Raw genomic sequence first — 121,362 nt, forward strand, 5'->3', positions numbered from 1 at the left:
ACCACGTGGTCCACACGGTGTCCCTTTGATCTCTGCAAAGCCCCTGTGGTCTTCCACAGGCCCATGGCCAGGCCCTCCCACCCTAGCCCTGGGAATCATACTACACCAGCACAAAGTCTCGAGCTTCCCCATGACCTCTTATAACCAACCTTCCCAGATCCATCACTCCCCAAATATTGTTGAGTGCCTTCTCTGCCAGTCAGCATGCTAGGTGCAAGGGGCGTAAGAATGAGTAAGGTGCTATCACTTACCAGTTACGAGTATGACACCTACAGATTCAAGACTGGGCTCTGCTCTTACTCAGCAATGAAGAGCAGCTTCAGCCTTTTGTAGAGAGGGAGAATCACAGTCCCTACCTCCCAAATCGCTGAGAGCTAGTGGTAATTATCTCTGGAACTGGCAGCCAAACCCTGGCAGAACAGAGCTCCGGAGGGGATGCTAGGACACTTGTTCCACTGTGGGGAAAGGGCAGCAGTCTTGGCATGAAGAGCAGGAGGATGAAGCAGAGCTCCAAGCCTTCAGGACTGAGTTCTAAAGTTGGCCACGGAGTCTCCCACAGCCAGCTTCCACCTGGGCTCGCCCCAGGTCCCTAACCCAGGCCTGCGTTTCAAGGATTGCCGTCATCCTTCCAACTGTTCTCCCTACAGCTGCTGGCTGTGTTCTAGGCCAGGGTCATTTCTCAGCCCCAGAGCAGATAGCCAAAGGACTTACTATTTCTGCAGGAGACGTGGGTCTGGGGACAGGCATTTAGAGGTGGCTGAGCCCCAGGCATTCCCCCTCTCTGCTCTCCTCTCCTGAAGATTCAAAACATCAGGGCACATTTGGGAATCTGTGTCCCCTACCCAGCTGATTGCCCACCTTTTCATCAAGAGGTAGTTGCACCTTCCCCTCCCCTCCCAGCCCCAGCCCACAAGAAAGCAACAAAACCATCGTGGTGAACACATTTATTTAATATGAGGGGTGGGTATTGCTGTCTCTGTCAGTGTGTATGGGCTGGTAGGGAGACAACCAGAGGGACTTCTGCCCTGGAGTAAGAGGCTGTTCTGGCCCCAGGCTGAGGGGGTGGGGAGCAGACTGAGGGGATGGGGTGGTGTGTAAGGAGGGGAGGGGAGGGTGAAGCTCTGCACACATCCTTGGGACCATGGTCCAGGCCCACCCAGTCACCAAAGCAAGAACCGAATAAATAAAGTGCAACCGTGGGGTTGGGAGGGGGGAGAGGGAGGGCACCGGGCGCACCCACGCCCGCAGCCCACATTCAGTGCTGCCAGGTCTGGCCCACCTCCTGGCCAGACCCTCTTGTCCAATCACCCCTATGTCCGTCCCTCCAAGAGCCAGGCAGGCCCTGTGCAGCTACTGGAGGTAGCGATAGGCCTTAAAGCAGTGGTTGCCCGCGTCGGCCACCACCACGTGGCCATCCGAGGTCAGTGCCAGGCCCTGCGGGCCATACAGTGGCTCTGCAGATGTGTTGATATAGGACAGGAAGGAGCCAGAGCTGTCGAATACCTGAGGGACGAGTGGAGATTGGAAGGAGCCGTGAGATCAGGCAGATGAGTGGCATTTGGGGAGGGGGTGCCTGGGGCCCAGCGGGAGACCTCACCCTGGTGCCATCCCTGGGCCTTCCTCACCTGGATGCGGCTATTGCCCCAGTCAGCCACGATGATGTTTCCATTGGAGTCCACAGCTACTCCCGTGGGGGCATTGAACTGCCCATTGCCCTCGCCGTGGGAGCCAAACTTGAAGAGGAACTCTCCGTCGGCACTGTACACCTGGCAGGGGAAAGGGCTGGGGACTGGGGACCCGGCCTCAGGCAGAAGGCGGCGCCTTGGAGGAGGATGGGGTGAAGCCCCAGGGCTGAGGACCCCCAGATCTGTAGCTATAAACCAGTTCTTCTTCCCAGGCTTCACGGCCATGCATGCCACTGCCTACTGGACATCTCCAGCTGATGTCCCTTGGGCAGCTTATCTTCCCTGGGAAAGTAGTTCTTCTTTCTCCTTCCCAGTGACTGGCAACACCCAGGTAGCCATGAGTCATTCTCGGCTCCACCTTCTCCTCTGTTTGATGGCCAATGAATTACCACAACCCGCTGACTGTATCGCAAATCTGTACCCTATGCATATATTGCCCCTGCAGTGGTCCTCAGCTAGATTATAGTAAAAGACTGATCTTCCTGCCACTAGTCTCACCCCAGCCACAGCGATCTTTCTAAGACACGCAGGCCTGCATCACCCTCCTGCCTGCAATCATTCAGTGACTCCCCATAGCCCTTAGGAAGAGAGCAAGCCCCTTAAGGGGATGAGCAAGCCTCATTCTCACCTGGCACCACTCCCCTCTTCAAACCTCATCTGAACTACTTGTAGTTTCTTGACGACATGGTATGAGTTCCCACCTCCTTGGCTTCTCCTGTCCCCCTACCTTCTGGTGAATTCCCACTTGTGCTTAGTCTGACCTGAATCAAATGCTCCTGCTACACCCTCACTCAGTTTCCCTGCACTCTCCTACCACAGAATGTATCACATCACACTGTAATATCCTGGCACCTTCTTCTCTTCCCCACTAGACCATAACCAATAAGATAGGGAATGTATTTGCTTTATTCATCACTGTATTCCCAGCTTCTAGCATAGTGCCTGGGACAACGCAGCCACGCCATAAATGTTCATTGTTCAAATGAATGATCTCAAGGGGGAAAAAAGGGAGGTGAGGGAGAGAGGAGTCTTGTGCAAGAGGAAAGGATGTTGGAACAGTGGTCATGGAGGGAGGGAGGACACTGACCTTCACTGAATGGTTATGGAAATCCGTCACTACAATCTCATTCTTGTTGTTCACAGCCACAAAATGGGGCCCTGAAAATACAAAGCGGGCTCTCTGGCAGTAAGCCAGGATACTGAGTGGGATGGGGGAGAACATCTGGGATGACAAAGATGCGGTGTGAGGAGAAGGGTGGGGTCTCTGGGATGATGGTGCTAGGGTATAGTGAAGGGACGGGGTCCCCTAGGGCCAAAATATAGGAGGAGGGGGTCTGTAGAGCTGGGACATCCAGGGGAGTTCTCTGGGACTGGGGTCTCTAAATTCTTTCCCAATACCTGCAAAGTGGCGGTCAGTGGCCCCACGGCCCCCAAAACGGCCAACCAGCTTGCCATTGGGCTGGAAGGTAAAGACGCAGCAGGACTTGTTGTCGACCACAATGATATGCCCATTCCGGTCTACAGCCACTCCCTTGGGGCCCATGAGGCGGCCAGCTCCAATCTTGGTCTGGAGGAAGGGGATATCCGTTAGGGGCTTTATCCTGCCTGGTGGGGAGAGTAGTCCCAGCCTGGCACCAAAGCAGAACGTTAGGCTGAGGATGGATCGAGCAGTCCAGGCCCTGACCACCAGGAGGCACTAGAATGGTCATCTCAGCTGGCCACCAAGGGTGCAGAGTAGAGTGACAGCAGGCCTCTCACCTTGAACTTGCCCTCAGGGGAGAAGATGCTGACCCAACGGTTGTCATAGTCTGCCACGATAATGTCTCCATTGGTGTCCACGGCCACACCTGTGGGACGCTGCAGCTGCCCAGGCGAGCGTCCTCGGACCCCAAAGCGGAATTTGAACTGGCCTTCATTGGAGAAAACCTGGAGCAGAGGAGGAAGGGAGGGAGGGGGCAGGAGGGGAGAGACCGTGGGCACAGAGGGAAGGGAGCAGGACCCTGAGGGGGGAGACCCACCCCCATTCATTCAGCACTCAACAAGCACTTCCGGACACCCTGCTGTGGGTAGAATCAGACATTGCCAGCGCAGACCTTAGGGGACATGCCGCAGAGGTGTGAATGGGACTGTGAGAATGTGAAAGGGGTGAGAGGTGGTCCAAGAGCAGGGGCAATCTGAGCTAATAGCCTAATAAGGATGCCAAGAGCTGAACCAAAGTTGGCGAGTAAAGAAGGAGGAAGAAACGTGTTTAAGCAGAGTCAGCAGTATGTAGAAGGCAGAGTCCAATAGGGGCACTGCTTGAATTCAGTATGGGCACTACCTGCCTAGTGTGGATGGAATGCAGTGGGCACTCCCGTAAAGAACAGGAGTAAGGTTTTATTCTGGGTCTGATGAGAATTCACTGAAAATTTCTGGGCAGGAAAGTGACAAGGTGAGATTTGACTTTGTAGTATAATAAGAAATATATTTGAGGGACTTCCCTGGTGGCACAGTGGTTGAGAATCTGCCCGCCAACACAGGGGACACGGGTTCGAGCCCTGGTCCGGTAAGATCCTACCTGCCGCGGAGCAACTAAGCCCATGTGTCACGACTACTGAAGCCCGCGCGCCTAGAGCCCGTGCTCCACAAGAGAAGCCACCACAATGAGAGGCCCGTGCAATGCAACAAAGAGTAGCCCCCGCTCACCACAACTAGAGAAAGCCCACGCACAGCAACGAACCCAAGGCAGCCAAAAATAAACAAATAAATAAATTTGGGGAAAAAAAAGAAATATATTGGGCCTTTGTCTCCAGTGCCTGGCACAGAGCTCCTCAAACCCTTAAAATTTCCTGATCAATAAGTGTCTTTTGTCATTCATAAGGAGTCCCTTTTGAGTTTATGCTAATGAGGTGACTTAGGGCGGGGCCCCTAGATAGCTTCAGGATGGGGCTGGTCACCAGAAAGACCATCTGATTAAAGGGTCGGAACTTTCATCTCTACCCACCAACCTCTGGGAAGGAGAAGGGGTGGGGAGCACAGATTAAGCTTTATAAAAATTCTTGAACAACAAGATATGATGAGCTTCCGGGTTGGTGCCAGGAGGGTGTGTACCCCAGTTCCACAGGAACCAAAGCTCCTTATACTAAGGACTCTTCCAGACCTCACCCTATGTATCTCTTACCTGGCTGTTCATCTGTATCTTTTATAGTATCTGTTATAGTAAACTGATAAACGTAATTAAATGTTTGTCTGAGTTCTGTGAGCTGCTCTAGCTAATTGAACACAAGGAGTGGGTTGTGGGAACTTCCAATTTATAGCTGGTTGGTCAGACTACAGGTGACAAACAGAACTTTCGATTAGCATCTGAAGTAGGGGCAGTCTAATGGGACTGAGCCTTCAACCTGTGGGATGTGATGCCATCTCCAGATAGATCATGTCGGAATTGAGTTGAATTTATAGGATCCCTGGTCAGTGTCCACTGAAAACTGGAGAACTGCTTGGTGGTGCTGGAAAAAGCACATGGGACATTTTTCAGAAAGAGCACTCTGGCCTCAGGGAGGAGTCGAGACTGGAAGCTGGCCGGCCAGTCAGAGGTGCTGCAGTGGTCCAGGTGAGAACTGATGATGGCTTGGACCAGGGCACTTGCTGGAGGGAAGTAGATGGATCAAGAGACATACAGGAGGAAGACTCCACAGGACTCAGCAGCAGACAAGAAAGGGGTAGGTGAGGGTGGGGGAATGTACAAGGATTAGCCCGTCCAGGCTATGCGGCTGATAAGGTAATCTGGACAGAGGAAACCTTTCAATCTCTCACCCTCTTGTACTTCTTCCACCTTAGCAACATGCTCAGGTCTCACCATCCTAAAAGCACCTACGATTTTAATGCTCCTCTCCTCTATAGCTAAGCCTTCTTGCTTCTTCTTCACAGCCACAACATCACTCACTGCATAAGGCTCACACATTGCTTTGTTATAACTCTAGGGACACAAGATAAATCAGAGCCAGGAGCAGCCTTGGAGAACTCAAGTTATGGGCCTTGGCCTTGTTCTTTGATCCAGATGTTCTCCCTCCCGCGTGGACTGAGCCCCCTGCCCCTGCATCATCCCTATTTCTTAGGCCCGCAGGGCTGTTTGAACTGGTCTCACCAATGGACATCACTTCCTCCTGATGTGGACCTCCCATCATGCGCTTCCCTGGCTGATCAGAACTGCCCCTGGCTTCTGCCCTGGTCCCCTGTGGTTGGACAGCACTTGCCAGCACAAGAAGGTAGGCACCACGGGCTGAAGAGGTGTTGTGAGAGGGAGGAAAAGGTACCACCATCTGGGTAGTGAGGCAATGTGTCTGCCTCCTCCACTCCGAGCAGCTTAGTTTCTAGCTCAACACTGAGGCTTTAGGGAGTCTTCCTCTTCCCAACCTATCCTAACCTATCCCACCCATTATACCTGGCCAACTCTTACTCATCCTCCAGTTCTCAGAATTTCCAGGTCACTTCTTCAGAGAGCGTTTTTTTTTTTTTTTTTTTGCAGTACGCGGGCCTCTCACTGCTGTGGCCTCTCCCGTTGTGGAGCACAGGCTCCAGACGCGCAGGCTCAGTGGCCATGGCTCACGGGCCCAGCCGCTCCGCGGCATGTGGGATCTTCCCGGACCGGGGCACGAACCTGTGTCCCCTGCATCGGCAGGCAGACTCTCAACCACTGCACCACCAGGGAAGCCCCAGAGAAGGTTTTAATGATTAACTCCATCTCCTAAATCAATATACACACATAAAGTTAAGTCTCCGTGATATATGCTTTTTAGCTCTTTTCATAACAACTGTCACTCCTGTCACTAAATAACTGCTAAATATCCTTGTCCCCCATCTAAGGAGGTAAGCCCCAGGTGGGGCAGGGACTGTGTCTGTTTTGTTCGCTGCTGCATTTGCAGCACTGGAATAGCAACTGGCACACAGCAGACATTCAACAAATGAATAAATCCATCAGCTCACTCCCAGACTTGAATCGGACACCTCCCCTTGGATGCCACACAGCTATCTCAAACTCACCGCACGCAACAGTGAATTCATCAACTTATTCCCAGGCCCACTCCCAAATGGCAACACCGCCTACTCAGGTCACCAAGCCCTGCAGTTCTTTTTTTTTTTTTTTTTTTTTTTGCGGTATGCAGGCCTCTCACTGTTGTGGCCTCTCCCGTTGCGGAGCACAGGCTCCGGACGCGCAGGCTCAGCGGCCATGGCTCACGGGCCCAGCCGCTCCGTGGCATGTGGGATCTTCCCGGACCGGGGCACAAACCCGTGTCCCCTGCATTGGCAGGCAGACTCTCAACCACTGTGCCACCAGGGAAGCCCAGCCCTGCAATTCTTGATCCCTCCCTCTCCCTGGATATCTGATGGCTCATCAAAACCTGCCGTATTTGCTTCCTTATCTCTAGAATCTGCCAGTGCCCTAATTTGATCCTTAACATCTCTCTCTTTTGCCATGGTAGCAGTAAGCAACTTCAGGATCTGAGTCTACTTGGGGGAGAGACCAAAACAAAATAAAACGAACAAACCAGTGATTCTGGTAGAGAATGAAAAGTGCTATATGGCAAAAGGCTGAGAGAGCTTGGAGGAGAGTGTGATTAGCATTCTGCCTGAAGGAAATGAGGATGTTTTCACAGAAGAGCTGATAAAATTTCTGGACTCAGACCATTACACAAGGATGTAATATATCCAAATCAAATTCTTCATTCAGAATCACAAAATGTTTCTTCTCTTCTGTCAGCTGATGCTGATTCAGCTCAAGGAGAGGATTTACCTCAGCTGCCACCATAGCCGGGTCCAAAGGAGGAGAAGTTCACGAGAGCCCCAATCCTCATGAACCGAGGGGGGAGTCACAGTGCATCTGGGAGCCTGGCCCATAGCAGACCTGAGGACCCCAGAGTGAGGGAACCTCAGCTTTGAAATCGAGAGCCAGGCTCCTAGCAGCTATGAGGCTGCTGCGTGGGTGGCGGCAGGGGCAAGGAGGATTGCTGTAGTAGAAGGAAGTGTTTGGAGGGGGGAGGGGCTGCACTAGGCCCTCCTTCTTAAGTCCCCGCCCTGCAACAACAGACAAACTCAGGCCCTCGTCAGGGAGACAAAGTGGCACATCTTTCCGGGGACAGGAGTAACTGTGTGTGTGTGTGCGCACCCCAGGGGAAGTTTCCCAAACCTCAACTTTTGTGCCAAAAAGCATCCTTGGCATAAGAAGGAGGAATGGAGCTGGAGGGTGGAGGGTGTGATGGAGCAGGGCCTCAGCACCACCCCCACCCATCCAAACCCCTCCACTCCTCACCATCCAGCCTGGACCCAAACGCCTCCCTGCGCGGACCTGAGCCTCTCCTCTCCTCTGCTCTTAGGAACAAGGTGGGAATAAAGGCGGGCTAGAGAGGCTTGGGAGTATAGTCATGGAAGAGTTCCTGGCTCCTTCAGTCGGCTAGGTGGAAAGCAAGGGCCAGGAGGAGCTGCCACTGAGGTGACAGGCCTTTGGCAGAGCTGCATCTGTGACAGGGGTACTCAGGCAGAGGGTCAGGAAGAAGTTTAAATGTACAGATGGGAAGTAAGGATCTTCAGGGAAAGGTTTTACTACCTGACAAAACGTTTCCAAGAACCGAAAGCTTACAGTAGTTAGAAACAATCCTGTACAGAATAAAATAAAAATTCCACAGCTTCCTCTCCAAAACCATTTACAGCGTGACCTCAGCTACTGCACTGCTAATAGTAATCTCCCTCCAGCCGCTCTGGGACCCTTTCAGTTCCCTGAACAACACCCTATAGCAGCACCTTCCCACCTCCTGGCTTTTGTCCCCACCTGGACAATGGTATTTTCAACAACAGCTAACAGTTAGAAGGTTCACTTGGTGTCAGGCACAGTACATGATGTCATTCAATGCTCCCAGCAACCCTCTGAGGTATTCTTTTCCTAATTTTACACATGAGTTAACCTAAGCTCAGGGAGGTCACATGACTTGTCAGTAAGTGGCAGAGCTAGGATTGAAGCCCAGGTGTCTGGTTTCAGAGCCTGAGCTTTGAACTGCTCTGCTGCGCCTACCATACTGGTGCCCGTCACTAGGCTCTGCCCGTTCGTAGGCTCACTACAAGGAAAAGAGAAAACCGCATTTTCTGGCTTTATGGAGCTCAGAGTGCAGCAGAGGCTACGTCCATTCAAGTGGCAGATGCTTTACTCAGGTGTGTGACGCACTGGGAGGGCCAGAGGCAGGACCACCTATGAGGACGCCCTATAGTCTAGCCACTGGAAGGCGCCCCTTTTCACAAGCTATCCCCGTTTGACGGTCTAGTCAACTGGACGTTTGCAGAGACGGGCACAGACGACACGCATTCTGGATCCATGCAGGCATGTTGGAAGATAGTGGGGGAGCTGCAGAGACTGCATCCTGACCACTGTGGTAGGCAGAAAGCAAGCCAGCCAGGTGGAGACTCAGGTGGAGGCAGAGGGGAGGGAACAATGAGCCAGATCTTTGGGGTCCAGGAGCTGGTCTGGCCTGAGCCACAGCCTGGGAGGTAGGGGCTGCCAGCACAGTAAACCCCGGTGCCTAACTGTGAAGGTGCTGGTTACTGCTGTGGCCCTTGTGGAACGGATGGTGAGTGAGTGGGGGAGGGGTGGTGCTGTGATTCATTGCTCTTTAAGTAAAGGTACTATCTGTAGGGTTTCATCCTTCAGGAGGCGACCTGTATACTTTGTTGGGTTTTTGTTTCTTTGTTTTGTTTGTTTTGTTGTTGTTTTAGTAGGCTGTAGCTTGAGAGCTTCTATTTTGGTGTTAGGGGAGCGCTTACCTGGATACATTGGTTGTTGCTGTCTGCTACCACTATGCGGCCGCTGCTGGCTGCGGACACACCCTGTAAATTGGTGAATTCACCCTTCTCCCTTCCACGACTGCCTGTGGGGAAGAAATGGGATGGAAGCAAAAAATTCACACTGAGGTCATTTTGAGTCTCTGGCCCCGCCCCACCCCCCCTCTGGCTCCGCCCTCGGCTCTCTGTACCAACGCGGAAGACGAGCTCGTCCTCAATGGGGTTGTCCTTCCGTTTGCCGCCGGTGCTGTACATGGAGCTGGGCCTACGCACCGCCTTCTGGCGCACGTGGCTGCCCGGGCCGCCGGGGGACTTGACACGGCGCTTGACGTCGTCCGGGGAAGGTGGCAGGTCCCCGGGACGCAGGGCCCGCACGCGGAAGGGGCTGCCGCGCACCGGCTGTCCATAGAGCAGCACCGAGAGGAGCAGCTCGCCTTCGGAGCGCGCCGTGTACACCAGCTCGTACGTGCCGTTCTTGTGGTCCACCACGGGCACCGGCAGGCGTGTGCCGTCGGGGCCCGTGATCTCCGCGCGCAGCTCGGCGCTGCCTGTGCGCACCAGCCGCCCATCCTTGTCTTTGGTAGTGACAGTGAGAGAGGCGGGCTGGCCCACCAGCGCCTGGCGTAGGCCCTCACCAGTGGCCACCGTCTCGTGTGCAGTGGCGCTCGTAGTGAGCAGCGCACCCAGATTGAGCACCGATCGCCGCAGCCCGTCGACCTCGAGGACCAGTTCCAGCTGCGCGTTCTCGTGGGGCCGCTCCGGGAAGGCCTGTGCTGCCAACGCCGCCAGCCGCTCTCGCATGTGCTTGCGCACGAGCAACACCTCCGGGGCCGAGCCCAGGCGCAGTGCCTGCTCAGCGAAGCTGCAGCTACTGCCGATGTGTTCCTGCCCCTGGCGCAGTGTGTCTAACTGGGTCTGCAACACCTGAGGAGGGGTTAGGGGAGGGTTGGGTAAGCAGGCTCGTGGAGGGGAAGGGGAGGGGGCTGTCTCTGTGATCCCTGATGAACTTGTACTATGGCATGAAGGGAATACAAGAGGGTGAGTGTGGACGAGGGACACAGATGCCCGCAGTGCCTACTGGCCACGCCAGAAAGGGGCAAGTATAGACTAGGGGAAGGGGTGCGCGCGTGTGGGGAGTGGGGGACGCATGGAGGCAACAGGCCATCTCATGATGGACGGTGGTGGGAAAGGGTGAACAGACACACCTTCTGCTTGGCTCCACAAATGGCCTCCAGGTCGCTGACCAGGGCCTGCTTGCGCTGCTGCAGCGCTTGCTCCAGGTCCTCGAAGGCTGCGCCGATCTGGGCCAGGGCCTCTGCCTTGCGCTCCTGCAGCTGCTGGCTGATGCCCCCCACCAAGGCGATGGCAGCGGACAGCTGTGGCAGTCTGGGGAGGGGAAACAGCTCATACCAGGGCTGCCTGAGGATGCCCTCACCAAACCGTCCCTTCTCCCTGGAGACCCTACTGCCGCCCTCCAGGATTTCCGCTCCCTGAGACCACCCCCCCACTACCCTCCCTAAGAATTTTATCTCCACCCTCCCGAAGGTCCCTCCTCTGCCCCTGCTGAAACACCAGCCCAGACGGCCCCACCAGCCCGGGCTCCCGCCGGGCGCCTACCGGCCGCGCACCGCCTCGAGCTGGCGCTGCAGGGCCGCCTTGTGCTGCTCCACCACGTCGCGCAGCAGCACGGTGCCGTGCTCCCGATGCTCGCCGGCGCGGCACTCGCCGCACATGGCCGTCTCACAGGCCTCACAGTAAAACTCCATCGTCTGGCGGCGTAAGGACTCCCGTCAGGCAACGACTAGACACCACACTTCTCTGTCCCCTGCCCTCCCCCACCTGCCTTCCTTGCCTCTCACCTTCCAGGTGTACCCCCCTACCTGGACCGCTTAGAACACCCTCTCACCCACAGCCACTCGGCCCCTCCCCCGACCTCTCCTCCCCCTCCACCCCAAGTCCTGGCCTCACTGGGCCTGCTTGGGCCCACCTTGCCTTCATGGTTGGGGCAGGAGAGGGGGCGGCCAGCCACTGCGCTGAGGGGGTGGGGGTCCTCGGGGTCGTGGGCCCCATCAGGTGCCTGTTGCATGGCCTCCATGAGGCTGCTGATGAAGAAGTTGTTCTGCAGCGCAGAGACGCCCTGCTCAGGGAGGATGGACGTCTGCCGACACACTGGGCAGGACAGTGTCAGGCTCTGCGCAGGGATGTAGTTCTGGAGGCATCTGGCGAGGGAGGGCGGGGAGTCAAAGGGATGAAGGGGCAGGGCGGTGTCAGTGCACCCCTCCTCTCACCTGCCACGGGTGCCAGTCCTTCTCCTCACAGGTGTGCTGTTACATTCGTTTTGAAACCTCTCTGGCTGGCACACGCATCTTGTCCTAACAGCAGGGGTAAAAGGCCTCACCTCTCACAACTGAGTGACAACACATCCCTGACGTCTCTCAGAAGATCAGACACAGCCGCATTCCTCACAGTGTGCACAGACACAAGTTCACCTTTCACAGGTGTTTACAAACCCTTCTCACAGAAAATGTGTGACTACCTACCCCCACACCATTAACTCATTAAACATTTACTGACTGCCTCCTCTTGCCAAATTTATGCCAAGCTCTGGGGATAAAGATAAAGCACAGTGCCTACCTCTAAAATACTTCCCGTTTGTAGAGAAAAAAAGTAACAAAATTAGAGTTTGTAGAAGTAAACAGTGTGATGATTAAAGGCATGGGTCCTGGAGCTAGGCTGCCTGGGTTCAATTCCCAGGTCAGTCAACTATTATACTGTATGACCCCTGACAAGTTACTTAACTTTTATGAGCCAAGGATCCCTCCTTTGTAAGATGGAGACAGTACAGGCTTCACAAGGTGTGGAGAATTAAATGTAAAGTGCTGACATGCCTGACTCACAGCAAGTATGATATATTGTAGTATTACAATACTATTATAATACTAATTATAGCTATTAGTATTACCTATCATTAATATAAGGGACAGAGAAGATGCAGTGATAAGGAAATGCACAGAAGGGGCCTCTGGCAGTAGAGAGGGTAGCCAGAAAAGGCTGAAGAGGAGGTGACATAAGCAAAATCTTCATGGACAAATAATTGTCAGTCTGACCAAGAAAGGTGCAGGGAGAGGAGGAAGGGTGTTCCAGATACAGAAGGTGGCCAGAAACAGCATAGTATGAGTAGGGAATTATAAGCAGTTCAAGGTGGCTGGAGAGGACGTCCAAGGCAAGGAATGGTAAGGGAAGTGTGGAGAGAGAGGCATGCGCCAGCTCATGGAGGGCTCCTGGGTCACGTCAAGGAGCTTAGAAGTTATCTCACCAGCACGAGGGAGCTGCAGGAGCATGGTACAGCCAGGTTTACATTTTATCAAGTTCCTCTTCACTGCCTGTGTGTGGAGGGTGAATGTGAACATGATGAGACAGCAGACAAGGGGTAGCAGCATCCTCCTCCTCAGCATCCAGCTACCACTTATCAAGCACAATGTGCCAGGCTGTGCTTTGAACTTGGTGTTTGTTAATGGACTCAGAAAGGGTAAGTGGTCCAAAGTAACAAAGCTGGTAAGCACAAGAGCCAGATCCAAGGCAAAGCGTGTGCTTAACCAAGGGACTCTTGTAATAGTCTAGGCAAGAGGTGAGGAAGGGGCTTCCCTGGTGGCACAGTGGTTGAGAGTCTGCCTGCCGATGCAGGGGACACGGGTTCGTGCCCCGGTCCGGGAGGATCCCACATGCCGCGGAGCGGCTGGGCCTGTGAGCCATGGCTGCTGAGCCTGCGCGTCCGGAGCCTGTGCTCTGCAGCGGGAGAGGCCACAACAGTGAGAGGCATGCGTACCGCAAAAAAAAAAAAAAAAAGGTGAGGACGACCTGGATGTAGGCAACAGCAATGCAGACTGAGATGGAACAAATTTGAGAAGTATTTAAAAAGTGCAGCCAGTGGGTAGTGCTGTCTGATTAGATATGGGGAGTGAGAGATGAGTCTCAGTTGACTCCCAGATTCCTAGCTTAGATGACTGAGTGACATTCACCACGATGAGAAACACAGAAAGAGGACTGGTTTACAGGGAAGTTCAGCCTTGCCCTGGTTGAGTTTACTGTAATGGTGGGACATCCAGGCAGAGGGGATCAGTAGACAGCTGGGGAGAAGGCAGGTTAGAGATAAAGACAGGGAGGCCGTCAACATTTAGATGGCTTCTGTAGCCATGGGAGAGGATATGATCACCAAGAAGGGGATTACAGCGCCAAGAGCAGGACAGAGCACCCAGCAAATACTGAAAGAGGAGAGCAAAGAGGAACGGGCAGAGAGGTAGGAGGAGAGTGTCAGGGCAGCAAAGTGAGTAGTGCAATTTCAGAAGCAGGGAATGAGTGGTCATCAGTGTCAAAAGCAGCTGAGGAGTCAGGGAAGGTAAGGACTGGAAAATGCCCATGGAATTTGGCAACTGTAAGAGTACTTTTGTCTGTAAGGAAAACAGTGGGGGGGGGCGGGTAGAGGAAGGAAGGCTTGACTCTTGCCAGTTGAAGAGTGAATGGGAGGTTGGAAGTTTGAGTAAAAAGTAGGTTGATGGGTTAGATGGCAGCTGGGAGGGACAGAGGGACAAAGGAGTGTTCTTATCTGTTTGTAACGGGAGGCTTGAGCATGTTTATAAGTTGAGGAGCCAGTAGAGGAGGAGGGAGGGAAGAGACTAGAAGACATGGGACGAGGTCTGGGGATGGGAGAGTGGCTTAGGCTGGCTTGAAGAGGAGGAGTGGACCCCATCCTCTGGATGGAGGGAGGGGAAAATGAGGTGGATGCACTTGAGCACAGGGGGCAAAATTAGAGAGAGGATGCCCAACTTGCCTCCGGCAAGGTCAGCTGCTGAAAGCGAAGGAGTGGGGTGGTGGTGGGAATCCAGGAGGACAGGGAGGCTGGGATTAGTCACTGAATGGAGAGGAGAGGAATCTTACTAGAAACACACTGACGGCAGCTGTGTTTGGAGACCACAAATTTGTGGAGGGAAGATTTACATGTTGCAAAGTTTCCCATATCCTCAGTCTCTTCTCTTCACGTTCTCTACATTCTTGATCTGAATTAATTAATTTTTCTTTATTTAACAAACAGTATGTGCCAGGCACAATGCTAAGTGCTTCACAAATATTAACTTATTTGTGACCTAGTTCCCCCTTCAGTCTTCTCGAGTTGAGAGTGGCTTTTGTCTCATACTCCACATTCCTCAGGACCAGAAGGTGGGGTTGAGTCCTCCCTGCCCCCAACTGGCACATTTCTAAATTCTTCTACTTCAGCTCCTTGGAAGCTCAGGCCTTCTGTCTACAACACCCTTCCTTGATGCTGTCTCCGCTGACTCAACGGCTGCTTCCCCATTGGCCGAAGTCTTTCTTCTGGCTCACTCTCCTCTGTTACCCTCCCTCCCACCCCAACACACACACTCCTGCCATCATTCTCGGTGGCTCTGACATCCACAGGGTGACCCACCCACCGTCAAGATTTCTTAGTTCCTAAGCTTCCGCTCAGCCCCTCCCCCCGTGATCTTTTCCTCCAGTTCACCTCAGCTGTCCACTCCCATGCTCCCCGGCACTACCTATGTCTCATCACCCATCACGGCATCAACTATGAAATCTGCATTTCAACTGTTCCACTCAGTTCCCCTGTAACTCTCTCCCCAGCTTTGCTGAATCTGGGGTTTACCCTGAATACCTTTGAACTCATCAAGATCTCCATCCTACGTGTTGCACACACCTGGCTTACGACTGCTTCCTAACTGGCTTCCTGTTTCCACTCTTGCTTCTCTAGAATCCACTCTCCAAATGGCAACCAGAATGAGCTTTAAAAAAATCTAATTTATGGAATTCCCTGGCAGTCCAGTTGTTAGGACTCCGTGCTCTCACTGCCGAGGGCTCAGGTTCGATCCCTGGATGGGGAGCTAAAATCCCATAAGCCATGCGGCGCGGCCAAAAAACAAAAGTCTAATTTATGTCACATTATTTCCCTGCTAAAAAAAAAAAAATCCTCCGGTGGTTTCCCACTGCATATAGAACAAAATCCAAAACTTTCTTAAAACTGCCAGCTCCCCCGTGAACTGTTCTGACTCTTTCGGACCTCACTTCATCCCACTTTCCTCCTCACTCAGCCACGCTGGCTTCTCCCCTGGTCTCTGAACATGCCCCACTTACTCCTTTCTTAAGGCCTTTGCATGGAACAGCGCGAAGATAATCCTGTTGCCTGGAACAATCTGTACATGTCTGTTTCCTTCTCATCCTCAGGTCGCAGGTCAAATGTCACCTCCTCGGGGAAGCCTTCCCTGATGACTCTATGTAGACTAGCCCCTGGCCCAACTGCCCTCATTACTCCCTGTTTATTTCCTGGAAAACACTTAGCCCAAGCTGTGACTCTCCTGTCTGATTATCTGCTTGCCTACTGTCTGTCACCTCCCACTAGAGCATAAGTCTTTGAGAGCAGGGACCAAGGGATAAATGAATGAGTAGTATTAAGAGAGAAGGCTCTGCAGTTAAACCTGGATTCAGACCTCAACTATTTACTTGCTGCGGAGCCTCGGAAATATCTTTTAATTACTTAATGACTCTGAACCCTAGTTTCCTCCTCTCTAAAATGGGGATAATAAAGTATCTGTGGTGAGGATCGAGTAAATCAATACATGTAAATCACTTAGCCAGTCCCTGGCAAATAGTAAGCAATCAATACACGGTAGCTATTGTTATAATTTCTCAGGCACTGATTCTCTCCAAGAGTGCTCAGTGATCTGGGTATAGGAGAAGGTATGGAGATATCCAATTACGGCTCAGATCCAGGATTGAGCTTCTGCCACATGGGTTTAGAAAAGGACAAAGGTGTGTGGGAATTGTAGAGGCCTATGGTCCACTGTGGGGTTCAGGATGGGTAGGAAAGAAAGGGAGACCAGGAAGGAGATGGAGGCTGGGAGAAGATGGAGCAGTCAAGGGCATTAGACATCTACATCCAGTCAAAGCTGGTGTAGTGACAGTGGGGTAATGGAAGCCAAAAGTGGGATACTAGAGTTTGTAACCACAAAAGAAGTGGTATTATTCTGGGTGATGGCAAGATGCAGGGCGTCGTTGGGAGGGTGTCTGACTGAGGTGGCACGGACTACATTTATCTGTAGTCTGACTGTATGATGATTTGATTACTATCTTTCTCCTTCACTATACTGTAAGCTCCTTAAGAACAAGGATCATGTCTGTTTTTGCTTATCACTGCTTGCCCAGTGCCTGGGACAGGTCTGGCACATAGTAGTTGCTCGATAAATAAATATTTGTTAAGTGAATGAATAATAGATAGAAGCCCAGAGGCTGGGAGGGGTTGCCTTTTATTCAGTGCCTCAGGACAACAGTGAGGACAGGCAGGGAGGACAGACCTCGCTTTGAACATCCTCCCACTGGTCAGAAAGTTCTGGTGCCAGAGCTGGTTGAGAGTCTCAGCTCTGCCTGATTTCTCTGGTGGTGTCGAAGGCTGCCTTGGGGTTTGGGCAGGGGCAGAGAAGGCCCTGTTCTGGGCAGGGGCCACAGCCCAGTGTTAGGAACCTCTGGTCCTCTCACAGGTTCTTGCACCGAACCCTTACCTCCTGTAGGCTGGGGTTCATCTGCTCGCCTCCATGTGTGCACACATCTCCCTCACCTCTTACAGGTTTACACATGCCACTCCCTTCTCCAGGGGCCCTGCAAGGTCCTCATCCCTCCCCGGTACACACACCCTCACCTCTCACAGAAGGTGTGCAGACAGGGCAGAACCTTGGGGCACCGGTACCGATCCAGGCAGATGCTGCACACCAGGAACTGCTTGTCCATTGGCTGGACCTCTGGGCCAGGGCTGTCCTCCCTCTTCGCCATGGTGCCCACGGATGGCACCTGCCACTCACACCAGCCTGTGTATGGAAAGATGGTCAGCACCAGGGAAGCCAGCAATCCCTCTCCCCACCTGATCCCCATCACTCAAAACCCCTGCAGAGCACTAGCCCTGTCTCTTCTCTGCCAGGAACCAAGCAGGGGGAAGAACACGGACTGAGTACCCTCCGAGCCTGCTGCTCTGGGTAAAAGCACAGGCGTCAGGTTAGATTGATTTCAAACCCAGCTTAGCCTCTTACCAGCTGTGTGACCTTGCACAATTCATATACCCTCTCGGAGCCTCAGTTTCCTAATTTGCAGTTATGGAAATAATAATCCCTACCTCAAATGGTTGTTTTGAGAATTTGCGATAGTGTATGTCAAGCGTGTGGTACAGGGATGCCCTTCACTGACACACCCACCCTTCATCTCCTCTGTCTCCCCCAAACCCTCCCCCGGAGACTTTCCTGATGGAGTGTCTCTCCTCTGACCACCTGCAACCCTTCTATCTATGCCCTGACCCACCTCCCAGCACAACTGCCCGGGATCACATTCTTTTCCACATCCAATCAGTATCCAGGTCTCGTGGATTCTGCCTCCCAAATACCTTATCCCCTTTTCTCCAACTGCACAGATACCACCCCCAACTCAGGTGCCACCAATTCTCTCCAGCGATACAGCAACAGCCTCCTAACTGGTGTCCTTCTCCTCGCCTATGCCTTCTCATCCCTCTCCCTCACAGGCTTCTAAACGCACATTCCATCTTCTAACTAACTCCCTGTTTAAATTATTTCAATGGTTCTCCATTGTCCAGAGGACAAAGTCCAAACTCCTTAAATGAGCCAACAAAGCTTAGCTTTGGCCCACACCTCCCTCTACCACCTTGCCTCATGATTCTATGAGTAGTCACACTGGTTTCTTTCTTAGTTCCTGGAAAACTCCTTGTTCTCTTTGGCTTCTGGGCAGTCACACATTCTGTTCCCTCTGCCTGAGATCCTCTTCTCACCCCCACTTCGTCTGGCTAACTCTTGCTTATCTTTCAGGTCTGCACATAAATGTCACTTCCTCCAGAAGGCCTTCCCAGATTTCCTGAAGTTTGGGTGATTTATGTCATTCTGCATCTTGTCTTTCCTCCATCCTGGCCCTTATACACTATACTATAATTTTCTTGTTACTTCTCTGCTTTTTCCATAGTATGCAGAGTTCCTGAGGAGAGGCATTATTATTATTTTTTTTTTTTGCGGTATGTGGGCCTCTCACTGTTGTGGCCTCTCCCGTTGCGGAGCACAGGCTCCGGACGTGCAGGCTCAGCGGCCATGGCTCACGGGCCCAGCCGTTCCGCGGCATGTGGGATCTTCCCAGACCGGGGCACGAACCCGTGTCCCCTGCATCGGCAGGCGGACTCTCAACCACTGCGCCTCAGGAAGCCTGAGGCATTCTATTTTATTTCTTTTTTATTCCTAGCACTTAGCACAGAGCCTGACATAAGGATTGGTCTATATTTATTGAATTAATTCAGTAATTCAACAAATATTTATTAAGTGCCTACTTTGTACAGGCGCTGGGGATAGAGTGATAAACAGAACAGATATGGTCACTGTCCTTGTGGTGGGGAGGCAGTGAAAAGTAAATAAATGAATAAATATATAATTACAAATTGGGAGGGGGGAGTGCTATACAGAAGAAAAGGATGCTATGAGAAAGAATGCTTTTTTGATTGGGTGATTGGGGAAGGCCTTTCCAAGCAGGTAACTTTTAAGTAGAGCTTTGAGGGCTAGAAGGAAAATAGTAGGGATGAGGGTGTGGGCATCAGAGAGTGAGGGAGGGAAATCATTCTAGGCTGAAGGAACAGCATGAAGGAAAGTCCTTAGGCAGAAACTCACTGAGAACCCGAAAGGGTTCATGTGGTCAGAGCAAAGGGAATAAAAGGCCACAGGTGAGTTTGGGAAGGTAGGCTGGAATGAGATCACAAAGGACCTTGATGTTAAGAATCTGGGTTCTATCCCAAACTGGGAGGGAAATGATGTAATTTACAAAAAATAAAAATAAATTTAAAAGCTTCACTGGCAGCTATGAGGATGGAAGAGGAGCCAGGGTGGAAGCAGGGAGACCGCTTGGGAGGCTACCCCAGTGCTTCAGGTAGGCTGACGTTGGGTATTAGCAGAGCTCTAGGCAAAAAAGTGGATTGATTTGAGAAATAACCATGAGGGTGAGTCAAAAGGACACCGAGATGGACTGGATGTGGGAGGGGAAAGGAATGACAATAAGGACTCCCAGGTTTCTCCCCTGAGGATGATGGGCTGTGCCTAGAGACAGTGAAGGCTAAGGAGCTGATTTGGGCCATTCCATTTTAACCATGAGATGTCTGAGAGGTGCCTGTGTGATACCCAGGTACAGATGTCAAGTAAGAAATAGAATATAGGAGCTCCAGGGAGAGGTCTGGGCTGGTTTTTGACTTGGAAGCATTGGCATATTAATGACACAAGGCAATGACAATGGATGGGACCATCTAGGGATAGAGAGTGAAGAGTGAAGGAGAACTCAGAGAAATGGGAGGAAGACCAAGAGTGTGTGGGATCAAGGAAGTCACGGGAGGAGGGGGATTCAAGAAAGAAGGAGCAGTGAAGTAAGATGAAGACTGGAGAGTGTCCACCAGATTTGGCTGTGGTGGAATGGGAGGGGCAGAAGTCAGGTCAGAGTGATGGAAAGATGAATGGAGATGAAGCAATTAACACAGCAGTTGTAGACAGTTCAGGAGAGAAATCTGGCCATGAAGCGAAGCAGAAAGATAGTCAGACTACTTCAAAACAGGCAGTGACTGGGCGCCGGTCAGCACTATCTGTGCCCAACTCGATGCACCATGGCCCTCTCTAAAAACAATGCATGAATGAATGAATGCAGTGGGGCCAGTCCAGAGTCCAGAGCTCTCTCCAGGTTTGCGGAGGGGCAGGAGAGGGGCTCAGCTGCATGTGCCTTATGTTTATGTGAGGGTGGGCATGGATAGGGTAGGAAGGGCATCCCTGAATGTGGACACTGGGATTCTGAGGTTCTTTCCCCAGATGTGCAGGGTTCTGAATCTGGAGACTCAATACAAAGACAACAACATAGCAGGAGGAGGACAGATCGAGGGTTGGCAGAGGGAGCAGGAGGCCAGAGCCCAGCTGAAGCTTCTGTTTGGCAAAGGGGAGGGCTGAGAGGAAGGGTAGGAGTGGTCTACTGGGCCCTTCTGGGGCAGCTGGAAGTCAGGCTCCGCCTCTCACCAAGCCCAAGGGGCTCTCCCAGCCTGTCACACAGGGGCGGTGATTGGGCAACATCCAAGCACGGACAGCTCCTCCCTCCCTTCCCCTTCCTGCTTCAGTTCCCCACCCAGACGTGCTGGGCATGCAGCCGCTGAGGTCACACCCCTGCCTAAATCACCAAGATTCCCTTCCTCTCCTGGGCTTTTACTCCCACCTCTCCCATCTCGCTCCTCCTTAGAGATCTGCCCCCGAGGTCCTATAGGCCATTGTTTAAATAGACTTTATCACAGCAGGTATTTGGAAAATCTTGAACTCAGAGCTGAGATTTCACCCTCCTTCCTCGGGCTGCCTACTGCCATCTCTGCATCCCTTATCCTTCCCATCTTTTAACTGAGGTTCTAAAGGCACTTCATTTCCTTTTCAGCATTCATTCAACACCTCTGCTAGGCCTGGGGATACAAAGATAAATACTCGCAGCTCAGCCTTCATGGATTCCACAGTCTAATAAATCAATTAATGTAGCGCAATATGGTGAGGGCTATGACAGGGAAGCACAGATTGATTGCTAAGAGTCACCTAACCTAGATCTGGGGCGAGGGAAGGATGTACCGGAGGCTGGAGGTCCAGAGAGTTCTCCTGAGGCAAGGGCCATTCAAGAGCTCCAGGATGGGTAAGAGTTAAAGAGAGAATGGTGCCTTCTGCATCAGGAGACTGAATAAAACACTGTGACAGGGGAGGACTAAGAAATGAGATGCAGTGGTAGGCAGGAGCTAGATCATACAAATCTTTGCTGGCCTTAGTGAGGAGTTGAGACTTTACCCTTCCCTGCTAGGGGATTAAGGCTTTATCCAAAGAGCAAAGGAGCAGGGTGGGGAGGTGAAGAGGGTTTAAGTATAGAGTGAGAGAGCAAAAAGAGTAAATTTTTGACTGCACTGTGGAAAACTGTTGAGGGGTATCATGAGTAGAAAGTTAAGAGACTGCCATGATATCGTAGAGGAGAGAAGATGGTGGCCTTGATTAGGGGAGTAGCTAAGGGGAGGTTGACAGAAGTGGATTTTATAGGGAGGAATCAATAGAACTTGGTGACCAGTTGGTTAGATATGAAGAGTAGAGGGAGAAGAAAGAATTAGAGATGATTCCTAGTTTTCTGGCTTGAAAACTCTGAAAGACAAGCAGTTTGGATGGGAGGGTGACAGCTCAGTGTTTAGTAAGAGGAATCTGAGGTGCCTGTGGGACATTTGAGAGGTCCAGCTGGCAGTTGGAAAGATAAGCTGGAGCCTAGGAAAGAGGTCTGGCCTGGAGATATGGATTTGGGAGTTGGTGTAGAGATGGTACCTGAAGGCATGGAAGTGGATGACATCACCCAGAGAGGGCATAAGATGAGAAAGGAGAGCCTGTGACTGTGCCCCAACGAACCTCAACATTTAAGGGACAGGCCCAGAAAGCAAAGCCTGAAAAGAAATTGAAAAGGTGTGGCCAGAGAGGCAGGAGAATCAGGAAAGAGATATGAAAGCCAAGGGAGAAGAGAGCTTCATGAGTAAGAGAACAATCTTCATTGTGAAATGCTGCAAACAGTTCCCATGATCTAAAGCCCAAAAGAAGCTGGTATTAACCTCAGGGAGTGTGGTTTCTAAGGGCTGGAGGAAAGGAAGCCAGATCCAGGGGGCTGAAGAGGAAGTTGATTGTGAGCAAATGAGGACAGCCAGTGCTGATTCCACCTGATCTTTGACATCTGCAAAGGATGTGTTTCAAGGCTTTTCAGTTTCTCCAAATTCTCAAACAGCATCTAATTTCCTCCATGACTTCCTCGTACAACCTCATGAGAGTCCCAGTATACATGATTGACACAGCTGTGAGTGAAGGTAGGTGACCGAGGCATTGTTAAAAAGTGGACGCAAGGGGCCAGGTAGGCTCACTTGCTTCTGAAAATGACTCACTCCTGGTCACTAGCCTCCAAGTGTATTTGATCATTTGAGGCTTCAGCAAAATGGCAAATGACTGCAGGCTACAGTCTTTGGGTTTTTCTTTGAAACAGATGAAGCCTTGGAGGAGGTGAAGTCCTCAAAGCCAAGGAATCCTTGTAATAAGATTGGCAGGGAAGGAAAATGATGAAATTTGCAGTACCAACTCTCCCACTCCCTACTGCCAGACTGAGTAAGTAGGTGAATGAACCATTCAATGAGCTGATCAACCTATCAAACAATCAAACTTCCTGGGCACTCTGGACAAGGCCCTTAAAGTGGTTACTGGAGACACAGTGCTGAAACAGACACACTCCCTGTCCTTCACAAGTTCTCAGACTAGTGTGGGAAACAGACATGGAAATACACAACTACCATGTGATAAGGGTCATGATATTGACATATTCAAACTGCTATGGCAGCAAAGAGGAGGAAGTACCCAACTCTGAAGGTGGTGGAGAATAAAGAAGACTTGCAGAGGAAGGGATATATGAGCTGGCTCTTGGCGGACAAATAGGAGTTTGATAGGTACACTGGGAAAACAGTGAGTAATGGAACAGAAGCATGAAAAATTAAGAAACATGGACCAGTTGGGCAAGAGAGCAAAACTCAAAAGGGCAGAGGCTGTACTTGATGCTATCACAACCCACTCGATGCGAGTTCTCCACTTGCCTCTCTGGCTGCTCCTTCACTGTCCATTCCTTATATGTCTAGCTCCTCAGGGCTTTGTTCTAGGGCCTCTTCTCCCCTCACTTTCATACTCTGTCTGGAAAATCTCACCGTCTCCCATGGTTTCAGTTACCATCCACTTGCTAATGACTCCCAAAGCCTTATCTCCTGTGCAGAAAACTTCTTGAAACCACACCTGTATATCCAGCTGTACCCTGGACATCTGTACAGGGATGATGCTACAGACTAGTCTAAAACTGAATTCACTTTCCCCGAACCTACTCATCTTGCTGCATCTCTCATCCCAATAAAAGCCACCACCATCCACCTAGCCACATCAGCCAGAATCCTGGGAGTCTTTTCAATTCCTCCTCTTCTTTCAACTTTCAGATATAAGGTATGACTATTATCCTTGCTTCTGCTCCTAAAATGTGTCTAGGTTAAAAGTCAGGAGATCCAGGAGCTAGTCCTGACTCTCACTAATTTCACCAATGCAAGGTAAGACTCTGGACAAGTTCCTACTCCATCCCCTTACTTGCAAATTGGGGGAGGGTATCTTTTTCTTCCCCAAATCTGAGATTCCCAAGGTTTTCTGTCCAGCCAAAGGTCCCTACAGACTGTAATATGTGCCCACGATTAAATCCAGTCTTGTACTACCTTGAGTATGATTGCTGGTTTCCACAGGAAGGCTAGGTGTGTTAGAGAGTGGTTGTAGTTGTCCCCACCTCCCTTCCAAAATAAATGTTTGCTGAGTTTAGGGCACCCCCTACCCTAGCCTAGCAAAATGGTTTTGCTCCATTTTTCTGAACACAGTCTGTACTATATCAACTATGGGCCTTTGCTCAAGCTCTTCTCTCAGCAAGAATGCCATTGTCCCCTAAGTGGCTGAGGCAGCACCTGGCACACAGAGGGTGCTCAGTATATGTTGGTGATAAGAGAGCCATGTTTAAATCACTGCAGTATCCTCTCACCATACAGAGAGGCAAAATCAAAGGCAATAACAAGACAAGTGAATTAAGTTCCATGGAAAAAGACCTCCACTTAACATAAAGAAGCTTTCCCATAACAGAAGTAGTAAGTGCTCTGTCACTGGAGGCATGCAAGCCAAGAGAAGCAGGGCACCTGTCAGGCCTGCAGCTCTGATTCCAATTCTGCAGCAAATCAGAACCCTGCTTAGGGGATGAATGGGCACTGATGAGCTGGACAGACAGGCAGGGAGAGACGTGTGAAAAAGACCTCTGCACCTGCTCCAACCTACCAGATCTCATCTTCCTACAGGGGCCAGTCCTGGGTTTTTGCTTTCCACATCGGAGACCCCCACACCAGGAACAAGCCCAGGGCTGGCCTTTAGTGGAATGACCTCCCTGGGGTGCAGCCTGCCCCTCCAACCTGCAACCATCTGTCCCTGCAGGTTTGCAGCCCATGATCCGAAGCCAAGTCCAGAAGGGAGGAGGCCAGAACCAGGGAGGAGCCTGGGGTCCTCCAGGCGGGGCCCAGGCTGCAGGGGAAACAGAAGGGTCCTTTCCTACAAGAAACAGCCTCCGGATGCGGCTTCCTGTCCAGAGGCCAGTGCTAGAGGAGGAAAGGGTGTCCTCTATTCCCGCCGGTGGGCCTCTAGGTGCCTGAGGAGGGAGGGGGTAGCAAAGGGTGGAAGTGTCTGCACCAGGGAGAAAGGAACCCTCGGACAAGCTGGGCCACAAGATTCCAGAGTCCCACTCAGCAGCCCCACCCGCTCCCCCACCCCCCACCATCCTCGGCCGCAGCGTTCGACACCCTCCGCCAACATACACAAGCTCCCAAACCCCGCGCTCCTCCAAGGAAGCATCACCCATCCACCCGCGCCTCCCCCCTCAAACATGGACCTCACGTGAGCAGCCACAGCCCGAAGAATCCCCCCACTGCTCTCACGGACAGGGACACGCCTCACGTGGACAGAGACAGGCACAGCTTTTGAAAAGCATCTATGCCCTCACCCACAGACACTCGGACAGACACACCGCCGCTCGCACCCGGACCGGGACCTGGGCAGACAGGGATACAAACGCACCCCTGGGGGCCGCCCGTCGCACTCACCGCGGCGAGGCAGGATGGGAGGGCCAAGACCCGGACTGCGGCCACTCCGAGGGGCCCGCGGCGCTGCTGCTGCCAGCGCCCGTCCGCCCGGCTCTGCCCGCGGCGCCGCCCCACGTCCCGCGCCTCCGCCTGTCCCCGCGCCGGCGCCGCCGCCGGACCCGCCGCACAGGCCGGAGGGAGGGGCCGGGGCGGGGCTGCGGACCAGCCGGGGGAGGGGGCGGCTCGGAGACCGAAGACCCACCCACGCCCCGCCCGCCGCCACGGAGGCCCCGCCCGCCCCAACCCCACCCGCACCGCTCCTCCAACTCTCCCGAAGCTCCTGCAGGAGCTGCCTCCCCTGTCGGGCTGGGGAACCCTTGAGCAGGATCCCGGATCCCGGATCCTCGATCCCCGCCAGCTGCCTCTGGCTCCCGACGGCTCCAGGAAAGGGCAGCGCAGTGGGTCTCAGGGACTGGGCGGACGCTCCGTCACGAAAAGGCAGCTGGACGGCAGGGTGTTCGGACTCTGGGAGCCGGTAAGGGCTGTCTCCTGGAGGTGCCCTTCCAGGCTTTCCTGGGGGGCTCCTACGGACTATGCTACTGTGGTCTCTGCTGAGCAGGGGGAGACAGGGATCGCCTGTGCCTCGGCACGGATCTCTGGGCGGCGGACGAGCCCCAGGGTAGAAGGGCAGTACGCAGAGCTCTGGGAGAAGGGGCTGACGGGGTAGAAAGATGGGGGACTTAACTTGGCTCAGGGTGCCTGGCTCTCCCTCAGGAGCCCCCTCGCGAGGAAATTATGGTTCAGACCATCCAGCGACTCCCTTCCACCCTCCAAAGACCAGAGCAATTCTCAGAATCATCGCCTTGTGGAAAAGCAGCCCCGGTGGAAAATAATAAAAAGTATAACAGTTAACAAGGACTGAGTGCTTATTATGTGCCAGACACATAACGCATCACTTTACATATATTATCTTCTTTAGTACTCATAATCTTAATAGGTAGTTTCTTTTATTAGCCGTGTTTTGCAACGGAAATAACTGAGGGCCCTTGGCTCCCCAGACATTAACCCTGATCACTCAGGCAGAAAGTGCTGGAACCAGGGTTTGAGCTCTGCTTATACGTCCTGCCTCGTCACTTGGAGCTTCAGTACCTTTCATGTTGAAAAAGCCCCAGTGGCCCATAAAGTGAGGGGCCACCCCACTCTATAATGAAGCCCCAGTCAGATAACTGCACCCTTCCAGAGGTAGGGGAGAATGCTGAAAAATTCTGGAGCATTCCTCGGTCAAGGAGCATAGCGTGATGGTACCTGGTCCCTGAGTAAATCAAAGTGCTATTGGGGAGCTTTCTTGCATCACACAAGGTTCAGATTTGGGCTCAACACCAGGATGCAGCAGGGACCCTGGGAAGTGCCTTGACATCTCATCTGCCTCAGTTCTGGCACCCAGCACAGGTGCTCTGGTGCTTGTGAATGAGCCTCAGACAGGGTTCACGCTTGCTTTGGAATATGGGGCCAGGGCTAAGAGACTACTCAATATGAAGCAACTCCGGTCTGTGTAACACTATTTTAAGCCTCACAAAGACTTCTTTCCTCAATCCTAAACTTCTCCCATGTCATCAAACGTCTGCTGATAAGGCTTCACAGCTCCTTTGAACAAAGGGCAAAAGTCCTTAAGCAGCCTGAAAAGGCTCAGCATGATCTACTACCTTACCTCTAGTCATCCTCTAGCCACTCCCCCTTCATTTTTCCCAAGCTGAATTCCTTCCTATTCGTACTCAGGGCCTTCACATATGTTGGCCTCTTTGCCTAAGATGCTCTTCCCCCTACTCTTTACCTGGCTGTCCTCTAGTTACCCTCAGGTCTCAGCTTTCAAGTTGACATCCCCATCTCCACCTATCTAGGCTAGATGCCCCTCCTCTGTGCTCCCATAGCTCCCTGTACTTCTGTATTTCTGTATCCTAGGACTTATCACTGTATTATAGTTGCCTAGTTACTTGCCCCTATCCCCCACTAGGCTGTAAGCACTGTGGGCAGGGACCGTGTTTTATTCCCTGATGTTTCGCCAGGGTCTAGCGCAGTGCCTGGCAAATAAAAACACTCAGTAAATATTTGCTGTATGAATGACTGGATGATGGAGGTCAGTGGGCCCAACCCCCTCTGGGGCCTGTGTTTTAAGATCCAATGCTATCCTGGTGCTAGCCTAAAGGGCAAATAAAGCTTTGGCTCCTACTGGGGCTGGGTGAGGAGAGTAGGCCCTCAGATTCTTCCTGAAACCTGTGACTTCAGCTATCTGGCCCCAGCTCTCCTGAAATGATAGGATTTTGGTGTGTAATTAGACTGAGCGTTTCTCTACCCAGACCACCCTCCTAGAGTCCCCCACAAATTGACCTCACTGGGCCTGCTTTTATGAAAGGTTTATTCCTAGTGCTAGGTCCCAATCTTCCAGGGCTCTAAGCACAATTAAACTGGGTGGGTAGGTGAGGGGAGACCCATTCAGATGCAGGGCCAGAAATGGGGCTCCCCATATCCCCACCCCTTTGGTCCCAGTCCCCTTCTCTGCAATGGGCACGCATTGAGGAGGGACAAAGGATATTGGAGGCAACATCATTGGCCCAGGGGAGCCCAAGAAGAGCTGCCATTGGCTGACAGGGCCTTTTGAGGCTCTGCCATTGGTCAGGGGGCACACCCCAGGAACTGGGATAGGCCTGAGGAGTGATGCCATTGGCCAGGGAGTGGTTTTTGTCATAGCCTTTGGCTGTGGAGTGGAAGGAAAAGATCTGGGAATGAAGCCCAGTGGCCAGGAAGATAAAGGACAGGGCAGCAGCTGCTGGGCCTGCAGACCTCCTGTCAGGCCCCAGCCAGGGAAAGGGAACCCAAGCCAGAGCGCAGGTGGCAAGGGATGTCCCATGTCCAAATCTCCCCCACCCTGGGACTGCCCCTCCCAATGTCCTTCTTGACAGCCAGGTTGGGCTGGAGTGGCTCACTGCTCCTCTAGCCAGGAGGGCTTCTCAGCTCCTGGAGGCCGCAGCTTGATGTTGAACTGCTGCAGGGTCTGCTCCAGTTGTTTCTGGTTCCCAGCAAAGTAGGCTGACACAGCATTGTGGAAGAGCAGCAGCTGCTTGTGCATCACCTTGATCTGGGGGTCCAGCAAGGTCAGCTGAGACTGGACTGACACCCTTCCTGAGGGGCTATGAGCCTGAGCCCAGACCAGGGGCACATGGACTCTGCTCTGATGGTGCTTTTGGAGTGGGGGCTGACCTCCATCAAGGGAGCCAAAGGATAAAAGCCAGTGTGATAGGAGAAACCTGACTTGATTGGCAGGGCCAGAGGTTCTGGCACCCAAGCTCAAGGGGTGGATTTTTCCCAGTTATGTTCTTGGGATCAGCAGCCAAATCCTCCAATAGAAAAGGGCCAGGGATCAGAGGGAGGGTGACGGGAAAGGTCCAGGGGTTGAGCGGGCTGAAGGAAGATCCCACGCCTTAGCCAGGCTGCATTTCCCCATCCAATAATGGGGAGGGGTTTTTTTTTTGGTGGTGGGGGGGTCAGTGTTACAGATGGGAAGGTGGGCTGGGTCAAAGGGGTGGGGTTAGCACCTTGTTTTCTTCCAGGAACTTGAGCTTGATGGCCACATCTCCCCGCAGCTTCTCATATTTGTCCCGATGGGCCTGGAAAGTGGCCTGGGCACTCTCAAGTCGACCACGCATCCCTGCGTCACGGGGGCCCAGGCTCAGCTCCTCTAAATCTGTCCGGTAGGCATCGTATTCCAGCCTGGGGAGGGGGTGATATGGGCTGGTCTCCACCCCTTTGCCCTCCACACATACTCTCCTTTCTTTTCTCAATTCTTATGCCCCTAAAGCTCAAACTTCCACCCATGCCAGCCAACGCCCCAAACCCTAGGCCCTGCCAGTGCCCACACCTGGCAGCCTCATACTGTTTGACAGTCATGAGTGTGTCTTCCATGGTCTTGGTTACCAACGTGTTGATGCTAGAGACAAAGAAGTTCACAGCCCCTAGCAGTGTCTCTCCGTTCTTGCACAGCAGCTTCTGCGTCTCTGCATTGTAGCCAAATTCCTCCTGAGGGCAGAAGGGAGGGACAGGCCTTGAGTAACAGTCGGGGCTGTAGGGCCCTTCTTTCCCCTCCTCTCCCGGGAGGAACCAGCCATTGAAAGTGGAACAACCCAGCACTGCCTCCAGCAAGGCTCCCTTAGCCAGAAAGTTAGTGGGGCTGCCCTGGGGATGCCTGGGGCAGGAATGTGGGAGTGAGGGCCTCAGATGAAGTTCACAGGACTGGAGTAGGGAAAGCTAGTGCAGCAGGCAAAGAAGGGGCTCCGATTAGGCTGAGCACTGAAGGCATTCCTGTCAATGCAGAGAGGGGTACTTGTGAGGCACCTGGTGTGCCGCCTGCCCCACCCCCTCCAACTTCTGGACCTCCGTACAAGCCCCTGCCTCCACAGGTGGGTGCTGCTGGGGGCAGAGCTGGGCCCGCCCTGGAGGGGTTCTCCCTCTGGGCTGCAGGAGGGAGGGAGGCTGAGGGGTGACTGCCTGGCGGGCCCGGGCCCAGCCCCACCCCCCCCATCAGGCCTGGCTGAGGCACCTGAAGCTCTGGGGACTTCTGGCTGAGGTCAGCAAAGGCGTCCCCTAGTGCATGCTGGGTCTGCAGCAGGCTGTAGAGGTGGGCTGTCAGTGCCCGGCCCAGCTGCAGGACACTCTCATACTTGCGCTTTGTCTCACGCAGCAGCTCAATCTGCAGCTCTAGCTCCAGGTCCACAGTCCGGGAGCCTCGGCCAAATCGCTCTGATAACAGCTGCTTTGTACACTGATTGGGAAGTGAGGGAATAGGTCAGAGACCCTAGCACCCTGTCCTCCCAAAAGGTACCTACCCCAGCATCCCCAGGCTCCTAGTCTCAGCCATAGATGGGACATTAGGATCTGGAAGATGGGGAAAAGGTACCCAGGGGAGTTTGGGGGAAGGGAGAGGTGCTTGAATCCCACCTTATATGTGTTGATGCCCCATTTCTTGACGATGTCAAACTTCTCTCCAGCGATGCCCCGAGCCACCTCATCTCCGGGGCCAGCAGGAGTGGTATTGTGAGATGGATGGCGGCCAGACCCTAAAGGACCAAGTTCTCTGACACCAGCCTCTCTCAGATACAATCAGACACCTTTGTGGTTCCGCCCATACTTCCCTCCCAGCACATGAAAATGACTTCCCTGAAGGAGCAGAAGCTAGAGACAATTAGAGTCTCCTACTCACTAGGAGGAACTCATACATTGTGCCCTGAGACCCAAAACCCAATATACATCCGGCCTCCTTCTGAAGTGGCGGTGGGGATTGAAGAAGGAGGGAAGAGGGAGTTGCTAGTGTACAGGGGTAGAGAAAACAGCAGGAAGTAGGCTGAGTATGGGGTGACTGATCAAGGATAGTGGGTCCGTCAAACAGAAAACCCGGCTGACATTCCCATGTGGATACTAGTCAGTGTGAGATTCAGAGCTGTTTGTTCCTCTAAATGTTAGAGTCTAAAGTAAAACTCTGAGAAGCCTCACAAAGTTCCAAATCAGATTCAGGCTCCAGAGCAGGCGGGGGAGGCCTGTGAAACAGAGTTCTTTGCTTGACTTAGGTGGTGACAGCAGAGAAAGGACAAGTGGGGCTAAATGACAAGTGGGAGCAGATGGACAACTCTGGGAACTGGGCTTGGGCTGAGATTCCATAGGGTTCATACTAGCAGAGGTTCCCAGGATCTCCAGACATAATTCAAGCCTTCTTGGACATACTCTATGCTCCCTAGAACCACCACTCTCTCCCTCTCCGCTCAAGCTCCCTGTCCTGTTCTGATCATTCATACCTGTGGGGATGAGTCCATCACCAGAGCCCCCATAGCCACCAGACACAATGCTGGTTTCATTGAGGTTGGGTCCTGACACCATCACCTGCTGGAGGTCCTATAGGCCAGAGAAGAGGGGGGCTTCAGGAACATAGGGGCAGCTGAAGCATTTTGGGGGTGAAAACAAGCTTGGATTGAAGCATCATAGAGAGAGCACACAAGGGAAGTCTGCACAGAATCAGAACAAAGATTTGTAAAAAGATTGAAGGGAGATAGGTAAGTTAGGGGAAGGCTACTGGAATAGGGATGACAGTTCAGGGCTTATGAGTTGGGATTCCTCAATTGAAACAAAATGAAGAATCAAACAGAAGCACCTGCTCCAGCCCATCATCCTCAGGAAGCTGCCCAGCTTCACCATTCCCGTGGATGGGGATCTCCATTGTGGCTGCCTTCCCTAGGATCCCGTCCGTCATGGCTAGCGAAGGGACTGGAGTCAAAGTCTCTACCCCAGCGCCCTGCAAAGCCCAACACAGACAGTTCTGGAAACTGGCCAGTACTCCAAAGAGGAAGATCTCCCCTGCCATTTCGGAGGCTGTCCCAGGGTCTCAGTGTTCTGGGGTTTGGCCACTGCTCTTCCCTGAAGTATATGTATTTCTCCCCTCCAAGGTGCGTATGTGTAACACGCACAGCCAGCCCTCAGGCGTGCCTGACCTGAGGTCATGTTCTCATGAACCCCCCCATCCTACCAGGACTCTGGTGATCATTCATGCATTCAATCACTCAAAGGACATTTAATGAGTGCCTACTATGTGTCATGCACTATTTGAGGCACTAGAGATACAGCAGTGAACAAGAGAGGTAAAGTCTGTGCTCTCAAGAAGCGTATGCCCATGCAGGTGTTTCTCCCCATCAGGAGATGAACCCCTTTCCCAGGGCTCAGGTGTGTACCCCCATTCAGGTACGTTCACCACTGCTTGGCCTCTCACACTCCTTTAGTGTTTCTTCCTCTTTCCTGCAGGGGGTCTTCCCCTCCTCCATCCCATGCACCTCCTCTTCCTCGGGCCCTCCCCCCTCAGGCCTTAGTTGAATCAGTTGGTATAAGTTCCCGACCTCTGGGAAAAGCCTTTTTTTCCCAGTACATAGGTAGGTGATCCCTTCCAAAGTCAGTTATGTCTCCCCAGGTGTGTGAGTCTCCGCCCTCCCCCCATACACCTGGGCATCAGGTGTGTCCTCATCCTTCCCCAGGGTTCAGAGGCATCTTGCCCTCACGTCAGGTTCGTGCATTCAACTTGCCCTCGCCCATGCACGTCCCTCTCACCTCGGGCCGGGCCGCTCTTCCCCTCAGGGCGCCAGGCCCGGGCCGCGCGGGGACCTCGGGCTCCAGTTCCTGTCGCGATCCTAGCAGCAGGTCAGGGACTCGGCGGAAGTGACGTCCTCTCCCGGGCAGAAGAAGCCGGCCACGTCGCAGATTATGAGGGCGGAAGTGACGTTGGCATCTGGGGGCAGGGCTATCCTGGAGCCAACCTCTCTGTCCCTGGGGAGCCACGAGAGGTCACTTCCGGGGCGTTACCGAGAAGCTGTGAAGGAAGTGACGTAGGGCACGCGCCGGGGGCGTGATGGAGCAGCAGCAGCAACAGCAGCAGCAGCAGCTCAGAAACGTGAGTGGGAGCTTTAGGGCCATGCGTTCAGCTAGCATCCCTGTCTGCATGGCGGGAACCCCAAGGAACCAGGCATCAGAGGGCTGGGAACGTCGGGCCATGGGGTGCGGTCCTGGGAAAGCTCGGGCGGCGCGGCCTTGAATTGAGATGTGGCCCCTCTTCGCTGAGTTCCTTGTCCCCCTTCTTCCCAGCTGCGGGACTTCCTGTTGGTCTACAATCGGATGACGGAACTCTGCTTCCAGCGCTGCGTGCCCAGCCTGCACCACCGAGCTCTGGATGCTGAGGAGGTTAGGTGGGGGAACTGAGTAGGGAGATTACCCTCGATCCTCAGAGTTAACCGTAGACTGCTTCCCTCTTCCGCCACTTCCCCTACCTCTGGCCCTGGCCTTTCTACAACCCTCGCCCCTAGGCTGGGTATGGGAAGGAAGGAGACGGACCTGACAAGACACCTTTGGCTTCTACTTCCACCCTGTCTTCCTTCCAGGAGGCCTGTCTGCACAGCTGTGCTGGGAAGCTGATCCATTCCAATCACCGCCTCATGGCCGCTTACGTGCAGCTCATGCCTGCCCTGGTACAGCGCCGCATCGCAGACTACGAGGCTGCCTCATCTGTGCCAGGTGTTGCTGCTGAACAGCCCGAAACCTCGCCATCAGGGAGCTAGCCGTCCCCAACCCCGGGAAGGGAGGCACGGGATGGACCCTCAAATTTAAGGAGCCAGTGGACCTTGGGCTGGGTGCAACCTGTATATAGAAAGTGAAGAGTTGCCTGAGAGCTGGGTACTGTTGCTCCTTTTCCTGGAGCTAATAAACCCACTTTTACTCTGTTTGGTTTATAGTCTGGGCAAGGAAGCTTTGCCCACTTGATTGGCACCATCTTTATATTCTGTCAGGATGCTTCAGCCCTGGCAGCAGAGAAATTGCCTTCAACGTGTAGAAGGAAAACCTCAGCATTCCCAGGCACCTGGTTAAAGCGACGTCTGTGGGTACAATTTTAAGACTGGTAATAGCGACAAGAAGTTGGTTTCTGCCCAGATGACAGAAAATGGGAACTCTGTCTAGCTGTCCTTAAATCTGTCTGACTTAAATGGCTCACTTAGAGATATCTAAGGACAGCAGATTAAGAATCCACAGGGCTTTTAGGCGCTACCTCCTGGGAAGTCAGTAGCCTCAGACAGAGATGAAACCTGTAAGAATTCTGGGGTGTTCTGGACGTCAAACACTTCCTCAAGTTGTTACTTAATATTTTCTGTCTTCTTAGGATGAGCAGTAAAATTTTTAAACAAAGAAGGTCTGTGTGCTTGTCTTCAGGAGCAGTCAGAAAGGGGAAAACTTGTGGAACCATATTCTGCAATACAGTCAGACTCGAGGGATAAAAACCTAAGGGAGAAGTAGATGGTGATGGTTATGGGAAAAAAAGGAAGAAAGCCAAATCTTCAGGACTTCTTGAATGTTACCTTAATGTCTCACTGCTTGTCTGAAATGTCCTGATTCCATCTCTTAGTCTACCCCACATTGTTCCCACTGTGCCTGTTCTGTGATTTCTAATTTCAACCTGTCTGTTCTTTCCTCGTTATTTCCCTCCATGTGGAATTTACTTCTGTATTCAGCAATCTGAGTGGCCTATACATCACTGAATTTTCTTGCCATTTTTGTGTCCTTTTTGTATCAGCTGTTTTAACATTTCTGTTCCTCCATTCACACTGCTAGAGAAAAAGCTGTGTAGTGAATGCCACTAATATTCAAGGTCTCCAACCTCAACCAAGCCCTCATTACAAACAAGCAACCGTTTGTGAGTTCCTGGTCTGTTTGCTCTCCTAATCACTACGTCAGTTATTTTACGCCTTCATTGCTCTCCTTAATCCCCTACCTCACCCTTGACTATTCCCCATCAGGTGACCATGTTTGATTTTTAAAATGGAAGTAGAACTTCTTAGACATTGGCTCCCACAGTCATTAAAAAAAAAAGAACGAAATAAAAGAAAACTTACAACCATCCACAAAGCAGATGTTTTCTCTCCTGTACAGATCAGGACGTTGAAATTCTCTGGTAGCAGACCCTGTCTGAAAATGCAGACCTGTCTTTAAATTCTTTTACTGCACCAGGCTGCCTTTCAAAATATCTGTTGAGCACCCACTTTTTATAGGTTCTGGTCTTGGTATTATCACCACTTAACAGATGAGGAAGCAAGAATTCAGTATGTACCAGAAGCCCACCTTATACACAGTTACCTATTGAGAAAAGTGGCTCTAATCAGCTTTTTGCCTCATTAGCTGAACAAACCTTGAACAGAAAGGTTTGCTATGACCCTTCCTTAATAAAAAAGTTGTTGACCAGGAACTTTCCTACTGAGTGGCTTCATGTCTGCCCAATAAAGGTCTCTCCTTGAAAAGTGTAAATGCAGGTAAAGCAGCTTGTGAACTTTGCAATTCCCAGAGACAGGAATGCGGACCTGAGTTATTGTTCTGATGGTGGGAGGATTCTTCTACATCGATATTTATGTATATCCCTGCAATAAACTTCCCATTGTGAATTATCTATGTTTCCATGTCACATAATTAGTAATTGCTGGAGAAGGGCTAGGAACACAGATCTGTCTGACTCTAAAGCCTGTGTCCTTTGAACTTCCAGAGCTTATATTTGCCTGCTCATCTGCAGTCAACCTTTCCCTAGGCATGGAAAGACAAGTGTCCCTCAGTCTGATCCACCAAGACTTTTTAATCTCCTTTCCTTTCTGTTTATAAATAGGTTCAATACTTAAGAAAAGAACCTTATTCCTACTATCTGTCTTCCTTTGTCACTGAAATCTCCTTCAGGTCTTACCATAACGTCTTAGCCATTGGTATAATGAGCAATGTGATGTTTCAAGCACAACACGAGGATAAATGTTGACAAAGCTTTATCCCTTTATCACAAACACTATTTGAGACAGGGTTGTTCTTGCTATTGTGGCTTCAGAACTTAACTGCCTACTCCTTTGCAAAGTCTAATTCCTTTGAGCCTATTCAACTATACCACTCTCATTACTTATCTGTAGTAACTGCCACTCTCCTACTTTCCTCTACATAGCTAGCCGTTGGTCTTCCTCTTGATACTTTAATGTTACACAAGACAGTCCTTTCAGTGTTTTTGTCTCTTAGTTCCTTGACCCAATCTCTAATGATTTCTACTGTCTCAGCTACTCTTATTTACATCCTTTCCATTGTCACCACCCCAAACTGCTCCATCTTCAAAACACTATTACTTGCATCTTATTCACTGACTGTATTCCTTCCACTTTGTTTATTGAACTATTCCTCTACCATTTTTTTTTAATTTCACTGCAGCATTCAGACCATTGCTTCTACATTCTCTCCATTAACACCTTCCTGTCTTTAGATTCCTGTCGAGCTTAAATTCTAGTCATTCTTGGGACTTTGCTGGTCATCCAGTGGTTGAGACTCTGCACTTCCACTGCAGGGGGCCTGGGTTCGATCCCTGGTCTAGGAACTCAGCTCCCGAATGCCATGGGGCGTGGCCAAAAACAAAGTCCTTATTAAATTCTAGTAATTCTTTTGGAATAGGCTAAATTTCCTTCCCTCTCATTTCTTTGTTGGACTTGGGTAAAATGAAACATTTGTGCCTGCATTTAGACATCTAAAAACTGCCCAAGGTAATGACTATAGAGCAGATTTATATCACTATGAATCCATGGTTATCAACTTCAAATGGAGTCTGAGGCCCTGTAATCCCACTAGATTTTTCTAGTCGTCTTTCCTGTTCCCTGCAATGACTATTTCAAACCAATATTCCTTTTTTTTTTTTTTTTGAGAGGCCACTACTGTGGCCTCTCCCGTTGCGGAGCACAGGCTCCAGACGCACAGGCTCAGCGGCCATGGCTCATGGGCCCAGCCGCTCCGCGGCATGTGGGATCTTCCCGGACTGGGGCACGAACCCGCGTCCCCTGCATCGGCAGGCGGACTCTCAACCACTGCGCCACCAGGGAAGCCCTCCAATATTCCTTTTTTTAATACAAATTTATTTATTTTATTTATTTTTTGGCTGCGTTGGGTCTTCTTTGCTGAGCATGGGCTTTCTTTAGTTGCGGTGAGCGGGGGCTACTGATCATTGCGGTGCGTGGGCTTCTCATTGCGGTGGCTTCTCTTGTTGCGGAGCACAGGCTCTAGGCACGTGGGCTTCAGTTGTGGCACATGGGCTCAGTAGTTGTGGCTCATGGGCCCTAGAACGCAGGCTCAGTAGTTGTGGTTCACGGGCTTAGTTGCTCCACGGATCTTCCTGGACCAGGGCTCGAACCCATGTCCCCTGCATTGGCAGGCAGATTCTTAACGACTGCGCCACTAGGGAAGCCCCAAACCAATATTCTTAAGCCTCTTATTATCCCCACGATTCTCTTCACTTTCTGCAGGTAACCTTATTCTAACTTCATAGGCAAAAGTAGAAGCTATCAGTTAGGAGCTTCCGCAACATCTTGCAACTCAAAACTTGGTCACCCATCTACATCTGCATCATTCTCTCCTCTTTCCCTCCCGTCTAAACAGAACAAGTATCCCTCTTATGGCCAGTGCCTATTCCTGTGCACTGAATCCTAGTCCTTCCTTCTTTGGAGATCTCTGACTTTTTCCCACTTTACTAAATTCTCATCAGTGTTTAAGCATGCCAAAGACTCCCGTTACAACAAACAAACCACTCTACCTCACAGGTACCGTCCAGTTTTTTTCCATTTTACAGCTAAACTCAAAACGGTGGATACTTGGTCTTCTCCATTCCCACTTCTCTGCCCACTCTATTTTGACTTCTGTAACCTTTATTCTATTGAAATAGTTCTTCCTGAGGTCACCCTAGCTCACCAAGTGACCTTCATATCCCTAAATCCAGTGGTTATTTCCTCAGCTTACTTCACTTCTTAGTGGCGTCTGGTACTATCGACTTGTTCCTCATGGACACTCTCACTGGTGTCTGTGATTCCACTCGTGTTCTCACTACTACCTCTGGCCACAGCTTCTTAGCCTCCTTTGTGGGCTTACCCACCTCCAGCCATTAAATGTAAAAGTTTTTCAAGGTCCTGTTATTTCTCTAATTTTTCTGGGATTGTTTCATCCCCATTTTGAGCGTTAGTCACTGATAATTCAGATCTCTCCTGTGAGCTACTCGATTTGACATCTCCACTTAGGGGTTTCAAAAACATCCCAACTCAACATGTTTCCTCATAAACTTTCCTCCTATGCCTGGTACTCAACCAGTTGCAGAAACTAGAAACCTCACTCATCCCTTCACTCAATTACCAAATCCTATCAGTTTACATTTCTAAAAGTCCCTTGATTCTGTCTGCTTCTCTTCATCTTCACAATCTCCCACCAAGATTATTGCAATTCCTGCTTCTTCCCATATCCACTTCTGCACCCCTCCAATCTGTTGTCCATTCATTGGCCAGAAGACACAAACTGATGCTTAAAACCTTGCAGTAGCTTCCCATTAGGATTCAAAACTGACATTCTACACATGACCTACAAGGCCCTGCATGATCCAGCCTCCCCCATCCCGCCCCCCACCCACTTCAGCTTAATCTTGTCAGTAACTGTCAAACACTGGACAGTTAATGCTGTTTGTTGAACTGAATTGAATGGAACTGAACCACACCTCACTCCCTCTCTGTATTCTAACCACTCTGGCCTTTCAGTTCCTCTAACCAGTCATACACTACTCCATCTCAGGGCCTATCTGCTGTCTCCTGACTTGGAATGCTTTCCCCCTTACTCTCCCTACCTAATTTCTACTCATTCTTGAGTACTTAGTTCAAATACTGTTTCCTCAAATAACACTTCCCAAACTCCAGCTCCCATAAATGCTTATGTTTTTGGCATGTAGCACTTGTACACTTGGTAATTATCAATATAAACCCCATGAGGTCAGAGTCCTTGTCTGTATTGCTCACAGTTGTGTCCTCATTACAGTGCCTGACTCATAAAAGTGCTTGATAAATATTTGTTGAAGGAGCATCTTTCAGTCTCTTCCTAGCTCAATCATGCCACCTTTTATTAGGGCGTACTCTGATTACCCTTTTTAAAATTGCAACCCATCCTCCCCTCGGACATTCCTGATCCTCTTTTTTTCCCACAGCACTGTCACTTCTCACATACTGCATAGTTTACTCATTTTGTTTATTATTTGTGTCCTCCCCCACTAGAATGTCAGCTCCATAAATCAGGAATTTTTGTCAGTGTTATTATTTAAATTGGTGCCCAAACACAATTGATACTCCACAAATATTTGTTGACAAATGAAGGCAAGAGAGAATATTACCAGAGCAAAGGTCTAGAGCTTGGCTTTAGAGGGAGGAGGATCATCTCTTATTGGTAACAGGAAGGAGGGAGGAATGGATGAGATCAGATCTAAGTAGTTTTTTGATTTGGTTTTGGAAGATTGAGAGTTCCTTTTAAATAGCTTGTGTAACGGTTAGTTTTATGTGTCAGTTTGGCTAGGTTACAGTACCCAGTTATTTCATCAAACATTAATAATAGAGGTATTGCTGTGATCGTATTTTATAGATGTGGTTAACATCTATAATTAGTTGACTTTAAGCAAAAGAAACTTCCCTCAATAACGTGGGTGGGCTTCATCTAATTAGTTGAAGGCCTCGAGCAAAAACTGAGATTTCCCAGAAAAGAAATTCTGCCTCAAGATTGCAACATTAACTCCTGCCTGAGTTTCTAGCATGCTGACCTGCCCTACAGATTTTGGACTTCCCAGCACCACAGTCGTGTGAGCCAATTCCTTAAAATCAATCTCTCTCTCTCTCTCTCTCTATATATATATACACACACACACACACACACACACACACACACACACACACACATCTTTCTTCCTCCCTCCCTCCCTCCATTCCTCCTCTGCTTTTTTTCTCTGGAGAACCCTGACTGATACAGCATCTACATTTTTTTTTTTTTTTTTTTTTTTTTACATTTTTTTTTTTAAGTTGGAAGGGAAGTTATCATCAGAGAGTAAAGCCAAAGAAAATGGAAGGTGGGAAAGTACAGCAGAATGTTTGAAATAGTCATTGCACAGAATGAGAGAGTGAACTGACCAAAGGAACATAATTAGATTATTAGGTAGTGTTGAAGGCTCAGTAGAGGTTACTGAACAGAATTCCCTTTTGGCTTTGTCTGTCTGGAAAACTTTTTTTTAATTGAAGTATAACTGATATACATTGTTATATTAGTTTCAGGTGTGCAACATAGTGATTTGACATTTATGTACCTTATGAGATGTTCACCACAGTAAGTCTAGCCACCATCTGTCACCATTTTAAGTTATGACAATATTATTGACTGTATTCCCTCTTCTGTGTATTACATCCCATAATTTATTTTATAACTGGAAAAAACTATTATTTTAAGGCCTAAAACTTTAAGGCCTACCTGTAATTCTTCCTTGCCCTTTCCAGGAAGGATTCTTATTTGTGCCCTCATTGAACCCTTCTTTGTCTCGTTCACCATTACGTCCCCAGCACTTGGTAGAGTGCCATAAACAACAACAAAAGCACATAGCTCACACAAATCAGTTATATCACGTGTGTATTATCTACCAGGCTCTAGTCTAAGCATTTTATATACATTAACTCATTTAATTCTCACAACAACCCTGTAAAGTAGGTACTACTCTTATCTTCATTTTACACAAAAAAATAAGATTGCAGTAAAATATCCCATGACTAGCAAGTGGTGGAGTCAGGTTTTCAATCCAGTCAGTGTGACTTCCAGAGTCTGTCTCTTTCTTACTAATGAAGATTGATTGCTATACATTTATGCATTTGTTCCACAAATACTTTCTGATCACCTACTCATGGTGCCTAGCACTAGGGGCTGGGGGTACAGCAGAGAGCAGTCAGAACCTGCCACCGTGGAGCTTATACTTCTAGTCAGGGGAAACAGACAATAAGCAGTTAAGTAAGTATTGATATGAGAAGGTAATAAGTGCTATGCGGAAAATTAATGCAGGGAAGAAGGATAAGGAAGGTGGGGAGAGTGTTGCTGTTTTAGGCTGGGTTGTCAGAGAAGAACTCACTAATGAGGTCTCCTCAAGCAGAAACTTGAAATGAGGGAGGAAGCCTTGTGGACATCTGGAAAAAGAGTGTTCACTGTGGTATCAGCCTCTACTTGCCCATAGCATCCATTGTCCCCTTCTTCCTTTACTAATAGAACCCCTGAATTTAACCTGGGCAGATGGTGGCTGAAAATAAAGATCAGATTTTGCAGCTTTCCTTGCAGCTAGGTGTGTCCATGTGATTGAGTGATGCATGCATTGCCAGGTTGTGCCCTTAAGGGTAAGGGTATGCCTTCTCCTACTCTTTCCCCCATCTCACTACTTGGGATGGGGCCCAACACACACGGTGGTGAACTGTCTTGGACCTTGAAGATAAGGACCACTTTCCTGGAGAAGGCAGAACAACTAAAAGGCTGCCGTATTAGCCCTGGAGTACTTATTCCTGGACAGTTGTGTGAGAGAAAAAGTAAGCTTCTATTATGTTTAAGCCATCGTATTTTTGGGGTCTTTTTATTATTACAGCGTATGTGTAGTAGACAGAATGTTAACATGGTGCCCAAGATTTCCCACCCCCTGTGTACACACCCTGTATAATCCCTAGGACTGTGAATATGACAGATTTTACTTCTGTGATTAGGTTGTATTATATGACATACTTGACTGTAAGAAAGGGGGATTATCCGGGTGGGCCTGGCCTAACCACATGAACTTTTTAAAAGCAGGGAGTTTTCTCTGGCTGGTTGCAGAAGAGAATGTCAGAAAGACTTGAAACATAAGAAGGATCTGAGGCGCTGTTGCTGGTTTGAAGATGAAGGTGCCATATGGCAAGGAAGACAGGTGGCCTCTAGGACCTGAGAGTGGCCCCTGAGGCCCAGGAGGAAACAGGGACCTCAGTCCCACAACCGCAAGAAACTGAATCCTGTCAACAACAAGAATGAGCTTGAGGATTTTCCCCCAGAGCCTCCAGACAAGAGCTCAGCCCAGCTGACCTTTCAGGCTTATGATATCCTGAGCAGGGAACCCAGTCAGGCCATGCTGGACATCGATGTACAGAACTGTGAGATACTAAATGGATGTTGTTTTAAAGCTGCTTAGTTTGTGGCAGTTGGTTACACAGCCACAGAAAACTTCTCTGTCTTCTAAATGAACCGTAAGCAGAGATGTACTGTATGAAGGCTCTAGGGGGTGGGGGGTGGAGCATGCTCAGTGTGATCCAGGCACAGAGGAGTGGTGTGAATAGGGATAGATGGACAAAAGCCCACAGAGGTAGCAGCCAGCTGATGAGATAGCAAATTGTAGGCTGTGTAGGACTTCGGCTTTCCTGAGGGAATGAGATGATAAGGCATTGGTGAGTTTTGAGCAGAGGAGTGATAGGATCTGCCTGTATTTGAAAAAGGTCACTGGCTGCTCTGAAAAGAGCAGATTGTAGGGGCAAGGGAGGAAACAAAGAGACCAGTTAGAAGTCTATGGAATAATCTAGGTGAGAGGTGATAGTGGCCTAGACCAAGGTTTAGCTCTTAGGGAGGTGAGAAATAGTTGGATTTGGGATATATTTTGAAGCTATAGCTTAACAAAATTTGCTAAAGCATTAGACATGGGATGTGTGTGGGGGGAGAGCGGAGTCAAAGGTGATGCTAAATTTTGACCCAAGCAACCGGAAAAATGGACTTGCTATTTACTGAGATGGGGAAGACGGTGAAAGGAACAGGTCTGTTTGGAAGGGAGGCAGTTAGGAGTCTGGTTTTGGACATTTTAAGTTTTTAAGTTTGGGATTCTTATCAGATTTATAAAGCAGAGGTGGGACTCTATCACGTGCTGAATTTCTATTCATTGTTAATCATTCAGGTGTTCCCCCCACCTCCAACCCCAATTTTGAGTTCCCTGTGATCAAGGAGTTTGTCTTGTTTGGGTTTTTTGCAGGGGGTGAGGTGGGCTAGGCGGATACGTGCGAGTGTGTGTTGGGTTGGGGAGTGTCCCAAAGACAGCTTGCTGGTGCCCGTGGCAGCTTACAGGCTCACTAATAGATAAACAGGCACGTGCATTACACCTGCCCACGACACCCTTAGGATTGCGACTTCCCCAAATCAACCACGTAGCTCTTTTCCAGACCCAACCGGTCAGACGGCCTGTTCCCAAGGCCGGCAGGCAGCCTGTAGGTTCGGCCTGGGCTCGGCCCTCCCCTCTAGGCCCCGCCCCCTTCTGGCTTCGCCCAAGGTCTCAAAGGAGGCTCGGGCCTCAAGCGATCCAGTAACTGTTCTCACCGCTGGGAGGGGGTGGGGCTGCGGGTGAGTTTGCTGCTGAGGGTCAGCTTCCTTTCGCACCGCTCCCCGCACCGCCCCCAAGACAACGGCTCTCTCCACTGCCCCCTGGCATGTCCCCTTCTCCTGCGCTCCTACGCATCCTCTTCCCCTCCGTTCCCCCCACCTCCTCTTCCTTCTTTCCTCCTCCTTCCAGCCCGGCCCTCTCCGCTCTACCCCGCGCCCCACTCCATCCAACCAAGTAGTTCTCTGTACCCACGCCTCTGCTTTCTGTCCTCAACACATCCCTCAGCCCATGGGCAAATGGGACTGGGGCTTCGCTGCCTCTGAGTGACGACGTGTTCCTCCCTTCAGGCGATCGCCAGGCTCCAATCCCAGTGACAGTTCCCTGCTGTTCTAAGGTCCTCTGAGTGAGCCCTTTCGGTGTGTGTGTCTACAAGTGATCACACGTGTGTGTGCCAGTCTCTGGGTGGAGGTGGCTGTGTGTAGAGCGAGCCTGTGCCTAGGATCCAAGTCTAAGTTCATCCATTTTTCCAGCAGGCACTTCCCCATGAAACCTCACCAGCAGATACCGCTCTCTTCCCTTCCCTTGCCTCCTGTGCCCCTTAGGCCAGGTGAGGGGACAATGTTCTGGGCAGTGGGAAGGGACTTTTGTGCAGGGAGGGCCCTACCTCTGTCCTGGGCCTGCTTTTTACCAGTCTTTGGGGGAGTCTGTGGGGTCCGTTGAGGGTCTCAGGAAAGGCCCTCTGCTGGTCTAGCTCTGCCCTGCAGCTCCATCCATTTTCCTGTCCTAAGTCCCTCCCTTCCCCTTTCTCCCAATCCCTTTGACACTGCCCAGAGCCTAAGCCCCCTTCTCTTGCCCTCTTTTGGGCTAAACTAAGCAGGTGAGATCCAGCAACCAGGAACCTGGAACTGGCAGTCGGATCCTGAGCAGTGGGCAGGGTCAGTTCGACAGCAGTTGAATGCCTGGCTCCTCTTGGTCTCGGATGAAGAGGCGTCATCGAAAGCCCTTGAATCTCGGCACTCTGTAGGTGTCCTAGACAAAGCAGAGCAGCCCTGGACCTGTCAGGGAAAACAGAGGCAGTTTCTGAAGGCAGTGACTCAATCAGAGCGGCCTGCAGTGCTGGAGCTCCTGGTAGCTGAGCTCCAAACTCTGTTCTCAGCAGTGCTGCAGGATGGCAGCCCTGCAGCTTGGTACTACATGTATGCAGTGCTGGGTCTGCTGCCTCCATATCGTGCGCTGCTTGTTGGTTGCCTTGATTTGTTGCCTTTCCTGGAGCAGCTGTACCATTGGGCACCCTGGGTCCAGGCCCAGCTCCAGCTGGACCTGCTAGGTGCCATAGACCAGGCCTTTCCCCGAGACACCTCTTTGTTAGAGGGCACCTCCCATGTTGGCTGCTATTCCCAGAAGCATAGGTTCCATCACGGGCCCCCACGCCCAGCCTGCCCTTTTGTGCAGGCCCGGTGGGGAGGGCAGCAAGTAGAGGAGGGGCTGGCCACATGGCTACGACCATTGACACTGCCTGAGCTACAGCACAGCCTGGGTATTGTTGGTACTGAGGTGGCCCTGGAAGAGGGCCACTGGCTAGATGGCCTTAGCCTCCTGCCCTTGGCACTAGCGACAGACATCCCTGTACAGTATGAAAGCAGTGACAGTGACAATGCAGAAGAGGAGCCTGTCGGAAGAAGAGAGACTAAGTAAGTGAGGGACCTAGGCTGGGGCTTTGAGCAAAAGCGAGAAAGAACCCTCTTCCTTTCTGTCTGCAAAATAAACCCAGTGGTCTCAGTGTTAATCCACATAAGGAAACGCAGAAATGAATGAAAATCAAAAGTCAATGATGAGGAAGCCAAAGCTTCAGACAATAGCTTGAGTTTCCAGAGTTTCTAGACTTCTTTTTCATATAGTGCTTAGTTGTTTTTCTCACTTGTTCGTAATCCCTGAGTCTTGCCTCTGGGCCTACCTAGTGCTGGGTGCTGGATGTTTGATCCAGGTCCTTCCCTCGGGATGCTCCTAGGTGAGTGCTTGTCTGAGGACCCTTCCCACTCATGTCTGTGTGAACTAAGCCAGCTCCAAGGCACATTACATTTGGCAGCACTGACAGATAGGACTTTCATTCTGATCTTCCAGAGCCTTCTTCCTGCCCTGCAAGTGAGGGGATCCTGGCCCCTGGAGTGGTGATTTTCTCCCCAGTCTGGCTCTCACTGCTCTCTTCAGGGTTTCAGAATGCCTACAGAGACCCCCTCTTCTGAGAGTTCTCTAACTCTAATCTTGGAATTTCTCCCTGTCCTCTGGCCAGCTTGTCTGTGACATATTCACTGTCTGGGAAGAAGGGTAGTTTTACCTTTAATCTAGCTTGGCTTTCTCAATTTTTGCTCTAAGTTAATGGCTGGGTCAAGTTTTTCCTGAAATCTTAATGGTGGGCAGATAGGCAGGCTCCTGGGGGCCTGATGACAGGTGGCCAGTGCCAACAGCGTATGCCTTCAGTAACCCCAGCAGACTCTTCTTTTCAAAGATCTTCCCTGTGCCCTAAGTATAAGTCTCCTTTCCTGGGGGAACCTAACTTGAGTGAGAATGGGCTGAGATGTTGGCAAGAAGCCAAGTTCTTTGTCCACTCTTTGGAGCTGGTGGTAAACCTCTGAGGCCTAGCTAATGTGACTTAATTTGTACCATGTTCCCCAGGACTGGCCTCCCAGGCATTGATGCATTCAAGAAGTATTATTGGTTATCTAATATATGTCAGGAACTGCTAGATGGTGAGGATACAGAAGTGGTAAGATAGACTCAAGCTCTGCCCTGGGGTTTTACAGCTTAGTTAAGGGAGATAGATGTTAAGTAAGTTGATTTAAGTAAAATATCATTACAATTTGTGTTAAGTGCTATAAAAATCAAAGAACACTGCCTTTCCCCTGGCTGCTCCTCTGGAGTGTGTGTGTGTGTATACACATCAGAGTTAGGGGAAAGCACATCAGAGGAGTTTGGGTTTAGATTAGGGTTAACAAAATATCTTGAAGATTAGGAGGTGAAAGAAAGAGGAAAGTTTCAAGGAGGAGGGAGCAGTCGGTAGTGTTAAATGCTACCAAGGCAAGTAAGAAAAATCTGAAAAATACTCATTGAATTTAGCGATAAGGAAGAGGTTGGTGAGAGTGGTTTCAGTGGAGTTTTGTGAGGAGGAAGGCAGATTGTAGTGCGTACAGGAGTGAATGGAAGGTGAAGAAGTGGAAATCACGTTTTGTTATTCTTTCATGAAGCTTGGCTTGAAAGGGAAAGAGAGAGATTAGGACAGCAGATTGAAAGAATAGTGGTATCTGAGTAGGACTCAAAAAAATGGAGAGATGTTTATGGTCTTTAAGACAGTGCTTGAGAAGTAAGTGCTCAATAAATATTTGTAGAGTGAATGAATAAATATAGGCTAACAGTCAAAGAAGAAGAGATTGAAAATACATCATGAAGGGAACTTCCCTGGCTGTCCAGTGGTTAAGACTTCACCTTCCAATGCAGGCGCTGTGGATTCGATCCCTGGTTGGGGAGTTAAGATCCCACATGCCTTGGGGCCAAAAAATCAAAGTATAAAACAGAAGCAATGTTGTAACAAATTCAATAAAGACTTAAAAAAATGGTCCACATCAAAAAGAAAATCTTATAAAAAGAAAAAATACATCATGAAGACGGGATAAGTGATCCTGAGCACAAATGGAGGAATTAGCCTTGCAGAGAAGAAAGTCACTCCTTCCTCGCAAATTAGGAGACAAGATTAGGATGGAAATATGTACAGATAAATGTGTGGAAAGGCAGCTGAACTTGAGGGAGTTATTTTATGGCTGAGAGCCTCAGTTTTCCCTGGGCAGAGATGGAGGCAGAGAAGGGGACTGGGAGCTCAGCAGGGCTGGGCATAGGTGGGGGGGTGGGTAGGTTGAGGCCTGGAATAGCAGCTGAGGAGACTGCAAGGCGTAGCTCCCTGAGGACTTGTACTAAGACATCGAGCAGAGTGAGCTCACAGATGAGACTGGACACCAGGAATCCATAGAGGAGCTGATGACATTCCGTTGTTCCAAGATCTTCTGAACCTACTTAGATCATGTACCACTTTAATTATTGAGGAAATGAATCTTTAATAGCAGTTACACCATTAAAATGTCGTGATCTGACGTCAAAATCATAAACCCTACTGTTGATGTGAACTTTAGAATAGGATTGCATTGTATCCCTGGGGTAACTTGTTCTGTTGATCTAGATTTGGGTCAATTAATGACACGAATATACTTTGACTGATTAATTTTTCAGAGAGTTTTTGGTTTTTTGTGTGTGTGTGTGCTCTAATCAAAATTATTAGCCCAGGTAATTGACTTTTGGCTTCTTGAATAATTAATTTTAATACCAATTTTATCAACTGGTAGGGGGTAGGAAGATGGATGGTACTGGTGCAGGCTTGAGTGGGCTGAAGGATGCATCATCGGATCCCGGCTGGGAAGAGATGGATGTGAAGCTGGAAGTTGGGTGATGATGGAGGAAGAGTAAGAAAGAATCACAAGCGTGGAGATCACGCAGGGTTGGAAAGCGGGTATAATGGGGGCAAAGATAGGGGATCAAGAACGTTAGGAAGGCTGCCAGAGGGAAGAAATCCAGGACCGTGGGCCTGCAAGGTGATGAGTTGGGACAGCCAAGTATTCCCATTACTTTTACTCAGTAATATGTAATACTGACGTCATAGTAATCACAGTCAATCCAGAATGATTATTCACTTATCAGAAAGGGAGAGGTTATTCACACACAGGTGTACGAATATAGTTGCCTGACTGTATCTCCTCATGGGCTATATTTGCTCAGTATGTGAACCTTCGGGTGTAGATGGTCGACAGGCTCTGACAAGGTCACATCGGTCCTCTCAGGCACCTGATCGCGCTCCTTCATCCCCTGGCTGACAGTGGCCACCTGACCGCTTTGCTCTGCCTCTTCTCCTGATTTTTTATCATACAGGTCTCAGCTTGACTCGGAAGTTCCTGGGGAGGAGATCTTCCAAAAAAGAAGCACTGGCTTCTTACCACAGACTTCCCTCCTGGGTAGCCAGATAATGACCGTAATGAAGACAGAGAGACACCTGAAGAAGATCCACTTCCTCTATCTCAACGTGGCTCCCAGCCGCTACTTTCGGTGAGAGCGCATATGCCTAGACCCCTGTCCTACTCCTCCCGCCCCCGGACTTCCTCCTGTGCTGCCTTCCCCCTCCTCCTCCTCTCCAGACCCGTTCCTCTCCTATCTTTCTCCTCTCCCCTCTCACTTCTCCTCTGTCTCCTGGTTTCCCTGTCTTCCCTTCTCCTCAGCCTCCTCTCCACTCTTCACCTCCTCTCGCTCCCCTTTGCTCTCATAGCTTTTTGTCTGAGTCATTCTTTTCTACTTTCTTCTCTGTCTTCTTTGTTCTGTCCTAGAGTGATAGAAACATTTGGTCATCGCCTCAGAAGGGAATTTAATGGTGATCTCTTCTAACTGCAATGCAAGAATCCTGGTGTTTGTTTAAATCTTTACACTCTCAGGGAAGTTTTGTGTTTTGCAAGGCATCCTGTTCCTTAGACTACTTTCTTTTAACTTCTACATTTTCGTCCTAATTTTATCTCTGTACGATAAAAACAAGTCTCAATCCACATGACTTGAGAGGCATTCATTCACTTTCTTCCATTAGATCCAAATCTTAGTATTTTTGTTTTGTTTTGTTTTGTTTTTTGGCGGTACGCGGGCCTCTCACTGTTGCGGCCTCTCCCGTTGAGGAGCACAGGCTCCGGACGCGCAGGCCCAGCGGCCATGGCTCCCGGGCCTAACCGCTCCGCGGCATGTGGGATCTTCCCAGAACGGGGCACGAACCCGTGTCCCCTGCATCGGCAGGCGGACTCTCAACCACTGTGCCACCAGGGAAGCCCCAAATCTTAGTATTTTTAAATGCTTTATTCAAGTCTCTTCTCTTCCCAGAAATAACAATAACAGTTACCATTAATCAAGCTTTTCTATATACATGTGTCATTTAATCCCCACCTACCAGATAGGTGCCATTATTATTTCCATATATGAGATGAATAGACTGATGCATAGAGAGGTTAAGTAACTGGTCCAAGACCACATAGTAAGTGATGGAAAAAGGACTTGAACCTAGGACTGTCTTAATTCAAAAGTCTGCACTGTTAAGCAGTATCTGATACCCACTCCCAGGGAGCCTTATTTCCGGCATACACTGACCTCTTTCTCCTGAACTTAGGTGGCACTAGTGAGCTGTACCATCCACTGATTAACTGATCAGTTCATTTAACGGAAGTTCACTGAGAGCATTGGGCCAGTTATTAAGCAATTGTCTCTTGGCTCTAGTTCTGCTCTTCTCTCCCTGCTTTGTAATACTGGGGCTGGGACTGCAAACTTCATTTTTCCTTTTTCAGCTAGCTTCCTGTTAGGTTTGATTAATAGGGGGTGCTAGAAGGAGACTGGACAGCAGGATAAGAGAAGCGACTTTGTCCTTCCTTTACGTGCTCTTCATGACTTTCACTCTGGCAGCAGCTGGCAGTTTCTGAATCAGCCTCCTCTGATCCTGAGAGGGACCAATGCCAGCTGGGTAGCATCTTCCCATCAGAGTTCTGAGTCACTGCTCTGCAAGGCACCGCCCCCCCCCCAAACTCCTTATATACTAGTAACAGCCAGGCAGCATCTCCTTCTTAGAGAAACCTCTTCCTTTTGTTCCTCTAGTTCTAAGGCTGGCATCCATTTCCTGCAGTTATTGTCTCTGCGCTTAGTGTTCCCTTTTTGCTTTTTAGGTGTCCTATGACACTTTTTCTAAAACACATTTTCTCTGTTAAATTCACTTTGTTGAAATTCCTAATGCAATTTCTGTTTTCCTGACCGGACTCTGATATAGTACCTGATATTATGAGTGGTCCCAGGAAACAATCCTCAAATATGGGATTTTGATATTATTTTGGTAATATCCTTGGCCTTGGACAGTACGGGCCTCCTTCTTAATGGGAAAGAGAATCCTAGTAATCCAGGACCTATAGTGGCATCACAATTAATTAGTCACTGTGGTTGAAAGTGATAACCTACCTACTGACACCTAGCGGCTGCTACACTTGACTGTCCAGCAGTAGTGATGGTAATGGTAGCGATGTTGGATGAGATGCCTGTTGACCATGGTGGAGAGCCTATAGAAAGAAAATTACAAGCTTAGGGCTTTCAACTATCAGCTCAGTCATAGTCAGAGAAGCAGCACAATCAAAGACAATTAGGCACAGAGGGAGACAAGAAACCATGAGCAAGCGAACTAAAAAGGCAGTGAATAATCACAGGGCCAACATCTGTCAAAGAAGGGACCCAATGAATTGAGTTTCGCACTTGGTTCTGCTTTTCCCCAGAGATTCCAGTAGAGGCAATGGTGTGTCAGTTTTACTATATGCTCCTGAAAGATGGAGAAGAGGAGATGAGCTTTCAACAGACTCAGAAAGCTAAACAGCAGACGTTGCAGCTGGGGGCCCACACCAAGGAGGGAGGTGTTTTCTGGTTCAACCTGTGTTATAACCAGGGTCCCAACTGGAAGCCCAGGGGATTTAATTTGTGGGTTATCTGATGATTTTCATATTTTATCCAGATACTTTGCCCAGTTTTTCTAGTTGTTCTCAAGTGGGAGTGTTGGTCCAAATTTCAAGTGCACCATCGGTAAAAGTGGAAACTGGCATTTTTTGTTTCACTTTATTTATTTGCCATATAACAGGTTTTCTTTCAAAGTATTTGCATTTATCAAAATTTTCTTGGTACTTCCCTGGTGGTGCAGTGGTTAAGAATCCTCCTGCCAATGCAGGGGACATGTGTTCGATACGTGGTCTGGGAATATCCCACATGCCACGGAGCAACTAAGCCCGTGCGCCACAACTACTGAGCCTGTGCTCTAGAGCCTGCAAGCCACAACTACTGAGCCCTCATGCCACAACTACTGAAGCCTGCGCACCTAGAGCCCGTGCTCTGCAGCAAGAGAAGCCACCGCAATGAGAAGCCCATGCACCACAACGAAGAGTAGCCTCCAGTCACTACAACTAGAGAAAGCCCGTGCGCAGCCAAAAATAAATAAATTTATTTAAAAAATTTTTTTCTTTTATTTGTCCTAGATTTTTTTTTTTTTTTTTTGTCATACCACATGGCTTGTGGGATCTCAGTTCCCTGACTAGGGATTGAACCTGGGCCACAGCAGTGAAAGCCCAGAATCCTAACCACTAGGCCACCAGGGAACTCCCCGTCCTAGAATTTGATTTATACTTAGGGGAGAACATATTCCTTCACTTCCTTAGAGTCTTTGCTTAGCTATCCCTGACTCCTGGCCCTGTGCAGGAAGAGTAGCCTCCATTAAAAAGGCCACAGGGGAAGGAGTGTTCCCTTGGGAAGTCAGGCTTCAGTTAGGGTAGGTAGCTATCCTGTAGGATGCCAAATGACCCAGTGGTTAAGAGAGGGGGCTTGAGTCAAGTAGATTTGTTTTTTTGGGGTTTTTTTGTGATACGCGGGCCTCACACTGTTGTGGCCTCTCCCGTTGCGGAGCACAGGCTCCGGACGCGCAGGCTCAGAGGCCATGGCTCACGGGCCCAGCCACTCCACGGCATGTGGGATCTTCCCAGACCGGGGCACGAACCCGTGTCCCCTGCATCGGCAGGCGGACTCTCAACCACTGCACCACCAGGGAAGCCCCAGGTAGATTTGGTTTTTAAATCCTGTATTCTTTCCTTAACTGCCTTGTGCAAAGTTATGACCTCTTTTTGTTCAGTTTTCTCATCTGTAATTTGGGGATAATAGTACTTGAGAAGATCTAGTCACTTTGTCAGAAATGAAATAAAGTTTTTATATGACTTGACTTAGTGAGTTTATTCTGGTATCCATGTAAATGCTCTTGAGTTGTTTGCTATGTATTCTAGAGAGAGAGAGAGAGAAGGGTCGTTTCATCTTTTAGGCATTATATGCATGGGACCTGAGACACACTGCCTTTAAAGGGCTTAAAAATATATTTAGTGCTGAAAAATATTACTGGTTCCAAGTTATGAAAAAAAAACTGTAAGGTAAAAATTAATAAATGCTTGGGACTTCCCTGGTGGTCCAGTGGTACCAATGCAGGGAACGCAGTTTCGACCTCTGGCTAGGGAACTAAGATCCCACATGCCACGGGGCAACTAAGCCCACATGCCACAACTAGAGAGCCCATGCGCCACAATGAGGAGCCCTCGCGCCACAACGGAGGATCCCGCATGCCACAATGAAGATCCTGCATGCCACAACTAAGACCCGACGCAGCCAAAAAAAATTTTTTTTTTTTTTTTTTGCGGTACGCGGGCCTCTCACTGTTGTGGCCTCTCCTGTTGCGAAGCACAGGCTCCAGACGCATAGGCTCAGTGGCCATGGCTCACGGGCCCAGCCACTCTGCGGCATGCAGGATCCTCCTGGACTGGGGCACAAACCCATGCCCCCTGCATTGGCAGGAGGACTCTCAACCACTGCACCACCAGGGAAGCCCCCAAAATAAATATTTTTAAAAATTAATAAATGCTTTATTAAATGTGCCCAAACATAGCATTATGGCAACTAGTTTTCTGCAACTAGGTACAACTATTGTATAGTTACATATAAATTGTATTTAATGTGGGATGTAGGTGCATTTTCTTGAAATAAGACAACTTAGTAGGATTTTAAGATGGCTCTGGAGGTACTTGTCTGGTTCACTAGGTGGCAGTTTTCCTCTTTACTGGCCTGTGTCTAGTCTTCTAGTTACTCTTGCTTTTCCCCATTCTCAGTTACTCCAAACAGCATTCCTTGATTATCTCTTCATGTTACTTCAGCATCTAGGGATATACATATTTTATCATTTCTAAGATGCACATTTTTTTTCACATTTCAACATCTCTGAAATTGTGATGCATCTTACAAATTGGTGGCATATCATAATGGTGGCATTTTTTAATTTTAGCATTTCATAAGAAAATGTTGCAACTAGGGACTTCCCTGGTGGGCCAGTGGGTGGGACTCCTCGCTCCCAGTGCAGGGGGCGTGGGTTCAATCCCTGGTTGGGGAACTAGATCCCGCATGCATGCTGCAACTAGGACCTGGCATGGCCTAAATAAATAAATAAATAAATAAATAAATAAATAAATAAATAATTTTTTAAATGCTGCAAGCTTACAATTGATGGCATCTCAGATTTGATGGGATGTTAGCTCTCTGGGTCTGGAGATAGGAACTTCTTGGGACTGGCTAGGGGTCTTTTTCTTTCTTCCCACCTATTTTTGGCTTCTGTTTCTTCTTAATATTCCATCTTTCTGGTTTGAAGATCATTCTGCTCTCTTTCCCCTCTTCCCACTTTCTTCCACCTTCTTTCCTGCCTCCTTATTTCCCCCTTCCTCTCCTTCTTTTATCCCTCCCTGGAGTCTGCACAAGTTTGCAAGGCTCCCACTGATCTGTGCCCTTTCTTAAAGACCTTACAGCCTGATGGTGGTACCACCCAACAAGGTGAACTCTGAGCACTACATCTTCTCTCCCTTTGGGGTCCTGCACATACATCCCGTGGAGGGCAGTGAGGCAATGACGCTGGGTACCTGGCACCACTGCTCTGTCCTCTGGCAACAGCTCCAGTTCATTCCGTTCTTCAAGTATTGCCTCTTACGCAAGGCCTTGGCCTGGTAGGTGATGACGGGTATGGGATTTGGGAAGAAGTGTCACAAAGAGCAACAGCCACTGTCACTGCCCTCTGATCTGTAGCTGGAAGAAGGGTGTGAAGTTGCAGAGGCTGCACCGGCACCGGACTTTCCTAGAGAAGCATCTGCTCTTTGCCGTGCCCCACTTTGGAGTTGGGCTACTCCATATTAGCAGGTGAGTCTTCAAAACACAACTTCTATGAACTTTAAAAAATTATTTTACAAGAAGTAACAACACGTTCATTGTAGAAGATTTGGAAAATACAAAAAAAAAGCACAAAGGCAAAAAATCTTCAGTCTCACCATCTACAAATAACCATGACAAACATTTTGTTGCATATCCTTGTAGTCTTTTTTTCCATCACATATACCAATATGATCATACTTTACATATTGTTAAGTAACCAGTTTTTTTCTCTGAATAATATATTCTGAACATAGCTCTATGTATTAATTTCTACATCAACTTGCCCCAGATCATACAATTATTAAATATCAAATTTGAGGATGATAAATGCAGGTGTTTGAAACTCTGCTCTTACTATGGTATTACTTGGGTTCTTTTTTTTTTTTTTTTTTAAGAAAAGCTTAGTTACTCCTATTTTCAGTACTTTCTTGCTTTCTCTGCACAACTCTTCAACCACTCCAGTTATGTTCTGTGATAGGAGCTGCAAGCTCAGATGCCTACAGGTCCCAAGGAGGAGCTATGGAAGAAATGCAGTGGGTTCGATTCAAGACTTTAGCGGGTGTGGGACTCCAGTCAGTTTGGAGATTGCACCTAAAGAGGACAGTCACTACTCAGTTCCAACTGACTGTTGCCATGGGGAATATGGGTCCAGTGTGTCAGCCACATTATTTTTTCAGGATGACCTGGGAATCCACATTTTGTTGTCAGATCTCTTAATTTTACCTGGTTAGTGAAAATTTTTATTAAAACACTGTGCTGGCCAACTCTTAGTGGTACATAAAAAAGCCTTTTCAGTCTGAATTCGGCCCATGGGCTACCAGTTTGCAACCTCTGCTCTAGGTATCCTCCAGTCTAGCTTAATCATCATGGCATAATTGGGCTGCACAGAATTTAAGTCCTGAACACTAGCAAGGGACTTTACTCTTTGGGCCCCAGTTTCCTGATCTGAAAACAAGAGAGGAAGATTTCTGCTACTGACAGCTGTAGTGAGAATTAAATGAGATTGTGAATATAAAGTACCATGTTCAGTGCCCCAATAGGTACTGAATAAATTATACCCATTATGATCAGCCTCTGCTTATTAGGGGGGTCCTTCATTTATTCAAGGATATTTAGAGATGTAGATTTTTCAGGGTGGTTGTTTGGGGAATGAATAACAGAAGTGGGTTTCATCAGGAATGACTTCCCCATAGGGAAGTTGGAGGTTCCTCACCTTTGATTCTAAAACCTACCTGTCCTATATATACTACCAAATGTAAAATAGATAGCTAGTAAGAAGCAGCCACATAGCACAGGGAGATCAGTTCGGTGCTTTGTGACCACCTAGAGGGGTGGGATAGGGAGGGTGGGAGGGAGACGCAAGAGGGAGGAGATATGGGGATATATGTATACATATAGCTGATTCACTTTGTTGTACAGCAGAAACTAACACAACATTGTAAAGCAATTATACTCCAATAAAGATGTTTAAAAAAATAGTAAAAAATAAATAAATAAAGAAAAACTAAAACCTACCTGTCCATCTAGAGTGTTAGGGCCCTTGGCTTCCCCTATTCCATGGAAGAAGCCTCTGCAGTCTCTCCTTCTAAGTCACACCTTGGGATCTCTTTGACCCTCTTTCCTGGCAGAAAGGTAACTCAGTGTAAACATTTGCAACAGATAACTAATAAGAACCTGCTGCATAAAAAAATAAATTAAATAAAATTAAAAAAAATTAAATACATAAAACAGAAAAAAACAAAAAACATTTGCACGTACCCCAGGCCTTTCCCAAAGAGTTCCCCAGCCAGCAACTTCCTGGGCTTAAACTCTTCCAAAGAACCCTCAAGAGGAGGCTGTCACTGTTGTTCACTGGGAATATTATAATCTCTCTAAACCTTTGCTCATTCTGAGGTGAGCTGGGCTAGGAAGAAGTCAAAGGTGTCCAAGGTAAGAGGGCAGAGTTGCTGGCTCTGAGCAGTTTAGTCCTTGATTCCAGGCTTCTGCAGGAGCTGCGCTCTGTGTCCTGGCTCCCCCATGAAGCAGATCAGTGCTACGAGTTGCTGGACCTGCGGCGGGCTCTAGCCAAGGAAAACCACAACGCTCTGCGGCTGCTCCATCGCTGCCTGCGTCTCTGCACATCCATCCTTCATCTGGTAAGAGGCTCCGATTTTTTTTTTTTTTTTTTTTTTTTTTTTGCGGTACACGGGCCTCTCACTGTTGTGGCCTCTCCCGTTGCGGAGCACAGGCACCGGATGCGCAGGCTCAGCGGCCATGGCTCACAGGCCCAGCCGCTCCGCAGCATGTGGGATCTTCCCGGACCAGGGCACGAACCCGTGTCCCCTGCATCGGCAGGCGGACTCTCAACCACTGCACCACCAGAGAAGCCCGAGGCTCCGATTTGTTGTGAGCTTTTTCTCCAAGCTGAACTCACCAGTGTTTCAGCCTTCTCTTGGCTTAAGCTTCCCTGTGTGTTCTGGACTCTGCAGTTGGCTCGGAGCCATTGTCCTGTCCAGCAACAGCAGTCTCTGCTCTAGGTGGATGGATTAATAACAGGTAGGCAGAGACTTGAACTCAACCTTTTCCTAAGGCCTTGAGCAGAGAGGAAAAGGAACATAACAACGTCTGTTTTTTCCAGTTGTTCGTGCCGGGAGCATTAGAGAATTTGAGAGTTGGAATCCTGATCTTTCGTGCTGCTAGGCTCATCTCTGAGCATATCTTGAACCTTTGACAGGCCACTGTGGCTGATAGAAGCATCCAGTCATGGAGTCCTTCCTTCGGGTGCCTACTTTGTATCTGTGGTACATGCCACCTAAGTACAGTTTATTGAAATTTTTGCATATGTATACACCCATGTAACCACCAGCAGGTCAAGATATAGAACATTTATAGCACCTCAGCAAGCTCCCTGGTACCTCTCTCATCAGTGCCTCCACAAAGGTAACCACTACTCTGACCTCTGTCACCATAGATTAATTTTGTCCGATTTGGAATTTCATGTAAATGGAATCAGACAGCATGCACTCTTTTTCATCTGGCTTTTCTTCACTCCACATTATGTTAGTGAGATTTATCCATAACATTGCAGGTAGTAGTGGTTCACTCTTTTGTATTGCTAGGTAGTGTTTTACTATAAAAATGTACCACAATTTATTTGTTAATTCTCCTGTTGATGGACACTTATGTTGGTTCCAGTTTTTTACTATTGTGAATAATTGTTATGAACATTTTTGTATGTCTTTTGATGGACATAAACACTCATTTCTTTGAGGTATATATTCTAGGAGTGGAATTGCTGGAATAGGGTTTATGTATGTTTTACAGTGCCAAACAGTTTTCTAGAGTAGTTGTACCAGTTTACATTCCCATCCGACTTATAGTTGTCCTGTGATCTCATCAGCACTTGGGAGTGTAAAGGTTTTTAATCTTAGCCAAATTGGTGAGTGTACAGTGGTATTTCATTGTGGTTTTAATTTGTGTTTCTGTGATCACCAGTGATGTTGAGCATCCTTTCATATTTCTATTGACCATTTTGGTACCCTCTTCTCTGAAGTGTCAAACTTTTGCTCATTTTTGATTGGGTTGTCTGGGGTTTTTTCCTACTACTTTGTAGGAGGTTTATTTTATTTTATTTTATTTTATTGCGGTACACGGGCCTCTCACTGCTGTGGCCTCTCCCGTTGCGGAGCACAGGCTCCAGACGCGCAGGCTCAGCGGCCATGGCTCACGGGCCCAGCCGCTCCACGGCATGTGGGATCTTCCCGGACCAGGGCACGAACCCGTGTCCCCCGCATCGGCAGGCGGACTCTCAACCACTGCGCCACCAGGGAAGCCTGAGGGTAGGGATTTTTATCTGTTTCATTCACTAATATGTCTCTATTGCTTACTATAGTGTATGCCATATAGTAGGTGCTCTGTGAATATTTGTTGACTGAATGAATGCCAAGTTGAGTTTGTATCTATATCTTTCTTCTAAGCAGAATAAAACCTTAGCACTCTTCTAACTTCCTTTTTCTCCTCTCTTCCTCTCCCCACCCTCTACGCTTCTCATTACGCTTTTATTAATATCTCCTGGAATTTTAGTTCTAGATTGTTATGAACATTCTTGTTTTATAGGTACTCATTTAGAATTAACAATGTGTTTCACAAATTGTTTTTTGCTCATCCGAGCTTCTTGTAGACCACTTTATCCTCTTGTATTCATTTTCCTCTGTCAGAAATATACTGTTATTTTTTTCCAGAGAGAATCTGTGGATGGTGAATTTTTAGTCTTTGTATATCTAAAAATGTCTTTATTCATCCTCAAACTTTAGTGATACTGTCGCTAGATACAGTATCCTAGGTTTTAAAAATTTCCTTAGAACTCTTAAAGATATTGCCCCTAATGATGAGGTTTTAAAAACATATACTGATAAGATGTTATGGAAAAACCTAAACAAACTTTTTGGCCAACCCAATAATTATTGTTGTTGTTGTTTTTATGGTTTTATCCTAGTTGTCACTCAGTAAGCCCTTTCAATGTGAGGTGGTGCATTCTTTTTGCAAACATTTACTGTGGAACCGGCCATGCCAGGCACTGTGTTAAACAGTAGAGACATGAAATAAGGTGTGACGGAGGCCTCCTTGGAGAATTTACAGTGTAGTGGATGAGTCACATGAGTAGGTAATGATGCACTGGACTAAGGGCTATGACGTGGGAAGCACTGGGTATTGAGGGTATTGCTAGAGCACAGAAGAGGACACCTCGCCAAGTCCAAGGCACGTCCGTATATGACATGCCTAGCTTAGGTCTCAACTGCCTTGTGTCTGGATCTCAGAAGACTGGGATCTGAGCTCAGAGTTAGCAGAATACAATCCACAGACAACTCGTAGTTCTAATCACAAGCTTTGTTGAGCATCAGAAAGAATAGGAGAGCAGCAAGACAAAAGGTCCATCTGGCCAAATATGTCTTTCTGGTGTCTCCCCTCTGTTCCTCAACAGGACAGGCCCAGAGGTGGCAACTCTCAGCAGCCTTTGTAGGCTGAGGAACTTCCCAGTTGTGAGAAGAACCCACAAAGAGGTCCCCAGGCTTTTAACCCTATTCCCTGTCCCCCACTAGAAAGTCTATGTCAGTAGCCAGAGACAGCTTCTACTCTCACAGAAGGCAGTGCTGTGCTGGTCAGCAGGCCACATCACCCAGGCCTGGTGATCGGACTCCATATCCTGGAATAATTGCTGAGCCTTACTTAGCCAGTCTCTCTTTTTCTTTGTCTAATCTATGCATTGTGAATCTCTCTATCTACACATGCACAAATTTTCTATTTGAGTTCCATCCTAGGGGCTTTTAGCAGACAGGCCTGGCCTATCAAAATAACTCACTGTAGCCTCTCAATATATGTTCTCCATTTCACATCTTCTCTGGTCACTTAAAGATTTCCAGGGCCAATTTCTACTAAAAAGCAGCCATTCATGTGTATATCTAGGTTTTAGGCTCCATGACCTGACAGCTTTGCAACAGGCCAGTGGGTGGCCAGTTTGGTCTCCATCCCCCGTTCTCCAGTGAATTTTCCACTCTCTATTCTGACAGATTCACGAGGATACATACCACATGCAACAGGGCCTGCAGGAGCAAGTGAAAAACTGCAAGAGGATCAGGACAGGCCAGGGCTCCCTATACCTTCAGAGGGTGCAGTGCCAACAGCTGGAGCAGAAGCTGAAGCAGGCAGAAGCCTGGTTGCTGCAGATGGGACAACTGGCCCGCCTGGTAGACTACATGATTTGCCAGAACCTCGTGTCCATTATAGAGGACGAGATAACCTCTTTTGTGGCCAACATCTTGCAAGTGAGGTGGTGGGTGGCTTGTGTGGAGGTTGGCGGGCAGTCAGGGGCCAGCTGGTAGGGAGCGGATACTGACATCTAGCCCCACAACGTCTCCTGACCCTCCTTTACAGGCCCCAAGGCAGAAACCCTTTCTCTCAGCGCAGCTGGTCTTTGACAGTTGTGGCCAGCTGTCTCATGAGCCCTGTATTGAAAATATGATCCAGATTATAACTGGGGGCCTAAGGTCTACGAAGGTCTCTGCCCTGAAGGTATTCTGGATTGGACAGGGGGCTGGCTGTAGGAATTCCCAGTTCCTATCCTCTGTATGATCAGAAGCTCTCAGCCTGGTCTGAACCCTCATTGTTTGCTATTTCTGCTCCTTCTCTGTACGTTGGTGTGAAGGTAATGCAGTGTACAGACCCGAAGACCTTCTGGGATTCCCTGTATTTTGAAGGTATTTAAGGAGCCCTAGGCAGCGGGGAGGAAGGGTGGAAGGAGGGAGAAGGGCACGTGCAGTGTCCTAATGGGCAGAGAGTCGAGCACTGGGCATGGATGGAGCAGCTCTAAGCTGGGTCTGCACATGTGTTGGGGGGTAGGAGAGTGGAGGCATGTTTTTGCTCACTCGTGCATGTGCCTATGTGTATGTGTGTGCACACACCTGAGTGTAGTGAGAGGTGTATGAAAGAGTGTGAATACATTGTCCTCTGATTTGTCCTAACTCCATGAGGTTTTTCTCTAATGTCATAATGGCGTTTCATTTACAGTTGGATTTGATTGTTAAGTTAATTTGTACTTGTTTGAAGAACTCTGCCTGTTCAATATTTGCTTTATTTCATGCAGCTCTTTTTCATTTCACATAGAATAATTCATTAGTATTATTCAGCTATTTTATAGTTACCAGTTATCCTTGATTCTCAATCCTCAAACTAGTAAATCATCAGGGAGGAAATACACCTTCACGTTCCCTTTATTTGGAATACTCACGCTGTCACAGATAAAACCATTAAATGCATTCAGTCACCTCTGACATGTAGGTGCTTTTTCATTTTCCCATTCAACTAGTACGTTTTCATTAAGATGATGTAAAGACACCAGGTTAATTTTAGGAATTAGGTGACAAGGAAGAAAAAGGGTCATTGAAAGGAGCCTGTGTTTTTCTTTTCTTTGTTTGTTTTTTGGCTGCGCCTCGCAGCATGCAGGATCTTGGTTCCCCGACCAGGGATCGAACCAGTGCCCCCTGCAGTGGAAACTCGGAGTCCTAACCACTGGACCACCAGGGAATTCCTGAGCCTGTGTCTTTAACAAATCACACCAGTTGCGGCACATTTTTTTCTCAAGTGAATCTAGATTAATCAATAGAGATTATTGATGTTTGTTTTACATGGTACAGTGGAAAAAGGAAGGGCTCTGAAATCAGACAGGCTAGTTCACTAATCTGTAATATGGGAAAACAAAAATACCTCACTTGCAGCATTGTTTTGAAGAATAAAAGAGTAATATGTTTAGAATAGTGCTCAGCACATATTACAGATAGTATCTTATTAGTAGTAGCATTAAAGATTTAGGTAAATCATACATTTCACAGTGCTTCCTCATTATATGATGTACTAATTCATACTATGCATATGCTCCAGTATTTTCCTTTGAATGGCAAAACAAACAAACAAAAACCCCTTAAACTTTTATTCTAAATTCTAGTGAAATTGAGAATATTCACTTGCAATGTCTTGGGTTATCCCTTCTATTGGTGGGGCTCGTAATCGCTTATGATCATGTGATTATGTAGCTGGTGGTATGGCAATGACATCCCAATTTGCCAGGCAGCACAGAGCTGTAGACACATGGCCTAGAGTGTTTTTGTTTTTCAGCTCTTGCAGTTATTCACAACCCGTGTAATAATCTATAATAATTTCCTCCCTGCTTTTACTAGCTAGACTGAATTCTGTTCTCTGCACCTGAACCCTAACTAATAAATTCCCTTGGTGGGTCTGGTACTGTGTTTATGATGTAGATGTATGTGTAAACTCACTCATGAACAGAGAATGTGTGTGTGTGTGTGTATGTATTTGTATGCGTGTGTAATGTGTATGTACACACTCAGGGTAGAGGGAGAGGTTGTGTGTGGTCCCTGGAGGACACTCAGGGACAATTATGACATGTACCCCACTAGAAGAACATGAAGAGGAGGACTCGAACACGGACTTCATGATGCCCAAGTTCCAGGGCCAACCCAGCGATGCTGTGGACATCTTCTGCGGTCCGAGTATAGGATTGGTGTGGCCCTGGAAGTCTCACACAGTTACTGAAGCCCTGGAGGTCTGTGGGCACCGACTGCGGGGCCAGTACTTGCCCCCCAATTATAAGCAGCTGCAAGAGGATCTGGACAACAGCCCTCGAATCCAGCAGGCACTGGCTGTACAACATGCCCTGCTGGAGGTGAGGACAGAGGTTTAAAGAATAGGACGGTGGCCACCAATTCCCATCATAGCCACCCACCTCTGCCCTAAACACCTTGTCTGCCCCTAGGGCATGCTGCGGGAGGTGCAGGAATTCTGCAGGGACCATCACTGGATGAAAGGCATTTATGAGTTCCTGCAAGCCTGGGGGCCTCAGAAGCTGGAGTCTATGAGAGGTTGTCCTGTCAAGAACTACGCGATGCTGGTGAGCCGCCTAAATGGTTGGCAGGCCTGCGTCTCCAGCATACCCGTGGAGCTGATCACAAAAGGCAGGCTGCTGCTGCTGAGCTGCCGTGACATACAGGTGGAGATGGGTGAGTGCTGCTTCTCCTCCCTCCTTTCCTTTGCCTGCTGTACCTTATCCGCACAGCCCTTCTTGGGCCTTCAGTGTCCTCCAGGGACCTTTGGTGCAGGCCCCTCATTGGACCTGTAGAGCCTCCCAAAGCCCCAGGTCCCAGGCCCTTCCCTTTGCACCTGAAGGTGTGATCACTGCAGAGCACAGCCTCTCCGCCTGTCTTGGCTCTACTCAGTCACCATACTCCCTAGGGATTGTGTCCCTGTCACCTAGCACTTTCTATTCTTATGGCGCAGAAGTAGTTCAAACCAAATGTGACTGAGAAAAATCCTAGCCTGCTCCTTAGGCTAGGAGAACTCAGTTTCTTTACAGAGATTCTCAGGAATCAAGGGTGCCCTCTCCCCACACGTAGCAGTCAAAATCGACACTACAGTTTGCATGTATACAAAGTTACTCTCTTTAACTGATCTTGGCTTAGTCTGTAGCCCTAAATTCTGCTGATGGTGAAAAAAGAGACAGTTGGCCGTCCCGATCTGCGTGTTCTGTGTCTGTGGATAAAATTCCAGAGAGTTCCAAAAAGCAAAACTTGAACCAATAACTGTTTATATAGCATTTACATTGTATTTACAAGTATTTACATAGCATTTATGCCATTTTAGGTATTATAAGTCAACTAGAGATGATTTACAGTATACAGGAGGACATATATAGGTTATATGCAAACACTATGCCATTTATAAAATGTGTGGATTTTGGTATCCTCAGGGATCCTAGAACCAATCCCCCTAAGGGGCAACTGTATTCCAATCGAAAGTGCACTTTGTTTTTATTATTTAAAGCAACACTTTTGGTCTAATTCAGTCTATTTTGGGTATCTGGTCAACTCAAACTTCATACTACAGTTCTGGATTGTTTTGATTTTCAAGTGTCCTCCACTCCTTTTCCTCCCCAAGGTGGCCCCCAGCATTAGAGAGGGCTTCTGGGCTGTGTGCTCTTCTTTGCTGGCTTCTGTTGACTTCCCTGAGGTCTCTGCCCTCCTTCTGACCTTGCTGCTCCTGGTGCAGCTGTGTCCTGAGCTGGTGTAGCTGGCATGTGTCCTCCTGGCTAATAGGAGTCCAGAGTGTCTACCTTTGCTGACTCGGCTCTGCACTGGCTCCTGCTGACATTACATATCCTTAGGGTTTTAGTGAACCCTTCATCCAGTCTTTGTCTTAGGCTGGCCACCCCATAGCTTCTGCTTAAGGGTCCCTTGCCCCTCGACACAGGAACCCCGTCTGGGCCCACTGGCTATCAACTCTCCACTATCTCCTGTATCCCCTGCCATTTGGGAGCTGTGGCGGACTTGGGAACGTTATATTTGGCCCTCTTTCTGCCACAACACATCACACCATGATTTCTGCTCTGCTGTGACTATCTCATGTCACATGAGCATGAGGGCACCCTGCAAGGGGGTATCTTCCCAAAGTGATACATGGAAAGTGGAGCTCGAGCCCACTCTGCTGTCTGTTCCCCGCTCAGCCCATCTCAGTTTCCCACCTCATGTGTCTACTAACCCCCACGAGGCCAAGGCCCAGTTTGTCTCCCTGGGTCTCTGAGAAATCTGGTTTAAGACCTAGTCTTGTTCCTCTTTTCTCTTCCTTCCTTTCCATGGGAAGGATGCCTCATGCTACTGGTTACTAGCTACGTGCCTCCACCCAGGAGATGGCTGTGGAGAAACACACAGAGGGGTAGATTGGGAAGCTGGTGATTTGTTCTTCTGGGAAACAGAGAGGTTTTGTCACCTAACACCCATGAATGGCAGTAACAAATCGTGGCTGCTTCCTGCAGAGGCTAGATACTCTCAGATCCATGGCCTCCAGGCCTGCTTTCTTTCTTTCTTTCTTTCTTTGGTTGCACCAGGTCTTAGTTGCAGCAGGCGGGCTCCTTAGTTGAAGCTCACCAGCTCCTTAGTTGCGGCTCACCTGCTCCTTAATTTTGGCAGGCAGGCTCTTTAGTTGTGGCATGTGAACTCTTAGTTGCGGCATGCATGTGGGATCTAGTTCCTTGACCAGGTATCGAACCCGGGCCCCCTGCATTGGGAGCACGGAGTCTTATCCACTGTGCCGCCAGGGAAGTTCCCAGGCCTGCTTTCTTTATGAGGTGGGAGGCCTTGGAGCTGGGCCTGAAAGGGTTTGCTTGAAAGTGCTTGCCTGCCTAGCCCTCCCTGCCTTTGCTCTTCCACAGATGAAAGCACATACCTCCTTAGGTATCTTCTAGACCACAGAACTCCCCGCTCTTTCCCCAACCCTCGCTCCTAAATGCACAGGGGATTCAGGCTGGCAAGGCAGGAACAGGAGGACCTGTGATTGGCCTGCTTTCTTTCTGACCCTGTTTTGGGCAGGCTTTGCTCCACTCTTGCTCAGGAAGTCAGTGTTCTTTCTAGTTTGTTGGCTTCTTGGTCCTTAGTCCAGGTTCAACTGGCCTCTTCAAGAGGAGCAGATGGAGAGATAAAAGCACAGGGTTCAGAATCCTGGCTTTGTTTTTTACTGGTTTGCATGACTTCAGATCACTGAGCTTCAGTTTCTTTATTTGTAACATAGGCATAACAATGTAGTCGCTCACAGGGTTATGGGAAGGAGGATTAAATGAGATACTATTTGCAATGTTCCTAGCATTGAGTATGGCATGCAGTAGATGCTTAATTTTTTTCATTTCACCTTATTCCCTTCTGTCCACTCTCATCCTTCATGCTGATCTAATTCTATCTTCTTATCCTGCAACTTTGCTCCTCTCCTACTTGGGCTCCCTTGAATACTTGAATTACCTACTGTTATGAGTTGGCCTCACCAGAAACTTGAGTTCATACTTTACCCTTCCCTCTCCCTAACTCCACCACGTCCAGCCTGTCACCAAATACTTTCCATTCTTCTGCCTCCTACATATCTCTCAAATGTGTTTTCCCATCCATCTCCAACTTCCAACCCCGAGGAGCCCTGGTATTTTATCAGTCCATTGCTCCCTTATACCACACAGTGTCACTGTTGAGCTCTTCTCTGTCTTCACTGGCCCCGTGCAGCTGGTCAGAAAGCGGCACCATTGCAATGGCCTAGCTACTGTCCTAGGTCAATGGGATAGTTTGAAAAAGGATAAGCGCACATCTTTGTGGTCTCTTCCACCTTGGGTACCCCTCAGAAGTTCCGTTGTCTTGGTTTTCTCAGTCTCAGCTCTTGGTGCCAAGTCCTATTCGTTACCTCCTCCAAAGCTCCAACAGGTCCATTCCCTGTACGTCTCCATTATCTGTGCCTGGAACTCACTGTGCTACTTTCCAGTTGCAGAGATGCTCATGGAGGATGAGTGAATTGACTTTTCACCCTTCAAAGCAGAAAATATAACACAGTGGAGCCAGGCCACCCGAGTTTGAATCCTTGCTCTAGCATTGTGTGATGTTGATATTTAACCTCTCCGAGTCTCACTTTGCTTATCTTTAAAACAGGGGCAATAATAGTATCTACCTCAAAGGGTTTTGTGAGGATTAAATGGGTTAATACAGGTAAAGTAGTGGACACTGTGTCTGGCATGTAGTAAGCACTCTATACTATATTTTGTGGCATACTCCATGCCCTATTTCTATATTGTATTTTGCTGCTCTGTGCATATTTTAACATCTCTGAACTTAAGAGGTGTATTATAATTGATGGCATCATTTTTTCTTTTTTCATGGTGTATGTAAAAGAATGGTGCTTCTTACAATCCGTGGTATCTTAGGTTTGACGAGGTTTCACGTTGGTATTATACCTGTACTTGGCGACAGTGGAGGTGTTCCTATTGCCAAAGCCAGCTTCCAAGATTATCTTCTAGCCCCAAATCCACCTGACAGCCTCTTTCCTTTAAACCTTAAAAACAAAAGGCAGATTACACACTGTTCTTGGTATCTCTTCTACTAGAGCAGAGGCAGTAAGACTCCTTAGATAGAAAATGTTTATGTGTGGTGGGCATTCTTCTCTTCGTGGACACGGCATCCCTGTGCCTTTGCACACGGTTTCATCCACTTGGCGTGCCCCTGGAAGACTTGACCACTCGGTACAGTCAGCTCCAATGTCCCCTTCCCCGAGGAGGCCTTCCCCAGCGTGCTCAGGCCTCCTGCCCCTTCACTGAGCCAGGTTGAGGGCTCTTTGAAGAGCATTTACCACACTGGTATGTGATTATCCCCTTACATGTCTGTCTCTGCTGCCATATTGTGAGCTTCTGAGGGTGGGAACGCTTTCTGTCTCACTCATCACTCTTGTCTACTGGTGCCCAGCACAGGCCCAAGTGCACTGCAGCTGACTGGATGCCGAGCAGGGGTCCAGTAAGTGTTCAGCGACTGGGGGAACGAATTCATGCTCTGGCTGCCCCTTCAACCTGCTCCCACTCTGGCCCCGCCACGCTCCCCTGGCACTTCACCCCCTCATGCCTAACTCTCTCCTGTCTTCAGAATCCAAGCTGGTGAGCATCAGGAAGGACATTCTTGAACAGATACAGAACGAATGCCGGAGCCGCGGTCAGCAGCTAATGACAGAGCTCACAGATTTCACGAAGGCCTTCCAAACCATCAACTCAGACATCCACGCCCTCACATGGTGCTCCCAGAAGGTGGGCTCTCCCCATTCTCCTTTCCCAGCTTATCCAGGGCCGTCCCGCACGCATGCCCAGCACACTCCCTTCAAGTCTCAGCTGAGCTCTCGATGGGGCTTGACGCTCTTAAACTGTGCTCACATGTGTGGTCTGCCCTTGCCAGTTCTCATCCTGTTCACGTGGCCCTCAATATCCTCATGAGAAGGGGAGGCCCTGGTGTTTTGAGAGAGAGAAAATCTGGCTTTCAGAGACCGAGTTCTCTCTGTACAGTCAAGTAGGGATCCATACCCTGCCATCAGGGCAACGATCTGATGGGGGAGGAACTGTGCTGTCTTCAGGGAGACCTAGGTCAGATGGGGGATCTGATCCCAGATTGCCCTGATCCCAGTTGGTTAAAAGGTGGCTGCTGGGGCCTGGAGCCTCTAGAAGGTGGGAGTGCCCCTCAGGATGGGCTTAGAGAAGTGTAAAGGGCTGTGGGAGTGCTGGTCTCATACTGTAGTCCCTGCAGCTGAACGAGGCCAACGAGCGGTACACAGAGCTGGAGGAGAGAATGGAATATACGCGTTCACTCTGTGAGCTCGTCCGCAACCACTTTGGCGTCTTCAGTGCTGAGAATGAGGCACTGGACATCTCGGTGAGAAGGCATCTCTCCCCCATCTCTCCCAGTGCCCCTCCCCCATAACCACCTCTGCTTGACTGCCCTCTGCCTGCCCCGCAGCTTCTGGACACGTGGGAGTCATTCCAGTTTGAGAAAAGCCAGGCCTCAGGGTTCCTGCTCAGTAAGCGACATGCCATTGTGCCTAAGCTGCAGCAGCTGATGGCGGCGGCGCTGGCGGAGCTGGAGGGCCTGATTGGGAAGGCCCTGTGCGGTCCCTTCATGGGCCCTGCGCAGGAGCAGAGGAGCACTGAACGCCAGCTCCCCTCCCTGGAGCGTCAGTTCCAGAACACAGCCAGTGGCCTCGGTGAACTGCACCATGCCTACACCACCTTCACTGGTACTGAGGGTCCCGCCCCCTCCATCGCCACCCTGGGATGCCCCCTCCCACTGAGATCAGGGTTGGGACTCAGGGACCTGCATCTTGGGTGACCCTAAGCAAGTCTTGGGAATCACATACCTTCATTTTAGTCTCTTTTATATGTGAAAATTGCAATACATTGGGTATGTCAAGTGGTGTGCTTAGGGTGGGGATATGGGGGCACACAGTCTGGTAGAGAAGGCAAATAGGTGAGCGTTCCATCAGAATAGGATGGGGTCAGAGGGCTAAAAGCCTGTGCAGGAGAAATGTAAAGCTGTCCCCATCGTAGTCCTTAGCCTTTGTGTAGCCCTGTTCAACCCAGTCCCACACCAGGCAGCAGGTCCCAGATAAAAACGGGTCTTGACGCTCCACGGCCACTGCTTCCAGCCAGTGTGGTGGAGAGAGGTGGCTGCTAAAGGCCTCACCGGCCCCTAGGAGGAGACCGGGATAGAACTATTGGCCTTAGCCCTTCTGTGCTGTGGTGCTGCTAGGCTGGCTCCCCTCTGCACGCAAAGAACTTTGTAGGCTCCAGTTTCTTTTCTCAGGTGCTGTCACTTCTGTCGGTCACTTGTATCCATTGGAAGGGCACACTGCTTCTGACTTGCCTCTTGGCCAACCGCCAACCGTTACCATCTCTGCCTGTGGGATTCTCAATCCCAGGGAGGGCCATTTGACCAAATGTGAGGTGGAAGACACTCTGGGACCATCCTCAAACAAGGGGCTTTTTCTTTGGTCAAGTATTGGGAGACCCTCATCCTATACTCTAGCTGATGTAGACCAGACCTTGACCTTTCCTGCTAGTGGTTGGGGTGTTTGTGGAAAAGCAGAGTAGGGGACTCAGGCCTTGTGGGGTTAGGTCCAGGAAACCCCACAGCATTGCTTTTACTTCCTTCTTCCATCCCTTTCTCCTCACCGAACTCCCAGTTTTTTAAAATAATCTAGGATCTTAGATCCAGACCATTAATACTACTCTTTATTTTCTACTACGTATCTTTTATTTTACTTACTACCTTTGACATTTGCTTTGTTCTATAACTGTGTTAACAACTATTTTGATATCTAAGGTTTAATGGTTTTGTTTACCCACTGCCAATTTTTAAAGTACCACATCTTTTCATTATTTTCACTGCTTTCTTGGATGGCTGCAATAATTCTTTGCGTATTTCTTTTTTCTAAGAAGGGAGTTGGAGGTGTTAAAATTTCTAAACTTCTTATGGTTAAGAATGACTGTATCATGTCCTTATATCACAGCTTGGCTAAATATTGAATTCTGAAGTCACAAAACATTTTTGTCCAGACTTAGGTGTTACCTCACTGTCTTCTGACATTTATCATTTTGGACAAATCTGATATCAGTCTGATTTTCTTCCCTTGTAGGTCATCTTTTTCTCGATTATTGATAATGGCTCTTACAGTTGCTCTGCTCCCCTCTCAGAATTTTTATTTGTATGTTGGATTTTCTGGATCTCTCCTCCATTTCTTTCATCTGCTTCATCATTACTTCTTTTATTCTTTTTTTTTTTTTTTTGAGTTCTGGGGAAATGTGAATTTGTCTTATAAGCTTCCATTTTCTGTGGTGTCTACTCTGTAATTTCTTTCTTTTTTAAAAAATTTATCTATTTATTTATTTATTTTTGGCTGCATTGGGTCTTCGTTGCTGCGCGCGGGCTTTCTCTCGTTGTGGCGAGTGGGGGCTACTCTTCCTTGCAGTGCGCGGGCTTCTCATTGCGGTGGCTTCTTTTGTTGCAGAGCACGGGCTCTAGGCTCACGGGCTTCAGTAGTTGTGGCACATGGGCTCAGTAGTTGTGGTTCACAGGCTCTAGAGCACAGGCTCAGTAGTTGTGGCGCATGGGCTTAGTTGCTCCGCGGCATGTGAGATCTTCCCAGACCAGGGCTCGAACCCGTGTCCCCTGCATTGGCAGGCGGATTCTTAACCACTGTGCCACCAGGGCAGTCCCTGCAATTTCCATTGCGTTTTAAAACACACATACATATGTTGTTTTTGTATGATTAAGTGCACATGTATATGTATATAAGTGTATGTATATGTGTATATATACATGAACATATTTCCTAGCTCTGTCTACTGAAGAGTCCAAGAAGGAAATACACTCCAATAGCAAGGAGCCACATTGTGCCCAGATCGTAGTTTCTAATACCATTCCCCACTAAAAGAAATCAGGGCTCCTCAGAGAATGAATGATTCCATGGCCATGGCAGGGTAGGTACAAGATGAGAGTGGAATATCTTTTTAAGCCAGAAAGTAAGGAAGTGTTAAGTTCTTTTTAAAAGTGATGAGACATGGCACAAGGACACAGAAGGGATGCCAACTGGACAAATCTGGGACAATTTGACCACCAGTGTAAGTACAAAGTAAACTACTGAAAAAAACAGGAACGTATTATCCATACTAATACTAAGTAGATGATAAATCAGTGAGGGAGAAATGAGGACTTGTGCTTACAGTAGAAGACCAGAGCCAGCTGGGCAGTGTGAAGGGGGGGCTGGAGAGGGAACATCATCATTTTGCCAACCATCATGGTAAATATTGGATTGGGTGAGGATCATCAATGAATGCCAAATTCGGGGGCAAATTTGATGAGGAACAGAATATTTGCACTGTCTTAGAGAGTATCCCTCAGAGACTACTTATTAGTTGCAAAGGTAATAATTCAGTGGAGAAATTGGGCAACATTTTGAAGGTCATCAAAATTAATATCGCCAGTGAGGGGCAGATGAGACACAAATGGACATCACGTACCTCCAGACATGATACCCAGAGGACACAACATTACCGATTCAACAGTCCAGCTGAGAGTGATTTTACAACCTCAGCCATGAAAAGAAGCATACAAACACAGCACAAGAAACTTTCTGTTAACAAAAAAGGGAGAAAGGGGACTATCTACTTCAAAAATGTCTATGTTACAAAAGACTGTGGGGAATGTTCCAGATTAAAAGAAGTTGAGGAGACATGACAAGTAAATATGGTACTTGACCCTAGACTGGATGCTGTACTTGAGGGGAAAAAAATGCTATAGAGGACATTACTAGGCCAACTGACAAAATTGAAATATAGACAGTAGATCAGATAAAAGTATTATATCAATGTAATATATGAAGTTGATAATTGTACCAACGTTGTAGAAGAGAATATCCCTTTTCTTAGGAAATACACACTTGAGTATTCAGGGGTAAAGGGACATGATATGTGTAACTTAGTTTAAACAGTTCAGAGAAGAATTATGCATTTGTGTGTGTATACCAGACACCCACAGAGCATGTAAACACAAATGATAAAGAGAATGGGTAAAATGTTAACAAAAGGTGATCTTGATAAAAGGTATACAGGAATTCTTTTTACTATTTTTTTTGCAACTTTAAAAAGTTTGATAGCATTTCCAAATAAAAAGTTTTAAAATGCAATGGAATTTACAAAATAGACAATCCTCAAGTTTGTCTTTATCTTCTCGTGTGTCTGGAGATACTACGTCTGCTCCTTCTTACAAAGAGAGTTCTTTACTTGTTCAATATTTAATGCTAAGACAACTGCTATCAAAGATTGTATGGGGGGAGTTCCCTGGTGGTCTTGTGGTTAGGCTTCGGAACTCTCTCACTGCTCTGGCCCGGGTTCAGTCCCTGGTCTGAGAACTGAGATCCTCAAGCCTCGTGGCGCAGCCAAAAAAAAAGAGATTATATGGGTTTCTAGCTGGATATTTTGAGTTCAGACAAAGGAAGATTTTATTAAAGAGTTTAATTTACTTTGTATGTGTGGTTTTTGGGTTTTGTTTTGTTTTGTTTTTTGGTTAGATCAGAGCTCTGTTAGCCTAGTGATTCTCAGACCTCCATGATGGATGATGCATCATGTAAGATGCATGATTCTCAGCATTTGGGTGTAGCTTTTTCACTTTTTCTCTCACTCAAGAAGGTACAGTGGAATTCAAGTGAATGAGAATGACAGTTTATTGCAATATTCTTGAATCTGGTCTGATGTCTTTTAAGTAAATTGCAAACCTCAGTACTATAATTATTATTAATAACAAATTATTTTTGACACATATCTCAAAAATGAATATAAATCTTGGTTAAGAATTAATGCAGAAGCTTGTGACATGAAGGGAGGGAATAATGGTCACACACAACAGACACAGACACAATAGGGAGCATCACCATTTGCCCCTTACGGTCCTCCCTGTGGGCCAGATCCTTTTTCATATGCATCTCACTGAACTCATTCATTTGTCCAACACATATTTGTTGAGTGCCTACTGTGCACCATGCTTGAAGTATATCAATGAACAAATGACAAAACCCCTGCCCTCATGAACTGAACGTTCTAGCTGGGAGAGAAAGACAACAAATAATAAACATAAAATATAACCAAATGATGGAATATGTTAGAAAGTGATAAACGGTATAGAAAAAAAGTAGGGCAGGTTAGGAGGGGCTGGGAATGCCAGGGAGGGTGGCTAGCAGTTCTTAATGAGGTGGGCTGCATAGGCCTCATTCAGAAGGTGATATCTGAGCAAGGACTTGAATGTGGTGAGGGAGTGAGCCATGTGGTTTTCTAGGGGAAGTGTGTTCCAGGAAGAATGAACTGCCAGTCAAAGGCCCTCAGCAGGAGGGAGCGCACCTGGTGTATCTGAGCAACAATAAAGAGTGTGGTGTGGCCGGAGTGGCATAAGTGAGACAGAGACTAATAGAAGAGGAATCCTTCCCTTTCATCACTATCACATTTTCCTAGATATTCTTTCCTTGGACTAACTCTCCCTTGGATTATTGTACTGAACAATTTTGGACAACCACACCCGCCCTGTCCCTGGCACTTTCAGGACCCTCCCTTCTGTCATTATGGGCTCTTGACTGACCATCCCCCATCATGCCCCCACCACCAGCCCTGCACATAGCCTAGGCCTCAGCAAGCCCTATCCCACAGGGGAGGAGAGTCCTGTGCCCTTGCCAGTCTGTGGGACCCGTCCTATTGTGCAGCAGCAGCGCATCTGGCACCTGTACCGAGTCATCTCTGAAAATATCAGCGAATGGAAGTGCGTGGCTTTTGCCAAGGTGCTGACACCCTCCTTGGACCCCCTGCCTGGGAGTGGAGAGTCTGCAGCGGTTGGGGTGGGGAAGGGTCTCCAGCTGCCAATGTGCCTTTCTCCCTACAGTTCAATCTGGCTATGGCCCAGGAGAAGACAGATGGCTGGCTGACAGAGGCGGCCCAGATGAGTGCAACCCTGGGGCTGCACAGCCCAGTTCTGCAGCACTGCACGCACATGCTGGAGGAGTTCCGCAGCCTCCTGCCATTGCTCACCATTCTGGGCAGCCTCCAGCTGCAGAACGTCAACCTCCAAGCCCTCCTGCGAGGTGGGTTTGGGTAGAGTCAGAAGGGAGGGGAAGGGAAGGACGTAGGGTTTGAACAACGGGACAACTAAGTTCCTTATTGCTCTTTTTGGAAACACCCTTCCTCCCCAGGTTGCCCTGGCCTTCCCTCACGGACCACAGCCTGCTTTCCCCCACAGGGACAAACATTCTTAACCTCTCACACTACCATGTGGGTCCTCTCTGCTGACTTAGGCTGGGCTGGGCTGGAGTCGTACCTCTGGACTCTGAATTGTGCTCTGGACCTTAGGTTCTGGGCCCTTGTGTCTGTGTCACGCTCTGAGACGTGCTGTCTGGGAGCTGGGCTGGGCTGGGCTGGACTCTGCCAAAGACCGAGAGTTGCTCTGACTTGTTGTCCCTCCCCCTCCAGGCTTAGGGCTAGGCGATCTCCACAACGTAGAGCTCCTAACAGTGGGCCAGCTGCTCTCTTGTCCCCTGCTGGAGTTTACAGATCGAATCAAACAGGTGGGCTCCCCCCCGCTCTGCCCACAGAGGAAAGGTGGTCCAAGCCCAGGGCCCGTTTGCTAAGCTCTAATAGAGCCAGTTAAGGCTTAGCAGCCCCTTGAGACAAGGGGGGCAGTGGGTATTGGCTTGTAGTGGGGTGGGGTTGAGATTGCTAGCCTGCCTGGAGGGTATGGGGATCTGATGGGTGGTTCCAGACACTCTGTGACGGAAAGTATGTCCCTTCCCTCCCAGGGGAAGGAAGTGGGTGGCAGCCCTGAAGTTGTGGGCACACAGGATGGCAGATGTCCCCCAACACTTACTCTGGCCCAAAAGAGCATGAGCTGACTGAGGCATTGTCTGCTCAGCTGGAGCCTTGCCAAAAGTGGGTTTCAGGGCAGCAGCCCTAGGTCACAGTGTGATGCTGGTGGCCTGTCTTTGAAGCCTGATGGTCCCACTCTCCATCTCTGAGACCTCCACTCTCCTGGGCCCTGGCCCTCGAGTCCCAGCTCCAAGGCTATCCCCTGAGCCATTAGCCAGTCCTGGTTCCTGAGACCCAACTGTTCCAGATCTGGAGGTGTGAAAACATACGGACTCATGCCCAAGAGGCCCTACTGCAGCTGCAGCGGGCCTGGGAAGCACGACAGCTGCGACTGCTCAACTTCATCCTGCACGTGCCGTGTGAGCCCCCAGCTTCCGAGTGCTCCGAGAGACAAGCGCCCCGCAGCCCCCAGTGGCAGGTAGTGGGCAAGGATAGTGGCACCTTCATCCTTTCAGGTGAGACCCAGCCCTCGTGGCCCAGTGAAAGCCCCTGCTGCTGGGGAGCGTATTCATCCCCCAAGCCCTGCCGGATCTGGCTTCTCTAGCCAGGGCCCCCTCCCCCCTGGACAGCCTGAGCCATCAGTCTCTTCTGAGACAATATCTTCCATGTAGCTCTCATACAGTCTTAATCTTCTTGGGAGCCCCCCATCCACTCCCTCCCACCCAATGCCTGGCCTCTTCAGCAAAGGTCCTCCCCTTTCTGGGTGTGCTAAGAAATTCCCCATGGTCACGTCTCTCCAGCTCTCAGTGCTCTGTCCTCTAGACTGCACCCACTCATTAATTCCTTTGTCATTCCCTCATCAAACTCACCTGCCTCTTCTGAGCCAAATGCAGGAGACTGAGATTTACAGACCGAAGTCCCGTCCCTTGCGGACTCCCAGTCCAGTGAGAGAGGGACAAGAGAATAGAGACAGGTGCATGACAGAGCACCTAACTGAGGGCAGTAGCATCTCAGAAAGAGGACCAACATCAAAGGACCGGGAGAGTTAGAGAAATCTTCCCTTCCCTTAGGCAAAGGCCTCACTGTGACTTCTGAAGGAGGAGGAGTTTGCCAAATTTGCAAGGGGAGAAGGGCATGCCACGCAGAGGGAGCAGCATATGTACGGGCACTCAAGATGGTATAATTAGGGAAGTAAAGGAGAAATTCTCTTATCCAGCCTAATTGAAACCCAACTGGCGAATTCAAAAAGTTAGTTAAACAGGGAAATCATAAAATATGCATACATGGCTTAAGGTTTTTATTTTAGCTTAAATCATATAATGTACATTTATTTACTAACCTTTTAACCTAAAGACAAGAGATTTCCTTTGATTTGCAGTCAAGTGATAGAAGCTCCTCACTGCCTTTCTTGCGTTAATACATCATCTGCTATTTCCACTTTCAGTTTCTGTAAAGTTGAGAAGTGACGTGAGGACACTTGTAAAGCTATCTGAATCTGGAACTTTTCTAGATTTTTATTATCATTTCACAATTTAAAAAAATCGACTTGCCTATATCTAATTTAATATCATGTTTTTATTAGTTTACTGAAGCCCTTCCATAGTTTCCATAGAACCAGCAACTATTTTGCCACCCATATTTCAGTGGTTAATATAAGATTAAATTCTGTAACTAAAGTTATAACTCACACAAACAGAACTCGTAAACAAGTTCGCAAACACACTCTGACTCTTGGTGAGCAGACTAGGTTCAACTAGTAGAAGAAAAAAAGTTTGTGTCTTCTAGAGAGTAGTTTGAGATCTGTGGGTTTCAGTGTACTTTGGGTATCAGTCACCCCTGCCCTTGCCCCATCCGACTGCCAGCTCAGCTCAGCTCGAGCCCACTCTTCCTTAGATTACAGCAAACCTGCAGGATTCTATCCAGGAAAGTCTTCAGCTGTTGTTCAAGATCCTGGCCACCCAGAAGTCAGGAGACTTAAACAAAATGGCTTTGGAGTGGGTGACTATCATGCACGGCCTGAGTGAGTGCAGGCCTCTAGCTGGGCTGATGGGTGGGCCCTGAGGTGAGATAGCCCAGAAGGATGGGGAGAGAGCTCGGGGGTGGGTGAGGACAGAGAGAGGACCTCCTTCAGGGCCACTTCTTGGGCTGAAGTGACCAGGTCTTTATTCACGCTGCAGGTTTTCTCTCCTTCGAGCAAGGTCCCTGGGTCCTGCTCAGCAGAGGTTTTTGGGAGTGGGGCATCCCAAGAGGGCAGGAGCAGGCTGGACCCCCTTGCAGAAGCTAGAACCCTAGTCTCCCTCCAGTGTTCCCCTGGCTGCTTCTCACAGGTGCCCTGCTGCAGGTGTGGGTGACTTTCCAGCAGAAGTGGATCTTTTTGAATAAAGTTCTGCATGAGATGAAGATCCAGTTTCCTAGTTCTGACCTGGTAGGGAAGGGGGTGTGTGGCAGGGTGGACAAGTGCTACTGGACAGTGGGGCTCAGGGCGGGAGGGGGATGCCGCCCTCACTCTTACCTTCTCTCTCACCACAGCGCTCCCGTTTCGAGGCCATGGATGAGCAGTATCGGACCCTGATGAGGGTCTCTGTAGCTGACCCCCTGGTTCTGTCACTTATAGTGCCCAGTGCCAAGCGGAGCCCTTCTTTCCAAGGCCAGCAGCTGCAACAACTGCTGCAAGCGGGCTCCGTGGAGCTGGAGGGCATCATCGTGGCTCTGGAGAGCGTGCTCTATGCCGTGTGTGCTCACTTCCCCCACCTCTTCTTCCTCAGTGGCAGTGAGCTGGTGGCCCTGCTAGCTGCCCCGCCGGAGTCCTGTGAGGCCCAGCTATGGGCACGACGCTGTTTTCCTCACGTGCATGCCGTGAGCTTCAAGTCCAGCCGAACTGATAGAAACACGGATGACTGGGAGTCAAGCCCAGGCCCACAGACTCAGGTGGAGGCACTTGCAGTGCTTGGGGCAGGTGGGGAGGAGGTGAAGCTGTCGGGGTCCCTTCCTCTGCATCCAGATCTCCCCAGGTGGCTGGCCTCCCTGGAGGAGTGTCTGCGTCTGGCCCTGGTGCACTTGCTGCAGGACTGTGTGGCTGCCCGTCTTGCTCTGGGCCCGTCCCTAGACAAGGCCTTCAGGCAGCTGCCCCAGCAGAGCCAGTCGCCCCCGCAGATGTATGTCCAGCACTGGCTGGACCTAGTCCAGGCCTTCCCGTGGCAGTGTGTGCTGGTGGCAGAGGAGGTGGTATGGCGGGCCAACACGGAGGAGGCTCTGCTTGAAGGGAAGGCCCTGGCCGCGGTCCCCATGCACGTGCGCAAGCTTGAGGTACTGGTGAATTTTTTGCGGGCCCGGAGGGCCTCTCAGGGTGAGCAGCCCCTGCCCTCTGTGCGCCAGACCAGCCTGCTCAGTGCCCTGTTGGTCATGACAGTGACTCACCGGGATATAGCACAGCTGCTGCAGGAGCACCAGGTCAGTGATCTGATAGACTTCCACTGGGCCCGCCAACTCAAGTACCGCCTGGCTTCACCCCACACCGCTCCCCAAAGCCCCCTGCAGAGTCCCAAGTCTCTCGCACCTATTGAGACTTCTCTGTCACCAGCTGCATGCTGGATAGATGTGCTGGGTCGGTCTTTCCTGTATAATTACGAGTACCTGGGTCCCAGACTGGGGTCTCTACCCAGCCTGCTTCCTGAGCGGCCGGCCCTAGTGCTGTTATTGGCCCTGGAAGAGGTGGCCTGTGGGACCCTACTGGGCCCTGATGGTGTGGGCAAGGCAGCTACAGTGAAGACGCTAGCGCAGGCCCTGGGGCGCCAGCTGGTGGTGGTGCCCTGCTTGCCTCAGATAGAGGCCCAAAGCCTGAGCAATTACCTGAATGGTGCCCTGCAGGGTGGTGCCTGGCTGCTGTTAGAAGCAGCTCAGCACTTGCCCCTTGGCTTACTCTCTGCCCTGGGCCAGCGCTTGGCCAAACTGCGCCACCTCTATGCCCCACTGTACCAGGAAGCTTCCCGAAGTACCAGCACCGTCGACCCCACCCACCCCCAGCTCCTTGGCAGTGGCTTCTTTGAGAAACATCATGTGGACATGCGCCTTGGCTATGGCTGTCTCCTGACACTGCGTGCCCTGAGCCCTGCCATGCCTGCCAACCTGCGCCAACTACTGAGGCCTGTGGCATTGACACTGCCTGACCTGCAGCAAGTGGCAGAGCTGACCCTGCTGGGTGCGGGGATACGGGATGCCTCCCGCATGGCTACCCGCCTATCCAAATTCTTCTCCCTTGAGTGTGAGCTGGTGTCTAGGCCCCTGCCCTGCCGCTTGCCCCTGCTCAAGAAGGTGCTGGAAGACATGATACAGGCTCTAAACGTTACCAAGGAGGATCCTGAGTCCGAGCAGCCCTGCAGCCTAGCCGCCATCGAGGAGGCCGCCCTACTGCATGCCCTGCTGTGCTCCCCACTGTTCAGCATCCTGGATGGGGTCCACCTGCACAACCTCCAAAAGCTGCTCTGTGGGCTCTTCCCTACCGCCAACGAGGTGCTGGCAGAGCCTATAACCCCCAGGCTGAGGAAGTCACTGCTGGTGGAGGAGTTGCAGCAAGGAGGCCTGCATCCCAGCCCTGATATTTTGGGGTCCCTGGAGCAGCTGAGTCAGGCCCTGGGCCAGGCCTCAGGTGTTTTGCTCCTGGGCCCTGCAGGTAGTGGCAAGACCACATGTTGGCGCAGCTTATTTAAGATCCAGAATCGTTTGGCAGCCATGGAGGACCCCTCAACCCAGAGCTGCCAGCCTGTGGAAATTACTCACTTGTATCCCAGTGTCCTCAGCCCCCAGGAGTTCCTGGGATGGCTGGAGGGCCCCTGCTGGCACCATGGTGTCTTCCCCAGGCTGCTTCGTGAAGCCAGTCGGTGTAAGACTGTGGGCCCAAGGGGGCAGGTGCAGGAATCAATGGGGATTCATCACTGGATAATATGTGATGGGGCTTCCAGTGCTGCTTGGCTGGACCCCATCACTTGCCTCCTGGGTGACCCCCCCCAGCTTAGCTTCCCCAGTGGTCAGCAAATAGCACGACCCCCAGGTACTTTTCTTTTGATGGAGGTGGGAGATGCAACAGACATGTCTCCCACAGTGGTGGGCCGTTGTGCCCTAGTCTGGTGCGGTGGGGAGCAGACGTGGCAGGGTATGCTGAGCGTCCTGATGGCAGCCCTGCCCCGGGAGTACCGCCTGCAGCTCTAGACTGTCACTGAACTCAACCACCTGGCAGAAGTGGTGGTGCCTGCAACACTCCGATTCCTCACCTGCCAGGGTGCCAGCTCTCTGCTGCAGGTACATGGGCAGCGGGCCGTTTGCCCAGGTGTGGCTGAAGTCACCAGCTTGGCCCGCATCTTGCGTTGTCTGCTTGACCCACACCTGCGCATAGAAGAGAAGGAGAAGGCACATATCCCAGGTGAAGGGAAGGGATGATTTGAGAGCTATGTGGCCTTGAGGATAGCTGGGATATAGCTCAAGCCTGTGGCCCAGGTTCTTAAGTGGACTTGGGCCTCAGGACTGAAAGTGAGAAGTAATAGCCAACCTCTACTCTCTTCCCCCACCTCCCTCCCCTTTTTCCTCCTGGGGCTCTGATTCTGGCCATGGTGACCTTTGCAGAGGACCTCAGCTATAGTGATCCTGTGGCCCGAAGCTTCAAGTCCTTGAAAAGCAGCTCTCTGCACCGGTACCAGGTTGACAGTGACGCTGTGCCTAGTAAGCGCAGGGAGCACTTGCTGGCTGTCAGCAGCTTTCTTTTTGCTTTGATCTGGGGCTTTGGAGCCCACCTTCCCTCCAGGTATCTATAGGGATGGGGGATGGGGGATGCAGAGGGCTGAGATGGAATGAGTGGCCCATGGGAGTCAAAACCCAGGTGACATTGTTGGGGGAGGGTGGAGTGTGTGTGTATCACAAATGGAACTGTTGTAACTGTCTGACACTTTTGCCTGTGTGTCCATCTGAGCAGGCTCTGGCCCCTCTTTGATACCTTCCTGAGGGATTCTATTAGTTGCCTCTCCAACTACCCTGAGCTACCAGCCTCAGCCTTGGTGTTTGATCTACATGTATGCCCTGAAGATGGGACGCTGGCCCCCTTCACTGGCCAATATCTGGGCAACCGCATCAAGGGAACTCAGGGCACCTTCAACCCTTCTCCTCAGGTGTGAGGACAGTGGGGCGGTAGCTGGGGTTGGGGCTCAAAGAGATATCCTGGGGCGGTCCATGTCCTAGGCCTACCTGCTCCCGTTCCTTGAAATGTTTTCACAGTCTCCAGAATGCATGCAGTGTTCTGCAAATACAGCTTTAATACAAGATTCCTAGACCTTTACTTTCGGCTAGATTACTGTGCTAACCTGGAGCTGCCACAGTAAGCCCTGCTCCTGTCCTGTAGACCGAACGGCTCTTGTACGTGGTGGACCTGCTTCTGTCAGAGGGACACCCGGTGCTGCTGGCTGGAGAGGCAGCCTCGGGGAAGTCAGCCTTTGTGGAGGTGCTAGTGGAGCCGCAGCACCCTTACACGTCCAGCCCCATCCACCCTGCCGTCAGTCCCACCCACCTTTGCCTCCTGCTGAGCCCGGGGGTCCAGGGCCAATCACAAGCCAGCCTGTGGCCTGGGCGGCACGTGGATTCCAAAGGCGTTCTCCTCTTCCTGCTGGAAGATCTGCACCTGGCTGCTTCCGGTGAGGAGCGGGGAGGAGGGAAGGAGTCACTGTCGTCTCTTGAGACTGGAAAAGCCCTAGCAATATTCGACTCTCAAACATACACCTACAGACCAAACTTCAGTGTTCCATTCTTAATATCTTCTCAGTCTACGTACGCTCCCTGAATAATCCTGTCCTTTGCATGGCCTCATCCACCATCTCTGTGCTCTGACTGCTAAATCTCCATCTCCAAGATCCTCTTCTAAGCACCAGATCTGTTTATCTAATAGTCTGCTATATATCTCTACCTTGTTGTCCCATTGACACCACAGATCCAACTCTGAACTCATCATCCTCCCCCAAAACCCTGCTCTCATGTGCCCTCTCAGGACCTGGTACCACCATCCATCCAGTCACTGTAGCCAGAAATCTTGTTGACATCTTCCCCTCCCTCACCAATATCCAGTCACCATGTGTCTTAATTTTGCCTCCTAAGTATCTCTCAAACCTCTCCACCTATTTCCATTCTATCTTCCCTGGTTCAGGCAGTCATTACCGGGAACTCTGGCAAATGCTCTTCAAGGTTTCTTGTGATGAGTCTTTCTTCTCTAGATTTTTATCCTCTGTGTCTTTTCAAATTATGGTTTTCTCCAGGTATATGCCCATGAGTGGGATTGCTGGATCATGTGGTAGCTCTATTTTTAGTTTTTTAAAGAGCCTCAATATGGTGGTGGACTTTAAACCAACCATATCAGTAACTACATTAAATGTAAATGGACTAACACTCTAAATAAAAGGACAGCCTTGTTAGACTAGATGAAAAAGTAAGAAGTAGCTATATGCTATCTAAGAGATATACTTTAAAAACACAGATAGATGTTTTTAAAGGCAAAATATTTACCATACAAATAGTATGCATAAGAAAGTTGTGTGGCTATAATAATACAAAAGTCCTTCAAGACAAAGTGTATTATAGAGAACTGGAGATCTCATAATCAAAAGATTCAATTAATCAGAAAGACATAAAAGTCAAAAATGTGTATGCACCTAAAACAGAGCTTCAAAATATGTGAAGAAAAAAAAACGGATAGAAATGAGGGAGAAATAAAGAGTCCAAAATCATAGTAAGGGGCCTTCCCTGGTGGCTCAGTGGTTAAGAATCCGCCTGCCAATGCAGAGGACACGGGTTCAATCCCTGGTCTGGGAAGATCTCACATGCCGTGGAGCAACTAAGCCCATGCAACATAACTACTGAGCCTGCACTCCAGAGCCCGCAAGCCACAACTACTGAAGCCCGTGCTGCCTAGAGCCCGTGCTCCGCAACAAGAGAAGCCACCACAATGAGAAGCCCATTCTCTGCAACGAAGAGCAGCCCCCTCTCGCCACAACTAGAGAAAGCCCACGTGCAGCAACAAAGACCCAACACAGACAAAAATAAATAAATAAATAAATAAATATTTTTTAAAAAGTAATGCTTCAAAATCGTAGGAGATTTAACACTCCTCTCTTAATAATTTATAGAACAAGGATAGAGAAAATAAGGATATAGATCTGAATAACACTATCAACCATATTGACATTTAGAGAACATTATACCCACTAGCTGCAAAATGCACTTTCTTTTCAAGTGCACATGGAACATCCACCAAGACAGACCATATGCATAAAATAAGTCTCAATAAATTTCAAAGGATTAAAATTTACAGAATATTTTCTCTGACTGTAACAATAAAAACCAGTAATAATAAGATACCTAGAAAATCTCCAATTCTTTGAAATTAAACAACACACTTCTAAATAACTCATGCATCAAAGAAGAAACTCCAAGGGAAATCAGAAAATATTTTGAACTGAAAAATAATGAAAACACAACACATCAAAATTTGCAGGATGTATCTAAAGCAGTGCTCAGAGAGTTTATAGCTTTAAATGCCTATATTAGAAAAGAAGAAAAATTTGGAATCAGTGATCTGTATTTTCAGCTTAAGAACCTAGAAAAAGAAGAGCAAGTTAAGCCCAAGGTAATTAGAAGGAGATAAATAATAAAGATCAATGAAACGGAATAGAGCACAAAGAGTAGAAAATATCAGTAAAGCCAAAATTTGAAAAAGATAAATAAAATGAATCCCCAAGGAACACAAATCAAGAAATAAAATGAGAAAATATAAATTATCAACATCAGGAATGAAAGAGGTTTTATTTTAAAGATGTTAAAAAGGAGAACAAGGGAATATTGAGAAAAACTTTATACTAATAAATTTAGCAATTTAGATGAAATGGACAGATGCCTTGATAAACACAACTTATCAAAGTCTGACTCGAGAGGAAAAAGAATAGAAAATGAATAGCCCTATGCGTCTATTAAAAATTTGAATTCATAATAATAAACATCCCCAGTCTCAGAAGGTTACACAGTTAAATTGTATCCAATATTTAAGAAAAAAATGGAAACTTACACACACTTTTTCAGAAAATTGAATAAATGCTTTTCAACTCATTTTATAAGGCCACCATAACCCTAATACCAAGTTCTGAAAAGATATTTCAAGAAAATAAATTATAGACCATGATATTTCATAAATATTAATGCAAAAATAAATCCTCAGGAACTTCCCTGGTAGTGCTGTCATTAAGAATACACCTGCTAATGCAGGGTACATGGATTTGAGCCCTAGTCAGGGAAGATCCCACATGCCGTGGAGCAACTAAGCCCGTGCACCACAACTATTCAGCTTGCGCTCTAGAGCCTGCAGGCCACAACTACTGAGCCTGCGTGCCACAACTACTGAAGCCCATGCGCCTAGAGCCTGGAATCCTCAACAAGAAAAGCCACCGCAATGAGAAGCCCGTACACTGCAACAAAGAGTAGCCCCCACTTGCCGCAACTAGAGAAAGCCCACGTGCAGCAATGAAGACCCAATGCAGACAAAAATAAATAAATAAATAAATTTATTTTAAAAAATCCTCAATGAAATATTAAGTAAAATTCAGCAACATATAAAAAGAACAACACATTATGATCAAGTAGGGTATATCCCAAGAATGCAAAGTTGACTCAACATTCAAAAATCAATCAATGTAATTCGTGACATTAACGGAATAAAGGAGAAAAAGTGTAACATCACCTCAATAGATAAAGAAAATGCATTTGATAAAATTCAACACTATTGGGAATTCCCTGGTGGTCCAGTGGTTAGGACTCCATGCTTCCATTGCAGGAGGCATGGGTTTGATCCCTGGTTGGGAAACTAAGATCCTGCGTGTTGCGGTGCAGCCAAAAAAAAAAAAAAAGATCAACACTATTTATGGTAACTCCCAGCAAACTGGGAAAAGAAGGGAACTTTCTCAATTTGGTGAAGGGCATCTATTAAAATCTACAGCTAATACATACTTAATTGTGAAATATTGAACACTTTCTCCATAAGATCAGTCACAAGCAAGAATGTCCACTCTCACTGCTTCTATTCAATAGTGCACCAGAGACCCACATCAGTGCAATAAGAAAAAGAAATAAAAGCCTTTAAAATTGGAAAAGACAAAGTAATACTGTCTCTACTAGCATATAACATGATTTACTACATGGAGAGTCCTAAGGAATCTATCAAAAAAAAAAAACTACAAAACTATTAGAATAAATAAGTGAATTTAACAGGGTCACAGCATACAAAGTAAATCTGTTGAATCATTATTATTTCTATATCCTAATTACAAACAATTGGAAATCAAAAATTTTAAATATCATTTAAAATATCATCTAAAAGCTTAAAGTATTTAGGAATAAACTTAGTGAAAGATATACACTGAAAATTGCTACATATTGCTGAGATAAAGGAGATTTAAGTAAATGAAGAGCTATACCATGTTCATAGATCAGAAGAGTCAACATTGTTAAGGTGCTCATTCTCCCCAAATTGATCTATAGATTAACTGTAATCCCAGTCTAAATCTGGGCAGGCTTTTTTTTTTTTTTTTTAGGAATTGACAGACTCATTCTGAGACTTATATGGAAATGCTAAAGACCTAGAAGGGCCAAAACGACTTTGAAAAAGAAGAACAAAGTTGGAGGGCTTACACTAGTGATTTCAAGACTTGCTATATACAGTTAGAGTAATCAAGAAAGTGTAATATTGGTATAAGGACATGGATACAGCTTAAAGGAACAGATATACAATCATTTGGTTTTCAACAAGTGTGCCAAGATAATTCAATGGGGGAAAGGATAGTCTTTTCAGTGAATGGGGCAGAAACAACTGTATGTCTGTGTGGGGGGAAAAAAAATGAACCTTGAATCCTACCTCACAACATCCACAAAAATCAATTATAAATGGATTATAGACCTAAATGCAAAAGCTAAAACTATAAAACTTAAAAATTATTGGAGGGGCTTTCCTGGTGGCGCAGTAGTTGAGAGTCTGCCTGCCGATGCAGGGGACACGGGTTCGTGCCCCGGTCCGGGAGGGTCCCACATGCCGCGGAGCAGCTGGGCCCGTGAGCCATGGCCGCTGAGCCTGCACGTCCGGAGCCTGTGCTCTGCAATGGGAGAGGCCACAACAGTGAGAGGCCTGCGTACCGCAAAAAAAAAAAAAAAAAAAAAAAAATTGGAGAATAATCTGTGTGAACTTGGTTAGAAGCAGTGATTTCTTAAGATACAAAAATTGTATTTTACCAAAATTAAAAACCTATGTCCTTCAAGATACTGTTAAGAAAATGAAAAAATAAGCCATAGAAAAAATTCATGATACATATATCTGACAAAGGACTTATACCTAGAATACATAAAAAGCTCTTATAACTCAGTAAGAAAAATTTCATTTAAAAAATGGAGAAAAGACTTGAATAGACACTTCACAAAAGAAAAATATATGAGTGGCCAATAGCACATGAAAAGGCACTTGATATTATTAGGCATCAGTGAACTGGAAATTAAAACCACTGTGGGACAGTACTTCACACCTAGAAAGATTATAATTAGAAAAACTGATAATAATTGTGAAATGTGGAGAAAGTGAAACCCTCACACTTTGCTGGTAGGAGTGTAAGATGATACAACCACTATGAAAAAAAAAAGTGTGACAGTTCTTACAAATTAAATGTATGCTTACTATATGACCCAGCTGTTCTGCTCATAGGTATTTACCCAAGTGAAATGAAAGCACATGTATGTTCTCAAATAAATTTATACATGAATGTTCATAGCAGCATTATTCTGAATAGTCAAAACCTGAAAACAACGTAAAAGTCCATCAATGTGTCAGTGGATCTACAAATTGTGACATTTTCATAATGGAACATCACTCAGCAATGAAATAGAACAAACTACTGATACAAGCCAAACATGGATGAATCTCAAAATCATGCTGAGTGAAAGAAGCCAGACATGGTAAACTACATACCGTATGATTCCCTTATATGAAGTTCTAGAACAGGCAAAGCTAATCCATAGTGACAGAAATCAGATCAGATAGAAATTCCTGGGACAGTGTGAAAGGGGATAGACTGTGACGGGGCATGAGGGAACTTTCTGGGGCAATGAAAGTGTCCTAAGTATCACTGGGGTGGTGGTTACACAGGCATACACATTTGCCAAAACTCACTGAACTATTTAAAATATGTACATTTTATTTTATATAAATAATTTCTTAATAAAGTTGACTTTATAAAAGTGTGCATGAGATATAACTTCACTATGTTTGACTGTGATGATTGCACTTTTCCCTCTATTGTGGTCAGATCATGTTTCCACCAGTCTCAGTTTCCAAACCTTCCTACTCGTTAACCTTCAGTTAAGGAATATGTAATTGGTCTTAGAGGTAGGATTTGGGGCAGAAGAGGGGAAAAAATCACTCACTCTTAAAGAGAGCGCGAGGGAGAGAGGAGAACTTACTCAGACAAGACCAAGTCCCAACACACCAGATGCACAAAATTCCTTAGAACCCCGTGTGTGCCAGGAGCAGACCCAGTGAGGCAGGGAGAGGAGGAGTGGGGTGACGCCGTCGTGCGGACTTACGCCTGTTCTCTCTGTTATTCTTCACGGCCCACAGACCCAGAGAAGAGCTGTCAGCCAGAGTTGGAGACTCTGCGCCAGGCCATAGACGGCACCGTGTATGCCCACAGCACCTTGGAAGTGCAGACGCTGCAGCCTATAGTCAACTTCCTCGCCACTGCCACAGTGCCAGGCTTCTGCGAGCTCCCGCTGTGCCCACGCCTCTCTCGGCTCTTCACTGTGCTGGCCCTGGGCAGCGTGACCCTGGCCACGCTGCTGAGCAGGCATGTGCCCAGCATCCAGGCCTGGCTCGAAAGCTTCCCCTCTGTGGAGCGGGAGAGTGTTCTAGCAAGAGCCCTGGTCCAGGCCTCCGTGGAGGCCTGGGAGGCGGTGGGCAACTGCTTTGTGCCCTCACCCCTCCGCCCACACTACCGCTTCTCCCTGCACTCTGTGAGCCAGCTGCTGGGCAGCTTGCAGCTGCTGCCCATCAGGGTGGACTCCCAGGGTTTTGTGGATTGTCCCAACCACCAGGAGCACCTGCGCCAGGTGTCCGGCCTACATGGCACCCGCCTGGCAGTCATGATGGCCACGCGCAACATAGTGCGTCTTTGGTTACATGAGGCACAGAGAACCTTTTGTGACCGGCTGGACAGCCCCGGGGAATGCTCCTTCTGTGCCAACCTGCTCCTAGAGGTAGCTCAGAATGTTTTCTGCTGTGGGCCAGCGCCCCCGAGCTTGGGCAAGGGCTATGAGGAGGACGAGGAGGAAGAGCAGGTGCCTGAAGTGGAATCCGAAGGGGAGCTGGCCCAGTGGGAGGACTTGAGCAACAGCGGCAGTGAGACCGAGGAGGACGAGGACCCGTACGGCCTTCAGGTCTGCACAGGCTCACTGTCCAATGATTCAGCACCGTCCAGAGCACCAGTAAAGAGGGTGGCCACAGGGAGCTTAAGTCAGGAGATAAGCCAGGAGGAAGGCACAAGGACCTCCAGCTACAAACTCCAGCTGAATAATAGAGCCAAGAACTGGTGGCAGAAGACAACCCAGGTAGACGTGATATCCCCCCTGTTGCTCCCAGTGCTACTGCTCTGTCCCCAGGAAAAGCCCTCAGACCTGGTCTTCAGTCAGGAACTGACACTACGGTCCAACTCGGAGAGCTCCAACTTGTACCTGGAACGGCAGTGGGTGAGCCTGGAGGAGCGGCTGGCCACATCAGCTGCTCAGCTGAAGCTGAGCCCCTACCTGGCCCGGTGCCGCTCGATGGCCCAGCATGTGGCCCGCCTGGTCCGGGTGCTAGCCAGGCCCAGGCAGCATGGCCTCCTGCTCTCGGGGCTCAGGGGACTGGCCGCCGTACTGCCGTCACTCTGGCTGCTAGCATTTGTCAGGCCCGCCTCTTCCATCTGCCATGTGGATCAGAGGAGGCCATTCTCCAGTGTCTACGGGATGCCAGCTGGCATGCTGGCATGTTAGGCCAGCCAGTGGCCCTGCTGGTGCCCAAGGGTGTGGATCTCATTACCCTTCATCGCCTGCTGGCCCTGGCAACCTCAGGCAGGTTCCCTGACCAGTACACAGAGGCAGATCTGGACAATATTGAAGAACATCTCCCCAGGGACAACCTTAGTGTCAAGCAGAACGTCAAGAAGGAAATGCTGTTGCAGAGGTGAGGCCAAGAACCCCAAGCTAGGGGCTGCTCTGCTCTTGCCCCACCCTGGCCAAAGGCCAAAATCCCCCACAAAACCTAAGGGCTGCTGTGAGGGCACAGAAGAGCAGGGCTGAGGCGTCATGTTGGGATGGGGGCCTAGATGGGCAAACAGGGATAAAGGGGAGGACGGTATCTGAGCTCCTGCCCCACAGGTTCTACCAGCAGGTGTGCGGCCACCTGCACATGTTCATCCTGATGGGAGATGACCAGGCCCACAACCAGCTGCCTTCCACCCTTTTCCTGAGGCTCCTTCAACTGGCCATCGCCAGCACCGACTGCTATGAACCCTGGGACCAAGATTCCCTGGTCGGTGTGGCCCAGCACCATCTGGAGGGTGCTCAGAGCCCACCCCTTGATGATGGTGAGCCCTTTTTACCTGTCCTTGCCACTCATCTTGACCAGGTTCTAAAGAGGATTATTACTTAGGTCAGTCTCTCTCTCTAGAACCTAGTTGAGCCCCCTTCACCTTTTCTGCCCTCCTTCCTGAGCCAGGAGAGGGTCTCTGTCATTTCTTCCCCTATGAACTCACAAGTCCAGGCTAAAGCCATGCCTGTTGCAGAATTCTTGAAGTGCCCAGACCTTCAGGCCTCAATTCCCAGTGTGGCCAAATCCATGGCTCTCATCCACCTTTCGGCTGCCAGCTACCACGAGCACCTGTGCCCGGAATTGCCTCTCGTCACCCCCAAGACCTTCCTGGACTTCCTGGACAACTTTGTGCTGCTGCAGCAACAGATGACCCTGCAGATTAAGAACAAGGCCCAGCGGTGAGTGGCCCCATTCCCTCCCCCGTACCTCCTTCTGCTCCCTCAGGTCCACTCACTGGCACACTGTGTCTTCAGGATCCAGGATGCCCTGGGAAATCTGAGGATGCTGATTGAGCAGCATAGTGCCCACGCCAACCTGGTCGTTAGCTTGAAGCAGCAGCTGAAAGACTCCCGCAAGGTAAAGGTGAGAGGATTTTGAGGCATGCACAGTAGGGTCAAAGCAGGAGCCCAAATGGGTACTTTGGAGGAACCATACAGACTGAACCTTAGCTCTTGTCTCCTGAGAGTCCCCCTTTCCCCAGGGGATCTCTCTAATTCCTGCCACCTCCTCCTTTAGAGCTCAGGCTCAAAGTTCCCCATGGCGCAGTTGAGATCGGGCTGGTTCCTCTAAATACGTGAAACCCAAGTGTCTGCTTCTTGTTGTCCCTAGTACCTTGACTGTGTGGATTTCAGTATGCTCCCCAAGCTCTCCAGAGATTCCCATTGGGGATGGGGCAGGATTACATCCTCATGGTCCCCTCTCACTGTAATCCTCTTCTCCTGGATTTTCTATCACTGCTAGTTGGGACACCTCCTGTAGCTGTCCTCTCTTCCCATGCTGCTTTGTCCCTGCACGGCTTCCTTCCACAAAAGCACCAAATACCCAAATATATACACTGTATATATAAAAATATACACTGTTATGTACAGCGGATGGGAGATGGCTGTGGGGGCCATTTACATTCTAGAACAGAACCAGAAATAGATTAAATGGCATACTAGACCTCAGTGTCCTGAATTTTTCTCTGTCACCTTCCTCTACAGGGCATTTGCTAGTGACAGACTTTTCTCTCCTCCTCCCATCTCCACAATACTGTTCCGCAATGCTATTCAGCCACCCCACTTTTCCTTTAGAGCTCCCCAAATACAGTGCTCATGTAATAAGAGATTTTTCTTTCTAGTCCAAACCCTAAATCGTGTTGCTTTCTTATACAGAGCAATTTTCTTCTTTGAATAAACAAACCGCTCATATCTAGCTAAAACTGGTAGCAATGGGGTCATCACACTTTCTATAGTCAAACACTCTTAGTTAATAGTGTTTTCCTAAAATAAAGAGACTTTTTTCTTTTGTTTTGTTTTCAATAAGAGAAATTCTGAAATTGCATTTTCTTTTTCCTTCCTGCTACACAAGACTTTTTGATGAAGGTTCAGGGATAACTACAGTGAAGTAAACTAGTGATCAATTTATGAGCAGATAATCTGAGTTACTTTCTACTGGGCTTTCAGGGCTTCCAGCTCCCAATGCCTAACCTGCCTCTTCTGATGGGTGCCCTCAGGGCTGTCATCCAGTGTTGCACAACTCCAGGGGCTTACATTGTGTCTAAGTACATGTATCTACTCCACATGTGTTCTGTGCAGTCCTCATAGTACTGGTGCCCGCCTACCATCAGCCACAGAGGATCACTAGCTTAGATTAAACATGAAGGCTCAGTTGAGATGCAAAAAAATTGAGAAGTTCATAGATGGACAGGAGTCCTCTTTCCCATGTTTTCCAAATTCCAGTTTCTTGTCTTGGGCCTTACGTTTTCCCAAAATGGATAATACCAGGAATTGTTGATCTGGCTTAAGGGTGTTATTGTTCTTTGATCCCTGGGTCAGTTACATCAGAACACAACACAAGAACCCCAAAATCTGGATATGAGATTTTCATAGTCTCAGGGGCATTCACTCAACAGCCATAATGGTGTGTACTTCTTTCAGTGTTGTCTACCTCAGGAAATGGCACCACCATCCATTTAGTCATTTAAGCTAAATCCCCGGGGTCATTCTGGACCCCTCCATCTCTTTTCCCTCTCATATTCAATTGGTTCATTTATTTATTACTGTACTCAAAAAAATTAATTGAACTCCATATTTTTTGTCCGAGCACTCATTAATATTTTTGTCCATGTCTATATCTATGCTTACATCTAGATAGATAGACAGAATTTTCGCCTCAACTTTTCTAAGGAGGCCATCCTTTCTTCCATTTTACAGATGAGAAAACTCAGATCCAGAGAGGTTAGGATGAGAATTAAATGAGATCTTACATGTAAAGCACTTCAAAGTGCTGGCACATAGCAAAAGCCCAATAAATGTTATCATGTATTAGATTGTCTCCTAATAAGAAAGATAAGACACTGCCCTTGCCTTCAATGGTGCCTAGTTTACTGGAAGATATAGGCTCATGCAGGCGATTACAAAACAGTGTGTTATGACAGAGCAAGTCCAGGGTGCTCTGAAGTATCAAGAAAGACTTTCTAGAGAAAGCACAGTGCCACGCAGTATGTAGCACAGAGGCACGTGTAGAACATGGCAGGTGTTCAAAAGCGTTCCTTAAATATGTAAACAAATGAATGAAGTATCAAGGTTGATACCTGAAGGTTAGGTAAGATTACGTCTAAAAGGGTTTGGGAAGAGTGTCACAGGCTGAAGTAACATCAGGTGCAAAGACCCAGAGGCAAGAGGATGTGTGCCACGTTGGAGGAGCTGAAAGTCAGGAATGGCTGGAGAGCAGCGTGCTGGGAGAGGAAAAGGAAATGAGGTTGGAAAGATGAGTAGAGGCCTCCTGGTCAGGGAGGCATTGTAAACCAAATGAAAAAAGTGGCAAGTGTTAAGGGACATGATGATATGATATTTGGCTTTGAGAAAACCAATTAGGCTGCAGCCTGAAAAGCCAGTTAGAGGATGGGAGTAGGAGTTAGGAAGCCGGTGCAGAAGGTCAGGAGTGAGAGAGCATGGGCGTGAATGATGGCGTTGGGGATGGGAGTAGATACGAGAGACGTTTAGGAGGTGGAACCGAAAGGCCTTGAAGATGGGTTGGGTTTGGGGGACTAGAAGAGATGGAGTCAGGGTAACAATTAGGTTTCTTCCTTGGGAAACTTCGATGTATTTTGCCACAGTTCTCTGAGAAAAGAACACATGAAGAGGTGAGTAAGATTGCAAGAGATCTGACGAGGCATAGCTAATACGTTCACTTCTGGACACGTGGAGTCTGAGGGGCCTGTGAGACAGCAAAGAGGAGATCCCCACTAAGCAGATGGATATGGGGGTGTGGGTCTTGGGAAAGAATCTGGCTAGATATAAAGATTTGGAAGTTGTTAAGGTATAAGTGGTAATCAGAGACATGAGATTAAGGAGGATGCCCAGAAATGTAGGCTGAGAAGAGAAGGGGGCCCTGAAAATATTTCTGAGAAATATTTAAGGGATGGCACAGGAAGAGACTGAGATAGAGCAGCCACAGAAGTTGGAGAAAACCAAAGAAGAACATGGGCTCATGAAAGTCAAGGGAGGAGAATGTTCAAGAGGGAGGAGCTGTCTTCTGTGGCAAATGCCACTAATGGGTCAAGTAAGATGAAGAGTGTAGCCCAGTGGTTAAGTGTGTAGGCTTTGGATTCAGATTTCCTGGGCCTGTATGGTAGGTCAGGAGAAGCACCCACCCACTCGGGGCTGCATTACTAGATGTATAACTCACAGATAAGAAAATGACACTTTCAGAGCTCAGCATGTATCTGTGGCCTATTTGGAGTTCAACTTGGTCACCCTGACTATCGAGTGAGGAGTGTGCCTGAGTCCAAGCCCATGGGGTCTTCCCTTGGGGTATTCCCACCTGGCCCGGGATCTAGAGCTACAGAGCCTGAACTCTGTTCACAGAGCCTCGGCAGACTGCATCAGCAGCTAGACCAAAACAGGCTTCTGCACAAGCGGCAGCTGGCAGGGTGTCGGCAGCAGGAGAACCTCATTGAGAACCTGACCAAGCAGCAGGATGCCCTGCGGGCTCAGCATGAGGCTTTCCTGGAGCAGGTGGGCTCTCCCTGCTGCCTGCCCTGCACTGCCCCTCTCTCGGAAGAGGACAACCCCTCATAGGATGCCCAGAGGAGAGGATGGGTTGACTTGTCATGAAGTCTCCTGGGGAGGGGGTAAAGGTAATAAGATGGCTTGGGGTATGGTCCCTTAGGGAACCCTAGGAGAAGATGAGCCCTCCTGGAAATACATTGAAGAAAGGGGACATTCTGGGAGCTCACTTCAAGAGCCCATCTCTCCTCATTCAGATGGGCAAGGCATTCCTGGGGCCCCTGAGCCAGCTGCAGGTGGCTGACTTTGAGGAGATACAGAGCTATCGAGTGCCACCAGAATCTGTGGTCCAGGTGACCGATGCTCTGTGTGACCTCTTCCACCGCGAAACAGGCTGGGCCAGTGCCAAGCAGCTGTTATGCACTGAGGACTTTTATCAGGTAGGGAATGTGGGGCGCAATGGAGGAGGACAGTGGAGGCATGGAAGGGAGACTTGGCAAGGCTGTGGGGCAAGGTTCAGAGCCCCTATGTCTTCCCCCACCCTCCTTAACACACACTCTCCCAGGAGCTGGTGTTCTTCCCCAAGGAGAAGATGACAGACTCAGAGATGATAAAGTTAAACCTAGCTCTGAAGGCTCCAGGCATGAGCGATGCAGCCTTGCGGGCAGTGAGCGCACCTGCAGCACGGCTGGCAGCCTGGCTCCGGGCCGTTCTGTGCTACGGGCTGGCACAGCGCCGAGGACTGCCCACGGGCCTGCTGTTGCGGCAGGCAGAGGCGACACTGGCTCGGGAGCAGGCCCGCCTGGGCCAGTACCAGTTCCAGGCCCAGGAGATCCTAGCGTACAGTTTGGCCCTGTCCAAGAAGCTGGAAGATGCCCAGGCTTCCCACAAGCACGTGGCAGAGAAACTCGGTCAGGCCCGGTGTGGCCATCATCACAAGTGGCCCATTAAGGCTGCACTGCTCACGCCCACGCATTCCTGGACTACAGAGCTCCAGGTAACCAGCCCCTCCTAGGCTGCCCCCTGAAGTGCATTTCTGCACCACAGCCCCACTCCTCTGCTCCTCCCCGTGCCCTCACTGCCTTCTGTCCCACTCTGCCCTCCTTGCCACGCTCTCCTCCACACCCTGCCTTGCTCCCTCTCTGCCAGACCCTCTGCCTCTACCCTCCCTGCTGGCCTACACACCCTCTGGTCTTCCCTTCCACATCAGAAGTTGCAGGGGCACTGCACGACCGTGTACGGAGATGCTGTCTTGTGTTCAGCTGCCATCAGCTACCTGGGTCCCTTCCTACCAACGCGGCGCCAGGAGCTACTCGACAAGTGGCTGGCTCTCTGTAGGGGCTGCGAGGAGCCGCTGGGCCCAGATGACGTGGCACAGGCACTGAAGCAGATGCAGAAATCTGTCATCACGCCACCAAAGAAACCCCTGCTCTCCACACGCTCTCCCTTCAGCCTTCTGGCCTTGCTGAGCTCTGAATCGGAACAGTTACAGTGGGACCGAGACCTGAAGCCCCAGGCAAAGTCAGCCCGCCTGGCAGGCCTGCTTCTGCGAAGTCCCACTCACTACTTCAGTTGCCGTTGGCCCCTGCTGCTTGACCCCAGCAACCAGGCCCTCATCTGGCTGAATCCACTGCCTCTAGAAGAGACTGGATGCTTGGCCACAGGTCCCACCAAAGGCAGAGGTAAAGCCAGGGATAGTAAACGCAGTGCATGTTGGGTGTCTGAGCTGCCCAGCACTCTCAGCCACATGTGCTCTTCCCTTTCATAATGAAGACACTAAATTTTTATGGCCAGGGTATCCCAGATTTCATCAGCCAACATGATATATTTTTTAAAATATTTATTTATTTATTTAGGCTCTGCCGGGTCTTGGTTGCGGCACGCAGGATCTTCAGTTGCGGCACGCAGGATCTTTTAGTTGCAGCATGCAGACTGTTAGCTGCGGCACGCATGCGGGGTCTAGTCCCTTGACCAGGAATCGAACCCGGGCCCCCTGCTTTGGGAGCACGGAGTCTTACCCACTGGACCACCAGGGAAGTCCCCAGACAAGATGATATTAATAAATTAGGTCACATTTACATTTTTGGGCCCATACTGCAATGATTCTGAATCTACATGGCTGACCATGATCTTCCACACCCTGATCTGCTCAGCACTATTAGAAACTTGAACTACAACTCAGAGCTTTACTACCCAAATTTATCCCATGTTCAGGAATTCTGGGGAAATATTTCTATTGGTCCTGCTTGGATCAGGGACCCATTTGGGTAGAGTATCAGAGGGAGCATTTCCTAGGGGAAGGGAGAGTGTTTATGTCCCAGGAGAAGGGGTTGAGGGTTGTACTGGTAAGAACAATAGACATCTAGAATAGAAGGTGGATAATAAATTTGTCCAGAACAGGGGCTCTATAAGCAGACTATCTGGGTCAAATAACTGTCCTTTGCTAGCTGTGTGACCCAGGCAAGGTATTTAACCTCTCTAAGCCCAAGTTTATTTGCCAATAAAATGAGGGTCTTAATTATACCCATCTCATAAATTGTTGTGAGCATTAAGATAATTTATGAAAAAAGAGTTCACACAGTGCTTAATACATAATAAGTTCTCAAAAACATTAGTCATGGGCTTCCCTGGTGGCGCAGTGGTTGAGTTTGCCTGCCAATGCAGGGGACATGGGTTCGTGCCCCGGTCCGGGAAGATCCCACGTGCCACGGAGAGGCTAGGCCCGTGAGCCATGGCCGCTGAGCCTGCGCGTCCGGAGCCTGTGCTCCGCAATGGAAGAGGCCACAACAGTGAGAGGCCCACGTACCGCAAAAAAAAAAAAAAAAAAAAAAAAAAAAAACCCAAAAAACATACAAACGAACTTATTTACAGAACAGAAATAGACATACAGACATAGAAAACAAAGTTATGGTTACCAAAGGGGAAGGAGCAGGGAGGATAAATTAGGAGTTTGGGATTAACAGATACACACCACTATATATAAAATAGATGAACAACAAGGACCTACAGTATAGCACAGGGAACTATATTCAATATCTCATAATAACCTATAATGGAAAAGAATCTGAAAAAGAAAGAATATATATATATATGTATATATGTGTGTGTATATATATATATATATATATATATATATATCTGAATCACTTTGCTGTACACCTGAAACTATCACAACATTGTAAATAAGCTATACTTCAGTAAAACAACAAAAACAAACAAAAAACTCCAAAATAGTAAGCCTGGAAGAGCACGCAAGTCCCAGATGAGCACTGCAGCCCCAGGGATTTTAGCCTTTTTTAAAAATATTTATTTATTTATTTTTGGCTGAGTTGGGTCTTTGTTGCTGCATGCGGGCTTTCTCTAGCTGCGGCGAGTGGGGGGCTACTCTTTGTTGTAGTGCGCGGGCTTCTCGTTGCGGTGGCTTCTCTTGTTGTGGAGCACGGGCTCCAGGCGCGCCGGCTTCAGTAGTTGTGGCTTGTGGGCTCTAGAGTGCAGGCTCAGTACTTGTGGCGCACGGGCTTAGTTGCTCCGCAGCATGTGGGATCCTCCTGGACCAGGGCTCGAACCCGTGTCCCCTGCACTGGAAGGGTGGATTCTTAACCACTGCGCCACCAGGGAAGCCTGATTTAAGCCTTGATTTTAGCCCAGTGTAACTCTGAGCAGAGTGCCTGATCAGGCTTCTAGGCTACTGATGTGAGAGATAATAAATGGGGTGTTGTTTTTAGCTAAGTTTGTGGTAACTTGTTAAGGAATAGGAAACGAACACACCAAATTGTGGACCTGGCAACCTCCACTTGCCCACTTCTTGAACGCTTAATATTTTTTAAAAATCCTTAAAATTCTTAAATTTCTTGACAATTAAAAAAATAAGTATTTATCTTTTCCAGATCCTGCAGTAGAGGAGGCAAAGGAGAAGGGGGCTGCAGACGGCTGCTGGTCAGCTAGCCACCTGGTGCACAGCACTGTCCACAGCGTGGCTAATGCCGCAGTCTATGGCCTTTCTCTTACCAGTTGTTACTTCCAGGCAATGACCTCTATGCTAGTGATGACTCTTGTAGTTGTTAGTGACAGAATTTGCTTAGGCAAAAAGGGAAATGCACTGACTCTTCTAACCAACCTACAGAAAAGCAGAAGTGGAGCTGATTTCAGGGGTGACTAGAACCCCTCCCTGGAATTTTAGAGTAGCAATAATGAGAGCTACCCTTTACTGAGTGCTTGGTAGGTACCAGCAGAGTGCTTTCCATGCATTGTTCCATGTCATCTTCACAGTAACCCTGTGAGGTACTCACTACTATCAACCCCATTTTGCAGATGATGAAATTGTGTCATAGAGAGCTTAAGTGACTTTCCTAAGGTGGCTTCTCACAGAACTTCCTTCATGAGCTGGAGCCCTTGGGTGAACGGGGCTCTCCAGGAGCCTGAGTCCCTCCCTGAGAAGAGCTCCTCTTCATCTTTCTGCCACAGGGAAGGGCTTCAAGAGAAATCAAGGAAAAGAGTCTAAAGAGGAGGACACGGAAGACGAAGATGATGAGAGCGATGAGTGTTACAAGACAAAAGAACAGAAGGCAGAAGAAAGGGGAATCACGGAGAAGAACAAGGAAGAGGAAGCACCGCAGGAGCAAGAGGAGAAAGAACAGGAGGAGGGGGCGGGGACTGCGACTCAGTCCCCGCCCCCTCCCGAACCCCGAGTCCTCTCAGGTGCTGACCCAGAGCTGGGGCCTCGGCTCCGGGAGGCAGCTGCCGGTGGTGAGAACTCGTCCCCTCCACCCACGTGTCTCCTGTGTCCTCCCCCTACTCTGTAGCCCCACAGGACTCCAACACCCCAGTCTGACCTCAGCTCCCACCTCTAACCTGGGCACTAACTCTGTGGAAGAGCCCCGAGGGAGCCTTCCCGTCAGCCAGAGGGGAGCAAGTCGGAGCCTGATTTTGTGCATGGGGGTGCCCAGGTGCTGGCATGGTGGGTAGGGTGTCCTTGCCTCCCCCTCGCAGGCCTGCCGGTGCTACTGACCAACATGGAGCTGGGCCTAGAGTGCCCAGAACTGCAATGTCTACTGCAGCGAGAACAGCTGTGCCCACCCCAGTTGCAGCCTGGCTTCTGTCTCTATCTGAGCACTACCCTTCCCCTCAGTTCTTTGGAAAAAGGTGAGGCCCAGTGGGTAAATTGCCAGCACAGCTTTGTGGGAACACCAGGGCCTGAGCTTCACTCAGTCTGGCCCAGAGCGGGCTCAGGACCGTAGCACGGAGCCACACTCCCTGTGCCTCTCACCCCTGGCTCTGCCACGGGGAAGAGGTTAAGCGTCTCCCATGTGATGCCAAGTGCTAGGCTGTGAATTGCTGAAAGGGCTGAATGTGCTGGACCTGGGCATGAACATGGAAATCCTAGAAGAACAGATGCTGCGTGAAATCTTGTGCACAGAGCGTCCTGAGCTTGAGAGCCACTGGCAGGACCTGAGGATCAGATTCCTGGACGCCTGGGAAGCTGTGGAGGCTGCTGAGGTACCTGGGGGTCCAGTCTGTGGGTTGGGATGAGCTTTGCAGGGGCCCAGGAATGGGGGTGGAGATGAGTGCTGCTGATTGGGAGCTACGTGGGAAAGGGCCGGATCCACGCAACAAGTGACTGTTTGCAGGAGCGGCTGCTGGCGATGCTGCTGCTCCAGAACCCAAGGTATCAGAAACCAGCCAAGATCCTGCGAAACATGGTGAGGGCCCAGGCAGAGCTGTGTCAGCTGCGTGCCCATTTCGAGGAGTTAGAAGAGTTGAGGATGCAGGAGGTGGCATTGTGGGCACCCTATCGGCATGTGGTCTGGCATGGAATGGCCATTATAAAGGCTCTTAGCTCACTGCAGAACCTGCTACCGCTTTTCTGTATGAGTCCAGAGAATTGTCTGGCAGCCACCAAGCTGGCTCTGAACAGCATGAAAGGTGAGATTCATCAGCAGGAAGAACTACCCTGCCATCTGCTGCAGTTAAAAAGACAGCTGACCCGCCAGCTACTGGGCAGCACTGTTGCTACACTGGGCCTGACCCAAGTACCCTTGGTGGGTGCCTTGGGCGCTCTGGCTCTGCTGCAAGTGGCAAGGAAGGCACCAGAGCTGGAGAGGCTGGCCCTCTGGCCTGGACTGGCAGCCTCTCCCAGCACAGGCTACAGAAAACCAGTCCCAGGCGTGGCTCGACCAGCCTGGCTAGGGCTGAGAGCCTGGCACGAATGTGAGATGTTAGAGGTACTGCCCCCATATGCTGGGCTGTGTGCATCCCTGGCAGGCCACTCCAATGTTTGGCAGGCTTACTTGTCACTGTCCTCCACAGTGCTGGGTCCTGCACCGGGGCCTGGGACTGACCCATTCAGCCTCCTCCAGAAGCTAATCCTGTGGCGTGTGCTGCGACCTGAGTGCCTGGCCAGTGCCCTGGCAACCTTCACCACCAGCCTCCTGGGCCGGCCCCTGGATGAAAACCTGCGTGCTCCCACCATACCCTTTGAACACAGTCAGGCTACTGAGCCCACGCTGATTTTGTTGCCACCACCTGGTCACCCCATCGCCACTGTGCACCCCCTGACCATCATCCAGAAACTGGCTGCCAAACATGAGCAGGTTTGAGCCTAGCCTCTTGGCCACAGAGCCACTGGGCTCTTAGGGCTGGGCTGGGGTGTGGGTCTCCCCTCCCAGCATTCTCATGGATCTTTCTGGATTACTCAGGGACTTTTCAGGTCATTTGTGACATTACTCTGGGTCCCTTGGGTCACCCTAGGATCCCTTTGAGTTACTCTGCCATTTTGCTGTTGGTCCTCAGGGGCAGAAGCATCTGAAGGTGATAGCTCTGGGCTCTGAAGCCTGGGACCCGGTCTCGGCTGTGGTCAGCATTCTCCGCAAGGCTATGCACAGCGGGCACTGGCTGGTGCTGGAGAACTGTCATCTGATGCCTCACTGGCCAAAAGAGCTGCTACAGCCCTTGCTGGGGCTGTTGGCCAGAGCCAAGGGTGGGTTTACTGCCTAGAGATGGCTTCTAGGACCCTATCCTACACTTGGGCCTGAGCTTGAACTCAGATCTCATGGCTGATCCCCTAATCACCTTTGTATCTGACTCCTAACCCCCTAGCCTCAAGTCTGATCTCTAGGCTTATGTCTGATCCTTTACCCAGCGATTGATCTCAGCCCCATGTCTGACCCCTAGTGGTCTCTGACCTGGAGTTAGAACTGCTTTCTGCTCAACAAGCAAGAGAGAATGTGGCCACTGTCCACAGAGATTTCCGTCTTTGGCTTATTGTGTCTGCAGCGGCTATTGCTTCCTTACCAGGTGAGGAGCTTCCCCCCATAGGCTCTCAGATTGGAGCGGGGAGGTAACTGTATTGTGCCGACTCAGCACTTTCCTTCCTCCCCAGCCGTGCTGACTCAGCACTCCATGCCTATTTTCTGGGACCAGTCCCTGGAGCTGTCCCATGTCTTGGTCGACAGTGTGGAGCTAGTCCAGCAAGGACTCTGTGTGCAACCCCCAACCGGGGTGCTGCCTCTGCTCCTCCTACATGGCCTCCTGCTACACCGGCAGCTCTATGGAATGAAGCTGCAGGCTCACAGGGGGTGCTGGTGAGGGACCCCACCCATCCTACTCTGTCAGTCACTCAGCAAACACTGAATATTTTTCACATGCTGGGATTCATCTCTGGGGAGCTCCAAAATGTGAGGGCAGGGGGAAGTCAAGGAAGGCTTCTCCAAGGACTTAGGGATCTCACTTTGAACTGAGTCCTGACAGCAGAGGCAGATCAGGTGGAGATGAGGCCTTTCTGAGCAGAAGGAACTAAGCTTAGCAGGAGAGAGGACTTCAGTGTGGCTGAGGTGGACATGCTGGGGGTTGCGTGGGGAGAGGTGAGGCTTGTGGTAAAGGGCCTTTAAGACCATCACAAGGGACCTGATTGGATTCTGAGGACAGTGGGAAGCCACTGAAGGGTTTTAAGTAGAAGACACATGATCCCATCTGTCTGTTGGAAAGATCACGCTGGCTGCAGCGAGGAGAATGGACCAGATGGGGCAGGGCTGGAGGCAAGCATAATAGTTTTGGGAGGCTCTGGCAGTCTTGAGGAACAAGATCATGGTATGGGTGGTAGGGACTACGGTAGTCACAGTGGGGAGAGAGTAAATATGGGGTGAGGAAGAGGGAAGAGTTAAGGATGGCTCTCAGATTTCTGCCTTGGACAACTGGGTGGGTGGTGTGGGAGGAAATGATGATTTCAGTTGAAAGGAAGTCGTATTTGTGGTGCCAAGTGGCGATGACTAGTGAGCCCTCATGGGTCTGGAGCTCAGGAGAGAGGTTTGGGCTGGAGAGAAAGATGTGAAAGTCCTCAGCATATAGATGGTTTTGAAACCCTACTTCCTGCTCTCCACCCCCAGGAGTCAAGTGACACTGACCCAGGTCCTGCAGATCCAAGACCAGCTGTGGGCCAGCCTGAGCAATCCCAGTGCTGCCATGCAGGAGCTGGCTGGTGAGACTCCTCCTGTCCCCCATGCAGTCACCAGCCCCCAGGAGAGCCCAGAAAGGGGTAGGGAGGGGAGCACTGAGATGGGGACATAACCTACAACTTTGGTTTGGGAGGTGGTGGAAACTGGAGGGGCTGTAACTGAGGGGCTCTGACCTCATCCTCAGCTTCAGTTTTCTATGGGGGTCCTGTGGGAGACGAGAAGGACAGGGAGGTCCTGACTAGCTTCACGCAAGCCTGCCTGAGCTCCAGCAGCGGGAACCAGGCCGAACCACACACACCCCAGTATCTGCTGGCCACTCTGATGCCCAGCCTGGGTAAGCTCCAGTCAGGTATCTGCGTTGAGGTGGGGAACACCTTGCTCAAGGGAATGTAACAGAGGTACCAATAAAGGTGTAGAAGGGGGCAATATTCAGTTATGGGATGATGATGGTTTAAAGTGGCAGAGAAAGGCCTACTCCCTTGGGTCTGGGGTGGGAAGAGACAGTCTTATCTCTCACCCCTCACTCACCTCCACCCCCAAGAACTAGGGGAGCCGGATGCTATGGAAGAGTGCAAGGCCCAGATGCACCTACTGCCCACACCACCTGAACCCCAGATCTGCGGACTGAGTGCTGGCTCCCAGACCTGGCTGCTGCGACGCCAGAGTCGCGCTGTCCTGAGCGCGCTGCAGCGGTGTTCGCCCACTTGGGTTCCGGCGGCCCGCGGAGGCTCCCGGCGCGCCGAAAGGCGGCTGCGGCAACGCCTGGTGCAAGCCAAGCGGAGGCTGGAGTCATTGCAGGCTCTGCTGACCGAGACCACTCGCCAAGCTGAGTCTGGCGCGGGCTGGGGGGAGCTGGGGCTGAGTGCGTCGCGGCCTCTGGAGGGCTTCCTCAAGACGGAGGTGCTGGAACTGAGCCAGCTGGTGGGCGCGCTGCAACGGGACCTTGATTGCCTGTTGCAGCAGCTGAAGGGCGCGCCCCCGTGTGCCTCCCGGCGCTGTGCCGCGGTGGCTCACGCTCTCTGGACTGGCCGCCTACCCTCGCCTTGGCGACCCCACGCGCCTGCCGGGCCTCAGCCGCCCTGGCACTGGCTGCGACAGTTGTCGCGCCGTGGGCAGCTGTTGGTTCGCTACCTGGGTGTGGGAACCCAAGTACCAGAGGGCATCTTTCACCTGTCAGCCTTTTGCCACCCGCGCCGCCTGCTGCTGTCACTGCGTTGGGAGGCTGCCTTTGCTGGGGTTGACCTGACGAATTTCCCTGGTTGCCAAGGCTCTAGCTCCAGTCAGCTCCCCCATAAACGTCAGGAGCTAAACAGCTCTCTGCACCTCCAGGTATCCTCGTGCTGCCCCTTCGTTTCCAATTCCGCCCCTTGAAGTCCCTGACTACACCTCTTAGTTACCCCACCTTGCCTCTTCTTGGTTTTACTCCCTCCAGCCCCATCTGCTTCTCTGATCCCGCTCCACCACGACCCCTCAGCTTCTTAGCCTTGCCTGACCAGTTTCTGGCGCCCCCAGGTGGTGAACGGCCCAAACCCCAGGGTTCCAGAGGTGGGGCTGCTGCTGATTGGGCTACAGCTCCGGAACGCCGAGTGGGACCCGCTCGCAGGGGCCTTGCAGGACAGTTCTTCCAGTCAGCCCAGCCCTCTGCCTCCGGTCAGGGTCAGCGCCCAGGCCCCGGGGGCCAATGACGTGCCACCCCCAGCCGGCCTGGCTGTGTATTCCTGTCCTGTGTACTTGGAAGGGCCCCTCGGCACCACTAGGCTGCACAGCAGGAAGATCCTGATGCACCTGCCCCTGCCCACGAAGCTCAGCCCCGCCACCTGTGCCCAACGGAGAGTCCATGTGTGCAGCCCACCGTTGCCCTGAGCCCTCAGCCAAAATAAAGTTGGAGTGCTTTGATGAAAGATTTCTGAGACTTAATAAGGAATGCAGGTGTGTGCCCACTGATAATGTGACACACTGAGGGGAAAGCACAGTGTACACAACTGAGAGAGGTGGTCTGTTCACAGTGAAGGTAGAAGAGGGTGTGTGCCTGGCCATGGGGAGAGGGGAGTGTGGGTACACTGTGGGGGAGACGGGCCTGGGGTTAGTATCCAAGGGGCTAGGCAGATCTCAGGATGGCTAACACACAGGACTTGGAATCCCTACCCAGCTCTCGACTGCGCTCTCAGCTCTTGTGTTAAACCCACAAGCGATATTTTTAAAGGGAGAACATTAGAACTCAAGATAATTTCTTCAGGCATTTAGCAGTATTATTGGGAATGCCCCAATCCTGCCCTACTAGTCATCCCCTCCCCCAGAATGGATCCTGAGTGAGTCACACACACACACACACACACAAAAGCAAAATAAGACACAAGGTCATATGTTCATTCAACGACTAGTTATGAGCACTCCTCTGAACGAGGTGCTCTTCCAGGCACTGATGTGGTTGTTCTAATGCCGGGAGACAGACAATAAAAGGCCAACAGATAAATGAGTTAAATTTGATGACTTTTAAGTGCTATAAAAAAAAAACAAAGCAGGCTGATGTGTTAGAGAGTGATTAGAGGGGAGCAGTTAATCTAGTTTGGGTGGTCAGGGAAGGCTTGCTGAATATTTGAAAGAGAGCTATTTGAAGATCTAGGAGGGTTTCAGGTAGAGCCCTCAGTAGGTGCAAAGGTGCTGAGGCAGGAACAACCTTGGGGTGTTCAAGGAACAGAACATATAGCTGGAGCACTGTGAGGGTCAGAGTAAGCCAAAAGGATGGAAAGGTATAGAAAGGGGCAGATCACGTAGAGTTTTTTCATGATAATGAGCTTTTTTTTTTTTTTTTTTTTTGCGGTACGCGGGCCTCTCACTGTTGTGGCCTCTCCCGTTGCGGAGCACAGGCTCCGGACGCGCAGGCTCAGTGGCCATGGCTCACGGGCCTAGCCACTCCGCGGCATGTGGGATCTTCCCGGACCGGGGCACGAACCCGTGTCCCCTGCATCGGCAGGCGGACTCCCAACCACTGCACCACCAGGGAAGCCCTGAGCTTGTATTTTTTAAAAGAAGGAATCTATTAGAGAGTATTAGTTGGGAAATGAGCTTTTTCAAAGATCACTCTGGCTGTTCTATGGTGGGTGGATGGATGGAAGAAAATCCAGAGTAACAAGGAGGAAGATTTGTTTGGAGGCTATTGAAGTAATTCAAGTGAGAGATGATGGAGTTTGGACTAAGGTCATTAACAGTGGAGATGGAGAATTCATGGATTTAGGAAGTATTCTGGAGGCAAAGCCAGCAGAACTTGCTGATGGATTGAATGTGAAGAGTGAGGGAAATGGGCAAATCTACCGTAGGATGACTGAGCAACTGGGTGGATCATGGTGTCACTAACTGAGATGAGAAATTTGAGAGACAGGTTGGAGGCAGGGAATCAGGAGTTCTGCTATGATACGTTCATTTACTATTAGTTGCATGATTGCTTGCTACCCCAGGGCAAACCTCTCTGACAAAAGCTGGGTTAGAGTATAGCAGACAACACCAGCTAAAAGCCAACAACAGCTCCTCTCCTTGCCCCCAAGCACCTAAACTTACTAGGTACAATTTACTCCCCTTGCTGTATGATTCGGTACAAGCTACATGGTGGAAGGAAATTGCAGACAGAGGTGTATACTGAGCATCAGTGCACAACCTCTTCACCGTCATCCCACTTGCTGGTGACTGCGATGCAACTGATTTCCTTTAACGAAAGGCTAAGCAAAGAGGCAAAAGCTTTCTCCTTCCTCAGAAACTCTTCCCTTTTCCTTTCCACACTCAACCAGGGGCATGCCTACTCCTTCAGGAGAGGAGATTAGCAGAGTATTAAAGAAGCCCTTCTGGATAAATGAACCCTCTGTCCATATTTACCATCAGTACTATTTTCCCCAGTGGGAACAGGGAACAATAGTGATATACGAGTAAAACCATCTGAAATTGGTTAGCACAGAATAGTTTCTACAAATCCACATCCTTCTCTAGACCAAAATTTATTCTTTTTTGTAACCTAGCATTTCTTTTATTTTTTTAAATTTCAGCTTTATTGATGCATAATTGACTGAAATTCATTCTTGAATTAGGCCCAGCAAATTATTAAACTTAGTCAATCAGAGATTATAAGTACCAAGTGACAGAACAGCTCAAATACAATGAATGCATGTAAAAATGTTCCAGATTTGACAATTTCACTGTTGAAATTGTCTAGCAGATAAATTAGAATCTCATTAGGGAGAATTCCCTGGCAGTCCAGTGGATAGGACTCAGTGCTTTCACTGCCAGGGCCTGGGTTTGATCCCTGGTCAGCGAACTAAGATTCTGCACGCTGCTAGGTGTGGCCAAAAAAAAAATCTCATTAGGGAAGTAAAGTCTCAATGAAAGGAAGGAGGAATTAAGACACATGACAAAGGGGAGAAACATGTCCCATCCTGTCTGGACAGATGGGGTGGCAGGGGTGGGGGGGGGATGGATGAAGGAGTGGAATCAAGGGAGGGAGGAATATGACAAAATCAACCTGATCTGGGACTTTAGCAGTAAACTGAGGTACTGAGGCAGAGGCTTTTGCCCTTTTCCCTAACTGGGACTTTAGGAGGGAACTGCTGTGCAGCATGGACCTACTGTGGCCCCAAGAGGATAAAGAAGGCAGAGTGACATGGAAAGGAAGAAGTGTCCCTTGATCCCTACATGGTGTGGAAACTGAATAGAGACCTGTTAGGCTCGAGGGAATATGAGGCAGAGAATCACTGGGGTCTGCAGCACCAAACAGAGTTGTTGAGAGGAGGCCAAATTGGCAGGGAGGGGCAAAAGGCCCCGACAGCTGAAAAAGACAAGACCACGAATTCATCAACTTTAGAAGCAAATTCTGGCAGGATACCCAGGGGTGAAACTGGGCCAACCATACCCAGAGAATTCCAGCTTGTGCACACCCAAGAACCAGTATTAGGCCAGGGACCCCTTCCTTCTCACATCAAAATGCCACACAAGTCCTCCTCTCTACACCTAGGTGCCACTCTGGAGAGGAGCAAAGGTAGAATGCTCAGAATTTTAGAATGCTCAGAATTTGAAATTCTGAGCCTGTATTTCAAAGAGAAAAAATGAAACCTAAAGAGAGTGAAACAAATTTATTTCTAGCCTCTTCTACTATCCAGCAGAGTAGAGAATGGGAGTGAGACTTGTGAGGAAAATCAGATCAGTAATGGAGAAAGGAGCTAAATTTTATTTGCATATCCAAATTTGTGAGGACATTTGTGATCCTGCTGTGTACACTATATGCACTAATAATCCAAAGGCCAAAATTTTCATTCACTAGTGCTCTGCAGCTCACCTGAAACTCATATTTTTTCAGCTTTTCAGTCTAATTTGAAATCCTCATTTAGAAATAGGATATATAGGAGAAATGTCTGAAATAGAAAAAAAAAAAAAAGGTGCCAGTTCACCCACTAATGCCTAAGAAGCCTTGGTAGCTATAATAGTAGCTCTAATAGGTACTATTATTATTCCATACTACGATCAGGAAACTGAGATACAAATTCAGTTAGTTATTCAAGGTCATAAAGTCAGAGCCAGTTTGTTTGTGTTTTATATTTGTTGTCTATACTTCTTTCCTTAAAAAAATTTAGCCACTAGTTATTACAACAAAATCATACCTGGGTCTTATTTTAGGCAAAGTGTACTCTTACTCAGGTTTCAAGTTCTTACTCTGCTTGACATACTTTTCTCACTTTGTGAGAGAAAATTGGACCATTTTAGACCATATGACTATGAGCCTGTGCTTGAGAGCCATGCAAGGAATGGCATTTTGAATAAGAGTACTGTTAAAAACTTCAGGATGACAAATCCTCTTGGGTGGAACCTAAGACAGCACTACTTTATACTGAACTTTTTCTGCATGAAAGAATATAGTAAACATCCAGCACAGTCGTCACTGGCCCTGAGGATGAGCCACCGGTTAGAATGGGGATTCAAGTTCGCCCCACTGAATATGGCTTTCTCTAGGTGTATGTGAGTTGGGGGAAGGGGGCCCCTCTTTGGTCTTGGATGAACGATTAGCCCATCCCCAGAGAGTATGGGTCTGCTGGAAGACTGGTTGGTGCCAGCACTGAAGGTAGAGACATGGGCCTTTTGAGTGTTTAGTCTTTTTAGATTGAACAGATTAACCCATTTTAGAAAGCAGATCCTACAGGCCATATGCCAGGTACTGGAGGAGTCACTTTCAAATCGGTCCTCTCCTTTAATCCTTTTAACAATCCTGCGAGTGTTGTCAACCCCTCCCCCCTTTTGCACTTTTTAAAATTGAAACATAGCTGATGTACAGTATTACGTACGTTACAGGTATATAATATAGTGGTTCACAATTTTTAAAGGTCATACTCCATTTATGCTTATTATAAAGTATTCAGAGCCAGGTTTTGAATCCGGGCATTTGTCTCCAGAATCCATTCTCGCTATGGCATTTTATTGCCTCTAATGTAACAAACGTTGGGTAGACAGTGGAAAACATGAATCCTCACGCACTGTTGGTAGATGGGTATACTAGTGTATTCTGGGGAGCAATGTGGCAGCACTTAGTGAAATTAATTAAATACAATATGTTCTAGCAATTTCGCTCCGAGGTTTAGGTCTTAGAGAGTCACACACAAAACGAGTTGGGAAGTGTTCTGTTCTACTCTGCTTTCTAACAGAGCTTGCGTCAGAATGATATTATTTAAATGGTTGATATAATTTTCCAGTAAAGCCACCTTTTTTGTTTTGTTTTTCTGAGGAAGTTTTTAATAACAAATTCAATTTCTTTAGTAGGCTATAAGGTAGCCAGATATAAGGCTATCAGGTTTTTTTACCCTTGAGTTTTCAGAGTCATTTATTTATTCTAGATAATAATCCTTTGTCAAATATGTGGTTTGCAAATATTTTCTCCCAGTCTGTAGCTTCCTATCTTAATAGGATTTTTCATAGAGCAAAGGTTTTAAATTTTGATGAAGTCACCATTTATCAATTTTTTCTTTTATGAATCATGTTTTTGATGTCAAGATTAAAACTCTTTGCCTCACCTTAGATATCAAAGATTTTCTCCTGCGTTTCTTTTCTAAGGGTTTTATCGTTTTATATTTTACACTTAAGTCCATGATCCATTTTGAGGTAGTTTTTGTACAAGGTGTGAGATTAAGTCAAGACAGATTAAAACTTATGTATTTCTGTATGCATTTATTTTTGCCTATGGATATCCAAGTTCTCCAGCTCCACTTGTTGAAAAGGCTACTTTTCCCCCATTGAATTGTGTCTGCACCTTTGTCAAAAATCAGTTGGGCATGGTTGTATGGGTCTGTTTCTGGGTTCTCTGTTCTATTGATTTATGTATCTATCCTCCCCTCCACAGATACCACACAATCTTGATTACTGTAGCTATGTAGTTAAGTCTTGAAATTCGGTAAACTGATTCCTCCTACTTTATTCTTCTTTTTCAAAACTGTCTACTTATTCTAGTTCCTTCGCCTTTCCATACAAATTTTAGAATACAGTAAGTCCCCTACACACGAATGAGTTCCGTTCTGAGATCACGTTCCTAAGTCCAACTTGTTCGTAAGGCCAACAAAGTTAGCCTAGGTACCAACTAACACAGTCAGCTATATAGTACTGTACTGTAATAGGTTTATAACACTTTTCACACAAATAATATATAAAAAAACAAACACAAAAAATAAAGAAAACATTTTTAATCTTACAGTACAGTACCTTGAAAATACAGTAGTACAGTACAACAGATGGCATACAGGGGCTGGCATCGAGTGAACAGGCAAGAAGAGTTACTGACTGGAGGAGGGAGAGGAGGTGGGAGATGGTAGAGCTGAAGGATCGTCAGCAATAGGAAACGGAGGGCAAGCTGCATGTGACAATGTACGCCAGACATGTGAACTAACTTACGTGACTGGACATCTGAACACATGTTTGCATCTTTGAAAGTTCAAAACTTGAAGGTTCATGTGTAGGGGAACTACTGTAATCTTACCTGTGTCTACAAGAAGTCATGCTGGGATTTTGACAGGAACTGTGTTTAAACCTCTGTACCCATGTGGGTAGACAACTGATGTCTTTACTAAGTTTTGCAATCCAAGAACATGGTATGTCTCTCCATTTATTTATATCTTTGATTTCTTTCATCAGTGTTGTAGTTTTTAGCACAGAAGTCCTGGAGACTTTTTTCTTGGGAGTTTTAAAGTTACAAGTTTAATTTCCTTAATAGTTACAGGGTTATTTATTTATTTCATATTGCATGAATTGTAATATTTTGGTGTCTTTTTTGGGGGGGGGGGAAATTGTTCCATTTCAACTAAGCTGTCAAATATACATCCAGAGTTGCAGTATTCCTTTATTATCTTTATATATTTGTCTGCACAGTCTGTAGTGATATTTGTTGTTTCATTCCTGATATTGATAATTTGTGTCTTTTCTGTTAGTCTTGCTAGAAGTTTGTAATTTTATTGATCTTTTCAAAGAAACAGCCCCTTGTTTCATTGATTTGTTCTATTCAGGTTGTTTGTTTTCAATTTCATGAAATTCTGCTCTTACCTTTATTTCCTTCCTTCTGTTTGCTTTGGATTTACTTCCCCCATTTTTTCCCCTAGATTGAGGTGGGAACTTTGATTACATTCATTTAAGGCTATCTCTTTTCCAACGTATACATTTAGTGCTAAACATTTTCCTCTCAGCATTGCTTTAGCTATGCCTCACAAATTTTGATATGTTCTATTTTCATTACATTCAATGTATTTTTATATTTCCCTTGTGACTTCCTCTTTGACCTATAGATTATTTAGAAGTGTACTGTTTAGCTTCTGAATGTTTGGAAATTTTCCTGTTACTAATTTCTAGCTTGATTTTTTTGTGGTCAGAGAACATACTCTATATGATTTCAAATCTTAAAATTTGTTGAAATTTATTTTATAGCCCAAGATGTGGCCTGTCTTAATGATATGTTACATGGGTACTTGAAAATGATGTGTATTTTGTTGGTGGAGTATTCTATAAATGTCAGTTAGATCCTACTGGTTGAAGGTGTTGTTGAGCTCTTCTATGTACTTGTTGATTTTCTGTCTAGTTGTTTTACCAATTGTTGAGAGTCTCCAACTGCAAGTTTGGATTTGTATATTTCTCCTTTCAGTTATATCAGATCTACTTCATGTACTTTGCACACTGTTTGGTGTGTACACATTTAGGATTGCTATGTTTTCTTGCTGCATTGACCCATTTATTATTATATAATGTCCCTTTCTCTCTCTGTCAAAATCTTTTCCTCTGAGGTCTATTATCTGATATTAATATAGTCACTCCCAGTTCCTTTTAAATAATGTTTGCATGATATATCTTTTTCTTCCTCTTACTTTCAATTTGCCTATATTGTTATATTTAAAGTGAGTTTCTTGTAGACAACATATATTTTGGTCTTTTTTTTTCAAATCACTCTGCCCATCTTTGTTGTTTAATTGGTATATTCAGTTCATTAACATGTAATTATTGATATGCTAGGGAGTAAATCTGCCTTTTCTTGTTTGCTTTTCTGTTTACTCTCTCTGATTTTTGTCTGTTTTCTTTTTTCTGCTTTCTGTGAGTTAACTGAATATTTTTTAGAACTCCATTTTGAGTTATCTATAGTGTTTTTGAGTTTATATCTTTATATAGCTTTTTAGTAGTTGTTTTATGTATTACATTATCTATACATTACTTAACATGGTTTACTGGTGTTGTCATCTTGTTCAAGTGAAGTATTGAAACTTTACTTCCCTTTATGCTTCCCTGTTTATAATGTAATTGTCTTAATACATTTAGAACCACATCAATGTTATAAACTTTGCTTCAACCATCAAACACAATTCAGAGAACTCAAGAGAAGGAAAGCTAGCTGTACATGCATACATGTTTGTTTACATATATTTGTGCCCTTTCATCCTTCCTGATGTTCTAAGACTTCTTCTTTTATCACTCCCTTTTATCACTCTTCTATTTGGAGAACTTCTTTTAGCCATTCTTTTAGGGTAGGTCTGTTGGTGACAAATTCGCCCAGTTTCCCTTCATCTGAGAATATCCAAATTTCCCCTTCACTCCTAAAGGATATTTTATTTTCACTGCATATGTTTCTGGGTTAACAGTTCTTTTATTTCAAAATCTGAGAAAAATTGTGCCACTCCCCTATAGCTTCCATGGTTTCTGATAAGAACTCTGCTGTCATTCAAATGGTTTTTCCCCTTTAGGTAAGGTGTCATTTTTCTTTAGTTGTTTCAAATTTTTTCTTTTTATTTAGTTTTCATAAGTTTAATTATATATGTTTTAAATGGATTTCTTCATGTTTATTCTGTTTGGGGTTCACTTGCTTCTTGAATCCATATAGATTTCTTACCAAACTTGGGAAGTTTCTGGATATTTTTCATCAAGTGCTTTCTCAGCTACATCCTCCTTCTCATCTTCTTCTGGGACTTCAGTGACACAATGTCAGATCTTTTGTTATAATCCCACAGGCCCCATCAATTTTTCAGCCTATTTTCTCTGTTGTACAAATCAAGTGCTTGGTATTATCCCCCCACCCCACTTTTAGTTATTTATATTTTTCTGTTCTAGAATTTCCATTTCATTCTTTCTTGTAGTTTCTATGTTCTGGCAAGGTTCCCCATCTGTATGTTCATTGAGGCCATATTTTCCTTGAATTTCTTATCCATATTTTCATTTTATTATTTGGACACATTAATTGTTATTACTACTACTACTACTATTACTACTATTATTACTAGCTACTTTGAACTCTGTGACTACTAAATCCAATATCTGCGCCCACTAGAGTCAGCTTCTATTGAGTGTCTTTTCCCTTGAGTATAAATTACTGTTTATAATTTCATATTTTTATAATTATAATAGGGCTATAATTTCCTATTTATTTGCATGTCTTATAGTTTTGGTTGAAAACTGGATATTGTGAATAATATGTTGTAGAAACAGAAACTACAAGAAAGAACCAAATGGAAATTTTCATTCTGTTATGTTCTGAAGATTTGTTGTTGTTGTTGTTGTTATGAAGGAATTTTGGGATGGGGGGGCCTCAAAATGCAAATTTCATATATCCTATATTGTGCATACAACAGTTGACATATCTACTTAGTTCTTTTGGCTTCTAGCAGCTGCTTTTTTAGCCTAGCCTCAGAGCATCTCACCTGCATTTACATAGGTTAGTCACTGGCCAAAAACTTGGACAGATTTTGGGGGTTCATCTCCTCTATAGTGCTTTTGCTTCTGGGATTTTCCTTTTAAATTTCCAGCTGCTCTCCACTGCCAAACCCTGTCTTCTGACACTTCAGCTGCCACCCAAGCTGGACATGAAATGAGGAATGTATTCAGGCAAAAAAAGCAGCAAATTTGCACATCTTACTCCAGTGCATTTCTGTCATTCGAAGATAGACTCCACACTGGATTCTGCCAGCTATTTTTGCTAGGTCCCCTTGTGTCTCCCCTTTGCATTTGTAATTTAGTAGTCATCCAAAGATTTGGGTTGAGTTTGTCCAAATTTTTGTTTCACCCCTTATACCACTCTCTCTTCTAGGATTTCTGCTCTTAAATTTCCGGCATTTTTACCAGCCTTGAACTCTGTCCTCTGCTGTTTTGAGTGAGTAAGGCTGTGGTTTTCTGCGTTTGGAACTGGGGGATAGGGTGGGGCTGGAAAATGGGGTGGGGAAGGAAAACCTTCAGACAGAAAGACCACAAAAATCACAATTCTTACCCACTGCAGCTAAAGTCTTTCATGGGTAAATTCTCCTCTGCTTTCTGCCTGCTTTTGTTCACTTTCCAGGGCCTTCAAATATTGGTTTTTGTTTGTATTTTGCTCAGATTTTATAGTTTTTAATTGTGGCATAACTGGCCTGACAAATTAACTTGAAATCTGGAACCAAGACTCATATATACACTGTATACATTTAAGAGAACATTTATAAGAAAATCCTTCCCCCATTTTTTTTGTAGTCACAAGGATTTGGATAATCTAAATGTCTTTAGAGGAATGGCTATGTTAAATGTTCTAAACAAATACAATTTGGAACACTAAACAGATGTCAGATGCAAGTATGTACTAGATCCCAGGGATACAGTATTAAATAAAACAGATAAGTCCCTACTCTCTTGGAATTTACTTTCCAGTGTAGGGAAATACACAATAACTATATAAACAAATAAATATGTAATTTAAAAGGTGGTGATTAATCCCTTGAAGAAACACTAAGCATGGTAAGGCAGTAGAAAGTATTGGCTTTAAAAAAAAAAAAGTTAAAAAAAAGAAGTATTGGCTAGAGAGAGGGATTATCTGATAGATTGACATTTGAACAGAGACCCAAGTATAGTGTGGAAGTAGGCCATAAAGATAACCGTGAAAATATATTCCAGGTAGATGAAATAGTACAATGGCCCTGAGGCCGGGGCATGCCTAGAATATTCAATAAATAGCAAAGTGGACAGTATGGCTGAAAAGGTGTGTATGAAGGGGGCGAGTGTTAGAGAGATAATTGGAATCCAGATAATACAAGGGGCTTTTTGGTTATAGTAAGAACTCTGGGCTATATTATGAATGAGATGGGAAGCCATTAAAGCATGTGAAGAACAGGTTAAAGTGAGTTATAGGTACATATAGCAACACGAAGAGAACTTAAAAGCACTGTGTTGAGTGGGAGAAAGGAAAATTTATAGGAAGATATCACTTATGTTCACTCATGAGCACAGATTAAAAAGTCCTACACAAAGTATTATTAAACTGATTTCATCAATATATAGAGAAGATATAATCAACTAAGCTGATTTTATTCCAAAAACTCAAGGTTGATTTCGCATATGGAAATAAATATTTTACTTGCTACACTGACAGAATTTTAAAAAATATATGATCATCTCAATTCAGAAGCAGCATTTGACAAAATTCAAAATCCAATTCATGATACAAGTAATAGCAAGTAGAGCACATTACTGATCTGACAACCATTAATCAGAATCTCACTTCAAATGACACACTCAATGACAAAATACTGAAAGCTTTTCCTTCAAGTCTGATAATGATTCAGACTTCCACCAACATCACTCTTCTTGAACACAGTGATGGATCTCCTGGCCAGTGGACTATAGCATGGATAAGAATAAATGATATAGAATTAGAAAGGATGAAATAAACTGATATGATGTTCAGAGATGATATGAGTATAATATGTGTAGAAAATAAAAGAATACAGATAAATTATTAGAGTTAGTAAGTGAGGTTATTTAGCAAGGGTGCTGCTCCATGGTCAACACACAAAAATTGGTTATATTTCTATATAAAAGCAAGGAGAAAATGGAATTTTTAAAGATGCCATTTGCAAGACGTTTAAAAAAGAAACAGTAAATGCCTAGGAATAAATCTAACAAAAGATGTGCAAGAAGAACTTTGCACATAAATCTATAAAACATTATTGACAGCAATTAATGCAATGGAGCACACAGACCACAGATTCGGAAGCCTCAGTATTACAAATGTATCAATTCGCACCAAACTGATCCAGCATAAGAAAATCCCATCAGGGTGTTCAGGGAACTTGACAATCATGGAAATGCAAAGGTCCAACAACAGTCCTTCTGGAGATGAAAAACGTCTGGGACTTGCTGTACCACATACTAAGACTTATTAGAAAGCTACTGTAGTTACAACAGTGAGGTACTGCTGTGAAGATAGACGTACAGACCAAGGAATGGATTAGGGTGCCCAGAAGCAAACTCGCACTTAATAGAAAAATATGGAAAGGTAGAGAGTAACAGGAAAATTTTTTTTTCAGTGAACAGTTTTGTATTAATTGGATATCTAGATGGAAATAAAATTAAACTTGGCTCCTGTTCTAACCACACAGAAAAATCAGTTGCACATGGGTCGTAGAACTATGAAAAGCAAAATACTAACACATCCAGAAGATAAGTTAGTAAGATATCTTCATCATTTTGGGGTAGGAATGATTCTTTAAATAGGCACACACAGCATTAACCATGAAAAATCGATAAACCAGGCTACATTAAACTTCTGTTCATCAATAAACACCCATTAAGAGAGGGAAAAAGCAAACCACAGAATGGGAGAAGATACATGCAGTACATATAACCAAAAGGGATTGTGTGTGTGTGTGTGTGTGTGTGTGTGTGTGTGTGTGTGTGTGTGTGTGTGTGTGTGTGTGTATATATATATATATAAAATACAAAATCAACAAAGAAAAGACAATCCATTAGAAAAAATGAGCAAGAGACTTCCAACAGGCACTTGATCGAAGAGGATTTTCAAGCAGTCAGTATATGAAAAGGTCAATCCCATTAGTAATCAGGGAAATGAAAAGTTAAACCAAAGGACATAACATAACACATATACTGGAACTGGGGGACAATGCCACAAGATAGCAAAGATATGGAATAAAGTGAATTCTCACGTGGATTAAGTGAACACTCATTTCCCTGGTGAAGGGAGTATAAATTGAAAAATTTGTAAACAGTCTGGCATTAACTATTAAAGTTGAGGATATACATACTTTATGACCAGTTTTCTCCTAGTTATATTCCCAAAGGAAGCATGTGCACATGCACAAGAGGCACTTGCAAGATTATTCACAGCAGCATTTTTGTAGGAACCACAAACTAATCATTAGGCAGTTCACACTGTTTCTCTTCCTTCTGGGTACACGGTAGGTTTGTACGGGAGGTATATATGGCAATGAGACTTGTTTTGGCCAATTAAACGGGGCAAAGAGGACATGTGTCGCTTGCAGGGTGAAGCTTTTGGTGCCAGGGTGTGACCTGTCTTGTTCCCTTTTCTCGCCTAGTGATTATGGAAGCATGTATTGCAATGGAGTTTCATTAGCTTGAGTACCTTAGTGACTAGGAACAGAGTCCCTGCCAACCTACAGCAATAGTAAAAAATTATCTTTTGTGGGGTTAAGCCATTAATATTTTGGGTTTTTATTTCCTGTAGCATGATCCAGCCCATTCTGATTGATATATAACTCAAATGTACATCAACAGTTGAATCAATCAATAAACTGTGGTTTCTTCACAGAATGGGATATATTTCTACAGAAATAAAAATGAATGAAATTCAGCTGCACTCAACACATGGATGAATCCCATCCATGGGATGGAAAGAAGCCAGACACATGGAAATATATACAGTTTAGGTATGGATGCTCAACTGGTAAGACTCTAAAGAAAAGCAAGGAAATCAATGTCATGAAGATTAGGATGGTGGTAACTCTGTGAAGCCAAGAGAAGAAAGTTGGGAGGTGACATAAAAGAGGCTTCTGGGTGTTGACAGCCTTCTGTTTCTTAGTCTAGGTGGGCGTACACAGGTACTGGCCTTGTGATAAACCATTAGGCTTAACGCTTTTGTTTACTTTTCTGTATGGGTGTGTGTTTTGTTTACTTTTCTGATGTGTTTAATTAAAAGGGATTTAAAAAAAAGATTACTAGTCGCTGTAACAACAAACCAAGGGTATAATGGCTCAAAAAGATAGAGATTTATTTTCACTCAGGTGAAATCCAAAACAGATGTTCTTAATTGGTGGGTGGCTCTCCTCTAAGTGATGTTCAGGCTCCTTCCACCTTTTGGCTCCGTCATCTTTGATGTGTAGCTTTCAAGGTCATATGCTCAAAGGCCAAAGTGGAAATAACACGGGGGACTGTGCATAGGAAAATTTAAGGACCCAAGTCACAGAAGTAGCACACCTTCGTTCCACTACCATCCAATTGGCTAGATTCAATCACATGGCCAGACTTAAGAATAAGGGAAGCTGGGAAAGAGTACAGCTAATTTCCCAGGAAGAAGAAAATGGGTGCGAGGAACAGCTGGCAAGTCTCTGCCACAGCATGCATACACCAAAACCACCATCTATTTTGCCAAAGATACACAGGTGTCCAGGGGCACACAACAAACACATTGTGGGGTACAAGAGGAGGAGAAGTATGAATCAGGAATAAAGTAAACAAACAAAATAAAGAACAGGAGAGGGGCTTTTCTGAGTCAGTCCTAATATAGTGCCATGAACATAGAGGAGGATTAACTCAATTCTCAGCCTCAATCTATGTACCAACAACAGTGAGAGTAAAGTCAAGTAGCAATGGTGACAGCAGTGCCATCCTAAACAGACTGACTAAAGTTGACCTTAGATTTTGCACCTGTTCATCCTCCCTTGGCTCCTGTCCTCTAAGCCTCACTCCCTGGACTTTCCATTAGTTCTCTGGGTAACTTATTGACACCCTTCCAATAATTTTTCTTCTTAACCATCTTATTAAAGCCAAATTTGTACGGAGCAGATTTATTTTACCTACTGAACTTCCAGAATATGCTGAACTTTCGCCCCTACAGCAGGCACCCTATTTTGTCCCTGGCTTCAGCGGGACGCTGCTGCAGAAAGCCCAGCGCTTACACCTGCCTCCAGCAATAACAGCCAAGTGGCAGGAAGATGACCCTTACCTCCCAAATCTCAAATGAGTGCATCTAGTCGGGGGCACTTATTTTGTACTCAGAACCCTAGCTTCAAGGATTTTAATTTCTCCAGATGGCAAAGAATTTGAGGCAACCAGGCCAATATATAAGTTTACTACGGTGGATGCATATTATGAAGTACTTCACAGCTGACAGAAGCAACAATCTAGATGTATGAGCAGCTACATGGAATATACTGGCTATTTACCTATTTTCTTTTGGCTCCTACACTCTCCATATCTCCCTCTGCAACACACCTCCCTCTCAGTCCCCACGTACACACTCTGGAGTTGTGTTGTTGCAGCTGTGACTCTGCAAAGTGTATTTCCCAGAATCCACTGGCAGGTGGTTCCATTAGGTTCTGCCAAAGGGATGCCATAGAGGGAAACTGAAAATGAAACATGGGGCGAGAGTCTTCATTCCTGTTTTCCAGTTGCTGTCACAGTATTTCAGCTGCAGACAGTTGTCTCCGGCTACTAGCTTCTTTTGCACTCAGCAGCAGCTTTGCTACACTTCTGAGACACCAGCAGCAGATCAGCTGCCCCCTTGGCAGTCAGAGAACAGTCAGACCTTGCTCCCTCACCCTCAAGGCCATTTCCTTCCTCAGAAGTCCAAGCACCAGGTATGTGGAGGGAGCCTCCCCATAAAGATCTGAGTACTGACCAGTCAAAAGTGGCCCCTTTTCTGAGCTCCTAGTTTCTGGTAATTATTTCCCTTCTTCCCTTTTGTTTTCCCAGGCCTTAGGACATTATCTGATTTCTCCAGTTCTTAATTTTTAATTACATCAAGCATCTTCTTTTGTCTCAGCCTCTATCACTTGTAATCAATTCTCTGCATTAAATGCCCTCTATTTGAAATACTTAGTATGGTTTCTATTTTCCTGAGTGGGCCCTGACTGATAACATAGATGGATATTAAAAACACAGTTGAGTGATGGAAAAAAAGACAAGATTTGTTGACAATACTCTATAAATAAAGCAAATGCATGAGAACAATTCACATTTTACAAGAATACTTGCACAAGTAAGATGTTAAATAAGGGTGCTAGATATACCTACATAGAATTTACTCCAAGGTAATAAAGCTGATCCAGGGCCCACCAACCTTCCTATTGTACATGAAGTTAGAAATGCAAGCTTCATTGACGGGAATTTTTAGGAATAGAGAACTTCTCCCTGAAAGGTAAAGAAGCAGTGCTGTTCCCTCCATCCTAAGTCAAGTGAGGAGGGCTCCAACAGAACCACTTATAGTCATTTCATGTTCCCAGGAGAGGGAGAGACCTTATATTCATTCAGCATTACATTCTCTAGCAAGATGTTTGCTACACTCAGAAACTTATAGACCCAGCTCCATATGGCCACTGGGGTGGAGACTGGGGCAGAGGTTTCTTGGGAGAAAAGTAACCTGAATCACTTGTGAGGGTTTGGAGCCAGAGAGAGAGATATGGAGAGGTCAGAGTCAGGCTAGCTGGGACACGGCAAGGGGAGTCAGCTGCTGGCTGGGCTGCACTTCTGCTGTTTGGCAGGACAAACATGCATGAGTTTCCTGGGAGCTCCCAGAAAGGTAACCACTCTTAAGGTATTTGTTGGGACCTCTCCCAGGAGGGCTGCCCGCCAGGGTGAGGGACTTCAGCACTAGGACGCTGTGCATACGCTGTCAGTGTCAGGAGCTGAAGAGCCGAGGGGGAGTGTGAGCTGAGTATCGTAAGGAGGGAACCAAAACCAGTTAGTGCGCAAGTGCCATGGTGGGACTCCAGAGAACCCCAATACCTCACACACTGAGCCAACACTTAAATGCCTGTCTTAGTAGAACACACTGATGAAGCTAAACTAAATCAAAGTTTAGCCTTTTTTCCTCTAACATGCCTTCCCCCGTCCCAATCCTAGAAGTGACAGAGGAGGTAGAGAATGAGTGGAAAAAACAGACCATGAAGGTTTCCCCACCTCACTGAGCTGGAGGGAGAACAGCTTTGGATTGGATGAGTTACTGACAGGCCACTGAGATGTGGGAAGGGGCGGGGGAGACAAATATATTTAAAATAGTAGTATTTCAGATTGGTCTCGGCCATGTTATAGGGAATAATGGAACATATTTACACCAGAGTACTAACAATGTAGAAGGACCCTTGAAGTAAGGCCAAAAAGATAGGGGCTGTGGCTACCTGTGAGACTCCTGAGAAGGGTAATAGTAAGTAGGGTGTCTCTGCTTAATCAAAACACATCATCTTGTGACCATGAGGATCAAGAGAATCACACAGACCTAACTGCTAACATCCTTGAATTCCTGAACCAATGCCAAAAACCATCAACCATCAGGTTTCTAGTTTTACAAGAAGAAAAATCTAATTTGTTTAAGATATTCTTTAGGGGGATTTCCTTTTTTTTTTGGTCACAATCAAAATGTAAATGATAAAATCAGTATTTCAACTTCCTCATGTGAGCATTTTTTTCCCCCAGTTAGGAGTCCAATTCATAGGACTGGGGGAAGTGTTGACTGGCATCTGGTAAGCTAATTAAATGTCTGAAGCACCCTGAAGGAAACAAAAAGGGTTTTGTGATCAAGATAAGGTGGACGGGATGGCCAGAGAAGATATATTAGCCAGGGCATATCATGCTAAACATTAATGCAACAGAGGTTATTCCTTGTTCAAAGAAATGTGGATATTCTTGGTCAAGCAATTCTCCTCTAAGCAGGGACTTAAATATCCAGACTCCTTCTATGCTCTGACTCCACCTTCAAAACACGTGCTTCAAGGTCACCCTGGAAGGCAGAGGAGGGGGTGGAGAATACAGAGAAGGCTTGTCTACTCTTTAACTGTCTTGGTCTGGTACTGAAACATCACTTCTACTCACTTTCCACTGGAGAGGACTATGCACACAGTCCCACCTTGATGCAAGGAGCTGGGAAATGTAATTTAACTGTGTGTCCAGGAAAAGGACATTTTGGTGAGCATCTAGCCCGTTTTTTCCACAGAAGAAAAGGTGATGCTGGTGTGAAGATCTGGAAGATGAAAATGAACTCACCAGGGAAAAGTATCCTGAGAAGATGGAGTGGCAAATGTAACGACCCAGAAGTAGAAATGGCTTGGAACACTTGAGGAATGGAAAGAAAGCCTGTGTGGCTGCAGTTTCGTGTGGAAGCAGTGGGTTAAGGTGCAGTTGGAGAGGGAGGCCTGGGCAAGATCACATAGGGCCTGGGAAGGAGTTTGCCTTTTGTTCTCAGAGCACTGTGAATCCATTGAAGGATTTTCAGCAGAGAAGTGACATATCTGACTTACATTTTAAAAAGCTCACTTGGCTGAGTGGAAAATGAATTGCTCTGGGGACAGGAGTGAAAGCAACTGGACCAGTAAGGTGGTTACTGCAGTAGTCGAATGTCTTAGAACCAGGTG

The 121,362-nt window shown here is 48.0% G+C and overlaps 4 protein-coding genes across 11 annotated transcripts; 2 read left to right on the forward strand and 2 right to left on the reverse strand.

Moving 5' to 3' along the window:
• Nucleotides 1-938: 938 nt before the first annotated feature.
• Nucleotides 939-17,336, reverse strand: TRIM3 (tripartite motif containing 3; the record flags this gene model as incomplete). Of its 2 annotated transcripts, none has more annotated exons than XM_079709476.1 (11): nt 939-1,503; nt 1,626-1,766; nt 2,773-2,843; nt 3,084-3,252; nt 3,444-3,611; nt 9,471-9,574; nt 9,680-10,412; nt 10,694-10,874; nt 11,106-11,257; nt 11,476-11,707; nt 17,206-17,336. In XM_079709476.1, 11 exons carry the CDS (start codon nt 17,334-17,336, stop codon nt 1,351-1,353), a joined length of 2,235 nt encoding a protein of 744 aa, XP_079565602.1. In that variant the 3' UTR covers nt 939-1,350. The 2 variants fall into 2 exon arrangements, with proteins under 2 accessions (XP_079565602.1, XP_079565601.1); XM_079709475.1 differs by having other exon boundaries at nt 11,106-11,272.
• A 10,314-nt stretch (nt 17,337-27,650) lies between these two features.
• ARFIP2 (ARF interacting protein 2) lies at nt 27,651-31,558 on the reverse strand (the record flags this gene model as incomplete). Of its 7 annotated transcripts, none has more annotated exons than XM_079709193.1 (7): nt 27,651-28,384; nt 28,842-29,016; nt 29,165-29,322; nt 29,843-30,064; nt 30,241-30,359; nt 31,092-31,188; nt 31,445-31,558. In XM_079709193.1, the coding sequence occupies 7 exons, from the start codon at nt 31,541-31,543 to the stop codon at nt 28,229-28,231; spliced, it is 1,026 nt and encodes a 341-aa protein (XP_079565319.1). The 7 variants fall into 7 exon arrangements, with proteins under 7 accessions (XP_079565319.1, XP_079565316.1, XP_079565313.1 ...); XM_079709190.1 differs by having other exon boundaries at nt 30,241-30,311; nt 31,445-31,543; XM_079709187.1 differs by having other exon boundaries at nt 29,165-29,319; nt 31,445-31,543.
• A 1,128-nt stretch (nt 31,559-32,686) lies between these two features.
• Nucleotides 32,687-33,451, forward strand: TIMM10B (translocase of inner mitochondrial membrane 10B; the record flags this gene model as incomplete). Its single annotated transcript, XM_079708231.1, has 3 exons — nt 32,687-32,728; nt 32,920-33,015; nt 33,213-33,451. The coding sequence occupies 3 exons, from the start codon at nt 32,687-32,689 to the stop codon at nt 33,387-33,389; spliced, it is 315 nt and encodes a 104-aa protein (XP_079564357.1). The 3' UTR covers nt 33,390-33,451.
• Nucleotides 33,452-38,224: 4,773 nt separating this feature from the next.
• Nucleotides 38,225-103,333, forward strand: DNHD1 (dynein heavy chain domain 1; the record flags this gene model as incomplete). Its single annotated transcript, XM_079707807.1, is given in 50 exon segments — nt 38,225-38,292; nt 41,644-41,815; nt 42,955-43,053; nt 43,381-43,403; nt 43,636-43,640; nt 43,911-44,724; nt 48,002-48,175; nt 53,500-53,703; nt 53,783-53,893; nt 55,884-56,040; nt 59,452-59,706; nt 59,816-59,953; nt 60,087-60,138; nt 61,855-62,120; nt 62,211-62,454; nt 66,889-67,046; nt 67,537-67,707; nt 67,711-68,023; nt 72,981-73,108; nt 73,210-73,408; nt 73,794-73,888; nt 74,434-74,641; nt 76,020-76,027; nt 76,029-76,146; nt 76,454-76,551; nt 76,656-79,328; nt 79,332-79,542; nt 79,743-79,920; nt 80,089-80,281; nt 80,512-80,800; nt 86,803-88,074; nt 88,077-88,401; nt 88,596-88,804; nt 89,003-89,207; nt 89,283-89,385; nt 92,880-93,029; nt 93,278-93,460; nt 93,586-94,017; nt 94,231-94,702; nt 97,485-97,766; nt 98,010-98,162; nt 98,338-98,516; nt 98,648-99,610; nt 99,810-99,996; nt 100,191-100,313; nt 100,399-100,600; nt 101,402-101,493; nt 101,655-101,804; nt 102,018-102,799; nt 102,983-103,333. Coding segments are annotated over 50 exon segments (14,637 nt in total).
• Between the last annotated feature and the right edge of the window lie 18,029 nt (nt 103,334-121,362).

This window comes from Hyperoodon ampullatus (assembly GCF_949752795.1).
Source record: "Hyperoodon ampullatus genome assembly, chromosome: 7".
Taxonomy (NCBI): Eukaryota; Metazoa; Chordata; class Mammalia; order Artiodactyla; family Ziphiidae; genus Hyperoodon; species Hyperoodon ampullatus.